General features: G+C 35.3%; 3 protein-coding genes across 7 annotated transcripts; all 3 read right to left on the reverse strand.

Annotated features, from left to right (window-relative positions):
* Positions 1 to 518: 518 nt before the first annotated feature.
* Positions 519 to 51513, reverse strand: LOC145678438 (uncharacterized). 5 transcript variants are annotated; one of them, XM_081748560.1, is made up of 7 exons: positions 51331 to 51513; positions 41672 to 41869; positions 39386 to 39507; positions 36435 to 36559; positions 29964 to 30037; positions 24082 to 24255; positions 519 to 1260 (listed from the first exon to the last, which is right to left on the reverse strand). In XM_081748560.1, the coding sequence occupies exons 2-6, from the start codon at positions 41847 to 41849 to the stop codon at positions 24095 to 24097; spliced, it is 660 nt and encodes a 219-aa protein (XP_081604686.1). In that variant the 5' UTR covers positions 41850 to 41869; positions 51331 to 51513; the 3' UTR covers positions 519 to 1260; positions 24082 to 24094. The 5 variants fall into 5 exon arrangements, with proteins under 5 accessions (XP_081604686.1, XP_081604684.1, XP_081604685.1 ...); XM_081748558.1 differs by having other exon boundaries at positions 519 to 1603; positions 51331 to 51512; XM_081748559.1 differs by lacking the exon at positions 51331 to 51513 and adding an exon at positions 50988 to 51317 and having other exon boundaries at positions 519 to 1603.
* Positions 51514 to 53261: 1748 nt separating this feature from the next.
* Positions 53262 to 54308, reverse strand: LOC145679388 (general transcription factor II-I repeat domain-containing protein 2-like). Its single transcript, XM_081749971.1, has one exon. It carries the CDS (start codon positions 54306 to 54308, stop codon positions 53262 to 53264), a length of 1047 nt encoding a protein of 348 aa, XP_081606097.1.
* A 28638-nt stretch (positions 54309 to 82946) lies between these two features.
* LOC145678439 (uncharacterized) lies at positions 82947 to 94374 on the reverse strand. Its single transcript, XM_081748563.1, has 5 exons — positions 93893 to 94374; positions 90197 to 90431; positions 88607 to 88831; positions 87005 to 87235; positions 82947 to 84467 (listed from the first exon to the last, which is right to left on the reverse strand). The coding sequence occupies exons 1-5, from the start codon at positions 93980 to 93982 to the stop codon at positions 84178 to 84180; spliced, it is 1071 nt and encodes a 356-aa protein (XP_081604689.1). The 5' UTR covers positions 93983 to 94374; the 3' UTR covers positions 82947 to 84177.
* Positions 94375 to 144179: the final 49805 nt, after the last annotated feature.

Consider the following 144179-nt stretch of genomic DNA (forward strand, 5'->3'; position numbering starts at 1 on the left):
TAGCAATATTTGGAAGGGGGTGTACACGTGGAAAAATCGAAAATGAAATACATATCCTACACGAAGAACGCAAATAGGAGGTGGAAAGGAGACAGGATGCATGGCGAAAACACAAAATTAAACGAAATTCTACATACAATCGACAACAGAAGCTATAAGCCCCTGTGAAATTTCAGCAAGCATTTTACCTTCTGCAGAATGAAGCTTTACTAAAAATGGACCCTCTACTCTACCATTATATTAAAAAAAATCATTATAAACTATTGGTATACCTATTCACATCCATCTGTATTCGTTCAAGTGTATATTCACATTAAGAGTGATTGTAACAAATTTGAAGGATTATATTATGGGCTATAGGCCTTCAATGTAAATCAATTCTAAAATTCAGCACAAATTTGTTCAGTGATTATTAGTGAAAAAAATAGCTCCTTGGAAAATTTATCGATTATGTTAAAAAACACTAAAACATCAATTCATAAATTGTTATTTTTTAAAGAATTAATAAGAAGCTGGAAAATAAAACATAAATAGTGTATTGTCGGTACTCTGTTAATATGTACATATTAATATGTATCATAATGAGCCATGTATTCCTGTAAGTCACACATTATAATGTCAATATTTTAAATAAATTACATTATATAAGTTTCGCTGTGTTACTAGGTACACTTTGAGATTCTGAACACTAAAAATGATTTCTAATTATGCAACCAATGCTGCTGAATACCAGTCTTTGCAAATCTAAGCATTTTATAACCTCTATAAAATTGTCATATTATGTATTATATGCATACGAACAATCATTCTTTTTTCACCTTCCATGCCAGTAGATCAAACGTCTAACAATTTACATTTTTCTCTATAATTTCTTCAAAATTACTTACCGTTTATTAACCTATCAACTTTGCATTTTCAAGCAATTTATTTTTTGATTTTAATGTTAAAAAAATCATGTGAATTTCAGGAAATCGAAGTCTTTATTTATTCTAAAATTATAACTTTCTCTTTGTTTTGAGTTTAACATCTTCAACCTAGTGCTGAGGTTATATGAGCAGTTGTCCTACAGTTTTAAAAGGGTCCAAACCACAGGTAATCCCACTAAAAATACTTGGATCTAACGTCCAAAGCAGCGAACACTGTCTTTTTTTCTTTCTTTTTATTGTTCATATTCATCTGGTAATTCTTGTCTATTTTTAGTAATGAAATGGTATTCATATACCCACAACACTTTGTCCAACATGTTCCTTTTGCACTGTCCTGAAACAAGAATTGACTTTTATGTACCCTTTACCGGAAGGTATATTTCGTTTTGTTTTAGTAAGCTTCAACCAAGCTTATCGAACCAAGCGAAATATTGAGTAATAATAAGAATTTGTTAAACCATAAATATTCTTAGCGTCTTTACATTAACAGTATATTTGGTATAGTGATATTTAATACCATATGATATAGAAATACAGTAGATAGTATATCACTTTTAAATATCAAAACTTTATAAAACAGAAATTATCAATTTTATTTATGACGTATTTGAACATTTAAAAACAAACTTCCATATTCTCCATCCGTTGAATTCAATTTTTGATTCTTGCTAAAATTCCTTTAAAAAAAGAAAAAAAATCAATTACTTAAACAGCAATGAAATATTTAACTTACAACATATACATGATGCACAGAGAAAGCAAACAATTACTTCTATTCGTTCTTTACTTCTACTTAAAAAGTATTTATCACAAATGCCACTAATATATTGAAACCCTTTCAATGCGAAAGAAATGTATGCTCTTATGTCTAGTGGGAAACACCTCAGCAATACAAGAGATAGATAGACTAAGATCACGCGTATAACATCTCAAATTCTGTACACGCACAGTAAACAGGCCGGGGTACCCAGACAGTGAGGAGGTAGTGCGTTGTTGAACAGGGTCGTTTGGAAGTAGACCATGGAGATCACAAAATTGTGGGTGTTTTTTCTCAACGAATTAGAACTGCACACCAAGCTGTAAATAACACCAGCAGTATATTTGAGAAAGAAATGCTGAATAAACGCGCCATTCAGTTGGTTTGTCAGACATTACTCCGGCGACACTGCAAAATGAGTTTTGTGGGTACCGACCAACATCATCTTCGAATGATCACCTCAGGAACACCGTGGAAGCCAACCTTCTGAAAAGTATTCGTGCCATTGGTAAAGTAAAAAAGTTCGTGCGTGCCACATAAATTGACATTAGCCAAGAAAGATCGCCGTTTGGATATAAGGAGTAATCGGGAAAGTTTCTTGCAACGGATTGTCACTTCAAATGAAAAATTGATCTGATAGGATACTCGTAAAGCCACGGCAGCTGTTTGATTTTGTTCCAAATCCAGAATTAGTTCCTAAAAGATGTTATTGCTGGCATTGTGATCTTTGGGGAGGTTGATCCATTATGTCTCTCTCGAGGTGAAACCAGCACTGCGGATTGTTACGATGTTGAACTCCATGAAACGCACAGCGACTCTGCTCACAAGCAATCCAGAAATATTTAAAAGAATTAATGTCATGTTGCACAACACCATTCCTTATCCACCGTATTTTCGTGACGTCTTCCCAACCGACTACCACCTCTTCTGGCTGTGATCGAGGTTTTCGTGTGGTTAGAATTTCCTACAAATACAAATAAATCATCACTCGTTTTCATTCTCCCCCCCCCCTCTCTTTTTTTCAGCTATACCACGACGAAAATCGATTTGTCCAATACTTACATTTTCCAATTGATTTGTCCAATACAACAATAAGTTCAAAAACAATCTTGTGAGCAACTATAAGCAAATTTAATTTATGAGGTATATTACGTGTAATGACACTTAATAGGGATTATGACACATATAAAATGATATCAAACGTACAACCAAACAAATCCTTAATTATAACGTTTACGACTATTCGTTTCTAACCTTTGGTAGCTCGGTGGCAGTATCAAGCGCATTATCGTACTCACTGTGATTTTCGACCGGTCAATCTATTCGGAGTGATCGTGGTCCTGGCGTCGAGTCCTAGTTAGATGCAGGAGGTCCAGAAAAAGGTTCCTGCGCCGCAGATTGGGTAATTCCAAAAGTCCATTGTCGGGTCCCGTAAACGATGATTCAGCTTTCTCCGCACTGACACGCTGGTACTCTCCCATTCAGCAATTCAGATCTGGCTTGAAGAAATTTTCGTCTGCACACTTATTCAAAATCTGACGATACGATGTAACACTAAAACGTTTACGAGCATCACACAATCACTGTTACTAAGCTGAGAAGTTCGTTCTTGCACACATTAAGTTACCTTTATACTGAAAATAACTATTTCACTTCTGGATAATAACTTGTAAAGCTCAACCCATACAGGGGAGCGCGTATGGAGAAATAACGTATGTTCGCTTTGGAACAATGCACCCCCGTGCCTTCGTTGGTGCTTTTCCGAACGACGACCGCAACAGGTCTTGCGCCCAAGAGATCGTGCACAGCACTGAGGGTTCTTTTAGTTAGTTATAGCTTGTATATAGCGAGCCGGGGAAATGCCGATTTTTACTCGTAACATCAGGACCAGAATCATGGCTAAAAATATCGATGAGTCTTCCTCGTGGAACGAACGCTGAGTGATTTTTTTTTCTTTCTTTACCATGTAAGGGAGTTCTTGGCGATTTGGTTGAAGCCAAGAGAACCAACACATAGACAAACTTGTGAGAGAAGGCTTCGAGATTTTTCCTTCATGTGCGAGGCTTGGTCAATTAAGTTCAAATTTAGCGTTGTCTTTTCCATTTTGCTTAAATGCGATAAAGGGCTTGAGGAAGACCTTCTCTGATGAACCAGCAGTGCAATGTGTGGTTGAGAACTTCTTCGTATAGCAGACTCCAGATTTCCTTCCTCGCGGAATTCAATAGCTTTCGATGACAAGAACGTGTAGCTGCAGATGGCAACTACTTTCATTAACGAGTATTGTAGTTTTCATTTTTTGGACTTTGGAAATGACGCACTTGGGGGTGACATTGCAGTCGCATTAACCGAATACATAACAGATAATATTAAGTTGTTACAATGACAGTAAATGCATATTATATACAGGAGTTGGACCAAAAAAAAATCTAAAACGTTTGCAAAAGTGTGAAAATCATACCTACTATGGGGTGGGGCCTCCTTTTGCGTCCAAACCAGCTTGGATCCGACGAGGAATGGACGTATACTGATCCTGAATCGTGGTGTGTGGAATTTTGTACCAATGTTCCTCCAAAACATGCTCCAGTTCCGTAAAGGATGCTGGTGGAAGTTAATGAGACCGAACACACCTTTCTAACTCAGACCACGATGGCTCAATGATGTTCAGATCTGGTGATTGTGGACCCAGGGGAGGTGTGATAACTCCTGGTCATGCTCCTCAAACCACTATTTCACCGTTTTTGCAGCGTGACAGGTACCAAATCATCTTGGTAGATGCCATCACCATCAGGGAAAAATATTTGGGCCATAGGTAGAACCTGGTCCTCCAAAATGGCCTCATACGCCTTAGCATTCATCATTTCATGCAGGGCTATGATGGGACCTACAGAAAACCACGATATCACTGCCCATACTGTAACAGAACCACCCCCATGCTTTACAGTTGGGAGCAGACAGTCTGTATCATAGGCCTGCGACGGTGTTCTCCATACGTAAACACGACCGGTTGTTAAAAACAAGGTGAAGGCCGAATCATCGGACCACATTACGTGTTTCGACTGTTCATGAGTCCACGCCTTGTGGTTCTTGCACCACTGGATATGCCTCTTCGCATTTATTGCTGTGACCAGGGGTTAGGCGATAGCGGCCAAGCCATGAATTTTCATTTTATGAAGTTCATGTCGCATTGTTTTCGATGAAACCGGGTTCTGTAGGCCGGAATTTAGTTCAGACGTAATTTTCATTGCAATGGTCTTCTTTTTAGCTGCTACAATTCGTTTTAATGCCCTCCGGTCCCTATCTGACAGATTTGTCTTTCGACCACTGTTGTGCTTTGCAGACGTCGTTTGCCCATGAATTGTGTATGCCCTCATGACATTGGATACAGTGCCTTTCGATACCCCCACAATATTCGCCACTGTTGCCACTGAAGCTCCAACCAGACGGGCACCAACGATCATGCCTGTTTGGAAATCTGTCAGGTCGCCCATTTTACCGCCCCACTCACAGGTGAACTGGTTATTGCTGACGGAAGAGGAGAGTCCACATGACACACCGAAAACAAAAAACCAATCGGCAACCGCAACACGTGTTGTACAGTGGAGGGCTAAACTTACGTGTTCTGTATGAAGTGTTTTTAGATTTTTTGAATACCGCTCTCTCTCTCTCTCTCTCTCTCTCTCTCTATATATATATATATATATATATATATATATATATATATATATATATATATATATATATATATATATATATATAGAGAGAGAGAGAGAGAGAGAGAGAGAGAGTACGTTCAACGAGTAACACTAAGGCCTGTCTCCTGAAGAAACCAAGGCAGATAGAATCATGAAACCTTTTGTAACCTTCAAGGGACATAAAAGACAACATCATGCTGGTATGGAGAATCTCCCATGAGGTAACTACAAAATTTTAAATACCAACCCCTACCGTGTGGTACCTCGTTTGAAAGGTAATCACATGTAGAGACCAGTTTTGGAAACTACATGTCACTAGTGTGTCCCTATCCAACATGGCAGCCATCCGTATGTAGGGTCGAAGTAAGGTCCACGCATAACACTAAGGCCCGTCTCCTGAAGAAACCAAGGCAGATGGAAACATGAAACCTTTTGTAACCTTGAAGAGACACTAAAGACATTATGCTGATAAGAAAAATCTCCCATGAAGGGGGCCTAAGGGAGGTTACGAGGGGTAACTACGAGTACTTCGACCGTACTTATGGATGCCCTCCATGATGGATAGAAACACGATAGTGACAAGCAGTTTCCAGAACTGGTCTCTACACGTCATTAGCTTTCAAACGAGGTACCACACGATGGGTGCTGCTATTTAAAATTTTATAGTAACTCCCTTATGTCCCTTTCTTAGGGGATTCTCTTTATCAGCATAATGTTGTCTTTTATGTCCCTTAAAGGATACGAAAGATTTCATGTTCCTATCTGTCTTGGTTTCTTCAGGAGATGGGCCTGTGTGGAACGTATTTCCACCGTACTTTATGGATGGCTGCCATATTGATTAGAGACACGCTAGCGACATGCAGTTTCCAAAATTGGTCTCTACATATGATTACCTTTCAAACGAGATACCACACGATGGGGTTTGCTATTTAAAATTTTGTAGTTACCCCCGTAACCCCTTGAGCGCACCTCATGGTCGGTTCTCCGTATCAGCGTAATGTTGTCTTCTATGTTCCTTGAAGGTTACAAAAGGTTTCATGTTTCTATCTGCCTTGCTTTCTTCAGGAGACGGGCCTTAGTGTTATTTGTGGAACGCACTGTATTATATATATATATATATATATATATATATATATTGGGTGTTCTAAAAATGGCACCCACGGACAACAGAACATTATTCTGCAAGTCAAAGCAATATATATATATATATATATATATATATATATATATATATATATATATATATATATATATATATATATATATATAATTTGTATATTTTTGGTGTCATCGACTGAAAAAACAAATTGCACTATGTCGCAACGTCGCAAATAAAGAAACAGATCTACCAATCTATCAAATAGTGATATCGATTCTTTCCAGATGGCAGCTAAAGTTGGTATTGATTGACACTAGCATCACTTATTAGTGTAGCAATCGATTTAACTGCTTGTTGTATTCATAGAGTAATGCTAATGGCTCCAAGGTAATCTGCAACGTTGCCACATTGTGAAATTTTGATTCCCTATAGCGGCTGAAGGAGGCCTCGGAGGGCAGACCGTCATATAACATTTTCGCTTTATTTTGACCTTATATATATATATTCTCTGTGGTCCGTGGGCGACATTTTTAGAACACTTGATATATATATATATACTGTAAGGAATCCATGAATAACAACTAACTCTAGGGTTTAAAAAATCAGTAGAAATGAAGTACGGTACAAGATCATATCCTTGCCCACCAATCGCATCAGAAATTTTATAAACCTCCCTCATACTTTACCTGATAGTATGCTCCCATCTCCTTTACAATCTACACGAAGATCTCTTATGTAAAGGATTTCGAATCTAAACCATCTATGTAAAGTATATTTACCATGCAAGTAACGGTTCCCATTCATCCAAGACGTCTTATCTAACTACTCCCTTACTCGATAACGAGTATATATTGGATAGTTCTGCGTTAATGACCATCCATTTTTCCGTTTGTTCGTCCAAAACTTTGTCGCAATAAGACATTTTTACGAAATAACTTTAATCTGTTGAGTAGTAGTAGTCCAAATTACATATACAAATAAACTAGCAGGAGTGCCAATACTTCTTACTGTAAAAATAAGGTTTAATGAATATAAAACCAGAAATGTATAAGTGGAAACTGTCCCTTCCCCGTTCAGAAGCAGAATATTTGTCCAGTGTTCGTTTATTCTCAGTGAGGTGTTTATAAACGGAAAATCACACGTTGAGCTTAAGCAAATCCTGATAGTTTCTGAAATTTTAATAATATGAAATTGCTCCGTTTTCAACCTTAGGAGCGGATTTTCGGAATTTCTGAAATAATGGATTCCTTTACTTTTAGTTCATATTTAAATACCTAATTTGACATATCCGATTAAAGCTATTTAGTGCATTTTCTGAATATAAGAATTTTTTTTTTTTTTTTTTTTTTTTTTTTTACATAAATTATTTTTCCCCTTTAGAAAAGGAATTTTAGGAAACGCTGAAACACGTGTTGCTTTGTTCTTAGTTAAGAGTTTAAATATAGAAATTCATATTTCTAACTTAAGCTAAATCCTACACTGGCATTTTTCTGCGTCAATAGTGGTATATGATATCTAGTTGTTGCATCTGGGCTTTCGGCCAGCTGTACACTAAGGTTAAAATCTTGCTTAATTGTAAGCTCTACTTGGTTACATGAAGTTTATTAAAATGATATTTTTGTTTAACGTCTCACGATTACGCTCTTTAGTCTAAAGAAGCCGGATGATCAATGAAAGTAAAATTTATTGTAAAATTAAATTTTCCTGCTGTTTCGTTGGCAATCGAAGTTGACAGTATGCATCAAAGACACACGCGCTGGCTACTAAACCAGCGGAGAAGACTATGATTTTTTTAAAGATTAGTTAATTTAATTTGCCCACTAAACACCCCAAAATCCAGTCCACATTTTCGCAATTATTCAAGACCATAATATTCTGCTGATATAAATAATTTGATGAACAACAGATTTTAATATTGTCCCAAGATGTAGCTCGAGATAATGCACCACAGTTGTTCGTTAGTGAACACTGGACTTAGCAAATAGACGGCAACATGTTTAAACGTTTGTTAAACGTTTTGTTTAAACGTTTTGTCATAGCAAAAGAAGGCTTGACAAGAAATTGCCTTTGTTTAATCAGAAGGGTACTCTACATCCTGTGCATTGAAGTAATTCGAGAATGTAAACTCAATTGTCAACTTGAATTCCAATTATTATTTCAGCTCCTATTGAGCGGATATTAAGCGCTTTAACAATTAATATTTTTCCGTTGCAAAGACTCAATGATGAATTAAGATTTCTTAACAACAAATAATAAAACCAAGCGAGCGCGAAGTGCAAACCCAAATGATGAACAGCAAAGCAAATTGATGTTTAATATTACTGTCCATTTTGAAATAATTTAATTGAGAAAACTAGTTTACGCTGCAATTCAATAGTTACAATATGTTACTGTAGGTTAAGTTGTACATCATCATAATATGGTGGTGTACTTATATCATCACTATATGCTGCTGTAGATTACGTTGTATTTAAATGGCCAAAATATGTTATTCTAGTTTAAAATTGCACTATCGTCACAATATGTTACTGTAGATTAAGTTGCACTTGAATTGTCACTGTATGTCACGTAGACATAATACATTATCAAAGAGCGATACATAAAAGAATATATTCTTGCATTCATGAACAAAATAAGAATGCTTGTAGTAACTAAATTACATCTGTACGAAATATATGCCTGCCTGCATTTAGTTCATAATAGATTGTGGTGATACTGAATATGAACATACTTTGTTATTTATTATTAAGACTATGGCCGTATTAAATGTAAGTATGACTATAATCTATTTATATAAAATGTGTATGTATGTATGTGTGTGTGTTTTCGAAAGAAATTCATTTAACCGCACAACAGTAAAAATATTGCTTTGAAATGTTTTCTATTATACCACGGACCAACAAACCATAAAACTCACCTGGGAAATTTCTCGGTACTGGGAATCTGTCATAATATAACGAATGAGAAAATCAACTAGAATAAATTGTATCACTTGTTTTCGATAAAAAATAAAACGGAAAAAATGAAATGAAATCTTTGAGTTTTACGTCCCACGGTTATGCCGTAAGGCTAAAGGAGACGGTGATGATGAAAAATGAAAGAAATGGTGGAATGAAGAAAGTGGGAGGAAACGAGAGATCCCCAAAGAAACCCACGCACACGATGTTTATCCACTACAAAGTTCACTTCGCGGGGGCTGGGATCGAACCCGGGACCCCAAGCACCAGAGGTGAACGCTCTACCACTGAGCCACCGCGGCGCCAAAATAAAACGGAATGTTGACACAAAGTCATACTTGTAGTCTCATGAAAATTATTCTGTACTCTGTGAAGACTATAAAATACACTTTTCCTCTGCTGCTATTTGATGAAGCAAGACGAAATTTTCAGTTTAAGTTGAACATAAACTAGGACACACACAAACATTTTACTGACCTCCGTCGTCGGCGCACCCACCCCAACATTTCATTTCATTTCATTTCAATTCAATTCAATTCAATTCAAACACATTTTACTATTCACCTAGTTTGCAATGTTGCCACGTAAGAATTAAAAGAATCGCAAGAATCGACTTTTTTTTTTAAAGGAAATTTTCTTAAATACTTCTGTTATTTTTCCTTTGTATGTAGAAATGTCTCATTCATTATGTAAACTAAAAGTCTACACTCTTACAAATCGATCGACGTGTAACTTGTTCCAGTGTTCCACTGACGGTTAGAAGACGAACACAAAGTCCTACTCGTACTTCCATGAAGATCGATTATTATGAACCCTGGGAAAACTATATAAAACATATTTCCTCTGTTGCTATTTGATGGATCACGATGAAATTTTCAGTTTAAGTTGGACATGAAATAGGACAAATAAATACATTTTATTATTCACCGAGCTTGCAGTGTTGCTTCATAATAATTAAAAGAATAGCGAGAAGGAACTTTTCTTAGGGAAATTTTCTTAAATATCCTTCAATTATTTTTCCTTTGTACGCAGAAATGTCCCGTTCATTACTTAAAGAAAGTCTACACTCTTACAAATTGATCGAGGTATAACTTGTGCCAGTGTTGCACTAACGGTGTGATCTATGATCATTTAAAGAGATCCCATCGATATCTCTAAATATACACGGGCGCTAAAGGGTTAAGGGTCCCAGGAACCAGGTGTTGCACTGATATGTTGACCAACAATTTTTTTTTTATTCTAAGGACCATAAGGAACAATACTAACATAGTGGCGAAAACTCCCCAATGGCGAGGGGGGAGTTATCTCCCCACCCCCTTGGCCGTTGCTCTATTGTTTTATAACTATAATTGTGGCGGTTTAATTGCAACTTAAGAACTGCATTGTTCCAGTTTAATTATTCCAAAATAGGATAAGAACCTAACCATATTTCGATTTCAGCATTAATATTTGTGTAACAGCATGTTCAGCCACGTAATAACCTAACTGCATGTATTTGGTACAAATGTTTAGTTATTGCAACCACCCATTTTGTTCATAGATGCAGGAAAAATAATACTTAAAGTATTCTTGGACTCACACCATTTTGAGGTGTCACTCTTTGATAATGCAGCGGACCCAAGGCTTGGGAGGAACAACTAGCTACCTTAAATATTTTTAATAACTCACCTTCAACATAATTTTAAATAGATGACTATAACCGGGGTGGCGAAAAAAAATCCCTGACTTTTCACTGACTTTCCATGACGAAAGTTCCAGATTTCCCTGACCATTGAATAATTTAAAAATACAGAAAAAAAGAAAGAAACCTTAGCCTCTACCCTCCCCATACTTGACCTTGTTCTCTCTCTGCTTCTGTTTCTTTCTTTTTCAATTTTCTTTAATCCAAAATAACGTAAATTTACAAATATATGCATTAGGCCGATATTGATTACATATTACACAAAATGTAAAGTTACAAACGGAAGTGTGCAGTATACAGAGTACTTAAGATACGAAATAAAATGCACATTATAATGCCAATTACACAGCATTATAATATTGCTAATAGCAATAAACAGTTCATTTTACTAATCACAAAGAAAAACATTATGTAACACATACCTTTGCCGGTACAGTTATTAAAAGCAACTCATTTAACAACTTGTTTTCATCCTTTCTCGCATAGTTTTCTTCTCATTGATCTGAATATCCTTCTTGTTGTCTCCGCAGTTTAATTTTCTTCTCTTCTTCCTCCAGCTCCTTTAGTTGTTGCTGAATCTTCCGTTTCTCTTTCCTCTTCTCCTCTCCAGCGTTTATTTCTCTTTTCTTTTCCAAATACACCTGATTGAACTTCTCACTGAATTTATCATCTCTCTTGGAATTTGTTAATCCTGACGATCCACCTATTCTCATCACAGAATCATATATGATCCGTTGAGACACCATAGATTCTTCTTGTAAGTTCTCAACAATGAGACTTTTGTTTACTGAAAAATCACTTTCAACAAATGCGTTTCCGTGAGAGAAGATAAAATACAGCTTCATAACAGACCATAAATCAACGAAGTCCTCATTTCCTAAGAGTAAGTTAAAAAAAAAAATCCAATACCATCTTCGTCCTTGGCTGTGAAATCATTGAAGTGTTCATTAAATCCTTCAGTCTAAGCTTTCACTGTGAGCTGGAGATACTGTTTCTTCGCGTTCTCAGCCACTTGTCCAGATATCCACATGGCACCATGCAATTCTTCTTAATCTGTCTACTCTTTTGAGCATATATGCCAGGACGCAGTTAGATGTGTTTCTCGCAGAAAATTAGTTTCAACAACTATTTCAGAGTACACTGTCTCCCTCAATATCATCATTGGGAAAACCACATTTTGCATCCAGTAATCCAGTACCAGTAAAGAAATTAACACTACTTCCTAAATTCAATAATTGAACAATGGACATAAATCGATTTTTCCCTGACCAATCTGCCATTTCCCTGTCACATTTTTACTTCCCTGACCTTTCGCTGACTTTCACTGAGTTTCCAGAATGTGGACACCCTAATAACGGCATGGTAAATTTGCAAGAAGTAATAGGAAATCAAAAGAAAACTAAAAGCTATATTCACACACTATGTACATTTTTATAAAGATCCCTTTCTAGAGCAACTGAAATGTTTCACTGTTCAATTTTTTTCTTTATTTTGACCTTATAACCCTTCAAACGTCGTTTAACGTTTTAACTAATAGAACATGATAACTTTTTGTATTATGTAAATATCGACAGGAGGAAATCGTTCGATACACTTTGTAATACAACCAGATAAACAGTGTTGCCAACTCAAACTTTTTTTTAAAAATAGAACTACGTTGGGTTAGTATGTATTTCTACGATATATATAAATTTACGTGTTAAAACGTAAGTTATGTTATTTTCCTTTCTTGTATGTTTGTTGTTCGTTCCATGTTACAAACTAAGGATACTACATTACTGCAAACATCCAAATTTTAATATCCTTTACCACAGTAATAACGCAAGTGAGAAGGATGGGAGAAATCTAAAGTACCTTAATGTCGAATATTATGATGTACTTCGAATGGACAAAACCAAAGTTACAAGTGATTGAAAATCTAGCTTTTTGCAAAAAGCTTTATTTCGAAAAACAGCTTCGATAAGTATAGAAAAATCAAGTAATTTCGTAACTTCCGCTGTCAATTTAATTGCAAGATTCCACGAGTAAATTGTTTAGTTTCAAAAGTATTATTATTATTATTATTGCTTTGAAATATGTTTTTTGCTTTAGGTTTAAAGTTTAAAGGCTTCAGTTATTTTATTCTATTTTTATTTTTTTCATGATTTGCCATTCTGACGATGATTTTTTTTTTCTTTTAGGTAGGGAGCCAACGCACAGATGTGAAACGAAAATCTGCACGCAAAATTCGCCTATTCAGCATGATACTTTGTAATAACGAGTAGAAATTTAACATTTGTAGAAGTACTTCTTGCGTGTATTTTGCGTTACCCGACATCTCTATGACTCTTAACTGAGACAGGATTGGATGAAAATACTATTGATACAAATACTATTTCCAAACTGTTGAATGAAATCAGCAGTATGTTAGAAACTAGCCAAAAGATCGGAGGTATACGACACACTGTTGAAATAACAAACCAGGACAATAGAGTCCGCATAACACAGACCCAATGGGTGGTTGGAAGTACTAACAGGAATACGCGGCAAACTTTTATGGAATGCTGCAACTTCGGAGAATGTAACTACGGAAAAAAATCTTGCTTGGAATTACAATAAAACGTAATGGCTGAGAACGTATAGCAGGTTGGTACGTTTAGAATACCAGCACGATTTTTTGTCCATCAGGGCACGCATCCCCCTCCCCCCATATATATATATATATATATATATATATATATATATATATATATATATATAGAGAGAGAGAGAGAGAGAGAGAGAGAGGTGAGGTGATTTTAGTTTAGCGTCCCGTTCAGCAGCGAGGCTATATGAGACGTGGACCTACTGATTAACGTGGAATCCGAACCACATGAGCTCCCGCCGGGAATCGAACCCGGGTCTCCCGCGCCAAAGGCGCGTACGCTAACCGAGAGAGAGAGAGAGAGAGAGAATATAGAAGGATATTGGTCTCGAGTACACAACGAAGAACTTTTGACTGTGGCCATGGCTAGATAGGGTAAATCATGAAATGGAAACCATCTAGATAATTTCCAAATTTCTATATATATTTCTGTAACAGAGTATTTGACAAAGAAACTCATTATTCCGCAACTTTTGTATATGTCTCTATCGTCTATTGCATTGTGTCAAAGGAAGTGCTGCACAACTATGAAACACGTAGAAATAATTATTACAGCATGATTAAAGTGTGAAGGGAAAGTGCAAGAAGTGAAAAATACATTACTGCCTTAATAGAAATTAAAATATTGGAGTATCATATTATGATTTTGCTGAACTTCATGATGTTCCCCTGAGATCGAAACGTGTTAGCTTTACCGTCTGGGGCCAGACGAAATAAGAGCTGAGATACATGCTGGAATAAAGAGTGGGAAAACGACTCACCTAGAAGAAACACTTGTTTCATAGGTATGAAGAAAAGGAAGAATGGTGTTCCCCTGAGATCGGATGTAACCCAAATTACTGTAAAGACATTATGAAAATTTCGTCTAGTGTAAACAATCTACGTGACTGGATGGATATTTATCTAAGCAGTTTTTCTAAATCAAGTTTTTTGAAAGAAAAAAAAGTCTAATTTTCAATTCCTTGTAAATTCACTCCTGTTTAATCGAAATATCTTACACAGTCTCGTCAAAAGTTCTGTCTGAAGGTTAGAAGACCATAAAAATGAAACGAAGTACGAAGAGAAAGAAAAAAATGAAATCTTTAAGTTTTACGGCCCACGGTTATGCCGGTTAGGCTAAAGGAGACGGTATGATGAGAGATAAATGAAATGGTGGAATGAAGAAAGTGGAAGGAAACGGGAGAACCCCGGGAAAACCCACGAGCACGGTGTTTGTTCACCACGAAGTCCACACGTGAGCTGGGATCGAACCAGGGACCCCAAGCACCGGAGGTGAACGCTCTACCACTGAGCCCCCTCCCCCCCCCGAAAAGAAAGAAATGTGTAATACATATAAGGGTAAGTGACAAATCAATGGGTACAGCAGTTAATTAAAAATATCGTCATTGTCCCTGGAAGCAGGCTCGTAAACGACGCGGCCACTCATCAATAGCAGCACAAACCACATTCATATTGCTAAAACCTTAAAAATAGGTTTGCAATCTACCTCAAACGTGACCGGTTTTGTGACGTAAAAGGCAGTTAGAAACTTCTGGAGGCATGTCGAACGGAGACCTCTTGTCTGGGTCGCAAACCCCAAACAATTCTCATACATGAAAACTACTGAATGGCCTTAACATCCACCCAGTTCCTCCAAGAAGTAATTTAAACTAATGCAAGTCTTGGGGGCGTAGATAGCGTAGCTCAGAATTAGAAACATGGGAGTAGAATTTCAAAGATAAAATTCGATAACACAGAAATAATTTAGAACAAGAATTTAATGAACTGATCTTGAATGACTGAAAAACTACAGAGCATGATGTGGACTGGTATGACTTAAAGACTAGAGAAGACAATGCATAATCACTTACTTTTGATAACGATGACGAGCAGAACCTCTGATGGACAAAATGACGGAGTGACAGAAACTAATTATGAATAATTTGACTCGCAGAGTTTCGACGTCAAAATAGAACTTCTCCTACCCGGAAGAGAATCCGGTAGTATTTATATGATTTTTCCGTCATGTCAACATTCTTGCACATTCTTTCTGAGTCTTCCTAGTTCTAGAAGTCATCGCCGGTCATTTGCATTGTAGAAGTCAAGGCACTCTAAATTTTCCATTGGATTATGAATCCTAAAGAATATTCAAACTGCCTTCACTTCATACATTGCCTGTTTTATACACATTTTAAAATTCAATTAAATATTTTGTTTCTTTACATTGTGGTACACAATATTCCCTGTGCTTTAATTAAATATTTTGTTTCTTTGGTGGTTGAAACAAAAGCTTGGAGAAAAAAATAAAAAGTTAAACCAAAACCAAAAATTACATAAAATGATAATAGTAATAATAATCAATTCTTCTTAAAATATTGACCCATAAATTATGAAACACCCTATATGTTATATAAAGTATCCTATACGTAATACATGATGTATAAAATGAACATCAAAATAAATAAAAGAAAAATAATGCTTGAATGAAATTTAAAAAAAATGTTCTGAAATATTGTCCACATTGGATTATCCTGTATATAAAAAAAAGAATATTTTATTGTAATGGTAAATAAGTCTTTGCAATATTGTTAGTTAAAGTCTGTTAAAAGCAGACACATAGCAGTTCAGGAACGTAGAATAAGCAAAGATGGTATGAAGTCATGTTAGATAACAGATTATTTTTCTGTCGACTTATCACTTTGTCTGTGGGAACAAACAACCATTCTCTGTTGTTGGCTCAGAGACCAAGTTCTCAAGAATGTTCACAGCGCGTTGCCAACTGCATTTAAATTCACCAAGTTTTAATCACTCAAAGTATGTGGATATACACAACTTAAGAAGTATATAATCACTGGAATAAGCGCTTGCACACAACACTGAAATACATTGTTTAGGGACATGCACTCACTCACTTATTTCATCACTAAGTATGTGTAAATAATACAAAAAGGTAAATTAAATCACTTCACTCAGTAACTCTAGGATATTTAGAGTTAGCAACACTCTTTAATATTCACAGTTGATAGCGGAAATGCAGCGTAGTAGTATTCAATGACAGGGGAAGCAGGGGGGGAAAACTGGAGATGCGTAGAATAACACTGATTAGTAGAATCCCCTCGTAAGATGCTACAGAGCTGGTGCTGAATGCATCTTGTCTTTATTTGTCTGTGTGTGAAGTCAGTTAATAGTACAAAGTTTGTTAAAATAATAGTTTCTGTTTTCGGTGTTTCTTATTTTATTGTGTTATTGGTGCTTTCAACATAATATAGTGATGGGTCCTTTGTGTATTTTAAAGTTCTAGTGGATTGTGAACAAAAGTGAAAAAAAAATCGTGAATTCAATTACAGTTCAGAAGTGTTGTGCATCAAAGTGAAACCACTGTTTCCCTTTTCTTTTTCCATCCTCACTTCTTTTCATAGCTAGTCCTGCTATAATTATCTTGTAGAAATCATCCTCTAATCAATCAGTCATGTTGCTTTTAGTTGTTAAATTTCTCAGCTAATCCAATGGTATAGCTACTAGCTGTATTCGCAAACTTCAACTTGATGTTGAATCGTTCTGCCATTTCTTCCATGATCTTCGATTTGTGGGATGTCAATCTATCTAAGTAAATTAATTGAGGAATACCAAACTTGAGAATTATTTCCTCATAAATGGCATTAGTTATCGTTTCTGCCGTAATGTCAGGAAGACTTTTAGTCACCAAATATCTTGTACAAGCATCCACCATTGTTAAAATGTATTTATGTCTGTGTGTAGCCGATAAGGGAAAAGGCCCACACTCGTCGATCACTATCGTACTCATAGCAGAGTATGCTGGATAGGTTTGTGGATGTAGAGGTGTTCGACCAGATCTTCGTTTGTTCACCTGACAAGATATACACTGCTGACAACGTTTCTGTATGTACTGCTTTAAGGCTGGCATGTAAACTTTCTTAACTGCGGCTGAATACGTTTTTGAAAAACTTAGATGTCCCCCTCCTAGATTAGAAGAATGGACACAGTCAAAAACATAGTCTCTTAAAGAAGAAGGAATACATAATAAATAATTAATTCCTCCAGGATGTTTTTGTTTGCGAAAAAGGCGTCCGTCCTTGATCTCAAAGTAGTACGATTGTCTTTCCGTCTTCGCGTCCTTCGGTTCTTTTCCTTCCAAAACTCGGATGATTGGACCGCAAAAAGAGTCCTCCCTCTGAAGTTTGCCAACATCAACGTCCTCCTTGAATGAAATGAATGTATTCAGGTCTTCAACATCAAAGTCCTCTTTTGTTGGTTGATTATTTGTTTCCCTGGAAAGTACATCTGCCACATTGTCAGAAGACTTAACATAAATAGGAATATACTGATATTCTGCTAGCTGTAGTTGCCATCTCGCTAGCTTCGATGGTAGGTTAGGAGTATTTTTCAAGTAGGTAATTGACCTATTATCACAAAGCAATTTCAACTCTCGACCAATTAAAAATACTCTAAGCGCTTTGAATGCACTTAGCACTGCGAGTAACTCTAAAGAATAAATGTCCAAATTCTTCTCACTGTCTCGCAAATTCCTGCTGTAGTAGGCTATTGGATACCACTTCTTATCTTCATCGCATTGCATCAAAATTCCACTCACAGATTTTCGGGAAGCATCTGTGTACAAAGCTAGAGGTTTCTTCGCATCGTACGGCTTCAATATGGGTGTCTTCATCAATTCCGATTTTAATCTATCAAAACTTCTCTGGTGTTCGTCTGTCCAATGAAATTTCACATTTTTTCTCGTCAGTTTTTGAAGAGGGTCCACTACTTCTGCATAGTCCTTGACGAATTTCCTAACATAATTCGTAAGTCCCAAAAATGATTTTAATTTTTTAGTTGATGTAGGTGTCTGAAATGTTTTGATTGAATTAATGATCTTGTCCGAAATTTTGTAACCAAACCTGGATAATTCATGTCCTAACGCTATTACTTTATCGTGGATAAACTTACATTTCTCAACAGAAAGCTTCAGACCTACATTACGTAATCTTTGAAACACTTTTTCTAAAATCTCAATCATCTGTTCCTGAGAATTGCTTGAAATCAGGACATCATCCATATAACACATCACATGTTCAGGATAAACGTTCGCTAAACACATAGACATAATTCTACTAAATATTGCTGGAGAATTTAAGAAACCTTGGGGAATCGAACGATAACGAAATGAACCGATTTGAGGCAAATTAAAAGCTGTATAAGGTCTAGATTGTTCTGCCAAAGGAACACAATGAAATGCATTCTTGATATCTAACGAACAATAGTACAGTCTTCCTCCTATAGTAGATAAAATGTCATGTATTGGTGGTAAAGAGACGGATTGTAACACTGCGTGAGAGTTAAGGAGACGCGAGTCCAAACATAGACGTAAATCTCCATTTTTCTTCTTTACAAACAGCACGGGCGAGTTATATGGGCTTTCACTATATTCAATAACTTTTTGGTCTAAAAGAAGATTGATTTGTTCTCTAATTTGTGGTCTAAGGGCCGCAGGAATGGGATACTGTCTTCTATAGAAAGGAACCTGTGTTTTTAACTCTATTACATGCTCATAATTCTTAATTCTCCCTATAGAATCCTCTGACCAAGCAAACACGTCGGCATACCTATAGCATAAATCAATCAATTGTTCTCTAATCTCAGGTTTAACCTCTGTACCAACATCTAGTTTTGTACTATCAAACAATTTCTGATCTTTCAACAACTGCTCTGAATCTATATTCTCTGACTGTACATTGAAACATTGAAAATCACTTAAATATGCTAGATCTTCGGCATACCCTAAAATCTCATTTTTCGCTAACGAAGTTGAAGACACAAAAGGATTAATAACTTGTACAAAGTGTTGTTTGGGAGATAAAACTGTCCTAGGAATCAAAATTCCTGTCTTGTCTTGTAATGATTTGTTTGGTTCAAGTAACCATTCTTTTCCTGTCTTTGAATTCGCTAATTTTACTTCAACAAATTGTTTCGTTCGAGGCGGAATAGTAACATCATTAACCAAAACAAACGCAGGGTTCATACTATTACAAACTAAATTATTAGCCTGTGGTGATAATTCCTTTGAAATATCCCTGTTATCACTTATAACAAACCTAGGAGGTTTTCCAAATCTACGTAGCAACAAAACATTTCTATTCAAGTCTATTTGTGCTCTCTGGGATACTAAAAAATCATTCCCTAACAACATGTCTTGGGAAAAATTGTTTAGCACGCGAAAAGCATGATGAAATGTTCTCCCATTAATCTTAAAACGAACAATTGCTATTTTATTTATCAAAAGAGAATTTTGAGTAATTCCTTTTATGCGTGTATCAATATTCAAAATCTTAGCCTTTGGTGAAACTAAATCTTCTCTAATTATTGATATCTGTGAAGCAGAATCTAACACAGCATGAGCATTCTTATCTTCTATCAGTATTGGCATTAAAATCATATTGTTTTGAGTGGTAATGGAGGCTTTTACAACATGACCCTTTTTCCCGAATACTGCGTTATCTGTAAATGTACCTCCCACATTTACAGACATTACGCGTTTAAAGACTGCTTCCGCAATAAACATGTATCCTCTGTGTGAAAACCATGACCACAAACAGAACAAATGGGGTGTGTTTGTGCCTGAGTCGGATAATGTTGATAATTACTACCATACATAGGTGTTTGGAACTGGTAATTATGAAAATTACCTCTAGGATAAAATTGATTTCTCGACTGGCCTCTAAAATTTCTATAGTTACCACGGAATCGACCTCTAAAATTTCCTCTTTGACTAGAGTTATGATTCTGATTTCCTCTATTTTGTCTGAAAAAGTTATTCCATTTTCCTTGAAAATTCTGTCTGTTTTTATTACCATTGTTTTTATTACTACTGTTACTGTTATTCTGATCAGATTGTTGCTGACTAATCTGTAAAGTTAATTTCTCTAACTTTTCCTCTAACGACTGCAATTGATCGGAGCTAACTGGACTTTGTGCCTGATTACTTGATTGACTCTGCACTTTCGGTTCACTAGCCTCCTGCTTAACTAACTTTTTCTTTTTCTTCCTCTTTTCCTGATTGTTCAGCGGTTTCACCTCTACTTCACTATCTGACTCGACCTCGGAAGAATCTGCTGTTAATGAAGTTTTCAACTTTGGAAGTACGGATTTCCAAGATTGTTTCGTAACGGAAGTATTACGTTCGCGTTTTTCCCTTCTCTGTACACGAGCTTTATTTTTCTCAAGCTTAACTAAAACACCTAACATTTCTTCTACAGTTGTAAATTCATATACTCCAATGCGCTCTAAATAATAAGGTTGTAATGCAGAGGCTATAAGAGCAATCACCCTTTCCTCTGACAACTTGTCATCAAATCTCTGAATCAGCAAAAGCATGTCATACACAAAGTTCGTAACTGGTTCATCAGGTTTTTGTATTCTTTCTCGCAATTGATCTTCTATGTCTAAACCTAGTGTAGATCTACCAAATTCCTTAAAAATAAGTGTCTTTAAATTGTCATAAGATTGTGGCTCTTCACTTTGTCTCTGTAAAAATACCCGTAACCTTTTTCTAAATTGCCCTGTAAATGCTAACGGTAACATTTCCTTTTTCTTAGTTTCGTCCCAACCATTGATCCTACATACGTCATCATATTCTTCCATAAATAAACGTATATCATCACCACTTTTGACATCGAACCTCGGAATAGGCAACAAATCTCGAGCAATCTCAACCTTAACCGAATTGTTTGCCGGAGTTTCTGTATTCGTTCCTTGATTCATTTTGCTGTTTAGCCTAGTATTATATTTATGTGGAAATCTTGTTTGCGTTTGCGCTGACTTTTTCTTTAATTTCACTACATGTAAATGTATATCATCTAACAATTCTGTTAACTCATCAATGGGCATGAGCAAAATAAGGCAAGAAAATAATCTTTTAACTTAAATAACTAATATAACATTGTACTCTATGTAATATAACCTTAAATTTCTAAACCACCTTAAATACAACCTTAGCACTTAAATTCTAAAACGTTTAAATACACTTTGAAATATGATTGCACACTCCCGCTCTTGGTGAAACATTACGATACCGAAATCAATTTGAACAGTGAATTTCAACATACAAAATAGCTTGTAACACTATCCAAAAAACCGCGCACTCCACCATGCTAAAACCTTAAAAATAGGTTTGCAATCTACCTCAAACGTGACCGGTTTTGTGACGTAAAAGGCAGTTAGAAACTTCTGGAGGCATGTCGAACGGAGACCTCTTGTCTGGGTCGCAAACCCCAAACAATTCTCATACATGAAAACTACTGAATGGCCTTAACATCCACCCAGTTCCTCCAAGAAGTAATTTAAACTAATGCAAGTCTTGGGGGCGTAGATAGCGTAGCTCAGAATTAGAAACATGGGAGTAGAATTTCAAAGATAAAATTCGATAACACAGAAATAATTTAGAACAAGAATTTAATGAACTGATCTTGAATGACTGAAAAACTACAGAGCATGATGTGGACTGGTATGACTTAAAGACTAGAGAAGACAATGCATAATCACTTACTTTTGATAACGATGACGAGCAGAACCTCTGATGGACAAAATGACGGAGTGACAGAAACTAATTATGAATAATTTGACTCGCAGAGTTTCGACGTCAAAATAGAACTTCTCCTACCCGGAAGAGAATCCGGTAGTATTTATATGATTTTTCCGTCATGTCAACATTCTTGCACATTCTTTCTGAGTCTTCCTAGTTCTAGAAGTCATCGCCGGTCATTTGCATTGTAGAAGTCAAGGCACTCTAAATTTTCCATTGGATTATGAATCCTAAAGAATATTCAAACTGCCTTCACTTCATACATTGCCTGTTTTATACACATTTTAAAATTCAATTAAATATTTTGTTTCTTTACATTGTGGTACACAATAATATTTATGTTAGCCATAGCATTCACTATAGCAGACTTCAAGCGGCCCACAGTCATGTGAGGCGAACCACACACTTTCTCCTCCAAATAGTACAAAATTTTGTAGTCAAGAGGATTTAAGTCTGGACTGGACGAGGGCCATTCTTGGATGGTGATGAACGCAATTTTGTTGCGACGAAACCACTCCTGCAACGCCTTGGTCTTGCGAGCTGGCACTGAGTCCTGTTGGAGCAAGACCCCTGTTTTTTTTCTTTCAAAAATAGGACTTAAAGGAACCCAGGTATGACACACCCTGCCAAACTATCACTGATGCAAGGTGATGGCCTCGCTGGACTCGGAGAACTTGTTTACATCTGCACCATTGGTTGCAGCATACACCCTATCATTTCGTCTATTGAGGTATTCTTCAAGCAACAGTGAAAATTTTCTCATCTGTGAACAAAATTTGTCGATGCTTGTTATTCGCGTCTTGCTGCAGAAGCATCTTTGATCATTCACGTCGCATTCTCATCAAGCGCTGATTTAACAGCTAGCCTGTCCTACTGCGATAGGTATGCGGTTCTACGAGTTTCTGCTTACGGCCGGATTTTGAGTGATTCTTGCCTTCACTGCTTTAATGACACCTGGTGTCCTTACCAGTGCGAGGCTTAAACTCGACAGGAGATGATTCATTATATCGCTGCATGGTGCGATAAATGAATTTCTGTGTAATATTCAGTTTCTGCAGTAAGAGTGTCTTATATAGGGCCAAAACTGCAACATGATCTTTCTTTCCCCACTCCATCTTCACTCTGCAAGAAACAAAGGACAATAATGGTGTAAGTTCAGCCAACTTTAAAGTTTTTACAACATTTCTAGCTACTAGTATTTTTCGTACGTGTTTGGGACAAAATATTTGACCAGACTGTGTATATCATGGTCATAGTATTCGACACTAAAGTACTTGGGATGTGCATTGTCCAGTTTGTCTCACTTGCACTATTACTGATCTAGAGGCTTACAAAATTTGTCTGTGAAACCATATTTATGATATTGTAGGTCCTTAGTTTCTAACACTGAGTAATGAGTATAGTGTTGTAATCTTTTGTTTAATATTAGATTTGAAATATATTTAATAATCTGACGTAGTGTTATTTGAAAAATATACCTTTGGGTTGGATTAGCAACATTGCTAATCTTGTGGTATTACCGAATACGTCGAACAATTATCCTGTCGATGTTCACATTGTACCATCCTATGAGGCAGAAATTTCCCCGTTTTTTATTTTTATTTAAAAGTTGGAAGAGCGTTTCAAGATAAATGGTCCACCCGGTATATAATTCCTAGTAACTTTCCTATAGTTAGTTTCTTTTATGCATTTTTATTTATTTCCATTAGTATGTTTTATTCCTTATTACGTCAATATTCTCTAAAAGAAAAACATTTCCAATCATACGTACCATGAAAGCAGGATCATGAATTTGATTCGCTGAGAGGTAACTTTCTTTCTTTGCGTTTTTCAGCTAATGACTGACGAACAAGTTTCCACATGAATTCAGAGATGTCACGATCCACATTCTCTTGAATGTTGATGTTAAAAGATTTAACATACTCCGTCTTTTTATTTTTTATGTCTGGTTATATGGCTAAGGAATCCCATATATGTTTCTGACAAAGAACTAATAGCAATAAAGCATTTTCATACTTTATCATTTCATATGGATAACTAAAAAACAAAGAAAAAAAAAAAGAAACAACAGAAACTTACAAACTTGTCTTACGGTAGCTCAAACATATTGCCTACAAGAAATGATTTTATATCAGTCCTATTCTTCATCATGTAAAAGATGACTATGAAGTCGGAAACAAACGGGAGAACTGATGAATACTATATTATCTTCAAGGAAAACGTGCTAAATATGTCCGTCACCTTCTCAACACACGAAACCTGTGAGAGTCCGGCAGCCGTCGTAGTGGTTATTCTCTCTCGACGATCCAACCTCATTTTTCACAGCATATATTTAAAACTTCAAGATATCCCATATAACAGAGTCCATGGAATTCAGTTCAGATAACCAAGGCTCCTGCTCCCCTCTTCCAAATTCAACTTCTGGGAAACATTTTCTCATTACTGGAGTTTGATCTGTGCACAACGACCTGGCGCTCGTTTGTTTCTGTCTGTATGGCCATATGCTATACTATATTTTTGATTATATACATATTCGAAGGCAATTCGAAAAAAAAAAAAAAAAAAAAAAAAAAAAAAACGCCGTTTGGTTATCAATCGCATACACTCACAGATACAGAATTTTCATCATTATACACATTAGAAATGTCATGTAATGTGTATAATATGTGTGTAAACATTACATTACTTTTCAATATATTCACCATTCAAATTGAGGCACATGTCATAACGTTTTACAAGGTTTAAAATTCCTTCTGAAAAAAATAATAATAATATCCCGCCTGGGAATGAAGCCACCTGCTAACAGCATCATGAAGCGCATTTTCATTGTCGAAGCGATGCGACGCAACTGTTTCATGTGCCTGAAGATGTAGTAGTAGCTTGGCGCCAAACCTGGGCTAGAGTGTGGATGATCAAAAACATCCCAGTGGAACTGTTTAAAAAGTTTTTGAGTTCACCTTTAAAATGCGACACCATTTACGTACAACACTTTCACTCATCATTTTTGGTCCGTAAACACCACACACAGTTCACGATGAATCGCAGCTGCCGACCGCACGCACTTCACATTTGGCGGTTTCTTCTATTGGAGCATTCGTTTTCAATTGTTATAGTGGACGAGTGAACTGCAACGCAACCTCTTCCTTCCACTGCTGACCGTCTACTGAACTACTGCACACAGCGCCACAGGACTGATATCGCTCTTTCCGACCATTTCTCGCACATGCACAAACGGAGTTGTTTCGAATTGCTCTCGTATATATATAATTTTTTTGGACTTCGAAAGAATTGAGATTTAAGAATACTTCTGATAAAAAAAAGTATAAAATTACTCTTCATTACAGTTTATGAGCACAGTTCAATGAAAAAGCTACAGCACAGCTCTTATGAACTACAGCGTTGCACTTCTTAATCCCAACTCACTCGAGGCTATACGGTTAGCGTACATACTTTTGGTGCGGGAGACCCTGGTTCGATTACCGCCCAGGGAGTTCACGTAGTTTGGAGCTCAATGAACCGGGATCAACCAACCTCTCAATCTCCTTCAGATTAGCTTGCATAAAATAATTCTGGTCATTTTAAGGAATTACTTATCGTTTAGAAATTATTATGTTTCTGGGATTCTGTGTGAATCACTCCACTCAAAATCTAATTTCAAAAACTGTCATTTTGACGTATCTTTGATTTTTCAATTTCTTCTCTTAAACAGGTATGTATACGATAAATGTAAATTATATTTTTAAATACAGTTCTAATATATATAATGTGACTTTGTCCAAGGGATTTACAGAATGTAACACACGGTTGTTTTGGACCTTCAAATAGTTTGATTCTAGCTCAAACAATGGTGCTATCGTCATCAATTTTACTACATGTAAAGAGATACATATATATATATAATCCCAAAAATAACAAACAATTAAAGAATTCAACCAAAACAAACTAACTACGAAAAATTCACACCCAATACCTAGGGAACTGTATATTTTAATTTTCCATATTATTGATCTCATTGGTGGGGGCAATTATTGTTTATGAAATAATCAATAATTTGATTGTTTTCGATCAAAAGACAACAAAACTCTACAGTAGCATTCGTTATAGGATTTTGTGGAATTTTGATATTTTCCTTCTGAATGTTGCGAATAGGAATCCAACTATCTCAAAGCCAAACTTAGTTTATAATAAAAGAAAAACGTTCTTAAACTTTCGGAACGACTAATTTACCAGTTTCTAAACCCTTTTTTTCTCACTAAACACTATTCGTAGCTATTATTGAAAAGCCATTGTTGTAAAAGAAATGCAAAACAGAAGAGTAAACTTCAAATTTACAAGTTAAACGAAATACGACTTCCCGTCCATTTTATCGTAGGAAGTGTTACATTTTTAGTGCTATTCCCAGTAAAGATATTTAGAAAACTGGAATTTCCGTATTTCCTTTCAACCATTGTTGGAAGCAGGTCATTGTTGCGAAATGGGATTGAACTATCTCAAAGTCAGACTTGGTTTTCAATACAAGAAAAAGGTTGCAAAACTTTCGAAACACTCCAATGAGAGAAGAAAAGCACCATGTACACTGAAGTCACGCGTTAAGGTAATTCGGTTTAGCAGAAACTATATATTAAAATAAACAAATAAAACTTAATCATTTACTTCCTTCCTTAATATTTTGTATTCACACCAGCAGATTGTGAGTTTGGAAGCATTTGTTAACGAGAAAGAACTAAAAAAAAAAAAAATATTTTTAGTTTAGCGTTCCGTTCAGCAGCCAGCAAGGCTATGTGACACGTGGACTTACAATTTAACGTGAGATTCGAACCACAAGAGCTCCCGCCGGGAATCGAACCCAGGTCTCGCTAAAATCTTGTGTATTGTTAAATACAAAGCCTCCCCAAACTAAGTTTATTGCGCATAACTATGCAATACTTTTATTTATTTATTTTTGCAAATCACGAGGGCGGATCAAAAAGTAATGCATCCTGTGATAAAAAGTGTATTGATGAACATATAACAGATTAAGGAACATATGAACAGGTATTATAGATCATAGCCTGAACTGTCCTCTACAGAAAACTATCATTCAACATAGTCTCAAGATTTTGAACACATTTGCGATATTGTCGAAATCACACATCAAAACCATTTTGGAAAAATTCATGGGTTTGCTTCTTGACCCATGATTTTAAAACTGTTTTAACTTCATCCAAGTCATTCTTTGGATTGCACTTTATTCTCTGGGTCATATAGGTACACCCAGCTCTCATTTCCAGTGATCAATACTATATTTTCTAGTCATTAATGAAATATTTATTTGTGAAATATGAACAAGATTGCCTGAATCGTTTTTGGGAAAATCATGCGAAAGAAACCCACCCCCAAAAATAAACTACCCCTCGTACATTTTTTCAGTACAAATGAGCTTCGCCATATTGTCAGGTTATTAATGAAATATTTATGTATTTATGAAATATGAACAAAATCGCCTGAGTGGTTTTTGAGAAAATCATCGGAAGAAAACGTCTCCAAGAATAAACTACCCTTTCCCGAGTTTTTTCAGAGAAATGAATTATACCACATGATGTGGTTGTTTTTGGAAAACTGATTTATGAAATATAAACAAAATCATTAGAGACGTTTCTGAGAAGTTTGCAATTTTTAATGTTTACCCTTAAGTAAACTACCCTTATTTTTAGGGATAGTAAGAAAAATCGAAATCTTTTCCTGGAGGAACACACAAAAGCCTTAAGTGTAAAATCTGGTTGAGATACGCTGAGCAGCATGCTCTCTACGTGAGTGTACATCAGGACGAACGGATGTCGAAAAGTCAGTTTTTCGGTATCTAAGTGCCATGAAACGTGTAATCCGTTGAAATCTCGAATTCGATTTTTTTCACGATCACCAAACTTTCTTCTCTGCTTTCGTCGCTAGACAGTAAAAAAAGTCGGAAGATAAAATGACGGAAGTTACATTTGTTGTAATAAGATGTCCATATTTCGAAATCCCTTAAGGTTAGAGGCATGAAAATTGGTATTCAGATTTTTTTATATTTAAAATAATAATTGACGTATTTCAGCGTTATTATTATTATTATTTTTTTAATGTTTGCCTTGGAAGGGAAGAAGAAAGGCGGGAAGATACAACATTACGGGTTGTAACTGTTATAAAGAGCTGGCTATATTCGCAATCCCTTAAGATTAGAGGAAACATGTTAGAAATATGAACCTCGGTACAGAAACTCATTCAAAACAAGCAGGTATATGCCACAGCATTTCCGGAAATACCGCTTTTACCGCCGCTTTTCCGGAAATACCGCCGAAGACTAGTAAATATACGTAGGCTGATAAATAAAGACTGATCATCAGTGTTTATAAGATGAATACAAGAGCAAGGCATAGAAAACGAAACACGTCTGCGTAGTGGGAGAAGTGACGCATGGATCGAGCAACTTTGGAGGTCATGGTGTCAGGAATGCGAGCTTGGCAGCCGTTCAAGCACACATAGTTTCAGTTTCGCATAAGTCAGCATGGAAGTGACACGCGAAGAACAATACAGAAATTCTGTTGACTATATTGCAAAGATCAACGTTCCGTGTGTACCACATCTTCCATAAAGCCCTGATTTAGCCCCTTGTGATTTTTTTTTCTACTTCCGCATCTACAGGAGCAGTGGTAAAACCCGCGGAGGCAATTTTCAAGGATCTGTCCAAAACTGACTTCCAGCATGTCCTTGATGACTGGCATAAACGTTGGGACAGTGCATTGCATGTAATGGGGTCTATTTTGAAAAAGACCATCAACATTTGGAGAATTAGTACAGGTTTTCAATTATGTTTTATTTATTTACGATCATTCTTTATTGATTAGCCTTCGTATATTAGAAAACGTGGAAGGATGTTATATTAAGCGGATACATAATGAATCCAATGATGGATAAAGCCAACTCTTCTTCACAACCATCTATCTTGGACAATTTTCTTCCACTTCGCAGTACTTCATGATTTCGTCATACAACCTTGTATGAGGACGTTTACGTGGGCTTTTCTTGTCTTTGAATTGCTTTTGTCCATCAATTATAATGTCTTTTTACAATCTGTCACCCCAGCAAAAATTAAAGGTTTTCCTCTCCAGATACACATTCAGGAGCGCAAATTGGTGAGAGACGAGAAGGGAAATTTCTGTTAATTTGAGGTTTAGCGTACTGTTCAGGATCGAGGCTATATGAGACGTGAAAATACAGCTTAACGTGGGATCTGAACCGCATATCCACCAACCGGGAATTGAACCCGAATTTCCTGCATCAAAGGCCCATACCCTAACCATACAGCAATGATGGAGTTCAAGAGAGCAAAAGTTTCTTTCCGCGGTAGACAGTGTTTCCATTCCAGCATTAATTTTGAAATCATAGTATTAATTCTCGGACTTTTAAACATATGCTTAAAATATTTCAAATTTCCTGACAATCCCCGGTTTTACCACACTGAAATACGTTATTTAAAAAATACAATACTGCTTCTCATTTTAAGTTTAATCGAATTTGGTATATTTAGTAGATACCTTGTTCAGGATTTATCTATATTTTACACTTACTCGAGACAAAGATCTGATAAAGAGTAATTAATCGATAACATTTAAAAATCAAATTTCAAAAGGATACATCCTTTCAATGTGTCAGCAGGAGCACTGTAGTCCCATCGGATTCCTGATGATTTACACAACTCATATTCTTGTCTGAAAATAAATAAGTGTATAAATAAAATTACCAAAAAGCAGTAAAAATATTAGAATACGAAGATAACCTTTCGGCAAGTACTTCACCAGACACGAGGAAAAGAAAAAATAAACTACAGAGAAGTATTACACATCTAAAATATTAGGTTGGTGCGAATGAAATATCCGCTCCAGATGCATGATTTCCAAAGGTTAAAAATAAAGACTACAATACCTTGTTGAGAAAAACAGTCGCCGTCTGCATGCATACACTTTCGCCATCGCTCAGCCAACGACTGGATTCCATTCCATGGCGAAAGAAGGTCCGCGTCTGGGATGCAAAAGAAGTCTTTAATCGCATGTTGCACCGCCCGATCATCAGGGAAAGTCTTCCCTTCCAAGAAGTGATCGAGACGCCGGAAGAGATATCAACGGAACAGGTGGGTGAGGAAGAGATTTATACTCATCTTGCACAGTCCTTAGCGCGATATTAGAAAATCCATTTTTTTTTCTGTTGGATGCTTTTCCTTAAAATATGTAAAGATTTCCTTCAAGTTGAACAATAACAGCCTCTTCTGTTTCAATTCCCTCCCATTCTCAGTCGGCACAGACACACAATCCTTTTTACCAGCACAAACTCGACTTATATCATCTTGTAGATAAAATTCTTGAACACATTTTATAGTATCATTGCTTACACTTGCACCTTTTCTTTTGCCAGGTTTGGATAGAATACCTTCTGTGTTTCTGATCGTACGTGCTTGTCTAACCATGTATTCAGTTGTTTCAAAATATTCCATAGTCTGTGGTATAGTCCATGAGTTAGGAACTAGAGTCAGTATTTGCACCTTATCCGGGATGGCAGAAACAGCAAATTTTCTCCTGAGCCCCTCCATCAATGTGTCACAGTCTGAACATGTGGTAGTGCACGGCGTTGGAACACTGTGTAACTCATGAGGAGGAACATGTAATAGATCTGCTGCTGTTTGAACACATTTTGCACTTAAATCTAACAGTTTCTTTTTCATGTATGGTGTACGCCTTTTTCTGGATAGTTTCTCAACTTTGAGAGGTGAACACCCAACAGCAGTGAGGGAGGTGTTCAGTCCCTCCAAAGACGTACTTGGTTCAGAAAACTCTATATCTTCAGACTGTGAAGCACATGTATCTTGTTGCTCCGTTTTACCTGCAGTAAAAATATTTTGGTAGCATGTAATGCACACTTTCTGTCCTGGTGCAATGTTCAGATTTGTAAGATTGACTTTACACAACATTTTCAGTGTTATAGTTTTAAGAGATTTCTTTCGTGGTTTATGAGAATGCAAATTCAGAGGGTCACAGCATCTTCTTTGGTTATGTTCATATCTTGTGAGATATTCTATCTTGTGACTCTCACAAATATGTAGTGAAGCAAAGTCACCTGTTTCATTCTGGACAAGTCTTGCTCTTAATTTAAGAAGTTCTTGGTTTTCTGCACTTAAACTAGACACAGAGTACAATGGCTGTATCTCCACATGCTCACCACTACAAAGGAAACAAGTCTCCATTTTTACCCACTCAGACAATGTCAGCACTCACTATACTGTACAAGTTTGGAGTTGTTTCTCATGTAGCTAAGTAGTTTTGTTACTTACCCACAGATGGCAGAACTGAACAATGTACATTCTTCACATATTCAATAGATGGCTCTGATTCATCCAACCTGGGAAAAGAAAAGAAGCAAGTGTACGCCAAGATACTATAAGATGAGTTCAAGAATTTTACCTACCGATATAAGTCGAGTGTGCTGGTAAAAAGGATTGTATATCTGTGCCAGTTGGGAATGGAAAGATCTTGAAGCAGAAGAGGCTATTATTCTTCAACTTAAAGAAAATATATATTTTAAGGAGAAACATTCACTAGAACATTATTGGATTTTCTAACTTTTGCCAGTTACGTTTCAAAGATTGTGTGGCCCTACATATAATCACAATGTCACGTTGGTGCTGCAAACAATTCACATAAAGATTATAAGGATATGCTCCAAAAATTAATTAAAGGGAAACGAAAGAGTACATGTCTTTGCGAAAATACAGACTCTTCTAAAGCGTCAGACAGCAACCAGGTAAGGGTACAATAAAATTGTGACAATTTCATTGTCAGAAATAATACCTTTTTAATTTTTATTTATGTTATTGTGTATGTGTTGATAAGGTGATGTACCAAATTATTTTGTTTTATCTCCTGGGATTCACCGTTTAAAAAATTGTCATTTCGGGTGTTATTTTGGATAGTGTTTTTTGTATATTTCGCAAGATTTTTCTGAGATTTTTGGAGTTACGCATGTAAAAATGACATTTTTGGTTTGTACAGACTTTCCACTTTCAAACAAGACCAAAATCATTACAATTGGTCAAATAATTTTTGAGATATGGCTCTTTTTCTGTCGTAGGGTGTTTTTCAGAAACGGCCAATTTGGAGAAATTCGTCACTTTTTGAACACCCTGTATTTTCTATCTATTAAAAAGTTCTCATATTGCATTTCTGTTACTTAGACCACACTACCTTTCAGTACAAAAAAAATCAGCCAAATCTGTGACTATGAAGCAACAAATGTTCCTTCAATCTGGTGAATTCATATGGAATGACCCCTATGGCTACAAATTCGTTCGCAAATACATACATAATAATGGAGACATGGAAAGCGCGAATAAAATATTCAATTCATTATACCTGGGTACTACTCACTAGGACGTAAAATGAAAACACAACCAACAGAACTCGGAAAATATTGTTCCTAAATAGTAGCACGATGACGACTGCTCTCCATCACGTACAGAGTTCATGAACGCGTTGAAAATATTTCGGCAAAAGCGAGGAATATGCTTGAAAAAGAGGAACAAATGTAGGTAAATGTGTCATAAGAAAAAATGCAAATGAAATGACAAGTGTCTACATGCACTAAAAGATTTTATGAAAAATAAAAAACAGAGAGGCATGATATAACGATTGGGTAAACAAGAAATAACTACCAGAGAGCGGGAACAACATTTTAATATATTTTAGGAATAAAAGATCACTGGGAAAGCACAAGTATAACTAGTATATGCCAGTAACAAAGGATGACATTTTAGACTGTAAAATTATACTGGAAGATGTAAAGGTAGCTATCAAACCCATTAAAAATAACAAAACAGAAGCTATAAATGAAATTCCCGTAGAATTCTACAAATATTCAGCAGATTACAAAAACATATTAAATGCAATGACAAAGTGGTTGAATAAGTTAAGGGATGAGGCACAGCTACACTCTACTTGGGCAAATGGGGTTATATGTAATATGTACAAAAAGAAGCGTAACATTAAATATTCGAATAACTACCGAAACATTACTCTACTGCCTATCATTAGCAAAATGTATACGAAGATTTTAGCCCAACGCACTTAGAATAAATTATGACAGGCACAAGCGGAATTTCGCAAACACTTTAGTACAGTAGCTAATATATTCATGCTACGGACTATTGTAGACCGAGAACTAGCCAAGAAAAGGGAAGGGGAGATTATACGGATGTTTTGTCAATTTTCAGAAGACAGTTGATGACGCGTTATATCACAAACTTCATATTGTAGGAGATGTGACGGTCAATGATAGAATGAATTAAACATACAAAAGGCTGGGTTTTGCGTAAAAACAGGTAAGAGCAAAAGAACTAAACTCAGAATCACACATTGGTTTATCACAAGGTTGTTAGTTGTCACCTAAATGATGTGAAGCTTTCTTTTAAAGAAATGGAAATGCATCCACGATTTATTGAAGAGAAACCTATACCAGTCTTGTTATACACAGACGATTTAACTATGTTAGGAATAATCTTTATAGGGATACCTCGGGCATTCCATAGGGTTTATGAATACTGCAAAAAATGAAGACTCAAAGTAAATGTTAAAAAAATAAAAATCGTAGCACTCAAAAACGGACACAATCTGAACAAAAAGGAACTTCGGACATACGACGGTAAAAGAAATGAATTAGTAAACGCGTTTAAATACCTGGGGGTCACAATAACATACAATGGTAAATGGGCACAACATCAGAAACAAGTACTAGCAGCAGCTAAAAGAGGATTGTTTACAGCAAAGAAGGCATGGTGTTACAGGAGACAGACAGTCATTTATTAATTTGGCCATGCAGATATTCGATTCAATGATTCATCCGATATTAACACATTGAAATGAAGTTTGGAGAGCTAATGGAAAATACGATAAATATATTGATTAATAAATTTAATGAATAGAATCTAGGAATATCAAAGAGAGGCTTTGAACTTCGTGGCACTCTTAGAAACAGGCAGGTTGCCGACCAGCACATCTACGAAAGTACAGAGTTATTACTGATGATTGACCCAATTTCATAAATTCACTGTAGCTTTATTACTGGATATATTGTCACAAAACTTGGCAGGAATATTGAAAAACTCAAAAAGTGCTCTGTGTGTGTCCCTCCTGGCAATTCTGCAGATATTATGTCGATAATCAAGTTCTTCCCACACTCGGTGAAGCATGTCTCTATCAACCCGCTGGAAAGTACTGTTGATGTGAGCTCTCAGTTCTCCTAGACACTGGCTGAGAAGTGTAAACACTGTATCTTCCACATAACCCCACACAAAAAATCGCATGGTGTTAGGTATGGAAAGCATGGAGAACATGACAGGAATTGCTAATCATCATTATCACAACCGATCCATCGATTTTCCAATCCATCGAGAGAGATAGGCCGACTACTTATCTCCCCTTACAGAGACATCCTGAAACTGTAAACTGTGTGTATCATCGCCGAATGGACGTGGCATTTGATGGATCTTTGTTGAACTTCATTCGGAAGTGTCGTTGCATTGTTAGGACATACTGATGATCAAATTCGAGCACAACATAAGCTTTCTCTACGCCTGTCACCATCTTGAATAAATGCTCACTGCTGCGCTCTTGTGACAGAGAATAGAAGCAAACCTGCTACACACAAAAATAAATAAATAAAAAAAAAAACTTTTTGAGTTTTTCAATATGTCTGCAAAGTTTCCTGACAATATGTCCAATAATATGGTTACAGTGAATTTATGAAATCGGATCAATCATTTGTAATAACCCGGTACAAAAAATTAAATACTGAGTAAATTTACGATACAGTGTAACGAACAAACCCTTACAACAGATTTACTTCAGGGCGCAAGAGAAGGAAAGGAATGAGTGTAACTGGATAATAAGTGTTAACAAGACACTTGACGAATTTGGTTTTCAGGAATTAGCGTGGAGAAGAGACATTAATGTACAAGAGGCAGTTAAAATGATTAAAAGTGCTGTTAAGGAAACATCTACAAACAAACTTTTAAATGAATGTAAAACAAAGGCACCATTAGAACTATACTGTAGTAGATCCTACCAATATTCAAATTTAATTCATCAATTTCTATAACATTAAAGAAAATACATAATTCGAGGAACAAACAGAAACTTTGTAAGATTTTTTTCCTTCTTGATTACTTTACTTTCTTGTACTTTGTAGTTGGACAGAAAATAACGTAACTTGTAAGAAATTTTAGCAATCTATACAACAAATATAATCTTGATCGTAAACATTTTCGTTTCCGTTGCATTCTTCTAAAGTATTAAATAATTTCAACCTAGGGAGAAAAACTCTGAATTGACATATCTAATTCAAACTTTACACGGGCCTCGCTCTAGTGACGGCGATCCCGCAAGAATAATCCGATCACTATATAGCAAATATAAAACAAAGGGGAAAGGAAACAGATACTAACTTCTCGACGAGTGGCAGAAGTGGGAGGGGAAGGGTAAAGATGGAACAAGGAGGTACATCTTTTGCGATGGTGTGGAATATGAGAGACGCGCCTTTTCTTTAAATGTGAGGAATACAATCATCCATGGGACGAAAATTTTCTTAAAGTATACCAGGACAGTATAAGTGGAGAGCAATCTATACTAGCACTAAAACAAATAAAAGAACAACTGAAAACTAGCAAAACAAATTCAGCTGACGCAGTAGAAGAGAGGAAAGGCGCTTCGGGAAAATAATAGTCACCATTTACCCTGACGGTAATAAATGATACAAAGTAAAGGCGAAATGTAAATGCTTTGCACGATGATAATAATAATAATAATAATAATAATAATAATAATAATAATAATAATAATAATGTATGTACGAAGAAGAAATGAAAAAGAAAAATAGAGTATAAAAAATAATATGTAGGGCACACATAATGTAACAAGAACACTACTTTTGTATTATATGTTCCATTTGCAAAAGCTAATGTATATCACAGGTGTCATGGACCTACGACATATACACAATAAAACTAAACACTAGGAGTGTATAGCATACATTTTCATTCTTTGGAATACAATAATTAAAAAATACCTCAATATTGAAAGTTCCTTTTGCTGCAATTCTGATGGTTTTATATTGAAAAGCAATTCTTCGATGTTTCTTTGGAGTTGTTCTATTTGTTTTTCACTATCTTTATATCTAACCTGTGCTCCTTTCTGAAAAGAGATGAAGAAAAAAAAAGGTAAGAGTCAACACACTGAACTTTCTCGCTCCAATTCCTTAAACTAAATCATGTTATGCAGCAGTTATTGATGAAACATTTTCTTATGAAATACGAACAAAATTATGTCTTCAGAAAACTCACATTCAAAAGTAAATTACCACTTTTTTTTTTTTTTCAAAAGAAGTTATTTACATCATATATCAGTGTTATTAATGAAGTACTTCTTTAAAATGTAACAAAATCGCACAAGTCGTATCTAACAAGGGATCATTCCGATTTGATGAATTCAATTGCTGAAAATGATTGGTAGCACTGAATTCAGCATTAAGTTTCTTAAAAGAAACAGAGAAATCTTTTATATTCCGCTCAAGATATACATTTTAATCAAAGCAGCGTGATAAAAACACAGTTCGAGACAGGTGACAATTATATTCCGAAGTTCAATAGAAACGGTTCAATCGGTATCTGTGATGCAACTCTACAAAAGATCGCTTCCATTTTTGCATTGAACGGAAAATATCGGAATATCGCAATATAGAAATCTGAAAAATATCGAAATAATTGAAATAATGAAAAAAAATCATTCGATATATCAAAATATTGCACAGCTCTACCTTCTCATTCTATGCAAGAAAAGACTGATATTTAGTTTAGTATTTTTTCTAGAATTTTCCTGATTTTTTCATAAATTTAATAAAGCAAATGTTAATAAAGTCATTCCCATTGCACCTTTTGTTAACCCTCCCAATGTTCCTCAAGTTGTTCCCTTTGCGTCATTTGTTACAATCACCTTCCCTTAACCTTGTTTGCTTTACATTTATCTCAGATGTGTGACCCCTTCGACCTAAATAATCGTCCTATCTACACATTCAGGACCATTTCCGCGTGCGTATTACTTGTCTAGCACTACATTTTTCCCTGGTGGTGGAAAGTGGAACTAATATTTTTTTCCAGTGTAACTCGCTTCTGCATGGTCTCATTAACATATTTACCAAATTTCAATGTAATACGTTGATTACTGCCCGCGCTGGACCCCGTGAATGACGGCACTTTAACTGTAATCAGCCTGTATTACATAATAGCCACAGAATCTCAGATTTCGTGTTTGCTGGAAAGAAATTATTGAAGAACATAATTGTATAACCTTCATTAAATTTTTTTATAATTTATTGACTACATGACCATCTCTTTTCCGAAAGTCGTTTAATACTGAAATGGATATTAAGCACGTGAATTGGTGTTAATATTACAATTTTTATTATTATTTTACACACATTTAAATTTGGGATACTGAAAATTGTCCGGAATAGAAATCCTTATGAAGAAACACAAACAAAACAAGTTGTACGGACAATAGCAGTTATTTTTCACACACACAACGCCTGATTTACTGTGTTGGAATGTTGGGAACATTCACTTTAACATAAAATGATTCAATTGACTTCATGATCACTTGACCTATCTTATGCTTTATTCGAGTATTCATTCATACATATTCTCTTTTTTGATTCTTTAAAAAAAAAAAGTAACCCCACAAGATAAGTTAACTTTTGCTTCTTTATTTTCGTGACCTTTTAGCAACAAAAATGTGCATGCGCTAATAGGAATACCTTCTCCTTCCGCAGATAGAATTTCCAATGCCCAAATCGTTGCTGTATGTATCAGACTCACACCAGTTTATATGCCACATTTTACACCTCCAACTTTAGCGAGTAGAGAGATCGCTAGATATTTGTTGTTGTTGACAAAGGAAAGCTCCTCCGCTCACTGACATTAAGTGTTCAATTTAAAATTACTTAGATTGTATTTATCTTTTATATCAGGTAGCCGCATGTAATTGCACAATACATCATGTAAATTGCCGTGTGCTGTTTTATCGGAAAATATCTTGCTCGAAGAAGAATGACGACGTAAGAATGTGACAAACGTTGCTTTGAGCCTGAGCGAGAAACTGAGATTGTGTAATTAATTTCGAACGGTTGGAATATCACATAAATGAAAGGAAGTATTTTCCGTAATCCACTAACTTTTGAGTACTTTCTGCATTAAAATAAATAAAATAAATTGTTTCTTTATTTAAAATATATTGTATTCCATATAAAAGAAACACAATAAGACATAAAAAAAGAGAATTCTAGACTTTTCATTAAACTTGGGTCGGAATTTACACTGGTCCTCTTTACAGTGTAACATTCACTATACGTTGTGATATATAACTATCATACTATATTATATGATCGCATGCACCCTCTGATTGTTTCATTTCTTTCACGAAAGTCAGCTATTGAGTGATTGTACTTTTATATGATTACATTAAGCGTTGCCCAAAACGAAAATATCTTTCGATGTCCATCTTTGGAGTGTGAAATAAATGATAGAGGAAAAAGGTTTCAATGGACTGACTCGTGCTTTGTTTCCAATCCTATCTAGTGTTTGCCAGAAATATTTCGAGTACTATAATTGTAACACTAATGGGTACATTGGTAAATTAGTAAAATACGTAAGAAATGAACACAAGGATAAACAAAGTAAAGAGCAAGCGGAAAGGTTTAAAATGTAATTAATTCAATAATTTTTTGGCCATACTTTAGTGTAATTGAATTGGAACTCTCCGTCACAACTTCCCATTAACACCAAAAGTTTAGCAATAGTGTTTGTAACTAAAACACTCCACGATGAATTTGTCCAAAGGAAGGTAATGCTTCCTTCTTTCGTATCTAGAAATAAAGTAAATTATGATACATTCCACTAGCGCTGTTTCTAAACACTGTATTACATTGATGGATAGTATATATACGAATATAGGTACAATACTCACTAAATCATGTTTCGATTCAATGAGAGATTTTTCTCTCTGTAATAGCAATTCTCTTTCTACAGCAACTTTATCTTCTGCCTCTCTCACGTGAGTTTCAAAGGAATCTGCTTCTATTTTCAACACTGAAATTATATTGACACAATGTTATAAAGAATTACAAATAATTATGGATTTCAGTACGTTAAAGCACTTACAAATATATACTGCAATGTTACAAACAAGAACCTCTCACTGATTTCTCTTTTAATGAAGATCTAATCGTTCTGCGACAGCATTACAAACACAATTACAAACAGAATGTTTGCCCCATGTCAATTACGATCAAATTGTCTTTGTTTCTTCTTGAATCATGACTAAAATTTATCTCCACGAACTTCATACAGACTTTTCTTTTCCTTTTTGCGTGTACGTTATTGTGTAAGTTCCTAAAAGAATTATAACATCAAAAGAAGTTTTGCATTTATTTAGATGAGTAATTGTCCTATATATAATGTGTGCTTTTTATAATTCAAATTAGATCACATATCTATCAGATAAGAACTATAATAGTAGTCTAGTCCAAGAGTGAAAAATGGAGGACTGATCAGAGAACTGAACAAAGATCTCTAGCTTACCGTACTGCTGCGCTAACCACTACACTACCAGTCTGCTTCCTGGACAGTTACACATTTTCATGCTAGAAGTCGATACATAGCCATTTACACCATGCCCAACCTCCTGCTGTGTTTGGATTTTTCTTTTTACTTCCATTGAATACGCACGTACGAGGAACATAGTGAGCGAAAAATATGTTGCTTTTTCCATTGATCATATAATACCTAATTAAATAGTCATACGTGTTCATTAGTATTGACACCGAGTTGTCCAAGCACAGTACGGTATGCGAGATCTGAATGGCTTGAGCACGACTTTAACTCTCTGTTGCCCACTGCTTGTTTCACGTAACAAACATTACTTTTGGGGCCGCAGTGACTCAGTGGTAGAGAGTTCACCTCTGGTGCTTGAGGTCCCTGGTTCGATCCCAGCTCGCGCCAAGTGAAGTTTGTGGTGAACAAACACCGTGTTCGTGGGTTTTCTCGGGGTTCTCCCGTTTTCTCCCACTTTATTCATTCCAACATTCCATCAATTTCTCATCATCACCGTCTTCTTTAGCCTAGCTGGCATAACGTGGTACGTAAAACTCAAAGATTTCATTTTTCAACAAATATTATCTTTACCATTTTCTTCTGTTACATTTTATTTTGTTAAGGAGCATATTGATCGAAATGATAATAGGGTTTGGAATATCGGTATTACAGGACATCGACTTCCTTAATATGACCTAATTTTTCGATTATCTATCATTATTTTCAGAATTAAAATTAGTACTAAATATTAATCATAGAATTTACTTTTAAACTTTAGAAGAAAAAAAAAATGAATCCGATACGAATTTACGACTTTTGTAAAATCCAAATTTCGTAAGTTTCCAGTTTACTGCGTAAAAGCATTTAATTTTGTCATGTTTTTATAGCTACTTTGCATTCCAACACAAAGCTAGTCTAAAGCAAGGTTTCCGCTTTATTTTAAACTATGTAATTCATTACTTTGTTCAGACAAAATGTGAACAAAAATTCAGTACATTAAAATAATTGTCCGGATAATAATTTTAATAAAGAAGTACATAAATAAAATACAGGTGAAAACGGTCATTAACTGTTAATAACACATTTACTTAGAACAAAGCTTTGTATTTCAATCATAAAAACCTAATTCTTAAGCAGTCTATTTCAAATTGAACGTATATTCTAATTTGAATGGTTGTCGTACAGTTCACCACCAAGACTTTATAAAATAGGGATCCAAGTTTGACAAGGAATTTCAACCATATTTTCTGCTACTGGAATCGAACAGGAGACTATATGCACAAAAAATATGTTAACTACTGTCTAGTTGTTATTTTTAAGATACTATAACTGAATTGAAACTACTGCTACCAAGGTATGAAAGCCAGTTTATACTTCTTTCCTGCAAACTACTCAGCAGATTTAGCATCAAAATATTTTCAATACTTAACACTCTATAGAAATACAATGAAAAAAAAATTGGAAAAAACACAAAATGTTTACAAAGTTTTAAAAAAAGGAGAGGGAAGGAAAGAAAAGAAAAGAAAATTACTGATTTTGCGGTTGAAATAAATATTTCCTCACCTGACCTTCTCAAATTAAATTTGGAATCTTAAAACTGAATGTATAAATGAGAAAAAATATTTTAGTAGTTTATTTAAGAATTAATTAAAAGTTTTACCTTCAATATCTTTTATTAACATGCTCTTTTTCTTAAGATGTTCCCTCATTTCAATATCATATTGTTTCTCGATATTTTTAAGATCTTGAATTAGCTCCACTCCAGAATCAGCTTTGAGGAACTCGTTCACTATCGAAGAAATGCCTTCAAAGATTGCCAGACAGTCTTCCTCAGCCATTTCCAGTCCTCAATCCAAGTCTATAAAATGCATATTAAAATGTCAACATATATCAATTACATAAAAATTCATGTCTGTTTGGGGTGAATCTTAATACAGATAACAATTTAAAATGAAATCAAATTCTTTTGGAAAGTAAATGGGTATCATGTCAACAAGCGCCCTTATCGAGCAAATCACCAAAGTGAAAAAGGATGCACCTGCGACCAAACTAACGGAGTCAGTGTGAGAACTCGTGTCATTGCAAAATGGAACACAAATGAAGCAATGCGTTAACATGAAATTTTGCTACAAATTAGGGAAAACGGCGACGGAGACTCATGGAATGTCATTACACGTACAGTGTGTTGAAGTTGTGAGTAAAAAAAAAAAAATGTATTTCTGCCAGTTTGTTTATTACTTCGTCTGTACTCAAACGACTCGCTTCTTCTCCATGAACATAAAACAGAACTACACTATTCAGCCTAGCTTCAATCATAGTGGAACGCACCTATGTTTTCAACCTACGTAGAGATGAAAAACTTCTCTCTGGTGTATCAGCGGATACAGGAAATTCTAAGTAGTACGTTTATGTTAGGGAACCAGGTACTGTCATACTCTATCAAACTGTCTGTACCGGTTGTAGAACGATCACTCCTGTTTCTGAAAGGGAGTCTCCATGCTTCATATTCAACTTTGTCTTCACAATTAGTTAAGTTTTCATCATAGAACTTAACGATTTCAGAAAGTCTATTTCGATCAGACTCAGTGTCGCCAAAATGTGTCGGTATTAGAATTCCCAAAGGTTTAGTTACAAGTGATTTGAGTTCTTCTGTGCTAATTTCGGATGGAGCAAAACAATACACACTGACGGCAAAGAATCCAGTAATTTGTGATTATATGATATTAAAGGGAATTTCCCAAACTACTCTTTATTTTGAGTTCTATTCAAGGTTCCCACAAAAAAGTGAAGATCGATTTCCGTCACGAATTTTGTTTACCCTGACATAAATTCTTGAATATAAATGGGAAGATATGGGGTAAGTTCTATCATACATTTTGTTTAACGGCATCCTTCATCCCCATAGCCGTCCAACACACTCCTTTAATTACCATTTACATATTTGTTACGTTCAATATGAGTAACTGTTATTTACACAAAACTGAACATGTAAGTATATAATAATATATGTATGATTAAGTACCACATACTTTGACATTGCTTTTTTTTTTTTTTTTCTTGAAAAAACAATAAAAAGCAATATAACATGCTGTCAAGAATACATTGCCAACTCTCCCTGAGACCAAATACTATAGTCCTAAAATGAAACCTAAGTTTTACATTCCATGGTTATGTCGGCTAGGCTAAAGGAGACGGTGATGATAAGAAATCAATTAAATGGTGGAACGAAAAAGCATATATTCTAGAGCAAGGTTGCAGCACACATCTTCAGACAAAATAATTACTCCACAGCAGTTGTTTGATTGATCAGAGAAAAATGCGCACAACATGAGATTATTGGTACACAGAGCAAACGATAAAACAACACTCTCTTTACTTGTAGGTGGAGATGCAAAAAAGCCGGCTTTTTTGATTCGATGGTTTTTTTCACATAAAAAGCCGGCTTTTTTGGGAAAAAAACGAGAATTTTGGAAATTTTGGCTTTTTTCAATTTCATGATTTTTCTATCTAAATAGCTTTCTTATAGTATATTCTATAGTTAGATAAGAATTCCATGACCTGAATGTGATATTTCGCTCTGAAATTCACCATCAACATGGATGGAGCACATGTTTTACGAATTAAAGCTAACATGAAGAATGTAGTATTTGAGGGTAATTTTAGAGGCTATTTAACTTTATTTTAACTTTTGAGTTATCGACACCTTTTTTCTTCTCTAGTTTGTCATCCGTGTTTCATTTCTAAGAGCTTTTAGTACTCTAGCTTCTAGCGCAAAGGTTAGCAACTTGCCCGTTTTTCTATTTATTCGTCAAAGCGTACGTTTTCCAATATATCCGTCAAACCGTACTTCCACATTTCTGTTATACTGTAGCTGTGAAGTGATTTAGCAATAATTTTCCGGACACAACCTTGAATACCAATCTATACAAATAATCAGTAGCGGATTTAGAAAAGTACTTTAGGAGGGTTTTTTCTGATTGTTTCGTTTCCTAAAAAGTCCTAATTTTATTTGGGGGGTGCTTGAAGTTTATGAGTACAGGCATAACTAATATTTCGTTTCGTTTACATGTTTAGCAATAATCTTCCGGATACAACTTTAAAAATCATTTTATACTGAGAATCAGTGGCGGATTTAGAAAAGTATTTTGGGAAGGGTTTTTCTTGCTAAAGTTTATTTTTTTTTAAAACATTCGTAATTTTTATTTGACAGAAGCTTAAAGTTTATAAGTAAAGGCATAAATAATAGATATTTCGTTTGTTGCAGACATTCCGTAACTTTCGGGAACGGGCTTCAGTCCGAAAGACCGCCCCCCTAACCTTCGCAAAACCGTCACTGCTGGTAATTAGTAATAATAACGATTTAAAAACAATAAGAAAGGAAGTCGCCCAACTCACAGTACACGCACTATTTCTACATTCACAGATGGAATGAAGAAAAGCTTTGTCAGAATGGTCGAATGCTGGTTGAATCCCGGACTTCCCGATAGAAGCGCAAAAGCTAATCACTCAGTCATGTTTGTTGTGCAGTTGTATTTAGCTTAACTTAAATATATTCCGTAGTCCTTTTTTTTTGGGGGGGGGGGGAGTTCCGTAATGATATGTTGAATCCCTCTTGTTAAAAATTCAGAAAACTTGAGGATTGGGTAAACTGTGATGGTGGTTCTATAAAACTTAACTGTAGAATTTCAAGAATATACAGAACCAAAAGCTCTAGATGTGCAGCCTTTAAGTGTATCATATAAATCTAAGTATTTCTCTTATGTTTTATTTTAATTTTATTTTGTTTCAAAAAGAGGGCATGGAATAGTTTGAAGTAAAAATACTACATACTATTTTGCTAGTTATTTGTGTATTCTTTTAAAAGAAGTGTTTACTTTTAGGGTTGGCTGGTTTACACCAACTTTTTTTAATAACTGGTTTAAACCACAAAAATAAAAAGAATGAAAAATGCGAATCGTGTGAACTTCATGGTGATGTTTCCAGATATCAAACCACCTGCAATAGTTTTATTTCCCTTTCACCTTTTAATCAAGGTGTCCCATGTTCAATTCTCGGTCGAACCACAAACCTTTTTTCATGCGTAACCCAAGTAGCGGTTCGGATGTCAGTTTAAGCGAAAGTCTTCTCCTTGATAACCTCGGTATTTCGTAACGATATTAAAGCCTAAACATACGAAACAAACCAAATTGTATATTTCTGCATGCCTAAATGCCTGTTGTTTTATAAAGAAGCCAAGGTTGCTTAAATATATTGATAGGAATTGGCAAAATTTATCGATTGCTTACGTAGCTTCCAACATTAGCTTGGATTGGACTTTCAATGATATCTACGTACTAAATTTGTAATTTAATACCTCAGTTTTAGCGTACTGATTATGGTACGTTGACCTTTAAATTTTACATGCAAAGCAATAACAGGATTTTCCCGTTATTGTCTTACATTTCAAGTAATGACGGGATTTTCCCAATGGCTAGGGCGGGAGATTCTCAATTTAAGCAATTTACTGACCGGACTTCTTTAAGCTTATGGGAGTTCTTCCAGCATAACCCCGCTGTTGCATAATAACACCAAGGCGAAACAAACTTATTTCTGTGAATATGTAATATAAATACATAAAGCAAAAAATCTAAATCAAAAAAAGCCTGGTTTAAACCAAAAAAGCCTGGTTTAAACATCCCCCCAAAAACGGGTTTTTTGCATTTTCAAAATCAACCATGGTTCTTGCCAACTCTGCTTACTTTTGTATATATCGGAGGTTAAAAAATTCTGATTATATACATTGGTTAATCCTGTTGAATTCATAATGTAAATATGTTGAAGAAAAATTGTTTGAAATATTTTTCGACATTCATAGTTTATTTTCAATGTTTTATATTATTATCAGCATCAACCACTAATTAAATGATTTTTTGTGTTATAGAGAAGCGATACAAAGTCTGTTTTATCAATTTAAAGCAGTTTTTTTTTAAAAAAAGCCAAAATTTCCCAAGCAAAAAAGCGAAGCAGAAAAAACCGAGTTTTTTTCCAAAAAAGCCGGTATTTTCCGAGCCCTTGCATCTCTACTTGTAGGTGAGTACCATTTTGAAATATGCAACATTTACTTGTTTCAAGAGGATTTATATCACACTTGAAAGATTCTTACATCATATCCACCCATTTCCCGGCGAGAGCTCATGTGGTTCGGATTCCACGTTAATCAGTAGGTCCACGTCTCATATAGCCTCACTGCTGAAAGGGACGCTAAACTAAAATCAACTGAACATATCCACCCATTTAATATGGTATTTTTTAAGTCTGCTAGGTTTATTACTTTGTAACTCCTGTTCTCGTAGCCACCACAACATGAAATTTACGCAACAGATGAACACCATGACACTAGTCATATGTTTGTTTGACAATCAAAAATGCATTTTTTCAGATATTAAAGGTTAAAGGACACTTTGACCCCAAAAAATAACAGAAATGGTATGTTTTTTTTTTTTTTTTTTTTTTTTTTTTTTTTTTTTTTTTTTTTTTTTTTTGGACAGTCCTTTACCTTTAAAACAAGCCTAACATGACGTTTCTATTTATATTAGGAGCGAATTTTTTTTTTTTTTCCATTGAACATGTCTGCAAAAAGTGTCACTTGCCAGGTTGGAATACTGCTATCTGACAACTACTTGTCGCTAGCAAATGTTGTTTACTCCATAAGCTCTTGCTTTTCACCAACTTTCATCACAATGTAAGATGGTGAGATTTTTCGCTGCGATGATTTGGAATGCAATGACCCAACACTCAAATTCACAGAAGAAAATTGTACCTGTTCTTTACATATTCGATCGATTCCGAAAAACAGCTTATCGCCATTTCATACAGTTTTGTTCTATGGCGACCAACGTTGTAACCAGAAGTATTAGTAAATTTTAGCACTAACGGTTTTAATAGAGTAACATACGTGGAAATGCCATACTTTCTTGAGACGTTCAATCAACTCCAAAATAGTGGTTTTTACTATTCCCATCTGTACTTATATTTGTACACATTAAAAAAATCGTGACCCAAAAGCTGAATTTCTGACTTTTTCTTGACCTCCATGACCTTTTCTGATTTCGAGACTTTTTCGGGACAAATAGACACCCTGTTCAAGATATCTCTGAGAGTTTTTCATTTCGCTCTGATAGCAGTCGACACACGGACGGCGGACACAGTCGTTCTATAACACTTCGTCACTTATACATAGCATAGTTTGGAAGTCTAATAATACTTAAGAATAAATCCATATCAAGTGGTCCAGGAAAGGAATAAAGGGTCATTCCACGTCATTTCAGACTGGATATGTCTCATTTCACACCCATCTGTGGCAGAATAAAATGAAATATCATGTGCTTATGTAGTTGATGCTGAATCCAAAACTGAAAACGGGTTGAAAATCGGCCCATTTGTTTTGGACTTACTGACCTTTGAAATTGAAGCTTGTAACGTGAGAAATAGTAATCGCAAGAGCTAAAGGCACATCGAAAAGAGAATGTACAGGTATCTCACTTGGCATAGATAAAGTTCAAGGGGGCCATCAGAAGTAACTGTTGAAAAAATACATTTCTTTTAAGATAGACGTATAAATACGGCTTACGGATTTGTAGCATAAAAACTAGAGCAAAACCACCACTCAACCTGTGCTAAGTAGCCACTAATAAGCACGAATGCTATCTAACCGAGTCAGAGCAGGGTTAAGGTGGTAGGTCCGTACGGTAACGTGGAGGTACGTCCGAAGGGAGCAGGCGCGTCAGGGATGGCGTGTCTGCGCGCAAGTGAGGGTAGTAGAAAGAAGTGAGTTTTATCAATGATACGAGTTTCAATAGCACTTGCCCCATGGGTTCATAGTAGTAACGCTCCACTTGTAAATATAAACTACAGGATCTGTAGTGTTCAGAAATATGCTGGCGGTGGAAAAAAGCATCTAATAGAACCATCTTTCACGTGCATTTACTTATTTTATCTGTCGTAAAGTATTTGTAATGTTTTAAGGTGCTGGTTTACTTCCGGCGCAGCACATTTTCGAAGATTTACAAATAGAATTCAATACCTCGCATGAAAGGACATATTTATAAAGAACAAGTTTCTGCAAGCGATAGAATTAAATACAAAGTAATACACCTGCATTTTATGTTTACAAGTGTAGGGTTACTAGTGTAAAATGCTTACAAGTGCTTTACTATAGATAAAATAAGTGAGTGCAAATGAAAGATGACTGCATTGAAGACTATTTTCCACTGGCGGTGTATTTCTGCATAGTGTACGGAAGTTGTATACATTTACAAGTGGAACGCTACTAGTATGAAAATACAAGTGCTACTGAAACACGCATCAATGCCAAAACTCACTCGTTTTTCATTACCCTCGCTTATGTGTATACCCATATTCACTCACGTGCATGCTCCCTTCGGACGCACCTCCTCACTAACGCTCTGCCTCTCAGCTTAGCCCTTCCCTGGGAAAGGCTCTAGAACACAGGTCCCCCCAAATAGTTTAATAGCTAGGTTGATTCTTTTCTGTACCCAAGTTAAGTATTTAATTCACATAGTATCGCCGAGCGAGCGTCAGCGAGTGAAGGCGGCTTAGAGCCCCGTTGTTTCCTGTCTTTATTCCAGCTAAGTGGGAAGGGGGGACCTGTGTTCTAGAACCTTGCCCCTGCTCTGACTCAGATATCATTCATGCTTTATATTTGCAACCTAACACAGGTTGTTTTGTGTTCCTTTCATTATACTTTTTATGCATACATCCGGACGCCGTATTTATACGCAAATTTTTAAAGATTTTTCAATAATTACTTATAATAGCCCTCTTGACTTTTAACTATGCCAAGTGAGATATTTTCATGACCCTCAGCACAAATCATTAAGTAAACAGTAAGAAGAAAATTAATGAAAGTACTGTTTAGCAGAAGGGGTCCAGTTACTTTTTCTAAAAAATGTTACAATTTCCATAGTTTCTGTTCATATCAAGTTAGGATAGGTTAGTTTAGGTTATGTCAGGTTAGTTTTATTTAGGTTAGATTGTTATTGTAGGAATCCAGCATAATTTACGAAAAAATAGTAGAACTTATTTCTATTAATATTAGGGTAGTTTATGTTGCTTCAGGTTAGTTTAAGTAAGTTTAGGTTAATTTAGGTTAGGCTATAGGCCTATTAGGTCTAAGTACTTGCATCTTCCATTTCGTCTGTAAATTTTATATTTTTTACGTATTTCTGGGCCCCTTCTGGTAAACATTTTACCAGTTATAATTTTTGAACTAAGGTAATAGTATACATGAGAACCCCCTGATCTGCGTTTCTTCTGTGTTCTATTACCACTTCTACATGAAATACCATAAATTTTCTACGTAGTGCAATAGTAAGAAGTATCCATGTGCACAAGACATGCGATATGCGTTAAATTCCTCCCCCCCCCCACACACACACACACACACATAGTCATAGATAAAGTACAAGGGTACTACACATGCAGATATAAAGTACAGGTACGTTCCTTTTTATTTTCGTATCAGTCGATAAGTAAATAAAAGTCGCTTTGTACCCCCTTTGTAAGTTCGTACATACTCAATGAATAATCCCGAAAAGTGTGAGCGTCCCGCTCCTTCGGGAACTGAAGCAGCTTCATGTATACAATATCCATGATTTGTTCCTTATAAACAGGGTTAGCAAAAACCATGGTTTTTATTGAAAAAAAAAAAAAAGGTTTTTTTTGTTTAAACCAGGTTTATTTGGTTTAAATAATTTGCTCTAAATATTCATATCATATATGGACAGAAATAAGTTTGTTTCGCCTTGATGTTATTATGCAACAGCCGGGTTATGCTGGAAGGGGTCAGATAAGCTTAAAGCGGAATAAAACCTGCTTCTCGAGTTACATCCGAGAGAAATTGTCCTCCATTTGAATTCGGAACCATGACTAATTGGCCAAAAATGCGATTGCTCTAAATATTCATATCATATATGGACAGAAATAAGTTTGTTTCGCCTTGATGTTATTATGCAACAACCGGGTTATGCTGGAAGGGGTCACATAAGCTTAAAGCGGAATTAAACGTGCTTCTCGAGTTACATCCGAGAGAAATTGTCCTCCATTTGAATTCGGAACCAGGACTAATTGGCCAAAAATGCGATACGTCTGCCGACTCACTCACGAAGGAATCCTGATAAAAATACGTTGTACTGATCTTTGCATGCTTCTTAATATAACTGTTAAGAGTTATTTCAGGACAAAACGATAAACAGTTGCACAAGTGAAACCATTATACAGAATTACATATGGACAATTACAAAGTACTAAGGAGTACAGAAGAACTAATTTTGTTCAAGTTAGTTAACAACGACTTTTATTGGTCCAATTTAAAGAAATTAAAGAATTTATTGGTCCAACGACTTAATTTGCATTTAAGTAAGAAAAGTGAATAAAGATAAGAATTATTTGAGTCCACTTAGGCTCAGACTCATTTATACATAAATAGATACCAAAGATACTTCTCATTTCACTAAATGCCTCTCGTGGGATCTGTATGACCCCCCCCCACACACACACACACAAAAAGTGCGGCATTTCGATGTATTTTATCAATAGTAAATATTGAAACGAAACAATATTTAGAATTTTTCATTGATTGCAATTACATAACAATAACTACAAAAAGATTACAAAACAAACATTTATAAACTTATATATAAAAAAAAGTTGCTTTTGTAGTATAATCTTTTTCAGTAATGAATGGGGAATTTAGGTCTGAATATAATACGAATAGTATACGGGAGTGAAATGTGATATCCCACAAATGTGTGTTCATCAAGATTTTACAAACACACTTTTACGAACATTTTTCGTTTTTTGGCTTAAACCAGTTGTTTTTTTTTTAAAAAAAAAAACATCTGGTTTAAACCACCTTGGTTTAAACCAGCCAACCCTGCTTATAAATATGTCTTTTCATGCACAGTATTAAATTTTACCTGTAAATCTTCCAAAATATGGTGAACCAAAACTACACCTACACCGAAATAGTATAGTTGCACTCATTGTGGTGGCGTCCGGAATATTCTACTGAACCCTCAACCATTGAGAAACGAAATATTCAGACAGACAGATCGAAAAAGTTGATTTTTTACTTGGTACCCGTACTGGTGACGATTTCTCTATACGTTATGTCAGCGAATAGGCATAAAATGCAAACCACAGCTGTTTATAAATAATTTACATTTGAAATCGGGAAATGAGCTGGCCGAATTTGTATCAGTTTATGTCTCGGGTTGACAATCATAGTACTATGTAGTTCTCGAAATTTCAGTCACTTACCACTGAAAATACCACTTATATTTATGTATTTAATTAAATGCAAAGTTCCCACTAAATATTCCTTTCACTTGAAAATTCTTATCGGAACAAAATTAACACATAACAATTTTCTTCACTTAAAATCAACAAGAAGTAAAATCGATCATTTTACGGCAACCGCCAATACCAATGTTACTAACCCGATCATTCAAAAATTCACCATTTTCGCTAACAAATTCCTCCAGGGAAAATTGCGTTTTTAATGTTACCAGTGAACGCTACGCAAAATATGCGCTTTAGTTGTATGATATTTTAATTTGACACTACACGCTTTGCATTGCATAATATTTGGCAACTTTAGTAAGGTCTCTTTTTCACTATAAGGTAGTAGGCAAATCAAATTCCAAATTTAGGAAACGAGAATATGCGAAAACCATCTGAAAGTTTTAAATGACTGCACTTATAGTCCAGTCAATATATAGATTACCCCCCCCCCAAAAAAAAATCATAACAAGCTGAAATTTTGTATACACGACTCCAAAAGTGCATTACCACCTGCATTTCTCGTTTTCCTCCAATAACAGGCAACCCAAAAAGCTAGGCGGTTGGGTTGGTTCCGAATTCGAAAGGCGTTGGACCAAACCTCAATTTTGTAAAAATTATATCAGTGTGGCAAACTGCAAATAAGAGAATAAAACAAATTGTTAAAAATAACAATTTTATTATCGTGACGCAGTTGGATGAGATCAAAAGTTACAAAATGATCTTCCTTAAGCAGTTCAAACGAGATGAATGGCAAGAAATAGATATCAGAGGAAAACAAATGTAGGGAAAGTGTCCGGTATAATGTAAAAAGCAAAACACAACAATTACGTTGAGTAAAATGATTAGACAATTTATTAGAGATAAATACTTCCAAATATCTACAAAGGAAACTTTAGAAGAACAAAGTTTGCTCTAGAACAGTGGTGTCCAATTACAATGGGCCTAAGGGCCATAACCATCTTTACTAGTAAGGTGGAGGGCCGCACATAATAATAATAATAATAATAATAATAATAATAATTTTAAAATAATAATAATAATAATAATGATTATTATTATTATTATTATTATTATTATTATTATTATTATTATTATTACACTACAAAATAAAAACCTAAAAAATGTATTTCAAATATTACATACCTATTCAATGTGACAAATGAGGATGACTAGCAGCGTTTACAAGGGCTCGGATATCTACATCTATTTCTGTTGTTGCAAGTCGAAGATGTAAAAGAGAAGAATCTCCAAGGCAGCTTCTGAAGCGATTCTTCACAATTTTCATGGTGGAAAATGCACTTTCACACAAATAAGTACTACCAAACATTGACACTATTTTCTGACCAAACTCACAAAAGTTAGGGAAACGTTCGTTAGAAAGTAGCCTGAAAAAATCTACTCCTTTCTCTGTCCTTGTCTGAAAGAATGGGTCAGCCTGAAGGTCACACAGTTCGAGCTGTAAGTTTGGAGGTTGTTCTTCGATGTCCGTTGTCAATGGATTTGTAAATAATGCTATGTCGTTTTTCAGTTTGTCAAAATCTGAGAATCTTGCATTAAATTCATTCATGATACTTTCGATGTCTCCACAGAACTCAGAAAAATCAAATGCTTCTTTTTCAAAATCTAAAGTCAGACGATTGCAACTTGGAAAGTGTGCTAAATTATTTTTCCCTAAAGCAGAATGGAAAAGCATCAGTTTGTTCCGGAATCCATTGATATGCCCCATTAGATCAGAAACTAATTGACCTTTTCCCTGTAGTTTTTTGTTCAGTTCATTTAGATGCCCTGTAATATCTGTCAGAAATGCCAAATGTCGAAGAAAGTCAGCACTTCGAAGCTCCTCTTCTAGGCATGTGGTGTCTGATGGAACGAACTGGTTAAGAAAATCAGGGATTTCGTTCCTCAATTCAAAAAAATCTTTTAAGACAATTTCCTGCACTTAACCACCTAACGTGATTGTAAAGAAGTAGATCTCCATATTCTGATTCCACGTCCTCTAAAAATTGACGAAATTGGCGATGTAAAAGAGCTCTATTACCACCCCTTATTATGTTGATAGTTTTGACAATCTTTTTGAGGACTTGGTCTTGCTTTAATGATTTGCCACAAAGAGCTTCTTGATGAATAACACAATGAAATGCAGGGCAATTTATACCATTTTCTCTTAAAAGGCCTACTAGTCCAGACTTCTCCCCTACCATCGCTGGTGCACCATCTGTTACAATTGATGAACATTTTTCAAAACCACCAAATTTTTCTACAGAATTTTTAACTGCTTCATAAATGTCCCTTCCCTTTGCGGTACCGCGAAGAGGACACACGTTTAACAACTCCTCTTTACTCGAAAAATCTTCCTGTATTGTTCGTATAAAAATCAGAAGCTGACTTACATCTGTGTGATCGGTACTTTCATCAAGGCACAAGGAGAAGAAACGGCACTTCTCGATTTCGTTTGAAATGTTTTTTTCCACTTGGTCACCCATTTCTAATACTCTTCTCTGTACAGTCTGATGAGAAAGCGGCACAGATTCGAAGTGATTCGCTAATTTTGTGTCACCAAAAGCCTTTGCCATTTCTACCGCGCATCTCTTCATTATAATTCCGTCACTGAAAGGCTTTTTGGCTTTAGCAAGCTCCAGAGAAACTGCATATGAAGCATGCAACGCACAGGTTTGAATTGTATTTACTTTACTAAACATACCTGTTTGATGCCTCAATTTTTTCTTCAAATCTTCGATCAACACTTTTCGAGCCTCACCTTCGTGTTTATTGAATTTATTTTCATGCATAGTTGAATAATGTCTCTTCACATTGTATTCTTTAGGCACAGACACAACCTGCATGCATATTAAACATTGCAACTTTCCCATGTGATTTGTTATGAAATAGTCATTTTCCCAACGCTCCTGATAAACTCGATTTTCATTTTCTATTTTACGTTTTCTTCCACTCATTTCTCCAATGCAACAAAATCAAAACAAAACAACTTGCACAATGAACACTTCACTTCAACAGTCAATCAATCTGTGAAATGACGAGTGCTAGAAACCCGAAGACTACTTTAAAAAAGAAAGAATTAAAATAAAGAATAAAAACGGATACAGTTCCAAAACTTCAAACGTTATAAGACAGACTGCAGTATTGTTGTCACTACAAGCATCGTAAATTGAGCTCTGACCTTTCCTTAACTGAAAACATGACAAGAGGGGGTAGGAAAGTTTTGCTTGACGTTCAACAATGCCATTTTCGTTTCACTCTAAAATCAGTTTGTGTGTATGTGTTTATGACAGGAAATGGTATATTCCTTGCGCGCTATGGTTCCTAGGCAGAGTTAGAGGAAGAAAGGGTCTGCTTTAGGAAGATAGACCAGAGGTATTGGTTTGGTTTGGTTTATTGAAGTAATCGTCCCTTCAGCAACGATGTCTTGCTTGTAGTTGCATTACTGACTCCAGTGTTGCCATGGATGCCTGTGTCTTTTTGTTGTATAGAATCTCTAAATGGATGCCTTATTTCGAAAGAGTGCAAACATTAAAAGCATGAATAAATATAAATGAAAATATTATCAGTAATAACGATTGTAAATCGTGAGAGTTATGCGGGCCGCATAAAATGGTTTGGCGGGCCGCATGCGGCCCGCGGGCCGCCATTTGGACAGCTCTGCTCTAAAATAACAAATTAAAATATCGGAAAGGAAATACAGTTTTAACTTCTTAAAGTCACATATATATCTTTTCAATTTGAAGAGAACAAAACTTCGATAAACACATACTAAACCCACACACAACCTTCATTGTTATAATTGTAAACTGTAAGCTACAGCGTCTACATAGGAAATCAAATCCAATTGACCCGACTCTAATCTACTTTGCAAGGACTTGATTCTCTGCTGAATACGCTTATATTTTAGTTTCTGTTCTCTTGGTTTCTTCCCAACTTCTAGAAGCATCATTGATCTTTCAGTTTCGTTCTGCTCTTGCTGTAAAAGCTGGACAAGGTTAAACATATTCGGATGTTCCTTTGTCAGCCTTTTATTAAACTTCGAATGCCAGTTTATTGCTTCCAACTCCTTCGAACTCCGTCGAACTCCACTATATTGGTTGTCCTTTCTTCTCCGTTGTCATTATGGTTCCATAGTTCACTAGAAAACATTTAAGAGATAGTATCGAAAAACACTAAGCAAACAAATTATAACGTTTACGAATAGATAATTGTCTGAAATGTCTGTTGAAGTTTCAACGAAAAGCGCATCAAGTTTCCGGCCAAAATGTATGAAATTCAGCGTATAGTAAACAGACTGAAGGTTTTAACACAGGGTACAAAATCGCAACAGTCAAAGTGGGAGGAGACAGAAGTACAAAAAAAATCTCTTCACACTGAAATGTATTGACATAGGGAGCTCAGATATTTGAATATCCATAATTATTACAGTTACACAGCTAACCATTACTCCAGCCTTTAATAACATATGAAATGTACGTAAATGACATATTTCAACCACGTTTCAACCAAATAATCGTGAAAATCGTCTCGATTCTGCACTTCTGGTGCATATTCTTGTATATGTAAGTACATATCACCAATTTTATCAATGGGTACAAATGGTAAAGCACTAGCTCGTCGTATCCACCTTCTAACTTGCATATCTTGACGGTACAATTTTATCAATAGGTACCGTCAAGATTTGCAAGTTAGAAGGTGGATACGACAAGCTAGTGCTTTACAACTTGTACCCATTGATAAAATTGGTGATATGTACTTACATATACAAGAATATTAATTCTTGTATATGTACAATTTTAACTATAAGTAGAATTAGTTACAATACAATTTTAACTATAAGTAGAATACGCATTTAATTAGAAGATTTCAATATAATCAGAGGCGGAAAAACTGTACGCTGTTAATATTCGTGAAAGTATAGGGAGACCTTATTAATAGTCAATATGAATAATAGAAGCAGAAACACTTGTTTCAGTTCAATGTGAATACTATTGTTCAAGACACTGACACATGTGAAACTAAGAAAACCGGTTCATTATTTGTCCGACTTATATTTGTAGATAGGACCAAGTTATTGATATTGTTAGAAAATATAGCTGATACATTGTAAAGACTCATTTTCAAGCTTACCAATAATAATGATTAAATTTAGACATCCCTTTTTTCTTATAAATAGTCACTAATTTAGTTCAATGTAGAATGCTTACGCTGGAACCCTACATTAGATAAATGCTTACCCAATGAGAGTCTACGTATATGAAACCTTATTGTATATGTAACAGAAAGTATCTAATTAAAAGTAAATCTGTATTAGTTGAGTCCGCTACATATGTATTTACCTTGGGTTCTTAAGTAACTAAGTTTGAATTACAGATACTTTATATATGTAAAACACATGATCGTTGAAACTGCATGAACGCCTATTATTAGTACAACTATTGCTACTCCCACTACTGCTACTATTACTACCACTAGTACTACTACTATTAGTACTACTGCTATCGCTACTACTACTATCGACTACTAGTATTACCACTGTCACCGCCACTAGTGCCACTAGTACACTAGTATTCTACCAGTACTATCATTGCTACTACTACTACTACTCCCTACTACTAGTACTACTACTATTGCTACTCCCATTACTACTATTACTGCCACTAATACTACCGACTACTAGTACTGCCATCACTACTGCTACTAATACTCTATCACCACTTCCACCATCACTAGTGCTATTAGTATTCTACCACTGCTACTACTACTGCTACTACTACCCCTACTACTACTACTACTAGTATTACTCTTACTACTACTACTACAACCTTTACTACTATTACAGACTAGTAGTATTACCACTGTTAGCCACTAATGCTATTAGTATTGGTACCAATACTGCTACTATTACTACTTCCACCGCTACTACTACTACCAACTACTAGTATTACCAATGTCATCGCCACTAGTGCTACTAATACTCTATTAGTACTACCATTGCTACTACTATTACTAGTAATACGACTGCTAGTACTATCACTACTACTACTACTATTACTACTACTACTATTGGTTGCATGTGAACTATCGAGTATTGGCTACTGCTTGTTGCTTGCAGTTATTTCTCTTGTTCTGCTTGTAATTTAACCTTCTTTCTTCTATTACCATGTAAACTTTTGCATGTATGCCTCTCTTTTTCTTTCTTTGCCTGTATCCCGTTTTTTTCTAATCAAAGTTTCTTTTCTTTGTGTTTTTCTCTAACTATTTTTACCTATTTGCTCTATGCGGAATGCTACTAGATTTCTATTTCACCTTTTGTACTATCTGCACTCATTTATTTATATCTATTTTACTCTTTCCTTGATGGGCTTTTAAATTGTCTCTTTCTTTCCTTGGTTTATCTCTATTGAATATTTCTCTTTTTCTCATGTATGTCTATCTCTTTCTATAGAATAATATGATGAAGTAGATAAAAACTAAGTAAAGTTCCTTTACCAAGCCATCTCTTACAGATTAGTATCTTCTCTTGCTTGAGTTTGACGACTTTTTATGTAACCTGTCTTAACCTAAGCTATTCCAATTTATTGTGTTACCCTAATTTTTGATGACCTTCCAATTAAATTTTACATAAGTTACGTCCTGATCCGCTCTTTCTTTGGTATCTTTCCAACTATGCTTTAGCTAACATATTCTTGCTTCTGTTTGATTAACCCACCCACCTTTACTTGTTATGTAATACATCTGCCCATCATTGACTCCATGGTATGAATCGCTAAATATTTTCTTTTTGTTTGTTGTACTACATGATTTCTTCTTTTACTTTGCTGCCGCTACTTTTATTCCTGCTGTTATTGTACTTTCTAATGTGAACTAAATTTAATTTATTGTATTTGTGCTTTGCCTCAGTCGTCAACTGCCAATGACTTACAATACTTAATAAAGACCAATACGGTCATGATCTGAATAATTTGTTTTGAATTATTTTAAACTTTAAGATCTTGTCTGCAGCTAAGTTTTAACTAACTAACTTTATGGTCTATGGAACCCGGAGGTTCACAGAAGCTCTCCAATGACTTCTATCCTTGCATCAATTTTTACATTGTATGCCAATCTCTGGGAGATCCATCTTAATATTTTCCTTCCAGCTGCGCCTAGGACTTCCTAATGGTTGTTTTCCGACTGGTCTTCCAGTCAAGAGTTTGAAAGCGTTCTTCCATTTTAGCTACATGATTTGCCCGCCTAATCCTCCTAGACTTGACGATCCTAACAATGTTGGGTAAACCATATACATTATGTAGTTCCTCGTTATGAAGTTTCCGCCATTTTCCATTTCCGTTCCTCTTAGGACTGAATATTCGTTTTAGGATCTTGTTTTCAAATACTTTTTTAGTGTATGTTCTTCCCTCAGAGTAAGTGACAGTGTTTTGCAGCCATACAAAACAACAACTAAGCTTTAAATGTTTCCTAAACTCTAAACTTAAGCTCATGTCCTGCTTTTACTTGCTAACTAATTAGTTCACTACTTCTTAATGCTAAACCACTATGATGCTTTTAACTAATGCATACTCAAGTTTATGTTCCTATCCTGAACTAAGCTTAAGCTATTTGAAAAGTTTTCTGCATCCCTGTTTGCTATTATATGTCTGTTACCAATTCTATTATTAGATGTCTCTTAGAATTTCCAATTGTGCTCCTCTTTGTAGATGATTTTAAGAGTGATGTACGGGTTCCTTATTGTGCTAACATTATATATTTCTTAAAATGGTTGCTTGCTATTCTATTGTGTTTAGTATACTGGTTGCTTGGTTTTTCTGCTATTTGGTACTAGCACTACTAGTAGAATTTCTTAACCTGCTTGAGTACTATTCTATTGTGTTTAGTATTTTTTCTTGCTTGGCTTCTACTGCTATTTACTATTATTAGCACTACTACTTGTATTCTATTATATCTTCTTTAACCTAACCCAAACTATTTGACATTAGCTATCATATGTCTTTTATCTTTCTGTATATAGCAGAAGCTTTCTGTTTGTGTATAATCCAAATTTGTTATGTTTTGTCATTTGTCTTTATGCATGTTTTCTTCTTCTTATGCCTGCCATTGTTTTTTCTTTGTATTGTTTTTTGTACTCTGTTTTCGTAGACGTTTCTTTATAAATGTATCCTTTAGGTTTCTCGTAACTTATCAAAACTCCATTGACATCACCTGTATACCTTTTCTTGCCACCTCTTCCTAGTGTCTTAGTACTGATATTTGAAAATTTAATTCTAACAGAACCAACTGATTTATACATATTTCAGAAATATATATATCTTTAGATACACTCAATATCATGTTCTTCTATATTATATTAGGCATACCATATAGTATACTAACATATAAGATAGATATAGATATAGATATATCGGTATTGTAAATATAGATATATAGTTATAGATAGATATAGATATAGATATAGTTATAGATATCGATAGATAGATATAGTTATAGATATAGATATATATATATAGTTATATATAGTTATAGATAGATAGTTGTAAATAGATATAGATATAGTTATAGATAGAAATAGATATAGATATAGTTATAGATATAGTTATAGGTAGAAATAGAAATAGATATAGATATAGATATAGTTATAGATATAGATATATCTCTAATGTAAATATAGATATATAGTTAGGTATAAGGTTGTATACTACAACATAAGCTCTAACACATGTTATGTTATATTTTAGGTTACCCTTTTGTGACAATACCATTATTACTGGTGTAGTACTAAAAGTATTGAGAAGTAAAAACCAAAAATACCAGAGGAGCAAGATATTTTCTGCTACCAAAGGTATTTTTTATTCCTTTGTACTTAAATAGAGCAATTATGTTGCTGCAAGAATATTATTGAAAATAATACGAAATAGTAAAATAAGTTGTTCCGACTAATTTATTAGGAGAGTATAAATAATTGACATGCTCACACGAAGTGTTCGACTAATTTATTAGGAGCTTTTTAATATTTCGGAACGTAATTCCTCTGAGCTTCTTATGGAGGCGATCCATTATTAAAATTACGACTTTCTATAAGAAATTTTTTGTAAGTTCACAGCGTAGCTGCTCTTACGAGTCTGCTTTGGCATACGAACCAATAAAAAATAAGAAATTTTTCTAAGTTCACACTGTAAGTGTTTTAGGAGTATGCTTTAGCATACGATCCAATAAAAAAAAGTTTTCACAGAAAATGATCGGTCAAAGTTAAGAAAAGAAAATTAAAAGACCAAGTAGAAATAGTCAAACATAAAAAAGGAACATTGAAAGAACAAATAGAAATAGTCAAACATATAAAAAAAGGAACATTGAAAGACCAAGTAGAAAATAGTCAAATATATAATAAAGGTTAGCTTAAGTTATGTTGAGTTAGTTTGATTAAACATTCTAATATTCACAGTATAGTTGTTCCGACTAATTTATTAGGAGTTTTTTAATATTTCGGAATGTAATTCCTCTGAGCTTCTTATGGAAGCGATCCATTATTAAAATTACGACTTTCTAAAAGATATTTTTTGTAAGTTTACAGCGTAGCTGCTCTTACAAGTATGCTCTGGCATACGAACCAACAAAAAATAAGAAGCGAAATAATAAAAAAGATACGAACCAATTAAAAAATAAGAAGTGAATCATAAAAATGATTAGGAAAGTAAATTAGAAGTGTTACTTAGTAATGTTTCATTCTTTCAGGCCAACTAATTGGAGACAACTAATTGGAGTAGAAGTTGCAACGAAATTCAGAATTCCAAAGTATCGCACTTCACAAAAGTAAAGTATCATTGACAACACTTAATATTTTGTGCTAAAGAATTTTTTTGTAAGTTCACAGCGTAGCTGCTCTTAGCTTGTGTACCAAGCAATCGGTAAAAGATAAGAAAGGAGAATATAAAAATAAGAAGCGATCAAATTAAAGTTAACAAGGAGTTTGCTCAGCAAACGATTTATTTACAAGTTCACGGCGTAGCTGCTCTGAGCTTCTGTAGCATGCAGATTACTTTGAAAGAATTATTTTGCATCAGTTATTTTTGAAAGCGTGCATTATTTTGTAACATGCAGATTACTTTATGAAAGAACTATTTTGCTTTACTTATTTCTTTGAGAACCTGCATTTGTTTTGCACAACATAAAGTTTGTAACATGTTTCCGTTTACAATATACCGTTTACATACATTTTTTTGTTAACAACTGATAAATTTTTCCTTGCATACATTTTTCTTTGAATTTATTTTTGTTCACAATATAAATGTAAGTTTTTATCAGCATGCAGTTTTGTTAACACCTCTTAATTTTTTTGTAGCACGCAACATAGTTAAATTTTTTGCAAATTAATTTCTAGTTTAGTAATACACATTTTCATTTTTTTATACTGTAATATAATTTCATGTAAAGTAATATTGTGTTTCTTTATTATTACAGCATTCAAGTGTTTCATCCTCAACTGTGAATTTACCACTTCTCATATTTTATTTGACATCTAAGAACATTTAAATAAGGATTTCCAGTTTTCTCAGCGGCGGTAAGTGTTCATATACATTTTTGTTAAACTTTAAAACTTGTTAATAAATAGAAATAAAATATTTTGTTACTTACATAAATGAACTAAGAAAAACAATATTTTTAATCTAATGAAAAAATCAAATATAAAGAGTATATAAGAAGATTAATTACACAAAAAATAACATAATTACGAAGAATTGAATATTACAATTAACAAACTTTCATGAACGTGTGCAGAAAATTTTTTTCAAAACTTTTTTTTCAAAGTTACACTTTTTGTTTACAAATTGCATTTTTTAATTTTAAAATTGCATCTTTGTTTTTTAAACTTGTATTTTTAATTTTGAAAATTGTATTTTGATTTTCGTAAATTGAATTTTAATTTTGAAAGTTACATGTTCGTTTTTATACTTGTATTTTTTAATTTTGTATAATGTAAATACGTATAACAATTTCAAAGTATCGCCACAAGTAAATTAGAAATATAAAAAGTTTTACTAATACAAGAGATTCTTCATTTTATCAGTTAGAATATAAATGGCTATCAAAGTAGAAGATACAAATATTATTAACACTTACTTAATGAAAACTAACATTAGAAGTGAATAATATTTTTAGTAATAAATAAATCATGCGTTACAAAATACATTAAAACAGAATTTAAAAAATTGTATTATAAAAACTACATTATCAGAAAAATATTTAATGCGTGTTACTTTTGTTTACTTATGCATTTTATGCTACTTTACAATTTTAATTCGTACGCTTCCTATCAACTGAAACTCTAAAAATCTATGATTGTGATTATTTTATTCGTTCACATGTGTAACATGTTCGAACAACATGTGAGTGTACAAAAATAAACTCTGACCAACTTTGTTGAGATCCAATAAATATTTCGTTTGCTACACAATTTCTGGTTATTTGTTTTTCGTGCTATTTTATTTTAATTCTTTCGCTTCCGTAGGAAGCTCTGAACACTCAATGAGTGTGAACTTATTAAAATTTATTAGAAGCTCGGTGTTAATTATTTGTGTGAACGTTTAAAAAATAGTTGTTAAATGTTTCGAAACTTGTTAAAATTTGTGAACTACTAAATAATTTGTTTAAAATAACTGCTTTTTCCTAACCATTCTTCTTATTCTAATTTGATTTCAAGTTCGTTTATTCTCTGCTATTTTTATACTATTGCTATTCTATTATTTTTTGTTGTGTTATGTTGTTGTTGGATGCTATTTTGCCTTTAATTTCGATTTGTAATAATTAACTATTCTAATGCTATCTTTTGCTAATCTTTGTTGAATAGAACTGCATTAACTAACTATCTTTAAAATCTGCTATTTTTATGCTATCGTTTGTTTAATAATTGGCTTAATTAAACATACTTTTTTCCTAACCTAACTTTACTACATTTTCTTATTTCGATTAATTATCTATATCCTTTAAATCTCTATTTTGTTTGTTTGATAAAGTTCTGATGCTTTGGGTCATAAACTGTTCTAAACCTTTTTTCTAACCTTTTATTTTTTTCTTAATTTATTTTTGCTAAATTATTTCTTCTTTGATATGTTTTGTTTACTATGTTATTTTTATTAAATTGTGTTTGTTTATCACTACTTTGTTCTTTTTTATTGCCAATGTTATTTTGAAATGATTTTTATTCATTGGATTGTTCACATCAGATATGTTCACTTTTCAACTATTAAAATAATACAATCGATGAAAATTAAATATTCGGAAACATTCGGTTAAATTCGGAAATCTTCGAAAATGACACATGACTTTAAATAATACAAGTTTGTAAAATAACATTATTACTTTAGAAAATATTTTCGTGATTTAACACGTCTGGGTACGAGATTACAAACTAAATTATCTGGGTACGAAATTACAAACTGAACACGATTGGGTACGAGACTTTAAAGTAAGTGTATCTGGGTACGAGATTACAAACTAAATACGTTTGGGTACGAGATTACATTTCCGAAAGTATAAATACGGCGCAGCAAGCCGCGGCGAATCAGTATAGAAGACGTTCCTGTTTGTAGGTTGTGTGCTGCAATTGCAAAACAGTTAGATAAATATTACAAGATTTTGTTATTTAGTGTTATCGGAAACTGTGAGCGGATTTATCAATAAACTTGGAAGTATATCTTCAGTGAGCTGAAAGAAAAGTTACGGAAAAATTTATTATTTATTAAAATATTAGTGCAATTACCGATAAGTTTTTTTTAAGTGTATTGTCTGTAAACTTAAAACTGAATTTGTGATTTACAATTATCGTTGTGCGTTCAGTGATAAATACTGTGAATTTAACTTGAAGATATATTGATAAAATATACAGTGATATAATATTTAATTACAGATGGCTTCTACAGGTGTAAACGATCTAATCCAACTGTTAACCATGGCCGAACGCTTTGGATACGAGGCACCCGAAGTTGTTTACTACACATGGAAAATGATATTAGAAAAATTTCATAACAATGGGGTGCGTGTACGTAGTCCTGAATATGAACGTTTTTTGCAAGCGTTATTTAGGCATTATGGGGTTGTTCAGGAAATTATTTTGGGAAGCTGTGAATCCGCTGCTGATATTTCTGATTTATATCAGTGCGGATTTTTCCACAAAGATGATATAAAAAATCAGGCTTGCGAAAAGTTCAAGCAGTTGATATTGACAGGTAAGACAAATGGCTTATTTGCTGAAGCTGCTGCTGAACTATTAGGTGATCCTGTGAACTTAGCAGAATCAAGTTCTATGAGTTCTGGGGAACCTATAAGCTTGCCAGGGCCAAGCTCTGCAAGTTCTGGGGAACCTATAAACTTAGCGGGATCTGGTTCTGTAAGTTCTAAAGATGTGCCTAAAACAATGGATGGTACGGGTGTGCCAAATTTTAAGATTGTAAGGAGTACATCCCGTAATTATGCGTACTTCGGGCTAAAGGGGACAGAGCTAACCATTAAGTGTATGGGTTCAAATGGAATCGAAGATCCGGAAAAATATATACGAAATCTGTTTGATTTTGTAATGACCCATACATTAAAGGATGTTGACAAGAACACCTTTGTAGGTATAACTATCGAGCGCAGTGCCTCGAAGTTAAATAAACCAATTTATCTGTCATGGCGCAAAAAATCGGAATTGAACCCTGAGGTCCTCTTTTCCGTAGTGGAAAATACCCTCAACAGTAATGAGGAGTTCCTAATTGGAGGTGACGTTACGTTTAAGGTACATACTGTGCATCTCCGAAAGGGAAGAGGTAAAAGACATGAACCAACCATTAAAAAATATCTTCCATTGGGTGACTTCTTGGAAGATAAATTACTTCCTATAAAAAAGGATGTATACTGCCTCCCAAAGAGTGTAATTCTTGGGATGGCAAGAGTTGATCAAAGGTATAATCAAGTGTATGAATTGAAAAAGAACCCAAAACGATTGTTGAAACAGGCAAGAAAACTAGCTATAAAATTAGGAATAAATGCTGCAGATCAAAATGGATGTACTCTAAATGACGTGAAAAAAATACAAAACTACCTTGCACCTAAGTACCAGATCATTGTGTACGAAAGAAATCAAATGACACGGGAATTTTATGTGATATATCCGGGGATTAAGGGTGGTAAGCAAATTTACATTTTATATGAAGATAATCACTACCAACTGATAACTAGTGTACGTAAACTTGTAGGAACCGACGGATTTTGTGATCATTGCTTGCAGGGGTACAATAAATCTGATATTTTTCATAAGTGTGAATTTAAGTGTACATATTGTGAAAAGTACCACGAATTATCGGCCTCTGATATGCAACGAAAATGCGATGATTGCCATAGATTGTTTCCGACAAGTGAATGTTTTGACAATCACAAAGATGTGAGCGGACGAGGCAAGAGTGTATGTGATACGGTTAGGGTATGTGATGAATGTGGTGTTATGTTTGATTTGAGACGCCGGCATAATTCTGTGCATAAATGCGGGGAACGTTTATGTAAATCATGCTATAAGCATGTTGAACGTGACCACGTATGTTATGCGCAAAACCAACAACTTACCCGGGTAGAAAAGTATTTGTATATAATGTTTGATGTAGAGACTATGCTTCTAGATATGAATACTGAGGACGAACAGGAGCATATAGTAAATCTTGTTTGCGCCCAAATGATTTTGCTATAAATGTAAGGGTAGCAGTTTAGACATACCATGCTATGAATGTGGAAATGAAAATGGAAAACGCGAGTTTTCTTTTAAGAACATCGATGAGTTTATTAACTTTGTGTTAATATCTCGTCCGAAGTTCGAACCTACAATTGTACTGAGCCATAACGGATCGCGGTATGATATCCATTTCTGTCTTAAAAATCTCATTGAAACCCAACATCTTACTCCATCAATGACAATGACGGGGCACAAAATTACCGAGTTGCGGGTCGGTAATTATTTAATCTTTCGCGATACATTTCTTTACATGGGAGTTAAATTATCAAAACTCCCAAAATCATTAGGTCTTTCTGGAAATTTAAGGAAGGGAGATTTCCCATACTTGTTTAATACACCAGGTAATCAAAATTATGTAGGCAAAATTCCGGACATTAAGTATTTTGATCCTGAAAATCGTGCTCCGGAAGAACGACAACAATTAATCGCCTGGCACCAAGAACGTGCTGCAAGTGGCGAGAAGTATGACCTGCAAAAGGAGATGTTGGAGTATTGCCGCAATGATGTGAGAATTTTAGCAGAAGCGGTTATCAAGTTTTCGGATATCGTAGAGGAGAAAACTGGCGGAATCCAGTGTTTCATTTCATCCGGAACCATAGCCAGTCTTGCTATGCTTACATACTGCACTTTGTATTTACCCAAAGAGTCAATTGCAATTATTCCACCTCTTGGATTTGACTACCGCGATCGGCAAAGTGTAAAAGCTTTGCAATGGTTGCGGTATATGAGCAAAACAAGAGGTACTGAAATTCAACTTTCAGGAAATGGAGGCGAAAGACGATTTGGAAAATACAAGGTGGATGGGTATGAGCCATCTAGTAATACTGTTTATGAGTTTCATGGGTGTTTTTTCCACGGGTGCCTAACGTGTTACCCTGATATGCGCTACGAACAGCTTGACGCATCCTCACCCCATCGTACAACCACGCAGCAAAAGTACGAAACGGCCGCTATTAAATCCCAATATTTAAAAGAACATAATCTCAACGTTGTTGAGAAATGGGAGTGTGAATGGGATAACCAGGTGAAGTCCGACAAGTCCATTCAAGAGTTTATTAAAACTCGGTGTAATGATCTTGTTGATCATTTGGTTCCCAAGCACGGATTTAATGGTGGGCGAACTGAATGCTTTAATGCCTTGTATGAGTGTACTGATGAGGAGTATATTCAGTATCTGGACGTTACTAGTCTCTACCCCTGGGTAATGGCTCGTAAACCGTTGCCAGTGGGTGCGCCAAAAATTCATAGGGGGCCGGACTTTCCAGAAGTGGAAAATATTCATGGTATAGCTAAATGTACCGTTTTGCCTCCAAGTGAATTATTCTTTCCGATCTTGCCATATGTTGCACATGGTCGATTACTTTTCGGTTTATGTCGCACATGTATGGAGGAAGAAAGTGTCAAGGAGTGTTTGCAATGTGAAAATGATCGTGCTATTACTGGCACATTCTGCACCCCAGAATTGCATAGAGCACTTCAAAACGGATATAAGATACTCAAAATAAAGGAAGTTTGGGAATTTAACCTGGTTGGCGGTGAGGAAGAAAATTCGGATAGTCTGTTTAAAGACTATGTGAATTCCTTCCTTCAAATGAAGCAGGAAGGTTTTCCTGCATCATGTCAAAGCAAAGGAGACAAACAAAAATACATTGAGGAGTATCATGCCCACGAAGGCATACAATTAAATTATGACAATATTAGAACGAACCCGGGTCTAAGGTATATTGCTAAAATATTCCTAAACTCGCTTTATGGAAAATGGGGACAGAGAACCGATCTTCCACAATCAAAAGTTGTTGACACTCCGGAAAGACTTTTGACGTACCTGCTGTCACCGCAATACGAAGTACAAACAGTAACACCCATTGGTCAACGCCATCTCCTAATCACTTACAAAGACATTGAAAGCGAAAATAAACCATGGAAGTTTTCAAATGTCGTGCTTGCTTCGTTCATCACATCATGGGCAAGACTTCGTCTTCATGACCTATTGACTGCTGTAGGGTCTAAAGCCATATTATATTGTGACACGGACAGCATTATGTTTGTGCAGCGACGAAATAGAAAATCCAATCTTACAACCGGATTCTACTTGGGAGAACTAACTAATGAAGTACCAGAAGGGTGGGAAATCAATATGTTTATTGGATTAGGGGCTAAAAATTATGCGTATAGAATGAAAGAAATTGGGACGGGAAAATTTGATTATATATATAAAATTAGGGGAATTACTTTGGACAGTAGAACGCGGCAGGAAATTAATTTTGATCATTTTTACAAATTAGTTCAAAACAAAATTGAGAAAAAAGAGTTAAAGTTTCCAGGGAGAATTGTACGTAAGGCTGGGTTTTCTATTGTTTCTAAAACACAAGTAAAGACACATCGTAAAGTAAATAATAAACGACAAAGACTAAACCCTGACAGTAAAACAGATTACCGTAGTATTCCATATGGTTATCGAAGGCAAAGTCTTGTTCTATAAAGAGTGTGTGAATGAAAACAAGAGTGAATGTCTTGTAAATATGTAAATAGTATTGTAAATAATGTATATACATTAATTGTATGAATGGTAGGAAATGACTACGGCAATTCCGCAAAACATTGCTATACTGCCTCGGATATAGCATATAATTATTCACATCATTGATTTCTTTCTTGCATTCACAAGTACTGGATATTATATCATCTTTATAACATATCTGCACCCCTCACACCACACCCTCATTTTGTAAATAATATATTATATACAATTTGTAAATAAAATTTTTTCATATATTCTAAATAGTTTTTTATATTTTGCGAATTTTTCATATGTTGTAAATAGTTTTTTATATACTGTAAATAGATTTTTCATATTGTAAATAGTTTTATATATTGTAGATTTTATATATTGTAAATATTTTTTTCATATAACGTAAATATCATATTTCAAATATTAAATGAGCTTTGTTAATCAAGTACAAAGAATACATATATCAATAGAATATTGTATATATCATTATATTAATCAATTGTTATATATTTTACAATTTTTATTTTTATTATATATCTACATTTTTATTTTTATTATATACATTCATTTTTTATTTTTATTATATATGTACATTTGAATTTTTATTATATATTTTACATTTTATTATATTTGCAATTTTTTTATTTTTTATTATATATAATATTTTGTCATTATTTTTACAATATTTTTTTAAACTATATTCATGCCTTTAATTTCTACATCCTATAAAATTAAAAGGTACTTAATACAAATAGTATGTGTATTCTGTATAAGATAAAGGAAGAATACATATGCTTCATATACTATTATATAAACTTATTTGCGTACATTATACTAAAGTATGTGTATTCTGTATAAGATAAAGGAAGAATACATATGGTTCATATACTATTATATAAACTTATTTACGTACATTATACTAAAGTATGTGTATTCTGTATAAGATAAAGGAAGAATACATATGCTTCATATGTATAAAAATAGAATATTAATAAAGGCACAATATTTATACTTTTCATAAAATTACAATATCAAATTTATATAAATCACTCAATGAATTATTATTTTATTAAGTTTAATAATAATCTGAATCAAAAAAGTCAACAGAGGTTATAAATATATCCTAAAACATGAAATTACAAAATGCGGTATCGCAATATTTGTTTGTTCGCGCAACAAGTTCTTCTACGTCATAAAAAAAGATTGTCATCATCAATAAAGCAGTAACAGCAACTAGGAAATAGGCAGCAGCGGAATATTATCAAAGTAAACTTTCTCTTCTTACTTAAGTTAAAATATTAAATAGACATACAAAGTGTGCCGGTATCTATAAAGGAAAATACCATTAGCGTCCACGGCTACCGAGCGGCAAATATACAAAGCGGGCGGGGCTAAAAACTCGCGACAGTAATGGCGCCAGCGCAAAGCTAACGTTCAATACAGTGCGGCTGTCGGGCAGTCGGTAATATACAAAGTGGACGGGCGGCAAAAGTATAAAGAACAGTCGGTAATATACAAAGTAGACGGGCGGAAAAAGTATAAAGGGAACTCGCACTACGGTCAGGCAGTAATGGCGCCAGCGGCACCATCTGCCACGCGTTATCAATCCAAAATAATTGCAGTCATTACTTCAATTACATACGTCATACTCTTTCACAACTTCAATTACAAAAACTAATTACTTCAATTACCATTTTCGTGAGGTTTTTTCGCCTTACCTACTCACTGTGATCTCTGAAAAGATTCGTATTCTCAGCTTTTCTATTTATTGTTTTATGTGTTAAGTTAAACACCCCAACATGTTTCACTGATATCGTAGATCGTATTTTTTTTTTAAATCGTGTATGTAACGTGTTGTCAAAATGTTTATCTCCAGACATGATGTAGAGAGAAGAGAAAGAGATACATCTGTAATATATGTATATGTGTTTTATGAAGTAAGTGTAGGAATTACGTAGTTAAGGGACACGTACGAGACCGAAAAGCAGATATAAAAATCTGAACTTTCAGAAACGTCCTAAATAGGTAAAAATATAGTTAAAAATTGTAAATGGTATCAGGTAATTTATCTTTCTTTTCTTATATTCTAGTATACTTTTTTTACATTTAAACATCTCTATCCAGAATTACGAGATAAAAGTGAATAGACAAACATTTCCATCTGAAGAGTTAAATCAGAAGAAAATCCTATGACTTGGACTCAGGGGCGTCATTTAGGGAGGGCAGGAGGGGGCAATTCCCCCCCCAAGAGTTTGAGGAATACATGTACTTTAATCTATTGTCTACTAACATACTAGTACAAAACGTGAAAGTCTTATGTCGGTGGTGCTCTTGTCCAAAAGCGAAATCTGAAATGACGGCCCTGCTTGGACTAGTTTCAAACTCACAACCCTTGATTCCATGAGTCAGCGCTCTACCGATTGAGCTAACAACTGCTGTTGCAAAAGACTCATTTCTACAACTACCGATTGATGAATGGTGTGTGTGTACGAAGTTGGCCGAGATAATTGCTTCATATAACTATTCCTATAATAATAATAATAATAATAATAATAATAATAATAATAATAATAATAATAATAATAATAATAATAATAAGAAGAAGAAGAAGAAGAAGAAGAAGAACAATTTTAAAAGTCGCATTTGTTAAAAGTTTGTCTTGCGGAGTAAGTCCTAATATGAGATTTTAATAAATATAAATGTAAGTGTGGTTTATCCGTGTGTGCTGCTCAAACTCCCCAACTCACTAGCATAGTTCCATAGTGGTTGTACGCGTATGGTACAGTAGCCTTGCATCCTCCAACCATGAAGAAAGTTTCGGCTTGAACCGATGCGTATCCTAAGGAGGTGGAGGGGTTCAAAGAGAGAAAAGTGGTTTAGAAACTATAGAAAAGTAGAATATCTCACGAGGTGAGGCGATATAGAGTTTAGCGTCCCTTTCAGCTGCGAGTCTATATAAGACATGGTTTTACGACTTAACATGGAACCCGAACTACACGACTCCCGCCGGAAATCGAAACCCGGCTGTCATTGGGAAACCTAGGAACATGTAAAAATAATCGAAAATGAACGATATTAATGTCAAATCCATAGCTTTTGAGGTCAGTGATATGAATTATATTTCCGATATTGTTCACATCAAAGTTTAGCATTATCGACACGGAGGTGTAATGGGAGGGGTGAAAATTAAAAATTCCTAGTTGAAAGATATGAGTGTCTATTCAATAGTTTTCGGGATCGCTGAAGTGAATAATGACACTCTCGATAACATTAAAGCCCAAGGCTTTATTCTTCGTTAGCGTCAAGTTTATTCATGTGCTCCTGCTGGAAATGAATCCGATTCAAATACTATTCTGCTGAGAAAAACTAATCTAAAATGTATCTTTGTAATATAAACCCATTCTCCCTGTGGAACACCGGGTATTTCAATTAGTAAACAAATAATTTAAGAAAGGTGAGTATATTTAATGGAAATAGACATATGGAGTTTTGAATGTTGTATATGAATTGCTAATTTGACGCTTTATCTAGTAGAAAATGGTGCAACCACGGCATATTCTGAAGGAATAGGGAGAACTATGGGAGAAATATTTTATTTAACTATTGTCAAATTTAGTGTGCAATATTTTCACACAATTTATTTCGAGACTATCGAGACGAGACTGAGACCGCTATTTGTCGATCGAAAGGAGACTAATAGTGTAAGTAGTCTTGTAATATCTCGTTTTGATATCAGTCTTACTTCGGGGTTTGTTCTCTAGTAACTGGTTGCGTGGTGCACCTACATAAGACGTCGTATGTTTAAATGTTTGAGAACTTACCTCACCTCCACTTTACGAATCGTTCTAACTAAAACTACCAGACCGTTTATGTAATTTTGCGTTTAAGCACAGGTCCTATCCCGCGAGTGTCGGACTCCGTGGCGTAAATAGTTACTGCCTTGGTAAATCCATCAGCGAACGCGTTTCCGTCCTACTCGCGAAATGACGTCACCTTCGACACACGCTTGGGACAGGACCACAGGAGTAACGCTGTTGTATGCTTGTTCGCTTGCTATTATGTATTCTCCTTGGAATCTGATGTGAAATTACTGTTTTCTCTTTACTTTCACCTGTTTTTGCTATTTCTAATTTAGATGTCTATTGTATTAGTAGAATTTTATTCCGTCATGGAAATATATTTTTTTATTTCTTTTTAAATGTAAACAAAAAAGTCTATTTGGACAAGTTTCCCCACACTCTAGACGTATTGTCCGTGGTGCGTTTTTTCCTTAAATGGTATCCCTATTAGGCCTAATCCACTTGCGTTTGTCAATCAGAATTTCTTTCCTGAACTTTTAATTCTCTCACTTCAGCACTTTCATTTTCTTTTAAAATGTTCTTTTGGAGGAAGAACTTACCAGTTGCTTGTTTAGTTCATTTATTCTTATGTATGTTCTAAATCGGATAAAATATTAGAACCTCCACTTCAGACTTGCTAATAAATTTATTTTTTATGATACTTGTTAATTTTCTAATCATGTTCTTTCCTTTGCGAGTAAATTCTCCATTATATTCAAGAAAATATTCGTTAGCTATTTTGATTGTGTGTAGAAGTTCCTTTGATGAAAATGTTAGCCCTCGTTTTGAGATGAATTTTGTCCAGTTGCACTGTAATCCCTGAAGAGTTTCTTTGACATAGAGCTGTGGATATTTGACTTTAAATTAGAAAGCTAGCTTCTCAGCTATAAAGTCAAGATTTTGTTCTTCAAGATCATGCGTATCAAATGAATACTATTGATCTTCACTTTCATTTTCATTTTCTGGTAAAATATGCGTCAACAGCTGTACTGTTTAGTGATGTCAGCCAGCTTGGCTCGGCTCGGTTCAACTGAGCCATCGGATCGAGTCGGCTCTGTTGCGATGAGCTCGATTCGGCTTGATTCGGCTCGGTTCAGGTGAGCTATCTTCTCTGTTCGGCTCGACTCAGATGAGCCATCGGCTCGACCCGGCTCAGTTGCGATGAGCCATCGGCTCAGTTCGGCTCAGCTCAGGTGAGCCATCGGCTCGGCTGTTTGGCGCAACTGAGCCCAGGGCTCGAGCCGGCTCGGTTGGGTGAGCTGTTGGCTCGGCTCACTTCTCAGCTCGGAGGTGACCCAGGAAACAACGATCTCAACCTTCAAACTCCTGCGAGTGCTCCTTGACCTTCACTCGGTTCCATTTCAACCTCTGAACTGCAACTACCATTCAACCTCCAAACTCCAACAATCAATCAATCTCCGTCAACCTCAACCTCCGAACTCCAAATATCTATCGACCTCTACCTCCAGGGCATATGAGCGTGAGTCCTATGTATGACTGTGTGGAACTGATAGAGTGCTAACTTGGGTGAAAACTCCCTGGTGCGAAGACCAAGACCAAGTATTTATATGCAAGACCGAGACCAAGATCAAGAGTGCAAAAACAAGTCCAAGACCAAGTCCGCAAGACTCAGGCAAGAATGGGACCCACTTGCGAGAGCCTTGCAGTCTTCCAACTTAAATACCTTTATAAATAGACGAAGAATACAGAGGTTTTATGTCTTAAATTATCATTTTTTAAATTATGTTGTCTGTTTAATCTATGGGGATAGATGGGGGTTAGGTCGATGTAAGTTCTTCTTAAACAAGAAAAAGTGATAATCATAATCTTTTGAAATAACCCAACTGAGGAAAGAATGATGGGTTTCGTATTGCATTCCCTATGTATAATGATAGAGTTTATTGGCCCAAAAATTACTAAGAATGAAACATAGTAGACACTGGCAGTTGGTCTATTGGAAATGTGGAGATCAAAGCATTTTATCAAAAGTCTAAAAGAGTGATACACTTGCGTTGCAAATCAGCAGTAACGTGTAGCTGTTAAAGACGCTTGCTTTGGAGTGCTTTTTCTTGCTTGTAGTAAACACACCAACTATTATTATTATTATTATTATTATTATTATTATTATTATTATTATTATTATTATTATTATTATTATTATTATATTTTTATTTTTATTATGGAAACCAGCACCAAGACTGTGTGTTCTTTCGCCTTCACTGGGGATCAAACCTGAGGACTTCTGAGTCAAACATATGTGTATTATACATTCAACCATACAGGGCTCACGCTACAAGTAAAAAATTGATATAAAATATACGTATTTTGGACATAAGTCTTCAAATTCATCTCGTTATTTTGTCATAACCTTTGCAATTATAAAGTTAATACTCCATGCAGTTTATTCAGATAATTAGTTGTTTTGCAATGAAATAAATTTGTGATTAAAGTTGCTAACTACTTGCTACGAAATATTATAACAAAAGCCCAATTTTCGAAGTTGGATTACGTGAAAAACAAAATTTTTATATTTGAGTTTGTAGTAACTGATTTGTTAATCAATCTCTTAAATCAGTGGGCACTAGTTTGATATCTATTGTAAACATCATTCATTAAACTCATGAAATAGAAGTACGAATATGTAAAAGTTCGAGTACACCTAAAACTATTATTGTTAAGGCAGTCTTGGGAAGTAACGTAACGCAAATAACGCGTTACTTTTTAAGTAACGTTTCCTAGTAATGCGTTACAATTTTTCCAAAGTAACTGTAACGGTAACGCGTTACAAATTTTTAAGTAACGTACCTAGTTTGCGCTACATTTTTCGCGTTACATTTCGGATGAGTAACTACAATATATGTATATTTTTTTTTGGAAACAAATCTTTCTTTCCTGTAAGTGAATTTCTCAGAATGGAACAATGAAGCATGAACGATGTCAGTGACTGACGATTCCTGCACTCTTCGCCTTTTCCCGTTTCGCCTTATGACCTCTAGCAACGAAATTTGCATGTAAAACCTGTTATCACTTTTCATCTTAATGTAAGGCGGAACGGGTTTCGATGTGCATTTTCCCATTTCGCAGTAGCGGCTCGATACCATAATCTGAGGTAGTTCTGCACAGTTTGTTTTTTGTATATTAAATTTCCCGTTTACAGCAATTAATTATAAAATGTACACGAACCAGCATAATCTTTCAGCACTCTAATCGTTATAAATGACAATTATAATTGAAATTAACAAATATATATACAACTTTAGTGTATAGCAAGCAAAACACTATTGTTTTGATTATTGGTTGTGAGTGGCGTATTTAGGGCTTTGTTTCGGGAGGAGCTATACACAGCATATGAATAAGCACTTAATTTTTCCTTTGGGATGCCTACAAGTTTAAATGAATTTCGGGTGATCTTGAGCCCGATAGCTCCCCTCTAAATACACCACTGTTGCGTGTAACAAATTTTTAAAATACACGTACATATTCATACCGTAAGAAACATACTGTTTTCAGATACCATAACAACTTCGGATTCACGTAATGTCTACAGGCAGAAATTTTATTAATCTACTGAACTATAGATATTTTATCGTTTGTAAATGAAGTCTATCCGACGCAGGGCCGTGCTGGGATACTAATGAGGGCGGTGGACAAGTCTACTAAAAGGGCGCCCATACGAACGGGAATATATATATATATATCAAAATCACCACGAAATTTGTTTTAGTATTAACGTAAATAGGTAATTTCAACCTCATGGACTTGATGACCCTAACAATGTTTTTGTAAACGGTATAAAATTATGCAGTTCTTCGTTATGAAGTTTCCGCCATTCCCCATCCCCGTTTCTCTTGGAGTTCGAATATGGGTTTAAGAAACTTTTTTCAAATACTATCAGTCTGCGATTTTCCCTCAGAGTCAGTGACAATGTTTCGCAACCATACAGCACAACAGGCATGATTATCGTTTTATATTTTAAGCTACAAATTACTCAACAGAATTCGCAAAAACAAAAGATTTTTAACTGAATAATAATACGAAATCCCTGCTTTCAGTTGCCATCAAATTTTTTGTGATTATGTTTTTGGTCTGTTAACAATGATTCTAGATATTTGAAAGTATCCACTTTGTCGAAAGAAAATATTATTTGCTATTTTAACGCATCCGTAAAATGCAGTATTACGATCCCGACAATCTTCCATTTATTTAGTTTTCTCTGCATTTACTTTTAATCCCATATCTCTGCAAGCGATAAGTAAGATTTCTGCATACCTTTCTATTGTTCTATCATACCCTATAAAATTTACATCATGAGCATATGCCATAACCTGGTAAATACAATTCAGGTCTAGAACCTGATATCTGTCTTTGATTTTCCTTATAGTGTTCTCCAGAACAAAGTTAAATAATAATGGCGAAAACGCATTTCCTTCTTTCAGGCCATTCTCAACGTGAAAACTCGTGAACAAGAATTTCTCTACTCGAACCTTACTTTGGAATTCATTTAAACATATCTTAATTAATCTACCTTTTTAGGTATTGCAAATTCTGTAAGCATGTTGCACAATGTTTCCCTCCTACCCTAGTCTAAAGTCAATAATTGATGTGCCAGAATATTGTATTCCCATTTCTTTTCAAGTATTAGTTGAATACTACATATCTGGTCGATAGTTGATGAATTTTACCTACATCCGCTCTGATAATCTCCAATAATTTCATCTGTGTATGGAGTCAATCTTGCTAATAGAATGTGTAAGAAAATTTATTGGATGATGACAGAAGAAAAATGCCTCAATAATTATTAAATCAGTTTTGTTGCTTTTCTTCTGAACTGGAACAATGATTGATACCTTTCACTCTTGTGGTAATTCCTCCTTGTTCCAGATAAGGAGAATGAGTTTGTGTATCTTGCTCTACAATCCCCCCCTCAGCTAAAATTAAGTCAATCAAAATTTCGTCTACACCCGGAGATGTGTGTTTCTTTAATTTTTAATAGAGATTTCTATCTATGTCTGGTTATGTTCTGGAATATACGGTTATGCTGTATGCATTTCACTTTCTCCACGCACATTAATTTTTGGCTATATGCTAAGCAAATCGTCAAAAAAATCTTTCCATCTATTTAAGATGCTCTTCTGATCAGTGAGAACTGTTCCTTTAGATTTCTTTAATATATAAGCACGAAATTGATAGCCTTTCTTAAGTCCGTTGATGCATTTATACATGTCCGAAATGTTTTTGTTTTTTACTATTATCTTCACACAATGAAATTTTATGTAGTTATTTCGTTCGGATTTTGTAGCCAACGCTTTCTCTTCTCTGCTACTTTAATGGATTCCTGGTTGAACCATGCTTTGTTCCTACGTATTTCTGCGTGTCCCAATATTTCTTTTGCTGAAATCTTAATATTTCCTCTAATTTCAACCAAGTATCCTGAACACTAGTGCACTCCGAACCTTCTAAAACCGAGAATCTATTCGACACTTCAATCTGGCTACCCTCTCACCTGACTCTCCTCTAATTTCTTCAAATTAAACCGCTCCGTTTTCAGATATTGAATATTTCCTTTATTCAACGATAGTCTCTCTCTTATTATCATAATCAACTCTTCTGAACGACCAAACATCTGTTGTGCTAGACTGTTTTCTTCTACCTACTAAAACGTGATCGATTTGATTATGTGTTTTTCCGTCTGGTGAGGTCCAAGTATATTTATGAACGTCGCGATGTGGGAATTTTGTAATCATCACGATAAGGTTTCTGGATGTTGCAAAGTTCAAGAGTCTAACGCCGTTGTCACGACCTTCCTTATGCATTTATTCATTCCCTATAATCGGTTTGAAAATACCCTCTCGTCCTACCTTCGCATTGAAACCGTCTAACAGAATTTTCATACGGTATTGCAAGAGATGATCAAATACCCGTTCTATTCTTTGGTAAAAACTTTTTTCTATTGTCATCTTTATTTTCTGTTGGGGTATGAACATTTAAAACAATAATATTACACCACCGACCCTTAAGAGAAGTAAAAGAAAATCTATCATTAACAAATTCAACCCATGTAATTACTGATATTACGTATTCGTTTGTGAACGAAAAGTCCTGATCCTAGTTGGTAATTTTTAATTCGTTCCCCGTAAAAGAACTTAAAATTTCCCGACTTGACTCCTCCATTTGCTTCTCATGTAACTTCCTGATATCCCACTAGGTTCATTTTCTATTTCTAAACTCATTCGTTACACATTTTAATGCGCCTGTCCTATAGAGACTTCTTATCTTCCATGTTCCAATTCTCATGTCGATTTTACTTTGCTGAGTTCGTGCCAAGTTATCAGTTATGATCCGAGGATTCTGCGAATATATCTGAACAAGCCTTTTTTTTTTCCACAGGATGAGTTCTTAGCCCCACACCAAATCCCCAAGCTGGAGGATCACTCCTTGTCTGTCCGCGACTGCTTATTCAGTATATTCTCTGCTAACCTCTATATTCCAGAGGCCTTCTCCTCGATCACCTGAGGACGCGCCGTGCCGTGGTGACAGGAAGACCACATTTTACCGAAATTAATATATAAGTAGCTATATTTCAGAATTACAATAAGTACTGATTATCCGAACACTGATTTAAAACACACAGGAACAATCAATATGCTCGGATATACGGATTCATAATAAGACTGTGAAACCTTCAATGCCGTAAAAATCGTAAATTAGGGACCAGTGTCAGTGAAGTATTTCATGAATGCATCGTACGTTTGACTATCCGAACTATTCTTGATGTATCGCGTTGTTTCGTTTTATAGCTACATAACTTTATAATATTTTTGTACTCTTTACCTGTTCTCTGCCAATAGCAACTGTATGAATTTATAATACAAAACTGAAATACAGAAGAATAAAATTTAAAAAATGTGATATTTCGCACGGCATCTCATCTAAAGGGCGCCTTGTATTCTTCACAGCTTCTTTATTAGCAATCACTATTTGAATTTATTATATAAAGCTGGTATACAGGATAACTAAAATCACTTATCTATAATGTGATGTTTCGTAGGGCGCCTTATGTAAAAGGCGCACTGCACCATTCACTGGTTCTTTACCAATAGTAACTGTATGTATTTATTGTACAGAACTGTGGTATTCAGAAGACTAAATAAAATCGCTCATCTTTGATGTGGACTCGCAAGGGCGCCTAATGTAGAAGGCGCACTGCGCCTTTCACGGGTTCTTTACCAATAAAACCGTAAGAAATTATTACTAAAAACTTATAAATTTATTTATACTGTGATGTTTCGGAGGGCGCACCGGGACACGTCCCGGTGGGCCAGCACGGGCCTGATCCGACGTGACTTCTGCTGTACAAAATGAAATGAAAATGAAATCTTTGAGTTTTACGTCCCACGGTTATGCCGGTTAGGCTAAAGGAGACGGTGATGATGAGAAATGAGTGAAATGGTGGAATGAAGAAAATGGGAGGAAACGGAAGAACCCCGAGAAAACCCACGCACACGGTGTTTGTCCACCACAAAGTTCACTTGGGCTGTACAAAATGTCCTATTACTATTTCATTCAAGTTCGGCGTGGTGGATATGATATCACGCTCGATTGATAAGGCAGCCAAAGCATTGATTCTTTCCTGACATATTGTGCTTCCCATAAATGTTTTAACTAGTTTAAAATTAGAGAAGTAACGTTCTGCTTCACCTATTGTCGTTGGGGTAGAAGAATTTCCAAAAGGTTTATGGTTTCCTTAAAATTGTCACACAAATTGTGTTTTGTTCAGAAAATTTGCACAAACTCGAACATGGAATACCATTGTTTTTAAAGCGCACAACAATTACACTGAACTCCGTTATAAAAAAACAAGAGAAGGGCGCCTCATGTACATCACGTCGTGTGTCTTCGGCTTCTTCGGAAGTATTCGTGAGTTCTGAGCTGCTGGAAGTGCAGCTCTAGTAAATCCTATCTAACAAACAAGAAAAACGTAATACAGTGCGGCTGGTGAAGATTTTGGTCTCAATGCTAAAGTATAGGGCAATCCGTGCACAGCTCTTGCAATATTATTAAGCTTCAGAAGGTTTTCCAGTAATTGTACGCTATGTAGCATATCCAGCAGCACAATTTCACGACACTGTTAGACCAAATATCATCATTACATGTTGTTTATTACCTTGATTAAATTAAACACAATTCAACTTAATTGAAAATACATTTATTCCACTAAAATAGCTGGTAGTTCTGCAGCTCTGCAGCTCTTTGACAAGCCGCCCCTGCCATTTCGCCTTACGAACTTTATTTTGGTAGGCTTGCAAATACATTGATAGATACAATTTGATTTGTTTATTTATATAACAAAATATAGTGCCACTTGCTGTTTTTTTGGAAGATGAGGACAGCCTCAATGAAATAACGTGTACTGATTGCAAGTACCTGGAAGATTTTGTATTAGATTTTGACAGCTCCAAATCAATACATTCAGTGAGTGAACTACGAGTGCAATGGCACTGGTAGTCTATTTTACGTTGATTGGTGTTGTTTTTATAAAGATGGAAAACGAAAATATTTTATCGTTCGAACATTTGAAAGAATCCTTTTTTCTTAAAAGTTGAAGATGATGGTGAACAGAATTTAAAAGTAAAGTACTATAACTTTTAACAATGTTTGGCTCGAGACCGAACCCCAGTAGCACAGTTGATGGGCCGATGTCGATCAACATGGGAATTTTTGGTGGGATCGATGTCGCTGTCGATGACGATCGATGCAGAATGGCAAACATTTTTTCGACATTGGCCAATATCGGCAAATCTATGTCGATCGACATCGGCGTCGATGTTGATCTATGTGGGTCCCATGTGGATTCTTCCAGATCAATGTTGGCCCCACATTAATCCATGTAGCCCCATCTAGATCTGCCTTATATCAACATAATCGATCTTGGTCCCTGGTTGAACAATACCGGCCTATGTGGGATCAATGTCGGCCCATCTAGATCTGCCCCATACCCACATCGTCGTTCGAGCTCCCTAGTTGACCTATGTGGGATCTATGTTGAACCACCCAGATCTTCACTGAACCCATATCTTCGTTCTAGCTCCCATAGTTGATCGATGTGGATCTATGTGGGATCCATGTCGGCCCATCTAGACCTTCCCTATACCCACATCGTCGTTCTAGCTCCCTGGTTGACCGATGTGGAATCTATGTTGAACCACCCAGATCTCCTCCATACCCACATCGTCGTTCTAGCTCCCATGGTTAACCGATGTAGCTCTATATGTTCATTGTAAAAAGAACGGAGCTATTCAAATGTATTTGAATCGCCCAGTACTTTTCACAAGGAACATAGAATAGGCGACATTTCTGATCGTCCAGCTTCTATACACAATTGCGAAACGTACGAGCTCAGCCTATTTCTTTTCACACTAAATGATTAAATATGAAAAGTTTTATTCAAACCTGAGTGCGGATATGTTCTTTTGTATTGCATGTTGTAGATCTGGGTTGGACCCATATAGAGCTACATCGGTTAACCATGGAAGCTAAAATGACAATGTGGGTATGGGGAAGATCTGGGTGGGAGATCCCACCCACATCGGTAAACCAGATGTGACCATATAATTTTTACAGATTTAACACCAGATGGATATGTCACCATATCAGATTTGAATAGGGCCATGTACTGCATCTCTGGCGCACGCTACATGCTTGTCCACCATTTTGGATTCAAGTTATGTTTTTCTAATGAAAATAATAGAAAATGACATCGGATACATCTGACATTTTTTCAAAATGTCACTGGTGCAAGTAGTTTTGCCGCACTTCTATCTATGGCGGATCCAAGAGGGCGGTCGGACATTTAGCGTGTTTCAGAGATGCAGTATTTAGACTAAACAAAACAGTATATAATAAAAACATTTTCAGATTGAAGTATTCACATTTTTATCTATTATATAAAAGAGAACGCACAAATCCTTTGTTACCTCATCACGCTAATACGGCTGAACCAATTTCTTTTATTTTTGGGGGGTTATTAGGATTTGGACCCTAGATGGTTTTTATCATATCACTTTAATTTTTAATTACCAGTGTCTTGAGATAATTGACCATTCAAGTGTCCATAACGTACAAATCCTTTGTTAGTTCATCATAGCTAAATCTAACCGTATTTATATGCAACCCGCATGACCGTGTCACTCGGCGGGTTAACATAAATGACAGGCGATATAATGTTAACATTTACTGCAATCTACTATGGTTTTTATCATATCACTTGAAAGCGAAAACTTCCGGGGTGACCGCAGCGAAGCGGGGCGGGTTAACATAAATGACAGGCGATATAATGTTAACATTTAATGCAATCTTCTATGGTTTTTATCATATCACTTGAAAGCGAAAAAGTAAAAATTATCTAAGTAACAAAGTTTATTGCGTTCCGGGGTGACCGCAGCGAAGCGGGGTGAACGCTGCTAGTTTTTTAAAAAAATAATTAAAATAAAATTTACACTAAACATATTCCCTAACTTTTTTTTTTATCGTGAACTTCACTCATTGCATAGAGGTATATATTGTACAATTGTTTTGCTGTTTCCAACATAACGAATGGAAATAAATACTTTTAAACACGTAACTTATTATCATTAATATAGAAACAACATAAAAAATGAGTGAATCTTCTCTTGCATCAACTTAATAGTTACCAAACGTTGACACTGTCTTCACCATTTTGTTTCATTCCATATGAAGAGTTCGCAGGAAGGACTATGAAGGGCACGTTTTAAAATGCTCAGAAAATTCTTTCTCAGCACCAAAATGTATAATTAAGATGGTGAAAACACGTCGTAATTCGCTCACGTGTACATTCGCGAGTGGACTACGCCCTGTTTTCACCAACTATTTTGCATCTTTTGGTGTGGAGAAAATATTTTTTGAGCATATTCAAAATGTGACCTTCACTGTTCTTAACGCGTACTCTTCATATACATCATTGTTTCCTTCCACTGAAGAAGGAACCAGCTCTTGTTCCGCGACGTGTGGAAACTATTTAGTTTATTCAAAAAAGGGTTCACTGATAAGTGGCTATTTTCCTGACCCTTATGTCAATATATCATATGTATAATAAAATTAAACACGTAAAAATCATATACACTCTACGTCAACAAAAGCCACTGTAAATAAATTTATTTCAAACATTGAATTTTTCCGCTACACATCCCGACTAGGGAAACTAATATATAATTAAAGAAACTATGCAGATAATATTTATCTTTCTACTTAACCTGAAATAATTTAGAGAAAATTTAGGAAGTTCTTTTCTTCTGTAAATTATTAGTTTCCCATAAATTTTAACTTCTCAAAAGTTTTTTTTTTAATCCCACTGTAAAATATCCGTTAATTCGCACACTGGTCTGTAGTGTGGACTCATCCCTTACACTTACACAGACAGCACGGAAGTTCGGAAAGCTCATTATATTCAGTAAAATATGCATGCCACTATAAAGTTTTAATTTGGATAGGTTCTTTGCAGTAAAATACAACATAAAACTTATAAAAATGTATCACTAGGAAATATTTCTGCAAATTAGCGAACTGAAAGTTACTGTGATAAATTAAAAAAAAACTATTAATAACGGTTACTTTCATGAAGTTTATAATTCTCTTGTACTTTAACATATTATTGTCTACTATTTTATTTACAATAAGACATTTCGTTCATATAAGTTTGTTTATATCGGACACGCTGCTGAGGGTTGACCACAACTAGCCGCGGGACCGATCACCCCACGGCTTTCTCTGTCTTTTAAATCTTCTTCTAAATTGTGAACCATAGACAAACTGCGTAAAGGGAGCTTGTCAGCTAGCAGGTTTGCATTTTCTATAGATTGCAAAGCTTCTTTACCACTACAGGGAACTTGGTGCAGCTCATGTATTTTGGCTTCCATTTTATCAACTTTACATTTGAGATGTTTCATATCTAGCTGGATTCTCTGCAGTAACTGGAATATTTTTTCAACGGCTGAAATATCAAAAGAAAGAAAAAAAAGTAAATTAATACAAGACCAAGGAGGCAATGGTACACATTGTTTGAAATATTTTTTATTCTACATTAAGATAGTGTGTGCCGCAACTACCATTAACAAAAGTCATCTAGGTTCTGACCGGCACATAGCTCATATTGACCCTGAAGTCGATACCCACAGCAACATACGGGATGAATTTTAAATCACATATTGATAAAAGCTTCATAATCAATGCATAAACAGTTTTATTTTTATTTTATTTTTTTTAAGTCTATTGCAAGAAAACTACTAATTGCTATTTGAGGGCTTTCCTAATCATTACACCACATTTGGGTCAATTTTATATGTCTGTAGAGCATTTCAAGTGTCTTAATGGAATAAAATAGCCTGCTCGTGTCAATATCTAGGCATTCTACCGTATACGGAAGTTCTGCTGAAAAAGGTTACTGCAAAAACTGTTGCGAGAGAATGCAGTTACATTTGATATTTCAACTTTCAACTTAATGTAGTATAAGAATGATATGCTCCAATGTTTCTCTGCAGAGCCTCCGTATATGGAACAATGTCTAAATATCGATACTAGCAGAGTAACGGTTCCAAATGGGGTGCGAGGAATGCTTAACATTCAAAGAACGTTGATCGCGTCTCTGTGGTGTGACAATTAAGACACCTGAACGGAATTTGCCTAATTTGGGTTCCTTCGAATCTCAGCCAGAGCAACAATAAAAACTTGAGTGTGTGTTGGTAAGCAAGCGAAGAAACCAGGAGCGCCACGAGAGGGCGTATCAGTGTTGCCAGACCGATCAGTTGATAAAGCAGAAGACTCGAAGATAAAAAACAGGAGAAAGCAGTAGACAAATAAAGCGGCGGCATTTGAGTTCAAATCCAGGGAGAGAAAAATTTTGTCATTATTAAGGGGACAGTGGTCAAAACAAGCAGTCCAGAATTCATTATTACTTCCATTTCAAAATAAAACAATACATGCAAAACATAAATATGAATTGTAATTACTTCAAAATGTTTTCCAATGATAAGGTAATCTTTTGGAGATAGAAAGACCCTCATGCCCCCTTTAGATATATTAATAATGTTTGATACAAACGTGTGTGAAGTAAGACGTAGTGTAAGAACAAAGTGGGGTGGGAAAATGTCTTATCATACACCTAACTATAGTATAGCTATATGATACAGTCACACGTAAACGTAACATAAGACGGTGTTTCGCTGACGATCGTGGAGAGGTGATCTAAGCTACTTTTCCAACCAGGGGTAAAAGTGGTTCTGAAAAGGTAGGGTGACGCACCATCCCTTGTGCCTATCTTTGCCTATTATAATTTTTTTAGGAAATGGGGGGACGCTATAGATATTTTTTGGAATTGGAGTAACGACGTTCAAACACTTCCAACCCAAGTACCAATCTAAACAGCACGTACTCGTAAATCTTACAGTAAGAATTAAAGAACGCCTACCATCATGCATATAGAAGATGAGCAAAGCCCAATAACTATATGCTGTACAGAGCTTTGTGGATGCATACAGAAAAATTTCCTCCTTTCATATAAGGAAAAAAAATGAAAATTCTATATTAATAATAATATATTTCTTTAACTTCTCGAAATAAGGAAAAAGCAGGAGATTGTTCACTTTTAATTTTCTTTCGCAGTAGATCAGTAGAACGTAGAAAAAGCAGGAGATCTCCTGCAAAATCAGTAACTCTGGCAACACTGGGGCGTATCGGTGTCGACTTGACAATTTTGTCTGCTACCTGCGCACAGGCAGTAAGAAAAAACAAATGACTAACAAGACGCTGTTTTGTACAAAAATATAAATTTTTCTGTTTCATAGTACAAACTTTATATCGTCAGCCCGTCGGTTTAGCATTCAAAAGGTTGGGAGTTTAATCGCTCCTAACATACGCTTGCCCACAAGCCTCCTCTAATATGGAACAGAATAGTTCCAAAGCAACCATTCCAACAGGATGCGCTGCAAAACAAAATGTGATAAAACTAGAATTACAGATTATATGTTCTGAATTTTAAAGCCAAGAAGTACTTCCATTACGAAAGGAACGCCGGATCTAGAAATACTTTCGGAGGAGATCTTAAACACTAAAGGTTTCACTGTAAAAAGTAAATCTTATTATGATATATATGTTTTAAAATGTAATTAGTACGAAATTTATATTAGTTACACAAAAATCTATTTTTGAGGAAGAGAAGGGTCCGGACTCCCCCCCCCCCTTCCTTCGCACGGCTTGGAACATAACAATTTCAATTTCCAAGCATAAGTTTTACCATAATTTCGTTTTTCATTAACAAAAATTGGTGATAATCTCGGAGACTACTAGGTCAAGGCGACCACACTAAGTGGTCGGAGAATATCGATGCATTGACTACGTGCTACCACACTCTCGAGCTAGCAGGGTTCAAAATGTCTCTAAAGAAGCAATATAGTCTTCATTTTGTTTGGTTATTTAATAATGACGACACACGTAACTAAGCTTAGCAATACAGTTTAATCTTTGGATACTTACTACTGCCAATTCCTAAACGAGCTGATGTGAAGGTACTGTCTGTATCTGCACATGAAGTAGTGGCAACTGACGACGCTGACATTCTGCATGGAGTTTGGATTTGGGAGTGGGATGGTGAAGGTCCGTTTGGGCTTTTACGATGTGATGCAGACGAGCAACCTCCGTTTGAATTGTGCACCATAGATGATACGTTTACCTCCGCAGTTCCTCCTATAGATACTCCAAGCGACTCTGAAAGCAAGTAATGAAATTATACAAACATCCAGTTTTTACTAGACTGTTAGGTATACAATAAGCAGGTGACAACTTATGGTTTTAAAAGCATGTTTAAAATGTTACAATGATTACATCCAGTATTCTATCTGTAGGGGGATGGCTGGAACTTCCTCCTCTCTGTTTCTCGAAATACCTCTCAACCTTGGATATGGTGGAAATAAAACCCACTTTTTTGAGCTATTGACGAATTTATCCCCCTCTCCGGAAATCGCAGAAATCGTACATTGACTACATTAACTCACAACGTTAAAAGATACTAACGCTGTTTATCTGCTTGTTTGATCTTGTCCTAAATAGACTCCCTATCATAATTAAATGAATATTTAATGTGTACGTTATTTTTCATTTATTTATTTATTTATTGATGTATACTCATAATAGAACCAATTTAACGACACAGTTTGCATTACGAGCCCGGTTTTTCTGTAGTTAACCATCATGAGAAGATAGCATTTATCCGATAAAAGGGGAAAGTATTAACAACCTCGTTAAAAAAAAAAGAACAAAAACAACTAGCAAGCCTTTTCATAGAAATAAATTACTTGAGACTAGATCTGAGTCTGAATGATTTGTTACGTAAGACTTGCTTGAATATAGCAAGTAGCCAATTTTGGACGCCAAATTGAAAAACTTGTTTATAAAAATAAACAAACTAGACATCTTATTTTTAGTTGTTAGGGCTTCTCACTCCAAGCTTGTTGTACACATTACAACAACTACTCTGCACATCTAACGAAAAAATTGTTTTCAAGAGGTTCATAAAACATTGTAGGTTACTTCTATCTGTCTACTATTTCAGCCAGCCTTACTTTTGAATGTTTTTCAGACGAAGTAGCAATAAACTTTCTCCAAAATAGTATATAGTTTCACATTTAAGTAACGTCTGCACTGGCATAGTAATACGAAAGAACAGTGTTTCTTTCAGGCCTGTTTTTTTTTGCCCCCCCCTCCCCCCGGACGTAATGGTTAAAACGTACTGGAATAGAACCAGCAGAGGGAAATATATGGTTTCAGTCCCTCCGAATACTAAGAGTAACCCCCGGAACATTTTTTTCTGAAACAAACACTGCGAAAGAAGGTCAACTCTCTGGCAATAAAGAATCGCCCACGAAATCTTGATAATTTTAACTTTCACACATTTTAAAAAATATATATTTAAAACGCGATTCAATACATAGTCCTATGAAACAAATCAGCTACGAGCTAAACTTTTAATTTGCGTTGAAATTACTATCAAGAGAGATATATATATCAGGAGACAAGCAGTGTTCTTGAACGAAATTATGAATATAAAATATATTTAGCATGAATATAAAATATAATTACCTTTCCGAATAGGTGCTGGGGGACTTGGAACACTACATTCGTTAAAAGTTTCATATGGTCTTTTCTTAGTTCCTGGATATGAGTCATCACTGTCCTCTTCAGACAAATATCTTTGTGGCTTTCTGCGACATCTTCTTGAATAAATTTCTTCGTCAGAAGAATCACTACTAACGTTTGAAGTCAGTAAAGCTTTGTCAGCCTTTGCTGCAGCTTTTTGAAATGAATCTGAAATGTTAAAAAATACATATATTCTACAGTTACTGATAAGGGAAAGTAGCTGCGAAATTATTCTTGGCATGAAAACCATACACGATAAGAAAGCAACATGGTTATGGATCTACCCTCAGTTGTGATTTCTTTGCTAACTGTAAAACATTAAATATTAGAATATCCCAAATAAAACAAATCTGTTTACGAACTAAATACTCTTGTTTATGTAAAGTTATTCACGACTGAAATTCGAGAGTAAGAAAGCCTGTAACAGAACTAAGAATAGAAGGCCTAAGAATACCAGCATTTTTATTTTATTTATTTATTTTTTAACTTTATTTAACGTACCTTTGACATTTCCTGCTCACGATAAGATAGTGCAAGGCTGGATTTGGAGAGAGTTATCCAGGCCTTGTCTTTAAGGTACTATATTCAGCATTTGCCTGATTTGACTGAGTATAAGATCCCGGAAAAAACTCTAGCATAGTTAACACAAACACAAACACAAACACACACACACACACACACAAAGAAAAAATCCTTCTTATTTCTCTGACTGGAGTTGCTACTTTTCCCTGACTTCTTTATTTTCTTCCATATACTATTTACTTTATTTAACGTTATTTCAAAAGCACTTTGGGAATCCTATAAGAAACGTCATGGATTCTAAAAGCTAATTTAGTATATAAGGTCCTAACATAAAAAGTTCATTTTAGGTCATACAAATATATATCAACTCATACCAACTTGTAATGTAGAGGACACCATTTTTTCTTTTTTCTTCAATAAGACTGTATTCCAGCAATGTATTAAAAGAGAAGACATTTTTTAAGCATATTTGTCACGAAACAACTGGTGACAGGAAGCTATGAATTTGAACAAGCTTACTTTATGAGTTTTATTTACCAACTAAGCTTCTCGAACTGTAGTCACAAGTATACAAATTACAATGGAATTAAACCTTTAAACTTTTCCTTGTTTTGACGAAAATATCCTCACAAATTTCGACCTGTAACGCTGGAGCGTCGAACAGGTGAGTTCACCGTTAGTAACCGTTATAAACGAATAAAACAGGAACAAACGTAATCCGAAACAACCTCTTGCAATTTCCCTGGCATTTATGTTTATTTCTTGTTTTCCTGATTTTCCAGAATGCGGACATGGTGTCTAGTCAGGATGGCCAGCCACCGGGCTGAAATCTGCGACCTACCAAATACTAAGATAACGCGCTACCAACTGAATCACGGCTGCTTCGTATGATAGATCTTGCTATTCAATGCAGAAAATAGTGAAATAATATTACATTTTGACTCAAAATTGAGGTATAAATACTCAAAAACACAACGAGACAGATAAAAAGAAAATACAAATAGTACTCACTGGATTGTCCATAGATTTTTATGTTCACAACTGTCCAATCAGCAGATGGCTCCTTACAGTCCCTGATAAAATTTTGAATACGCGTAACGGATGATGTCTTAGGCCAAAGGCATTCATTTTCGTTTTTAAGCCATTTACTAGGTATAACTTCTAATGCTCCGTCCTCGTCAGTGAAAGCTGCTACGCAAAACTTTTTTCTTCCTGAGCTCATGTTGATTCTGTCCACAGATATGCTCTTAAAAAAAAAAAAAAAAAAAAAAAAAAAAAAAACCTGAATGAGAAAACACTGCAGCGTATTTCTCTTCCAAACACACAATACATTTTGATGTCACAGAGGTAAGGGAAGCACGGGATATCTTATTCGACAGTTTGCCACACATAAACAAATACCAACTGCGAACTGCATGGGAAGGAATAATAGTCACCTTCTATCGGAACATCCAAATATATCAACCAAATGGATGGGTGATCATTCGAACTATTTGTCTCAATAATATTAGTAACTTTGCCTATTTTCCCTGTAGTGACTTGAACAAAACTGTCCTTATCAACAGAGATACCAATCATGAATCCACTGTAACTCACTGCTCTATAATCTTCACCCACAACCGCTAAACATATGGTCCTCCGCTATACGGTTTTTTCAAAGCTAATTTGCGGTATTCCTGGAAGTGAACTCACAAATAGATCAGGGTTGGCAAAAACCATGGTTTTTATTGAAAAAAACTGTTTTTTTTTTGTTTAAACCAGTTTTTTTTATTTAAACCAGGTTTTTTGGTTTAAATAATTTGCTCCATATATTCATATCATATATGGACAGAAATAAGTTTGTTTCGCCTTGATGTTATTATGCAACAACCGGGTTATACTGGAAGGGGTCACATAAGCTTAAAGCGGAATAAAAACCGCTTCTCGAGTTACATCCGAGAGAAATTGTCCTCCATTTGAACTCGGAACCAGGACTAATTGGCCACAAATGCAATACGTCTGCCGACGCACTCACGAAGGAATCCTGATAAAAATACGTTGTACTGATCTTTACATGCTTCTTAATATAACTGTCAAGAGTCATTTCAGAAGAACAAAAAGATAAACAGTTGCACAAGTGAAACCATTATACAGAATTACATATGGACAATTTCAAAGTAGTACGGAGTACAGTAATTTAGTTCAAGTTAGTTAACAACGACTTTTATTGGTCGAAATTAAAGAAATACAACGACTTAATTTGCATATCAATAAGAAAAGTGATTAAAGATACGAATTATTTGAGTCCACTTTGGCTCAGACTCATTTATACATAAATAGATATCAAAGATACTTCTCATTTCACTAAATGCCTCTCGTGAGGTCTGTATGACCCCCCTCCCACACACACACACACAAAGTACGGCATTTCGATGTATTTTATCAATAGTAAACATTGAAACGAAACAATATTTAGAATTTTTCTTTGATTGCAATTACATAACAATAACAACAACTACATAAAAAAATCACAAAACAAACATACATAAACTTACTTTAAAAAAGTTGCTTTTGTAGTATAATCTTTTTGAGTAATGAATGGGGAATTTAGGTCTGAATATAATACGAATAATATACGGGAGTGAAACGTAATAACCCACAAATGTGTGTTTATCAAGATTTTACAAACACTTACACTTTTACGAACATTTTTCGTTTTTTGGTTTAAACTAGTTGGTTTTTTTGAAAAAGAAAAAAAACAGCTAGTTTAAACCTTGGTTTAAACCAGCCAACCCTGGAATAGACACAATCATATTATCTTCGTAGCTTTCGCTTAAACATCCGCAGCGTTGTGGACGGAAAATGCACATAGATGAAACAGTAAAAGTCACGTTTGTTTTTCTTCTCTACTGTTTCATCTATGTGCATTTTCCAATCATAACGTCGAGGATGCTTATTATTTAAGATAATCTGATTGTCTATTCGTGAGTACATTTCCTATTTTCCTTATTTTGGACCATTTTTGTCATTAGGCTCCGTTTTTATCCATGTGATATATCCCCTCTACTCCTTATCTTCCCTTCTTAGGCAATGAAGTAAATTTTAATTCAACGACATCGAACGTCTAAAATTGTTATGACCAGACTTGCCCCGCTTTTTATTCGCATAAAAAATATAGCATCTCTAGTATCTAACCCTTATACACTATATTAACTGTGTTTCGACCTTAACAATGTATTTATACGGCCTACTGTTTCTCTCATACAATATCTGGAATATGTTTGCTACCTGTACATGATGTATAAAAGGTTTGCGGTAACCACTGAAGCACCGTAGCTCAATGGTAGAGCGTGGGTAGCATTCAGGAGGTTCTGGGCTTGATCCCAGGGGTTGTTCCCCGTAGATAAGTGGTAACACTTGCTACCTTATAATCCATGATTCCGGGTTAGATTCCTGTGGGGATAAAGGTAATTTGTATCCCACGTAAAACTGTAGGTCCCGTCCTTGGAAGCTCAACAACTCGTTCAAAACGTTAACTTGAATCCACTCACACTCAATTACCATGGTCCACTATTCAAACAGTTTTCTCACTTATTTGCCAAGATCAAATTCAATGACTTTTCCAAGTTTTACACGTCACTACCCAGAACTTCACTGTACTGTTTCCTTAACTTGTTTCATGGTTGGCACATCATCCTGTAAGTTATTTCAGAAGAGATCTAACCAACCTAGCTAGTTTTTAGGCAAATCTAGTTTCTGAGTGACAATCATAGGCTAAGTAACCTACGTGTGAATCTGTATTTTCATGGCCAATTCTAGTTTTCAAATGGCGGTTACAGGCAAACCAACGTAGTGGCAGACATAAACTAACCTAATATGACCTAATCGGCAAGACCTTATTTTGATTATTTATTTACTCATGGGAAGGACAAAAAGGGATCGATCCTTCAGGTAAAACTAGGATTTGGACAGGAAGTGGCCCTGGCCTTTCAAGAGAACGTACTTCGCATTGTGGGAGGGAGGAAAGCCTCAGGCAGGCCTGCGCAGGATTCCAACCCACGTTCGAACTACCCAAGTGCTGCGTGACAGGCGGATGCTCTTCCCCTAGACCAACAGCTGGGTTCAAGATCTTACGTTGCGCAGAACAGCGAAAGTATGCGCTCACCTAAAGTTTATTAAGTACAAGGAGCAAAATAGTAAATTAACTTACTTAAAATTGAGTTACAAGTTATATTTATCAACACTGTGTCCCTTGTACTTAACACAAATCAGTTGTGATGCGTGTGCATCTACCACTGTTTTATACAAAGTAAAATCTTGCTGATCTTAACCTAACCTGAAACTATGCGAAAATGTGCCAATTCGGTAGTGAATAACTCGATAGTACCTCCATTTGTCATAATCTCTCAATTTAAAGTACTTTTTAACGCATTTTTAAGTAGTAAATAAACTTGTTCCAATATTTGGCCGTCTCGGCCTGAGCCTCCTATGCCTGAAGACTATAAATCAAAATTATTCACGACTAAGTATAGTGATATCTACACATGTTTGCACCTGTAACAACAAAACCAGTACCAGATTTGTTGCATCGAGCGCGGACTATAAACTAACCAAAATTTATTTGGAACAGTTTATGTGGATCTCTTAATCTATAGTCGACATCGTTCATGCAAATCAAAGATAAAATATGCATTCTATTAATGGAAGAAAAATAATTTTAATACTCACCTTCAATAATAAATACGAATTGATGGTAAAACCACAACAAACAACAGTCATTCCTGCTTTTCCCTCGCTTCGCACCGCTTGTGGCGCCATACGGTGTTATGGTTTTAAAACTGTGAACAGTTGACAAACAATCTGCGTACTCCGATCGACATCGATTCGACATAGATCGAGGCCGAATCGAAAAATTACTTTTTCAAATAATTGCCACAGAACCATCAAAATGTTAATTTCATGTGTTTCAAATTTATTCATTGTAAAAAGAAAATGTTTCCATGCTTTTTTCTTTTTGGTGGGCAAGCCTATTTATATCCCACGTGGGACCTATATCGGTAAATCAACATCGGCAAGCCCACCAAATTCCCACGTGGGACCCATATCAGTAAATCAACCTCGGCAAGCCCACCAAGTTCCCATGTGGGACCCATATGGGAACTTGGTGGGTTATTGTGGGCCAGTTTAGATCCACGACGCCGACATTGGCCGATGTCGCACACATATGGGTCCCACGTCGGCGTGCTACTGGGGAATACTCGACCTAGACTCTCAACCCATATTCAGAAGCTTGTGAACAAGCCTTGAATTCAGAAGCCTTGACTCCATGTTTATACATAGTGCTGTTATAATAATAACAACAACAATAATAATAATAATAATAATAATAATAATAATAATAATAATAATAATAATAATAATAATAATAATAATAATAATAATAATAAGTTGTAGTAGTAGTAGTACCATTGATAATAATTGAAGCGCTTGGAGGATAAAAGTGGTATGTAACAAATTGAATATGATTGGAAAATTGACTTTCACAACTTTGTCCGTTAACATACCACCTTCATCGTTTCTAAATATCTGCACTAGGGCGAAGACTCACCAAATAATGTGTTAGGTAGTATGAGTAGCATATAACACGTGCATGAACAGCCAGAATGTAACATTTCGAAAAATGTGACATAACACCTTTATCCTCCAAGCGCTTCAATTATACTGTCTATGTAAGATACTTGAAGAGAGTACTCGAAACTATATACCAGATTTGGCTCGACTCGACTCGAAACTAGACCGGAATTCGAGTCGAGTTGGAGGAAATTTTTCAAGACGAGTTCTCGGGTCGAGTTCAAAGATGTCTGTTTCTAGTCGAATCGAGTTTCAAAGAAAACTTGCTCTAACTCACTCATGCCCATCCCTACCAGTAACGCAGTATGGCATTTTAGTCAATGTTACATTACATTAAAATGTTCATACAGCTGTCAAGTAAAAATTTGTCCTTGCATTTACATAAATCGATTCAGAACGTGCAATAATAATAATAATAATAATAATAATAATAATAATAATAATAATAATAATAATAATAATAATAATAATAATAATAATAATAATAATAATAATAATAATAATAATAGTGGTAGTAATAATAGTACGGAAAAGTAAAGTAATAAGATTTTTTCACATATTCAAAGTTTCGGACCTAAAAGTAACGCGTTACTTTCGAAGTAAAGTAACAGTTACTTTTTTGAGGCAAGTAACGCGTTACATTTTAAGAGAAAGTAAAGTAACTTGTAATTCGTTACATTTTTACAAGTAACTTACCCAACACTGTGTTAAGGTCGTGTAACATCATCTATGTAGTTTTCTAAAGTCATCCTTTGTGTTTATCTCGAGACTTGTTTTGTTTTGTTACTTCCATCTATTTATCATTAATTGAAACAAATATTTCTAAGCAAACTTGTATTTTTTTTCTTTGTTGTTAATCAGGACGATGTTGCGCCCAACTGGCTCGGCTCGGCTTGGTTCACCTGAGTTATCGGCTCCAGCCGGCTCGGCTCAGATAAGCCATCTACTCGGTTCGGCTCGACTCAGGTGAGAAATCTGCTCGAGCTGGCTCCGTTGGGTGAGCTGTTGGCTCGGCTCACTTCTCGGCTCGGAGGTGACAGCCGTGAGCAGAGCCATGTGGAGTCATGAGAGAGATCTTCCAGTTTGAGTGATACGTGCATTATTTGTCTCACCCGTTACTGATTGTCAAATACACACAATACAAAATTACATACACACAAATCCATCACATTATATCGAGGTTTGGTTCATCATCATCATACGTATTCTGCCTTTATTGGCAGGTTACTTGCTGCAGCTGAGAAGCTTCCATGCTCCACGGTCCTCCGCTAACCTTTTCGTCTTCGCGTATGATCTTTCTGTTTTAATATTATCCATTAATTGTGGTCTCTTTCGCCCCCTCCCTCTCTTTCCTGCCACCATACCCTCTAGGACGTCCCTCATGATACAATCTCTTCTTAGGCAATGTCCCAACCAGTTTCTCTTCCTCTTCCTAATAATATCTAAAAGTGTTCTTTTCTCACCCACCATTTCAAACACTCTCATTCGTTTTCCGCTCGACCGAACTAATTCTTTCCATTCTTCTCTACACCCACATTTCGAAGGCTTCCAGTCGATTTTCGTCACCTTTACGTAATGTCCACGTTTCCGCCCCATACAGTACAACACTCCACACGAAGCATTTTATGAGTCTTTTTCTCAACTCTTTGTTCAAGGTCCCACAAAACAGACTTTTCTTTCTTTTAAAGGCTTCTTTCGCCATTTCTATCCTTGCTTTTATTTCACGTTCGCATTTCATGTCATTACTAAAAACACTACCCAGGTATCGAAAACTATTCACTTGTTCTATTTTATCCCCTCCTACTTTTATATTTGACACAGACCCCTTCGTTCCAATCACCATGGCTTTTGTCTTTCTAACATTTATTTTCATCCCATATTCCTCAAAGCCCTTTCTCATTTTTTCTAACATTTTATTGATTTTCTTTACAGATTCTGCAACAAGCGCCATATCGTCTGCAAATCTTATACGTCTAATCATTCTACCTCCTACCGAAATGCCATCATCATCATGTAGGCTCTTTTTCACTATTTCTTCTAGATAGACATTAAATAGTGTTGGCGAGAGACAGCATCCTTGTCGAACTCCCCTTCCAATTGCACTCTCTTCCGTCAGTTCTTCCCCTATCCTAACACTTACTTGTTGGTTCATGTATAAGTTTCTTATGAGTCTTCTATCTTTCCATTCCAACCCTATCTTTGTTAGAACTCCCAACAACAATTCCCAATTCACGCGGTCGAAAGCCTTTTCTAGATCAATAAATACAACATACACCTCTTTCCCTTTTTCTATAAACCTTTCACCGATCACCCTTAACAATCCAATAGCATCTCTTGTGCCCTTGCCTCTTCTGAACCCGAACTGCTCTTCCTCAACATCTTTATTTGTTCTTCCATATAACCTTCTGTTCAGTATTCGGAGCAGAATTTTAGCTGCATGAGATATGAGACTAATAGTTCTATAATCCTCACATCTCTTTGGGTTCGATTTCTTAGCCATCGGTACCATGATCGTTTTCAGAAAGTCTCATGGCCATTCTCCTGTTTCATATATTTCATTGCATAGTCGCCACAATTCTTTCTTTCTCTTGTCTCCTATATTTTTAATGAATTTAATTGGTATGTTATCTATTCCTGTTGCCTTTCCATTCCTAATCTCGGATATAGCCTTTTCAAACTCATCCCGAAGAATACTAAATCCTTTATCATCCTCGCCTACTTCATTTTCCACTTCAACATTTAGGCTACATGGTCTATCCCTACTCTCATATAAGTCTTCAACGTATTCTTTCCACCTTCCTATGACCTCATTTCTCTCGCTGACTACCTTCCCATTCTTATTTTCTACTGCCATCATAATACTCCCTTGTTTCCTCCGAAATTCCATAGATTTCACCTCCTTGTACATTTCCTCATATTTCCCAACTCTTTCTAATTCTTCTATGTCCTCGCATTTTCTTTTGTAAAACTCTTTCCTCGCTTTGTCTTTTTCTCTTCGTAATTCATTATTTAACTTTCTGTACATCTTTCTGCCCTCTTCTGTATCAACCTGTTTCCACATCTTCCTCTCCCTCATTTTCTGCAACATCTGCTCCGTAGCCCATGGTTTCTTAGCAGTTTTGTGTTCGCGGTAACCTACTGCTTCTTCTGCAGCCTGCTGTAAGCAACGTTTAATATGTTCCCACCGTGCGTTACTACCTGCGCCTATCCTTTCCTCGTTTGAATATTTTTCTTCGAATTTTTCAGCGAAAAGATTTCTTATTTCCTCGTTTTTCAACTTTTCAGTATTCAACACTTCGTTACCTACTTTTCTTCTGCCTACATTTTTCAGTTGAATATCTACTTCGGCCAGCACAAGATTATGATCAGAAAAAATATCAGCCCCCGGGAAGGGTCTTCGCGTTCTTTAAGCTATTCCGATACTTGTCCTGAATCATAACATAGTCTATCTGATATCTTCCGCCGTCTATTGGTGATTTCCATGTATATCTTCTTCTCTTGTGCTGATTGAACCAAGTGTTCCCAATTACTAGTGTTTTTTTTTTATGAAATTTGGTTATGAAACTAAAAATAAGAGGTTTCTTTGTATGAGCAGCAGTTTTGGCAATGGAAAGTTCATGTGATGCAATCCAAAGTGGCTGGACTGAATTCCAGTCACCGGTTTCACATTCACCTGATCTTTCCTTTTAATTGAAGGATATTCTTCGACACTATATCTGTCTAAAAACAAAAATGTTGTATTCTTCATGAATGTAGAGACAGTTTCAACGAATCCTCTTGTATCTCTAATTGCATCAACAAGCTATGTTGGAGATTAAATTTAATTGCAGTGTTTTACTAAACCTCCTACACCATCACAGGACCTAAAAATAACAATTTCCCTGTAACGTTGTCACTCATGCGTTGTAGCTCAAATAACTGAAATTGTTTTTGAAGTGGGACGCTGCACTCTCAGATACAAATACGTGGGTATAAAACGCGTGTCCATCACACAGTGCAGATATTTCACGCATGATCAACTGGACAGCACATAGTGCATGTGCACTACCATGAGCCAAGTCATCTTTAAGTACTGCACAACTATGTGTGATAGCATGAAAGTATCCAACATATTGAGATTTGGGTCTGTGATAGAGCGTTTACCTCTGGTGCATGGGGGTCCCTAGTTCGATCCCAGCTCGCATCAAGTGAACTTTGTGCTGGACAAACATATGCGTGGTTTTCCTCGGTGTTCTCCCGTTTCCTCCCACTATCTTCATTTCATTCATTTCTCATCATCACTGTCTCCTTTAGCCTAACCGGCATAACCATGGGACGTAAAACTAAAATTTCATTCAATTTTTGAGATTTCGGATGTTTACCAACAAAGGGCGTGCCAACCGGGGGATGAGGGGGACGCTTCCCCCCAGAAATTTTCAAGGAGGGGATTGTCTCCCAGAATTTTGTATAGCAGGAATTCTTCCCCAAATATCTCTGCAAAAATGATGAAATACTGGAATGGGAACGTCGATTGTCAATAATTCCTGGAATTGAAAGGAATTACAGTTTCATTGAAGAAAATTCTGTAAAAATTACCGGGGTATATAAATAAAGTACAGAAAGTAGCGACACTTTATCAGCTACAGTACGTCGAAAACTACCATAAAGCGTGCACACATTCATTTGCAGCAAAAAGAAAATACCTATATATTAAAATGCTACGTTTATATGTTTGTGGTCAAGAAAAGTTGATATGTTTGTGGCAAATTCTTTTAACAATGACATCTCGGAAACTACAAGCTCTAAAAAGATGCCGTTTTCACTGATCAATTTCAAATTTTGTGACGATTGTTGAGTTATAATTGAATATTTATTTTAAATTGACATTATTTCTTTATTACATTTTTAGGAGTACGCGAAAGTACTGAAAATTTAAAAAGTAAAGCATCATATCTCAACGCAGGGGCGGATCCAGGGGGGAGATCGCCCCCCAGAAGAGGAAACTTTTTTATTTTATATATAAATAAAATATATAGTTTATTTTTTGACGCTCTTAAAAGTAGCTCTAAGTAGCAGTATTACAACCCACCGCCACCCCAGAAGTCCGTCCTGGATCCGCCTCTGTCTCAACGAGTTATACATCCCAACACCGCACATTTGTATACGAGGTTAGTATATCTTTCCGGCATTTGTTTCATGGTCGAATGATAATGGAAAACGAAGCATAACTATTTGTCCAGTGTAAGATGAATCTTTATTGTTTGGAGTGTTTGGCCCAATGAACCTATCACTGACATTATAATTAATTGTGTGTGAGCTTTATGAAAATAGTAGATTCTAATTGAAAGTACGCAATTCTTAGTGTGTCTTTTCATTTTGAACAGCTACCCTTTGTGAAAGAGCTACAACTTGGTTCCATAGCAAAAATATTTCGAATTTGACTTAGTACTTATCAAAAGTTTCATGCTCAATTTCAAATATTTCTGCCTTGAGATTTTATCTTTAGTCTTCCAAGAAAGCGGTAGCTGCAAGAAAAAAAATGTCGCTTTCTAAGTATCTAAAAAAAAAATTCCTTTCCCTCCACACTTATAGCATTACAAAAAGAGAAAATGTGGATTTTTTTTTTTTTTTTTTATTTAATATACCGACTCTTGCTGTATCGGCTTCGTGTAAAAATACCAGAATTATTGCGCCAACCTGGACAATCGATGGAAGACTTACAACACTGTTTAGCTTCGGAAATATAACTCAAAACCTGCCTAAAAAAGACCTTTTTCTTCGTGTGCGGGTAACGTAGGTCTCTTTGCGTGTTCTTTCTAATGTAATGTTGAACTTCGTCAACCGGGCTGTGCGCAAGTGCGCCACTGTTTTTGAAAGGACATGTTTTGCAGCGTTTTTTTCCCAACATTAACGTTATTTAGACAGCTGTGTTTGTGTGTGGTACTGTGAATATAACGTCGATATGAAGTTTTTAATATCTTGCTTCTGTTTAGTGTTTTATTGTTTGAAATGGATCAATTTGTTATAAGAAAAAGAAAAGAAGACAGCACGTAGCCAAAGCAGTGCCATTGCTGAAGAAAAGAAGAGAAAAAATAATTCAAATGATAGTTCAGCTGATGGATTACAACCTGAAACTAACAATGGAAATTCAAATTTTGTATCGGTCACCATCACCATCAGTGAAACCTCTCAATCTCCACGTCTAGCAAGTGGTTCAGATTCTCTCCATCCTTCGAACCTTTCAAAGCCCAGTTAGACTTCAGTGTTACCTACAAATTTTCCACAACAGTCTCTGAAAGGTCGAACATTGAAATTTGTGCCAACTTGGTTCCTTCCGTGGCTGCACGTAGTTCCAAACAAAATTAACGTCATTTTCTGTTTTTACTGTATGGGCATCTTGAAAAACATTAAAATAAAAAAAAGTTCTTACTAAAACCATGGAAGACGCTTTCTCTACTGTAGGATTTTGCAACTGGAAGAAGGCTAAAGGGAACTTAAGTATACACGAAACTTCAGAATGCCATAAACTGGCTGTACTGCGCTACACGCAGAGAAAAAATCCAATAGAAAACCAACTAAACAGAAATTTTAGATGAACAACTGAAAGCCAGGAATTCCTGAAAAAAAAATGTAAGATCAGGTATACGTTATCTTGCAAGACAAGGACTCGCATTTAGAGGACATGACTCCCGGTTCAGGAATTTATTTCAGTTGATGAACCTTTGCCCTGAAGATTTTGCACAATTGAAGAGTCGGATAAAGGGAAACTTGAAGAGATGTAATTTCATGGATGTTAAAATCCAGAAGGAAATCTCGAAACCATGAGCCAAGAAATTTCTTTTCACATATGTAACAAAATCAAATCTCAAAAACCCTTCTCTGATCTCTATCGTGTCTGATGGTTCCCGTGATGTGAATGGCGAAGAACAATTAAGTATTTGCGGCAGGTGAGTTGATTAAGATCTCTGTTCTCATGAAAGTTTTCTTGTGTTCTACAGTAGGCCTATATCAAAAAACTACTGGTGAGTTTATAGCTTCAGTTATTTTGTATGAGATGGTGAGACTCCAGCTTTCCATTGCTCAACTCAGTGGACAAGTTTATGATGGCTCCGGAATTAGTGTTCCATCTATTATATGTAAACAGCAACTTCTTGCCTTATACATAATTGTGGAACTCAGTACTAATCTTGTGACTAAGGGTACCTGTAGTGCGTCAGAAGTAGTGAGAAACTCTTTACAGTGGGTTCACGAACGATGAATACTGTTTTCGCAGTCACTTTCAGTGAGGTTACGATTTTCTGCTCTAATCGAGGCCAATGCTGGTGGTCTCGCCTTAAACATTGTAAACATTAAATCCTTGTGTCTCACTAGCTGAATTTGTAGACTTAGTCTAATAACGGGTGTTGTTTAACATTATGAAGAAATTCTCTCTATGTTGGAGCGGAATTGTCAACACATCTTCAGGATCAGCAGCTGGGCTCTAGCGGCTTTTTGAAAAAAGGATCTACGTTTCTTGAGCTCATATGGCTAGAGATATTATCAGAGATAGGTTTTTTTTTTAACAGGACACTTAAAGACCCAATTTCAGTGTCAAAATGGGAAACAATACAAATCATAAAAGAACACATGAACTAACTAACTAACTAACTAACTCTGTGGCCTATGGAACCCGGAGGTTCAATGCTGCGTTCACAAAAGATCTCCACTGACTTCTATCCTTAGCTAACTGCATCCAGTTTCTACTTTGTATTCCAATCTCTACGAGATCCATCTTAATATTGTCCTCCCATCTGCGCCTAGGTCTTCCTAATGATCGTTTTCCGATTGGTCTTCCAGTCAAGACTTTGAAAGCGTTTCTACTTTCTTCCATTCTAGCTACATGACCCGCCCACCTAGGCCTCCTAGACTTGACGACCCTAACAATGTTGGGTAAACCGTATAAATTATATAGTTCCTCGTTATGAGGGTTCCGCCGTTCCCCATTCCTGTTCCTCTTGGGTCCGAATATTCGTCTAAGGATCTTGTTCTCAAATACTTTCAGTCTATGTTCTTCCCTCAGAGTAAGCGACCATGTTTCGCAACCATACAGAACAACACGCATGATTATTGTTTTGTATATTTTAAGCTTCAAATTCCTCGACAGAATTCGCGACGACAAGAGATTTTGAACCGAATAGTAACACGAATTCCCTGCTTTTAGTCGACATTTAATTTCTCCGTGAATATGATTTTCCTCTGGTAGTTTCAAATATCTAGGAGCAATATTATCCACTTTATCAAAAGTATTATTTAATATTTTAACGCATCCATAATTTGCTGCATTCCGGTCCCGACGCAGTTCCATGTATTTAGTTTTCTCTGCATTTACTTCTAAACGCATGTCCCTGCAAGCGTTTAATAAGATCTCTGCATTTCTTTCTATTGTTCTCCTGTCATCCCCTATTAAATTTACATAATCAGCATATGCCATAACCTGGTGAATACCGTTCAACTGTAGGCCCTGGTTGCTATCTTTGATTGTCTAAATGAACACCATGAACTTGAATAATATGCTTAGTCACTGATCATAAGTTCATTGTACGTCGTGAAACTTACAAATTAATATCATCACGTTGGAAATCCCATTAATTATAATAAATATTGTCAACAGTACCATAAATAGGATTTTTTGTGTCGCTGGAATAGAACATGTTATCACCATTGATAGCATTTATCTAACCTAAATTGCGGCACTTTAATTCATGTTATGTGACATTTTGAAAATTAAGGGGGGGAGTGCAATGTCATAAGCCTTTCTTTAAATTTGGCCCACAATGTTGAGTGAAGGGTACTGCTCCCCCCCCCCCCAGAAATGTTTTGGTGGGCCCGCCTATGTTACCAATGATAACTTTGGATCTCTTCCTGCAACACAACCATCCAGTTCTCTGCAAAATCAAAGTACAAGACCAAAATATCACTTGTTGATGTACTTGATCTTTTCTCAGCAGCAATGGCCTCTCTCTAAATTCGGCGAATGTGAGCATGACAGACAGGACCGGATTAAGGAAGGGACTTAGAAGGGCTGTGGCCCCAAGCCTCCAAATAGACGAGGACCTCCACTCTGATCAAAATCTCAGCTGGCTGTCTAAAAAGAATCATACAAGATGCAATCATCATTATAAGATAAAATATACAAAATATATGAAACATAGTCCCTTAACGTTCCAGTTGTACTTTCACAGAAAGGTATTAGACGAAGTCAACAGAAACCACATATTTTTTTCTAGCCTCGGGTTTCCAGATGGGCTAATCCAACCCTGATGACATACCCGTTTCACGATCCAATTGTTTGTCAGTCACGCATGTTTGACACTAGATTTTTATCGAACCTGTTCTTGATCAATATATTTACTTACATTGTTACTATGGTGATACAACACCTTGGATATGGAATTTAAATCAAAAACAGTGCTGCAAAGTCCAGATTTTGTTCACTACTTTACTATTATTTCACAACTTGTGTAAAGGGCAACATAAAAATTCATATCTCCCTTCGCAGAAAAAATAATACCAAATCTGTCTTTACAGGATTGGAGAATAATGTCGTGTGCATGCTTTGTGTGATTTTTATGAAAATTCAAGATAGGTTTTTTGAGATTAATTTTTGAAAAGAGTCCAATTTTGAAATTTTCACTTTTTGCATGCCAAATTCTCACTTGTGGTGTACAGATAGGTAGGAAATAATATTTTTACTGTAATGTCATGTTTTCATAGTATTTACTCCTAGCATAAAACAAATCTTGTAGGTTTTCATTTAGGCACAAGAAATATCCTAAATATGTGCACAGGAAACATTCTAAATATTTTTTCCCAAGTTCAACAATTTTATTTACAGTTTATGTTACACCTCTAATGTCTCTGTTTAGAAGAGTTGAAAACATAGTATAAAATAAACAAACAAACAAACAAAAAGTTTCTATCCCTTTTTGTTCTTTCTTAATAGTACCTTTAAAACGCCAATTCCTCACTTTGCTGCAAAAGTAAGTATCTGTGGTGATTTTTTTAAAGCAGCTGCAACAATGTTGCAAATCTTCAGAGACCAACAATCTGTATTCTGGTCATGCCCATCTTTAATATATATATATATATATATATATATATATATATATATATATATATATATATATATATATATATATATATATATATATATATATATATATATATCCATAAGAATTCAAAATGGTCGATGGGCACCCATTGTATGATTTGAAATGAAACAGCCCTACAGTTGTTCAGATCCAACTTTAAACTCTAGTTCTCGTTCTGTAAAGTATCGCTATTGACAAACAACGTAAATATATATCAATCAATCAACCAACCGAAAAGTTTCATCTCAGATTGAGAGGTTTTTGTTAAGGAGCGCTGAAGATTCTATATTTCTCTTTATTCAAGGTAAAGGTAATTGGAGTTTCGGGTAGGGACGGCCTTTTTCGAAAAATCTGTTTTTCGATTTTCGGAAATTTCATTTTTCGTTTTTTGAAAATTTTTCGTTTCTCGAAAAGTTTTCGGAATTCGTGGAATGATGATGTGGGAGGAAATGGGAGTACCCCGGGAAAACACACGGACACGATGTTGTCTGCCACTAACTTACTTGACCTGGGATCGAATGCACAAGAGGTAAGCGTTCTAACACTGAGCTACCGTGCCCCCTTGGATTTGGATTTAATGAAAGGATAGTGTATAATGCCTACTATTGACGAAAGTCATCCAATCACGACCAAAATTAATATGGTTATGGACTGCGATGTATTTAGTACACACATTAAATATTTTGTGTTTGGGACTTTGGTTCCAGAGTTATTGCTAATCAAATTTGTGTTTTAAGTTAGTGATATCAAGAAATTTCACTAAGGCGAATTTGATTAAACTCAAATAATCTTGACGAAAGTTGGTAGTATCGTACATATTGACAAGCCTGGTATGCATGGAAGCTCAGTATAAAATATTATGGTGTACAGACTTTTTGTTCCTGAGTTATTAGCTAACAATGTTAGGTTTGAAATCAGTGAAAGCGTGAAAGATGGAACTCATCCAATTTTTACCAAACTTGGCAAGGTGGTAGATCTTGACGAGTTTAGTAACTATAAAGGAAACCAAGAAAGATATGTCGCTTTTTCACCCGACACCTTCAAACATCGGTATGTAATCTAAGACATACCTCGAAGATGAAAAATAGCCTCCATCAGCATCGACGACCTTCTGCCAACGTTTTGGAAGGCCAGGTATTCCATCGCGGTAGAACTTGGTGGGTCGTGAAGCGAAGAAGGTATCAAGTGCATTTTGCACCTCTACTAGGGATTTGAACTGGCGTCCTCTAAGCTAATTGTCCAAGGAATGGAACAGGTGATAATCGGACGGTGCAATGCCCGGGGAGTATGGCGGATGCAATAGTGTTTCCCATCCAAAGTGTAGAATGGTGTCCCGAGTCATCCTAGTCACGTGGGGCTTAGCGTTGTCCTGTAACAAGAGGACCCCTTTGCAATTCAGAAGTGCTGGCTCCAGAGTCTTGTTTTTTTTCTTGAACACGGCTCAACTGCTGACAGTACACAGTTGCACTGATGCTCTGACTAGCTGGTAGAAGTATTTTTTCTTTCAAAATACTGTCCAGAAAATTTGGACTTGAACTTAGTAAAATCAAGAAATTTCATTAAAACGCGTTAAACTCGTCCAATATTGGCCAAAGTTGATATGGTCATAGACTTTAACAAGTCTCGTACGCGTGCGAGCCCAGCACGAAATATTGTGATGCACAGACCTTTGGAAATTAGAAATAATAATTCACAAAGGTAAACAGTGTAAAATTTATATTTTACAGAATATGAAAAAATAATTATTTACTAATAGTGATTATTAATGTCTTATCGACAATTTGGCATTACTGCTGTATCGCCGGACCAATTTGAAAATCGAAAAAATGGAGCAAAATATACTGCATTCGGTTATATTTGGTTGGATTACATTAAGTTACGTTAGATTATGTTATTAGGTGCGCAGTTACGGATCCATAGTATAAGTAGTAGTAGGAGTAGGAGTATCAGTAGCAGTAGTAGTAGCAGTAGTAGGAGTAGGGGTAGTAGTAGTAGTAGTAGTAGTAGGAACGGGTTAGAAGCCCCGCAGGGGTTGGTTGGGTTCTGTTCTTGACATGAAATGGGGAAATTAAAGATGTGTCCAAATTTTTCTGTACATTTTACAATCTATGCATCCATATAGTAAAACAAGTGTACCTCTCCGCGAAATAGTCCATCCGCCTCCACATACAGTTTCGCTTACAACATCAAAAACAACCAGCAAATACAATCACTTTCTGAGCTTTTACTATTCCCCTTACCTGACTTTCAATCACTCTTCCTCATAAACTTAAATAAATTCTCCAATTGACCCGGTAAATTTCCTAAAATTGGTCCGGCGATACAGCAGTTAGCCCGACAATATATTTTATAATGTAAAAAAAAGACTAACTATTTACCAAATAGAAGGATCCTGTATAAACTGATCGTGATAGTATCAGACAACTCTGTAATGAATTGACTTTTAACAATTGATTTTAACAAAATATGAAACATGAAGTGATTATATGTACTGATACTGATTCTAAAGACTTCTCACTAAGATCCCCATTCATTTCTCTTATTTTCTATAACTAATTAAGGTCAGTATCAAAAACAATTTGATTGCTTTCAAAAATAGGCAATTTAATACTAACAAAATACTATTGAATGGTTTATTTGTTCTAAAGATGTTTTATATATGGTAGGGCAAAGAATTAAGTATCTGACTATAATAATCTCATCAAACGAGAATTCAAATTTTAAAGAGGTAGGTCTTCGTTTTCGTATTAGTTTTTACTGCTACTAACTTCAGTAGAAGAATACTACTAAAATTAAACATTTTTTATTTGGATGTTTGTTGAAGTTCAGCTTCCCTTTTCAGTATCGAGCGAGACTATACAAGACGTGGACCCACATTTTAAAGTGGAATCCGAACCACCATAACACGTTCAATGTTTTCCCACTTGGGACCCTGTGCATTAAAGGAATACGCGCTAGCCACTAGACCAGTGGGCAGGGCTTGAAATCTTTTCTTGGAATTATGAAATTTTATATTTAAAAGAAACGTTTGTCGCTTCCTAGTACCTCTCTCGTTCTATGAGAAAAAAATATTGTAACCAGAGATATAGTAAGTATTTGTCACTTTCCGTTGCATTAAACTTAGAGATGGAAACTACCATTGTGGCACAGAATCCATATCAAAAACTGCTTCCGCCTATCGTTTTTTCTTTACTATGAAACCGGAAATGGTAGTTTCTCACTATTTCCGGTTTACATAGAGGGATAGCGATCGAGATGACAATCTTCGAATCCTGGATTCATATATATATATTAGGGTGGAGCGAATTTTTTTTTTTCGAAATTCGAATTTGGATAGGGGGCAAAAGTTGCATCATATCGTAGTACTTTACCATAGAAAATTTCAATTCTCTAAAATAATTTTTAGCCGGGGCGCAAGGGGCTTTAAGTTTGAGATTTTGCAAATCAATATCCGTTTACTATGTAACTACGTACCAAATCTTCGCTGGATGTAGATTTTAATTTGTATTGTGGATAGAAGGCAAAAGATGCATCCTTTGTCAATAGAAAACAACATTAATTTTTAATTCTCTAAAATTATTTTTAGCTGGGGCGCAATGGTCCTGAAACTTGGGAATAATAAGACGAAAAGTGATCAACTATAAGCATTTTGCGAGTTTGTCATAGAAAAGCTTTTTGCTATTTAATAAGTCTTCTGATATCCTACAATGAACTTTTGGCAGTATTGTTAATAGTATAATAGTTTGATTGGTGGTGACAGTTAGGGATGGTACCGAGACGGACTTTTATATACCGAGACGAGACTGAGACGGACTTCTACATACCGAGACGAGACCGAGACAGACCTCTATAAATCGAGGCGAGACCGAGACGAGACCTTGGTCAGTCTCGAAAGTCTCGGTCTCGTCTCGAATATTGATAGTTATTTTGCCTTTACTCAAAATTTGTTTCGTTGCTGTGTGAGCTAGTATGGGAATGGTTGACTGATGTATAGTGGCGTATTTAGGGGGTAGGTATTGGGCTCAAGGCCCTCCCGAAATAAATTTATGATTATTTTTTCGCATTGCGCGTACAACACAAATGTTTCTTACACGTTCCTCAAGCCTCTCCCGAGACAAAATCCACTGCTTTGTATATAATATCCTCTCTCTCTCGATCCAGGATATGATCAAGGGAGGGGCTAAACCATACTTTACCTCCCTCTTTATCCAGTGTAAAGTAGGATTGAAGCTCATTTTATTCAGTGTATACCTGAGCGTTGAGGGGGGATATAGCCCCTTGGATCCACGCCTATATATATATATATATATATATATATATATATATATATATATATATATATATATATATATATTTAAAATGCTGAAATTTCGTACCATGTTGTGTGAAAATATTGAAGGGAAAATTCTTCTAGATACCCTGCAATACCACTAAATAAACAAGCAGTGTTGCTAACGCAAAATAAAGTTGTATTTTCTCAAATTTCACTATGTAAAGTATTACCTATTTCTAATTTAGATTTTAAATAAAACCACAATACCACATACATTATTCCGTGTAACAAAGGACAATACTGTATCACTAACATCAACATTTTGGAGATCTCTAATAGCTTAAATGGCATGGTGCAGTGCTCATTATTTGTATCTTAGCGTCAAATACTATGATCATGGCATAATGCCTTTCGAAGGAACAAAGTTACAAGAAATGAAAAAAAAAAAAACTTTTGCTAAAGACTTTACTTCGAAAACGTGCTGACATATCACATCTCATCATGTAGATGCTTCCAAAAGACTTAACTGATCATAATGTCATTTACAACAATTGTTATTTCAAACCGTTTCAGAGATACCAAACACATGGATAGTGATTGTTATACTGCTTAAAATAACGTATTTGTGTTAAATTTTATAATGATTGTTGCTTTAGTTTGCTTCTATAACATTAGAACAATAGTTTTTGGTGGTTTTAATTACAAGAAGTCGCAGTTCCATTATTTTAAGCAGTGTTGTCATCTTAAATAAATGCTAAATATTATTCTAAATATAGTGCAAATAACGTAGCTAAACTGCAAAATATTTTAAAATTACTCGTAATTTGTTTTATGATGCAAGAATGTTTTCAAAAGACGATGTTTTTCATAGTCTTTATAATGTTAATGTTAATGTCAAAGTTTTGGTTTCAGCAATACATGTAAATGCAAATTGTAACTGAAATTAAATGTAACTGATAACTTTTCAGTAACGCTAGTTGTTCTCTTAAGCCTTAGGACTGATGTACACAAAACCATGCTTAATTAAAAGTTCCAATTACACCCTACAACATTTTGGGTGTACACTTGTTTTAGTTTGACCACCGACCACCTCAAACTCGGTCCATACCATATAGCTATATGCAAATTATTCAAGGACTTACAGTTAGTAATACACATTGTGTTGATTTTTGGTTTGGTTTGTTTTAGTTTAACGTCCCACGATTATGCTAGGGCGTCTAAAGGAGACGTGGAGCTAATGATTATAATGGAATCCGAACCACTTCGGTCGTTCAACTGTACCCCCACCGGAAATTGAATTCGGGACCACACGAAACGAAGTCAAGCGTGCTAGCCGCTAGACCAAATGGAGGTTCTCACATTGCGTTGATTTAAATCATTGAGTCAGTGTTGTCAGATTTAAAGATCAAAAACTAGCGTGTTTGTGCTCCAAAAACAGCGGATTTGAACTATTTGTACACCAAATGTATACAGTAGAAATGAATTATTTGGGAATTAATGACTGGTACTAATAAAATAATTTTTAGCATGGGCTGGAAAATGTGCTGGATTGCAAGAAATTATGCTCGATAGACAAAAACAATTCTAGACAGGATACCATGAGATAGAAACAGCCTAGAGAACGTCCTTATACAAGAAGGTTTGACGAAATCAAGAACAACTGGGGAGTGACCTAAAAAAATGCTCAAGATAGATAGTTGTGGAGAAAAGTTGGAAAGACCTTCATCCAGTAGTAAATTGATAATGGTTGATTATGATTATGGCTATGATTTTATTATATCTGGACCTCAGAGGTAAACTAAACCAAGTCACAATTTCGCAATTTTACAAGAGAAGCGAAAATCCGGTTCCTTAAGTAAGACCTATAGTACTGTTTTCAAACTATACTAAGTAGTTACAAAGTAATAAGTTGCTTTTAGACTTACATTATTACACCACTGGAAAGAACATAGTCTATTTAAAAAAGTATTGTTAACTCAATTTCGACCAAAAAGTGACTTAGCATAGTCTACCTCTAAAGTTCATATATATCCAAAATCTAACGAAATTCGTACAGCGAAAAAAAATATTTTTGATCCTTCATATTGCAGCAAAACTACGAAAATTAATACAAAAGAAAACTAGAAAGTTAAGAATCACTTGTTTTGCCGGAACAGAGAAAATAGATACAAATAGCTCGAATTACGTATATACTTATATAATATGTATGTTCATGTTTCGCAAGTAATTTTCAGTCAATATAAAATTTCAACGTAATAAACGCATGATTAGTTTTCTTGAATAAAGATCACATGCACCGCTGAGAGCTCAGGAATAAACTTAATCCATGTTACGGCACTGGATATATGCTTATGTAATACATTACGACATTATGGACTTGTATAAAAAACAGCATGAACTTAAAGTGAGACGCGAATTATACGAAACATCGGACTTTGAATCTAGCTTGTTTGGTGATCCAACCCGAGACCACAGATAGCAAAGATGAGTGCCTTAGCTCCCACCACAAGGTTAAGGAAGTTCCTGTTTTAAAGTGTCAATTAAACACCGAGATGTGAAACGGTAATAAAGCATTTGATCAATTTGAAACAAAATATATTGTAGTAATAATTTACTCTATTTGTTAAGATAATGAACGTTATATTCTGTTTTTAATATGACAGTCAAAGCAGAATGTATCGGATAATAACTGAGAAATTGTAAAATTTCAATTTCGGTACGATTAAATACATTCGTGTTGTTATGTGTTGCGTTATCCGTAAGGAGGTATTGAACAATTCTGTTTCAAAGGAAGGAAATAAACTACGGGCCGACACCCAAAAACACAGGAGATACAGAGGAAAGAAGAATCTAGAATCATGTGAAGATAGCAATGCAAAAGACACTGACACAAAAAGAACTTCAAACTGATTAAAGCAATCAAAATTACATTTACACAACAGTATAGTAAGCAAACATTGTGCCCACAGACATGCTTCATAACATCATATGTAATGTAGTGTTGCCAACCGAGCACAAAATCAAGTTCTGTTAAATGGCACGGAACACAAATTATAGCATGTAGAAAATCTAATTATGATTAGAACCATACCTGTGAAGTCATGATGCCAACATTTGAAGACAGACCTATATGAATTCCTACATGAATTTCGGATGTAGAAGAGTACATACATTACCAACACACTGCGGAGCATCAGCAACACTGAAAAATTGACTACCAATAATGTGTGAGGTGATACAATATTACGTACATCAGAAACGTGAGCCTGCTAATCAATTGTGAACCCAAGAGCATGCATCATTTCAGTTTTGCGTGTTTTGTTTGATACTATTATGATTTTCCACTTGGCAAACCTGCTTCGACACTGTGCTTCGTCCCTTATTTTCGTGCTTCAGTGATTATATTATTGTTTGTGGTCTCATATTTTGGTTTTAACTAGTTTGAATCGTGTACTGTATGTTCTCTTCTACATCCGATATTCAAATAGAAATTCATATAGGCCTATCTTCAAATGTTGGCAACACTGTGTATCATGACTTCACATGTATGGTTCTAATCATAATTAGATTTTCTACATGATATAATTTGTGTTCCGTGCCATTTAACAAAACTTGATTTTGTGCTCGGTTGGCAACACTGCATTACATATGGTGTTATTGGACATGTCTGTGGGTACAATGTTTGTTTACTATATTGTTGTGCAAATGTCATTTTGATTGCTTTAATCATTTTGAAGTTCTTTCTGTGTCAGTGCATCTTTTGCATTGCTATCTTCACATGATTCTAGATTCTTCTTTCCTCTGTATATCCTGTGTTTATGGATGTCGGCTCGTAAAACTTTGGATTTCTCACTTTTCTTCATTCCTCTATCGATTGCACATTGTTTGATTAGGCAACGCTACTGTCAAAATAAGATGTTCCCTTGTGAGGCTATATGAGACAAAGTCTATTACTGAAAGTGAAATATGGGTTACTATTAGGGTTTTATACCAAGTATGTTATACCTACTGATGATTGAGCCTGGAGCACACGCATGGAAAGCATTAGCGCTAGCAAATTAGCTACGAAGAGGTACATCATACCATAATTCTAAGTCAAGAATGAAGGCAAAAAATAAAAAGCGAAAACGACAGACTGTACGATAATAATTCTTTCATAATTTTAAATTCATACTATTTATTTCGAGACTTACGAGACGAGACCCGAGACGAGAACGAGACTTGGCCTTCGAGACCGAGATCGAGACAAGCATCTGTTGACCGAGACGAGACCGAGACGGCGATTTTTGACTCGAGACGAGATCGAGACCGCTATTTATCAACCGAGACGAGACCGAGACTGTACAAAGTCTCGTCTCGTCTCGATACCATCCCTAGTGACAGTGACGTAACTAGGGGGAAACGGGGCTTGTGTCCCGGGCGCCGAATTGGGGGGCGCAAAACTGGGCAAATAATTATTTTCACTATAAAGCAAGGAAAGGAGTTTTAGCAAACTAAAGATCATAAAAAAAAAATACCTCAGAAACTTTAGAGGGCAACAACGACTCACCAACCTTAGGATCATATCCATAGATCATAAGTTAGCTTCAAAGCTATGTTTTGAGGACATTATAAAAACCTCTGCATCCAAAAGAGCCCGCAAAGTTAAATTTTAGTTAGCGCTTTTTGTGTTTTCATTTAACTTACATCGATTTAAGAGATTTGTAAAATGTTCGAGTATACTCAAAACAACAACTTGATTGTTTTTCATAATTAAATATTCTATTTTAAAGCAAAAGACTGTTGATTCATTCTACACATATCCACATCCTGATATAATTCCAAAAACATTGTGATTTGCAGTTATTTCGTTAAGACTGTAAGAATGTGTCAAGCATGCTATTCTCAGATTATTTGTCAATCAGTTACAAAGTAGTTTAGTGTTTTATCTTGTACTAAAAATTAAAATATGTACTACAATTTTGAAATCAAGCTTTACCACTTGAAGAAAGAATGGAATAGGAGAACTGCTGTCTGATGCCAATATCAGGTATAATTGGGGAGCCTTTTGGTTTGGTTTGTCGGGAGGTGCATAGGCGAATTCTTGCCCCGGGCGATAACTAGCCTAGTTGTGTTGCTGGATGGTGATATTCGGTATTATTGATACTACTTGGATAAAAAAAAATCAAGAAAAGAGAAGGAAGGAAAGCCAAAAAGCGATCTTACGGTGAAACTTTCAACCAAAGAGTATTATACTCTACTATAGTTACATTATCGAATATTCAGACTACTTGTCATCTTCGAAAACAAGATAGGAAGGCAATAAAGAACACACTGAAGCTGGAGATCAATTTTATTGGAAATATCCTTTGAAGAAGACAAGAGAGCAAGTACAGATTTGATGCACGCAAATGAGAAAATTCATCCCAACATTAGGAAAAGTGAAGGAGAAAACCGGCATAGTAGACCTGAAGCTATAAGTGGTAGACAATAGATTTTATTGCCCTCTTAATTGCTTTATTACCTAACCACTTTCTTGTCAATATGGCCGTGTCGGCCTTGGAGAGGCCGGCCCCGGGCTTGGGGGAGGTTTCTGGGGGAAGTGGTTTTATTAGTTGTGCAATAGAGGTTGTTTGGAAAAGTGGAATGACCTTCTTTCTTGTTGAAACACGCTCCTATACGATTCTTGAATCGAAATTATAATCAAATTAGAATTAAAACCATGATTTAGATAATTAGAGCATTGGTATACGTCATTGAACGCAATCTTTAGCTTCAAACATGATCCAACACGATTTTTGATTGAGGATACGGCTTTGAACGCTGTTCCTAGCTTTAAACATGATTTAATACGTTTATTGAATCGAAATTATAATCAAATTAGAATTAAAACCACGATTTAGATAATTAGAGCAATGGTATACGTCATTGAACGCGATTCAACACGGTTTTTGATTGAGGATACGGATTTGAACGGTGTTCCTAGCTTTAAACATGAACCTATACGTTTCTTGAATCGAAATTATAATTAAATTAGAATTAAAACTATGATTTAGATAATTAGAGCATTGGTATATGGCTTAAAACGCGGTCCCTAGCTCCATCAAGTTTTTCCCCATTAATTTAATTATGATCTGACTTGTAAAGCTTGTAACTAATTGAACACTCTTATTTGAACTACAAAATTATGAATAATGAATATGATTACACCCTTTAAGCTCCAATGTTTAGCAATGATTTTTAATGGTACTTTGTTTTACGGAGTAAAGTATTAAGATGGGGAAAAAAGGAAGGAAAGGAAGAAATATTTATTTATTTTCATTTATTTATTTTTTGTTGCAAACTGCACTTCTTTCGTTTAGCTTGCGTGGTTCTTAAATGACAGACTTAACTTTGCTATTTTTCAGCGTTGCTCAGTACAAAATTCGCAGATACGCAAGGTCCTGTGTTCTCTCCAACATCCATTGCAATACTGAGGGTGATGAATGAAGTTCAGTTTCTCACACCCTATGCGAACAACCTTGCGATATGATTGGCCAGGAAAAACCAGTTTGCTCCGCCTTCAATGTTTAACCATGGGAGATAGTTACCTGCCAATCATTTCCTCTAGTTTGACAGAGCGGGAGAACCCACCCTTCCCCCCGCCTCTCTTTGGACTCATCTTGTGTGAACATGCTTATACCCTCTCTCCCCACACCGCGACAACTGACATACATTTCTTGTCCCCACCCTTCCCCGCCTCTCTTTGGCTTCATCTTGTGTGAACAGGTTTTTACCCTCTCCCGCCCCGCGACAACTGACATGCATTTCTTGTACAAACCACTTCTGGTGGATGGTTCTGGAAACAACAACCTTTCCCTTGCCCACTACCCTGTTCGGACAAACAAACAGGGTGATGGTACCAGACTGTCCTTGGATTTAATGTCGATAGCCTCATATTGAGTTTGCAAACAACACACAAAAAAGAACCTGTAGAATGGTTTCTGTGTATTGCCACATACAATAATTGTCCTGTTCTTTTCGGCAAAATACAAGTTATTGAAACAGATGTTGAAAATGATAGCTATATAGCTTACTGAATAAAGCCGGAATTTTAAAATCTAGGAACATTGTCGCCTGAACCCAGCTAACGAATTTTATTGCTTGGTAAACAACTATTGCCGTGAAAAATACGACAATTTGGCGTCTTTGAGGTACGAATTCAGACATGCTGGCGATGTTTTTCAAACTTTAGGCATTGTGTGAAAATTCCCTGGTATTACCTCTATAGAGAAAGAAAGAAAGAAATATTTACTTCGATTCCGCAAGAGACCGACAAAGGAATTCTTTGCTGCTTCTTTGCAGGGTGAGGCAATGCTGTATTACAAGGCAAATTCATTTACTTTATTTTTTTCTCCCCCTATTCCATTCCCCTTATGTTAATGAATAAATAAAAAATATATTATATAATTGGAGTACACATTCCTGTATTGACAATCTTGCTCGCGAAGGCTTCTGCATTGCTTCTTTAAAGTGTTTTTCTGGATTTTTTTTCTGTGTCTTGTTCAAAGAAGAAGATATTATATTCAAGTAAGTTTTATATCATTATAATTGATTAGATATATTTGCATAAGTATCGAATGGTGGGACTCCCCTAGAAAATTAACACATATTGTTTTTTCTTATGAAAATAATTAACACAGTGTAGAAACGAACTAAGAGTTTGCCAATATGTTTTAACTTGTGGGGAGCATAGCACCCCCAAACAGGGGAACCGCGTCTGACTTATAACGCCTTCCGTGTTTGCCAAAACAGGGGAACCATACATGGGGGGCATAGCCCCCCCAAACCTGAGGGAACCGCGTCTGACTTATATCGCCTTCCGTGTTTGCCAAAACAGGGGAACCATACATGCGGGGGCATAACGCCCAACAGGGAAAAACTAGCTTCCTGAACGGTCACCAAGAAGGAACGAAATATTTTTTTTAAATTGTTTGAATACTATGTTTGAGTTTTGATTCCGTTTCGGTTGCGTTTTTTGGACAAGTTAACCACAGGAAAGAGTGAAGAATGGAACTAGCATTATTATTATAGTTAAGAATATGTGGGGACACGAAAAATATCTTGGCAGTGTTAATCTTTTTAGAGAAAAATGTGTGGTGACATCCCTTAAGAATCGCCAATGATAGATGGACTTATAGTTTAATACATAATAGTTGGTATTTTAGAAATGCGTGGTGACGTTCCTTAAGAATCGCCAATGACGGACGGACTTATAGTTTACTACATAATTTTTGGAGGTTTTAGAAATGTGTGGTGACGTCCCTTAAGAGCCGTCAATGAGATACTTTATAGTTTTAGAAATGCGTGGTGACATCCCTTAAGAATTGCCAATGACGGATGGACTTATAGTTTACTGCAGAATTTTTGGAGGTTTTAGAAAATGCGTGGTGACATCCCTTAAGAGCCGTCAATGAGATACTTTATAGTTTAATACATAATAGTTGGTATTTTAGAAATGATTGGTAATGTGTCTTAAGACCCGCCACTGACGGACTTTACGGTAAAAATCAAGTGTGCATTTTCTTTGAATCTTTATAACTGAAATTGTGATTAAACAGAATTGCGTACTGTCCAATATTTTGATGGTAGATTTATATAAATACATTGTGTCTGAATGATTTGTCATGAATCTGTATTCATATTGGATTGTCTTTTCGGAAAATAAGCAATTTACACATAAAGAACACTTTTAGAACACATACATATTCAATATTTACTACAGATAATGTTCAAAATATATTGTTTAGTGTAAAATAATTAAGTTCAACAGAAAAGATAGACATTTGTTTTGCTTGTATCCCTAATATTTTAGAAAATCAGTCAGTATTAAGTGTTTTATATAAAGAGTTCTTAGTTGTAGTGGATGCAATTTCCAAGATACATGTGGATATTGCAATTTTTACGTAAATGTGTAGACTTTTCTTTCCCACAGTTAGACTCCAAAGAAAAGAACTACGTTCATTGATTCATTTTGGATCATAGCAGCAGACTTCCCCCTTTGAATTCGTGTTAGAATAGCTTGTTTATCACGAAACGTAGTGAATACTCAAATGGTTCTTTTTCCAAGACATGACGAATAAAAGAATGTAATTAAGTGAGAGAAATTTAAGCTAGATGTTCTTTATTTCTGAATAAGTGTTGGGAATATATTTGAAAAATATAAGAAATATGAACTTGCGTATTTTAAACACGTGTTGCAGTATTCAGAATCTTAATCATATGGTAGTCGCATGCTTTTTGTACATACTAACTCTATATTAAGCAAGGTAATGAGTGAGAAAAATAAATATTGGCTTTGTAAAAATGAAATGAAATACGAAATATATTGTTAGGGATGCAGAAAGAGAATCCAATGCAGTGTGAACGCGCTCTGTTGCGTAGAGAAGAGGGACTATACCCGCACTGAATTTCCCCCTCACAACTTTTCAATTACTGAACGTTACTTGTTTTATACATGGATTTTGCAGTGAGAGATTTTGGTTTTACCCCGTCTTTTTTTGGCACTAGGATTTCAATGTAAACGTATGCAGCAGTACTAGTAGAGGGGGTCCCTCACTGAAAGACTGGGCTTCATATCCCAGAAATGAGGAGGTACCGCACCACTTAAGTAAATACTCGTTCTGTCACTGAAAGACTTGGGTTTATATTCCGTATTTAACCCAATAGTTTTACTTATACTTGCTTGATCTTCAATACTTTCATAGAATATTAAGACCAACAGAATATACAAGCATGTGCTATGGTTTATTACAAATTGAAAACATATATACTATACTCACCTGAGAAATATACGGAAATCAGTCGCACACGCGTCAGCACTGCGGGACTTTCAACGCACAACTAATCTTTAATTATGACTTTTGCCGATAGGTGTCACTACTAGTTCTATTAAAATAGTATTAAATCACTATTGCTAATGTACTGGTTCTGATTTTTTTCTTGGAAACATATTGGTAGTATTAGTATAAAAAGTATAAGGAATCCGCAGACATAGTGTTTGTTCAGTTGGCATGACCTAGGATTGAACTACAGACCCCCTAAACATATGAAGTGAACACCTTACCACTTTTTTTTAAATAAATAAATAAATAATTTTGTTTGAATTCCGTTTATAGCATCAAAATTTTGCTTGTTATGTTGTTGGAGTGGACTCATATAAGTTTTTTTTATCGGGATTGAGATATAGGATTTTACAAGTGCAAGAGTTTTTGCGGGTGAATTAGATTTATCTTTTATACGATGATGAAAGATTGATTTGATTTTATATTTCCGATCTCTAAACATTTTAACCTGTGAGATCAGACAACTCCCAGCAAGCATACTATTCGGGAAAAGAGGGAAATTAGGTATCACGCAAGACATTTGTTTGGTGTAAATGAGAAAATCATTATTATTATTATTTTTGACTAAATGCCCCGCCGGTAATTGGACCAGAACCGTTTGCTTTGAATGCGTTTTCGGGTACGCCCGCGTCGCGACACCTTTATACCGGGAATCGGGCCCGGGACCGCTTACATTGAACGCAAAAGCGAAAGCAAGTATGCTACGCGGAACCACCCGCATTAAAGCCAAAACGCGTTAGCGACTACGCTGTGAGGGAACACTACTTCCTCTACCGGGAATTGAACCCGGTGGTGCTCGCACCGAATGCAAGAGCGTTAGCAATTATATTGTGAGGGGAACACTAGTTCCCCTACCGGGAATTGAACCCGGTGGTGCTCGCACTGAATGCAAGAACGTTACCCATTATATTGTGAGGGAACACTAGATTTGATCTTAAGTTATTGGTACGTTTAGCTTTGGGTTTTACACAACACAGATAGTTTGCTTGTACAAATTTATTGAGAATTCGAAAATGTATAAAGTACTTTGCCAGAATCCTACATAGCTCTTGCAAACTAAAGATAGTTTTTATAGGCTAAAAGAAACTGATTTTCGTACGTGGATAGAATAACAGAATTTTTATTTCTATTAAGTATATATATATTGTACACATTAAAAACATTAATTATAATTTGCACTATTTTGATGAAATTATGTTGTACTAATAATTTTTATTTTTATTATTTTCCAGAAGAAAATGGATGAGTACCCACAACCATCAACATCATCATTCGCTTCTTCCTCCTCATCCCTTAACCATATCGATTGGTTTGAAAAAATACATAATTTATTAGATGTAGCAGAGGGAAAGAAAAGGAGAAGAGATGAGGGGACATCACAAAGGACGAAAAAGACGCGCTACTCACCAGTGGTAGAAGTAGTTCAAAAAAGAAAAGAAGCTACACCAGTGGAAGAAGTAACAGTGCCACTAACTCAACAAAGAGAAGAACTTCAGCCTGTGGAAAAAGTAGCAGTGGAAATAGTGGGGGAGCGGGGTAATAGCGGGGGAGCAGATGAACTTCAAATATTCTTGAACGATGGTGAAGATTGGGCTATAGTGAAGGCAGGGGAAAAGTGGGATAGATTAGAAAAGGCGAGAAAATTAAAAGAAAAATTTTTGAAATAAATAAGTTGTATATATTTGTAAATAAATCGTGTGTTGTTGTTGGATAGGTGTTTTCTTTCCTCTGAATTTTTAAAACCTTTCTAACTTTTTAACAGTACTGAGGTATTTTGATAATAGTCTCAATAACTAATGTGCAAACATATAAGGTTTCTTCTGTTATATATATATATATATATATATATATATATATATATATATATATATATATATACTTGAAATTAATGCAGGTTCTATTTTTGATGAATGGTTGAATTTTGAGTTTATTTTTTTTCAGCAAGAAGTCTCTATTTTTTCAGCAAGAAGTCTCTATTTTTTCTAAATTCTTAGAACATTCCTTGTAAGAATTAATCTGTTGTCACATGACCTATCTTCGGGAATCGAACCCTCGACGAGTGATATTAGAAAATGTTTTCGTACAAATAAAAAAATATTAAATGTCCAACACTGATGTACTATTCAGTTAGCCAAGACGATCATACTAACCACTTGGCAATGAAACAATTTTAGTTGGTACAGTAGAAAACAAACTGTACACGAAACTATACTGTACAAACCTTGAAGATTTCAAAACAATTGAAAAGAGAGAAAGAGAATTGAAGTAGTATTTTCTTATTGATAATTGCTTATTTGATTTTTCACCAGTAATATTTCTCTTTGTCTTGTGGTAAACTAATCAAAGTTTAAACTTGGTTAGGCTAAAGGAGATAGTAATTATGAGAAATGAATGATTTAATGTTGTTTCGTCTTGAAAAACTCCAAGAGAGTTCACTACAAATCTAACTGCTGGTACTACCACTGACCCACAGCTGTCTTATATTGAAATTTGAAATCAGATTCTTTACTAGTTAAATAAATAATTAGTGGTCTCTCTTCGCTATGTATTGAAATGATTTCTCCCTTGACTGTGTATTAAAATGAAATGTTACACCTCACAATTATTTTGTCTAGGATAAAGCAATTGGTAAAATGAAGAAACTCTGAGGGGAACGCTTGGAAATGCTCAAGAAAAAAAAGTTACAGACACAATATGTTCAGCCATAATTTTAGTTGGTCAACCCGGGATCTCAACCATCTAAGGTGAAGTTTGGTTCAACAATTAGTTTGAAAATATGTATTCGTGAAGATAGAACAGTAAGCAAGTTGTATGTCAAGTCTCATTCTAACATTTAATTGGTGTAAACCTCCCTTGGTTTTGAATTTGTGAGCGTAATGTGAAAACAATCTTATTTTATTTGACATCACATTTGCGTTGCAGGATTAAGGAAAACTTCACGTAAGATAGTCATGATTTGTATGAATTTGTTTGGAGTTCATCAAAGCTATTTTCTTTGTAGTCCTTAGACAGTAAACTGATAGACTTTGAAGTTCTTTTAAACATTCTACTTGGGAATCGAATCCTCTTATTACTTACTTCTTCTTCTTTTGAGTATTTCTTTTATTGGATTATCTGCTTTGCGGTATGTATTTTGACTTAGCAATTACAATTTTTAAGAGTTCAAGCTCTGCTTTTGTGTTATTTCGTTTTTATTAAAACTCAGCTTTTGAATTTTTTCGTGTTATTTAATTTACATTGGATCATTTGCTTTTTGCAAATTCAGAACACTCTTTGAGTGTGAACGTTAAAAAATAGTTGTTAAATGTTTCGAAACACTAAAGTCTATGATCATATTAAGAGCTACTTGTGAAATAAATGGAAAATGATATTAGAAAACTATAAGTACGAATAAAGTTTAGATGTCAAAGACATGTACGCTTAACCATACAAACTTTTGTTTCATCTCGTCTCATCTCATAGGCAAGCTAGAACAAAGAGAAAAAACTATTCTTATTACTTTTGGTAGTGAGGTTATATGAGACGTGAAATCGATACATTGATCATTTAGTGTAATCTCCTTTCCTTATGCTCTGTAAGCTAAGAGAAATGAATAATGCTGACAATCAAAACAAAACAAAATGTACATTTAGAGGAAGAGAGAGAGAGGAATAGAGAAAGGTCCAGAGATGGAGGGAGAGATAGGTCCAGAGATGGAGAGAAAGGTACAGATAGGGAGATAGGGAGAGAGAGGTTCAAAGAGAGAGGTCCAGAGAGGGAGGGAGAGATGAATAGAGAAAGGTACAGAGATGGAGGGAGAGAGAGGTTCAGAGATGGAGGGAGAGAGGTTCAGAGATGGAAGGAGAGAGAGGTCCAGAGATGGAGTGAGAGAGATGTACAGAGAGGGAGGGAGGGAGAGAGAGGAAGAGAAGGATAGAGAGAGGAACAGATAGGGAGATAGGGAGAGAGAGAAGTTCAGAGAGAGGTCCAGAGAAGGATAGAAAGAGGTACAGAGAGGGAGAGAGAGGAACAGATAGGGAGATAGGGAGAGAGAGAAGTTCAGAGAGAGGTCCAGAGATGGATAGAGAGAGAGGTCCAGAGATGGAGGGAGAGAGATGTACAGAGAGGGAGGGAGGGAGAGAGAGGAAGAGAAGGATAGAGAGAGGAACAGATAGGGAGATAGGGAGAGAGAGAAGTTCAGAGAGAGGTCCAGAGAAGGATAGAAAGAGGTACAGAGAGGGAGAGAGAGGAACAGATAGGGAGATAGGGAGAGAGAGAAGTTCAGAGAGAGGTCCAGAGAGGGAGAGAGAGGTTCAGAGATGGAAGGAGAGAGAGGTCCAGAGATGTAGGGAGAGAGGGAGAAAGAGGAACAGAGAAATAGGGATAGAGAGAAGGATAGAGAAAGGTACAGAGATGGATAGAGAGAGGTACAGAGAGGTAGAGAGGTAGAGAGAGAGAGAGAGAGGAAGAGAAAGAGGATGTACACTACAAGAAGTTTGTATTCAATAATCTTCATGGTTTTGCGAAATATGTTCCTATCTTTCTTTACAACGATTTGATAGTTTACATCATTTTATTTCTTCTTCCCAACATTACGATCTTCAGACTCAACTGAATTCCTCATAAGCAATACGAAGCTAGAACTAACCTAATGATGGATTTGTCAACAATTTCATAGTTCTCACTGTAATTTTTCGTATTATTTTAGAGTGCATATGCGTAGCAGACTCCTTGTTAAAATTGTTTGAACACTAAATAATGATGAGTAAGCACTTCAAAATTAGACCTGATATATAGCTGAAGCTATTAAATAACAAGGTGACTGGTCTCAACTCGGAAAGTATACTTGAACTGAAATCTTTATTTCTAGTGGGTATGAAGAACACCTCTTAAGACACGTGGGTGAATAAATGAAGGAAAACATGGGTGTTGGGAATCGAATCACAAACTACCACATCAGAGATGTGTACCCTATTACATATAAAGCTATTTGATTGTACAACAGATAAATAAATAGGCGATATACTACACTTTATCCGTAAAATAAATTCCAATTTCATGAAACGTAAGAAGGAAAGGGGGCAGAGGCTGATGTTGGAAACTTTTATAATTTGCTCAGTTTACTTTAAATATTATTAGGAATTAGATTTTTTTCTTTCTTTGTTTGAGCTTATCAGTATTTAAGGACATGTTAGCTATGAAGGTCTCAGTATCTATTTATCTATAAAAAGTGTACTGCACTGTGATCAATATCGACACTCGGAGATTTATCAACTGAATATGAGAATTTGTATAAGTTTGTAGCAAAATAGCTGATTTGGACAGCGAGTACATCTGCAACATATATTCGCAACCTACACTAACCAATGCTGACAAACATTCTCGTTCTCCTTAAACACTGAAATAAATGAAATCTTTGAGTATTACGTACCACATTTATGTCGGTTAGGCTAAAGGAAATGGCGAAATGAATAAAACTATGAGGGAAAACGGGGAAAATTCCCAAGAAAAGATACGAACACAATATTGTCCGGCACAAAGTTCACTTCTCAGATCCTTAAACAATTTATTAGTCCCATTTGATTTTGCCTATGACCAGTATTATTTTAGATATTGTTTGTTGTACTTATCTGTCCACATACTTTTCTGCATTAGTAGAGCAACTACCCACATCCGGTTGACAACTCTGATGAATTTTACGCGGGAACCAAGTCAAAAGCAATACCAAAAGCAAATAGAAACGGGTAATAGGATAGGACGAGTGTGGACAAAGTAGGAAACTCAGCATGAGAGAGAGACTGGTCAAAAGTAAGAAAATGATAATTAGATACAGCTTAAGATAATCATTATTGGAAAATAACAAGAGGAAAGGACTACTTAAGAATCGGAAAATCTAGTAAACATTGTTAAAATCTTCCCTTTAACTTTTAAAGGGATTATTTATCGATGAAATCAAACTGTCACATTGCGTTGGAATCCAATAGTCTAATTAAAACAAACACATGCAAAGGATCTATTGGTGTTCAGGTATCGTGAATTCTAATTATTAATCTAAATGTCAGTATAAAGAAATTCAAGCAAGCGCGGGTAAACGGGATGGGTGATTTTATCTGTTGTAAAAACTTTTGTAAAAAATGAAAATATTTTATTGCAAAAATGTGATATTCAAGCAAGCGCGGGTAAACGGCATGGGTGACTTTGTCTGTTGTAGAAAAAAACTGTTGCAAAGATGAAATATTCAAGTTAATTTGAATATAAGAATCACTTCATAATCATAAAAGAATAGCAGCTAAAACTAATGGGGGTGGAAACTATGAGTTTCAGGTCTACCTTAAACTTGTTCAAACCTGTTTTCATTGGTTAATCCAAATAATACAATACATCCTACGATGAAACGTATAAATACCAGGGTTAACAAAGGTACATATAAATAATCTTGTGCCGCTGTAGTCGATGAAAAGATTTCTTCTTCGTATAGTGGACAGTGAAAATATTTGTGCCTAGTGTTTTAGAAAAATACATAAAAACAACAATATTTTCAAACTGTTGAAAATTTGAACTGAAAATGTCTAATGCTGAAAACGTATGGCTTTGTTTCTGCGATAACATTCGCATAACCACTCAGTGCTTAATAAATGCGTTTCAACTGTGGGAATCTAAAATAAGAAGTATGCTTCTTTGCAGTGGATGTGCAGATGGATTAAAAGACGCAATAAACCATGACTGTATTCTGTTAGATAAAAATATATTGAAAACAAAAGTACTAAGTATTGTTGTGGATATTGACATACAAGATGAAATTTGGTATGAGTTTCAAAAGATGCACGGCAATACTTATAATAAATTAGAACAGTTTTTTCATATATATGATGATGCCATTCATAATGATACATTTCTTAATCAACTGATAGAAATATTCTTGCAGAAAGATTTTAAGAAATTCTTAATTTGGAATAAAAACGATAGTGATAGTGATAGTTTTTGTGATTGAAAAATATGAAGAAATAATAGACGTATGGATAAAATGGTACTCCTCTGTAGACGTATTACACATACAAAGTGTAAAAAGGATTTGGTATGACTTGATTTCTTCTGTGGGCGTAAAAACTGATAACAAATGAATCTAACTGCTGTAATTCTCTAAGAAAGTTGACAATAGTTACTGCATAGTTCGGTATAGTGCGATAATTTTAAACATATGTTTGATAATGATAAAAGAATGTGGTAAATGCTGCAAAGAACTGATTAACACCAATACAAATGAAAACTATGTACAAGTCAATTTAAAATATTGAAAGATACGCTTCAGCTAGAATTATTTGGGAAATAAGTGTTTATAAGTCTTGATGAGTTGTTAGCATGTGTTAAAAGTTTCATAATGTAAGAATGAATAGATAATTTTTACTAAATAAGTGATAGTAAGATATTCACTATAATACATGTAAGATCCTACAAACAATAACCACAAAAACATTGGGTTCCAAACGTTTATGTATGTTAGTTATCAATTGGTTCTCATACAAGGTGTAAATTTTGTTTGCCATCTTTAATTCACGGATATATTATACTGTTAACTCATTTGTTCTTCTCATAAATAATTATCTGGTGTTCAGAGGTTAGTTTGTTTTCGAACTTCTTCGCATCTGCAATAGTACAACCATGTTAATGGTCAACACTAACATTGGCATCATCGCACAAATCCATACCCTGCTTTAACAATCGCTCAGGGTGATTCTTTAGTTTGTACACGTAGTTACGACGCTGATCAGTTTTACCCATTCCGAGGATGACAATATACAATGTTTCTTCATTGGGGTATAACACTTTTCCAAAAGCGTTACATAATCTTCTTATTTGGCTGAACCATGGGTTCGACCCTTTCCCTTGCATGGATCTCCCTTCTTTCCAAATGTTCATTAGTATTTAAAACATTTTCAACTATATGGAACGATATATCGGGATTCAATTCCTTTTTTAGGATGTCATGTCATGTACATCGTTTGTTTAATTTTGACGCGAACTTTCAATAGTAATACCGATAAACATATCATCATCATTGACGTCATTTAGCGTATATTCTTGTACAAATTCGAATAATGAACGAGCATATGTTTGCGGGTCTTCGATACCACTAGTGTGCATACATTCAATGGTAACTTCCTTTCCACGCAGACCAAAATAAGGATATTGCATAGTTTTACTATTAACAATGCGAAAGTAATCCCGAGTGCCTGTACCATACAATGTAGAACATATACTATGTTCTGGTGCAAAACTCGTACTAACCCCGAAAAAAAACACCCATTAACTCGTCGGAATCATCAGCAGTTAAGCCAGTAGTCTTCCCTACAGACACAAATTCACTAATCTTTTCACACGTAGCTTTCAGCATATTGTCTTGACGAAAGAAGCCCACACAGTACAGATCAATAATATCTTTTGCGGACTTGCAACTTTTCAACACAATAGTCGGTACACAGCCAAAATGCAGGAATGCTGCCTGCAGTAAGTTTACATATGTTTACCCTCACACCCGTAGCATAGCGTTGCGTTAACACCAAGTAAACAAAATCTTTTGTTTTGCAGTAAGGCTGATCGTTATGTCCATTTTTCGTACATTGACATGTAGTTTGTTTCATGCATGGGTTCATCCTAATATTATCTTCCATTAATTCTATTCCTTCATATACATGATACTCTTTCATGTATTTTTCTTTGTCTCCTTTGATTTGACATAAGGTAAAATCTTAAAGCTTCCTGATATATTTAAATGACTAAGCTCATAACCAACAGTTCAAATTCCCATTCTTCAATAATTTGCAGAATTTTATATCCAGTCTTTAACGCTTTATGAAGTTCTGGGGTACAATATGTGTCTGTTAAGACATGCTGAGTGTCACAATGTGTGCATTCAATAATACCTTCTTCCTTACATGTGCAACATAAGCCAAACATAAGTCAGCCGTTACACGTATATGTCTACTGTTACATGCATATTTCTTTACTTTGTGTATATGTGCTGTATCATGAAACATTACAAGTGGATATAGTACTGTAACATCCAAATACTGAATTGTCATCCATTAAATCTGTATGAATAAAATCATGCTTTCTCACACTATATTTTCATAAGATCATGTATATAATTAATGTTATTCTTAAGTTAATATTATATTCAATCAAAATAAAAGTGGAGTTAGTCTGACGTATCAAATTAAATATTTTTTGATATTTAAAATACACGGAATCTAATTCAATACGTAAACAAATATTGTAATGGGGAAAAACTTTTAAAATATTCATACTTATTTTCTGCGCATTTGTTTCGCGCATCCCCTACCTTTGCACTATAAATCCTGCGCATGCGTGTACTTGTACTAACACAAAGAAAGTGGGTGATACGTTGTTAAGATGTACAGTCAAAAGGCAGATGTTTCAGCAGTTGCAAAGCGAGAAATAAATAAAGACTTGCATAATGTTAAACAATTAAGAACATATTCTTTTCATAATAAGAAAAGGAAAGGTGAAATTGAAACCAATCTTTCCTTATCGCAAAGTAAACATGTAAAGTACATTTCACCACGTGAAAAACGTTTTGAACTTGAAAAACAAAAGAAAATTATTGTTGTACATCCAAATGATCCTGACATTCCTGAAGAAGACGCTGAAAAATATAGGATTATTTATCCAACACAAGAAATTAGCATAGACGATAGTGTGTATAGACGAAATTTCAGATACCCGAATGAAATATCCTTTGAAGAGGAAGTAGTAGTGCTAGATCAAAATACAATTTCTAATGACATTCTGATATTCAATGATGTGAAGTGTGGTTGTACTCCTAATGAAGTAAATGAAGTTTGTGTAAAACAGTTACTAGAAAAATATAAACTTTCTGAACCATTACTTTGTGAAAGTTGTGCAATTCGTAGTGAGAAAGAAACTGAGCATAAATGTGTAAGTGAAAGTGATGAAGAATTAAATACTACTGTGTGGAATTTCCTAATTAAGAAATCAACACGCGAGGAAATATTAAAACAATATCTAAAGATTCATGTGAAATATATAGACGTAAACATTATTCCGCATCTTATAAACAAATTTAACTATACATATCAGGAGATTACATTTAATGATTATCACATTTCTGATTTAAGAGAAACATATCTTGAACACGATAAAAATGTGTATCAACAATCCATACTGTGAATAACAATGTCGTTTCCTAAATACATACAATTATTGCGAATATCGGTGTTCTTCTTTTTCTATAGATGAACAATGTATGTTATTATGTATTGACCGTTGGAAACCACAGCGAGAACTTTTGTGTTACGGGTGTTTTCAAAATCGCGCAAATTTAAATGAACATGAGTGTATTACTTTAGACTATGATATGTTATGCTATAATGCATGGCGTAGAATGGTAAGCACACAAAGTTTTGATGACATATAAAGATTTTGCAACAGTGCATTGTGATATTGAAATTGATGATTGGACATTTACATATACATTATATAACATTTTGTTAAACAAAGATAACATTCAGTTAATTACAGAGTTATTCTTACAAGAAGATTTACATTATAATATGCAAAAAAAATAGTAATAATGGAAAATAAAAACTCTTCTGCTAATCAATTACAAAATAATAATAATAACAATGTGTATAAATTAACAAAAACAAGTGATAAAAAACTTTCAGCAGTAAACTGGCCAATATGTAATTGTACATATACTAATATAAATATAGATTGTATTAAACAATATATCAAGGAATGTTAAAATCACAAATGTATCTGTATGTAAACTATATATATATATATCTTATTGTAATTTGTAAATAAAATTTTATCACTGTATATTACTTGTTTTCATTTATATTATTTCCTTAGATGTATGATTTTAAAACTTTCTTTTGTGTAAATGCGTTTTACATTATCGTACTTAAAATTATTTCATGCAACTAAAAACTTTATCATGTGCATGTAACAAAAAAAATCCGTATGTTATGATCAGCGTGCCTAAAATTTGTTTGTACACTTTTATATTGCATGCATGTGAAAACTTCACATTTTCATTTTGACAAGTTGCATTTTAGTTTTGACAACTTGCATTTTCATTTTTGACAAGTTACATTTTAGTTTTGACAACTTGCATTTTTTTAATTTTGAAAGTTACAATTTCATTTTCGTAAGTTGTATTTTTAGTTTTGACAACTTGCATTTTCATTTTGACAACTCGCATTTTCATTTTGACAACTTGCATTTTCATTTTGACATCTTGCATTTTCATTTTGACAAGTTGCATTTTTAATTTTGAAAATTACATTTTCATTTTGACAAGTTGCATTTTTATTTTGACAACCTGCATTTTTTTAATTTTGAAAGTTACAATTTCATTTTCGTAAGTTGTATTTTTAGTTTTGACAACTTGCATTTCTAATTTTGAAAGTTACATTTTCATTTTTGACAACTTGCATTTTAGTTTTGAAAATTACATTTTCATTATTTCACAAGATGCATTTTTAGTTTTGACAACTTGCATTTTTAATTTTGAAAATTACATTTTCATTTTGACAAGTTGCATTTTTATTTTGACAACCTGCATTTTTAATTTTGAAAGTTACAATTTCATTTTCGTAAGATGTATTTTTAGTTTACGTTTCTGTATTTTTTTTGAAAACACTTTTCGACATTTATACCACATGTATGTGAAAAACTTTCTGCATGTTATGATTCGCGTTTGTAAAAACACTTTCTGCATATTGTAATTCACGTTGTAAAAACAGTTTCTACATGTTATGATTCGCGTTTGTAAAAAACATTTTCTGCATGTTATATTGCATGTCTGTGAAAAACTTTCTGCATGTCATGATTCGCATTTGTAAAACAGTTTCTACATGTTATGATGCTTGTATGTAAAACACTTTCTACGTGTTATATTACATGTATGTGAAAACTTTCTGCATGTTGTGATTCACGGTTGTAAAAACAGTTTCTGCATGTTATGATGCTTGTATGTAAAACACCTTCTGCATGTTATGATTCGCGTTTGTAAAATTAGTTTCTGCATGTTATGATGGTTGTATGTGAAAACTTTCTGCATGTTATTATTCGCGTTTGTAAAACACCTTCTGTATGTTATGATTCGCATTTGTAAAAACAGTTTCTGCATGTTATGATGTTTGTATGTAAAATATTTTCTGTATGTCATGATTCGCATTTGTAAAAACAGTTTCTGCATGTTATGATGCTTGTATGTAAAACACTTTCTGCATGTTATGAATCGCGTTTGTAAAAACAGTTTCTGCATATTATGATGCTTGTATGTGAAAACTTTCTTCTTCTTCATGTTATGATTAGCATTTGTAAAATCAGTTTCTGTTTATATATATTCTCCTTTGCCATTGCAAAGTCGGTGTTAATTTTTTATTCTCTTGTATTATTTAATATCTCGTAATTATTTAATCGAACACTTTGTGTGAACGTATTAAGAATACGATGAACAATCTTCTTATTTCGTTTTACTTACCGTAATACTCTTACATCAACATAGTTATGTAGTGTTAAATAAATACTATGTAAAATACTAAGGACACTTAAGTGTGAACTTAAAAATGCTTTCTCATTGCAAAGTCGGTGTTAATTTTTTTATTGTAAATATATTAAAAAAAGTTTCTGTGGAACTCTGAACAATTTATGATTGTGAATATGATAAAAATTCTTGCAGAGTCTGCTTACTTTTCTTAACACAATACTCATAGAGTGTAATTCATCAAATATTTGTTGCACAAATTCGTTCTTATTTATTTATTTATGTGGATCTTTCGTTACATAAACTCTTCTTATTCAAGGTGTTTGTTTGGTACACAAACTTTGAGGCTCTATGTTTCAAAATCGCAAACTTGTAAAATACTCATCAAACTTTTAAATACTTCAAAGTATTAGTAAAATGAAGAAAAAAATATAAAACACTCATCAAATACCAATTTTAAACGATAGAAACCATAAATGAGTTTCACCTTGTAAAATGTCAATGATACCTTTTATTTAGGAAAGTTTCTTTTATTAAATAAAAATCAAGAAATGAAATTCGTATATATTTATTTGGAGATAAAGATATATACAAGCAAACAAGTATAGAAAATAATATATATATGTACACACACACATATAAAAATAATATATACAGATTATATATATGTACAAAAAGAAATCACTGCAGCGTTTCTATCTTTTTCTAATAAAATGTTCACTAGTCCTTCAATATAATTTGGGTTCTTTAATAAGTTGTCATAGTTTTCATGAAATAAATGTTCACTTCTTTTGTTAGCAGAATGCGATTTCACATAATTTGAATACACATTGTCTCTCACATTTTTGCTGGCCATGATTTTCCATGCTTCTGCTTCGAGAGTTAATATATTCACAAGAAGGCACCTGTGCCCGAACTGATTGAAAAAAATTAGGGTACAACCAGGGCAGAGTAAAACTGTATTCGGTTCCCACTTTAAAATACTATCTTTAACACATGTTTCACTTACAAAGTCACTATTACACTCGCACTGGTACTGCACACGCAAATCCAATGGAACCTTTTGGGGTGAAGATGGATAGTCCAACGGTGAAACACTTGGTGATGGCGTGCTGGGTTTGCACTCTTCTATCTCGTTGAATAACTTACAAATTTCTTCCTCCTCTTCCTCATTAAATAAATCAGGAGATGTTGATCTTCCTTCTTGTTCTTCTTCTGCAAGTGTCCACTTTATCGCTGGAACTTGAAACTTTTGCTCCTGTGTTCCTGCTACTGGTACTGGTGAAGTTGTTCTTGATCCAACTGGCGAAGTTGGAATTAATATTGGCTCTTCTCTTAAATCAATGATTTCTTCCTCTATAATAACATCTGGAGAAGCCGGTGAGCAAGTTTCTTCCTCTATAATGACATCTGGAGAAGCCGGTGAAAAACAGCAAGTTTCTTCATCAATAAACAAGTCCGGAGATTCTCTATGCAATTTAAACTTTCTGTTGGGAGATTCAACATAGTCAAATGTAGAATCCCAATCTACTTCGTTGCAAAGTTGAATTTCTCGCTGTACTATACTGGCAGACGAATCCATGATGATACTATGTCAGTCTTCTCATCATACCCAGTATATAAGGAAAACTTATGTCGACGTCACATCACGTGGTACTTTAAAACACTCCGCTTACATAATTTAAAATATTTTCAGATGTACTTTCCTAATTCTCTATACAACTTTCAATAGGTATAAGGGACGGAGAAAACATATACTTACATTGCGTTTATGTTCTCATGTATCATTTACTGATCAAACATTCTTTTGAAACAACATTGTCATTATTATTTACACTGTGTTACGATCATTCACATCTTACAACGGTATTCCCTCAATAATGTTATTCATATCCTGTACTAATCACTTAAAATGTTATATACGTACAAAGAAAAGTGTCAACACAATTCATACTGCAAACTTCTTTTGTGTTTTCATTCGGTATCATATCAATGTGACAATCTTCTATTGTATTCAATGCCGCTTCATGTTTCAACAGGATCAACAGTTCTTTTGTATTTCCGTTCACTGTCGCGTCATGTACCACCATTCGTGGTGCCAAACTTCTTTTGTATTCTTCGTCAACAATGTTTTATTTTCATTTCCTATACCATTAAAGTTGTTTATTACTCTGTCGGTATTCTGTGATTAATCTTCTTTGTATTCACCATCGACAATGTGTTGTGTTCACCTAACGCGGTACCAAACTTCTTTTCTATTACCAATTAGCATACAGGTATAATTCAACATGTTTACCTGCCACGACCTCAATCTTCTTTGTATTCGCCGTCAACATTATCTTGTGTTCAACTACCCTGACGCCAAACTTGTTTTTATTACCAATTAGCATACAGATATAATTCAACATGTTTACCTGCCACGACCTCAATCTTCTTTGTATTCACCGTCAACATTATCTTGTGTTCAACTACCCTGACGCCAAACTTGTTTTTATTACCAATTAGCATAGGGGCATGATTCAACATGTTTACCTGCCACAACGTCAATCCTCTTTGTATTCTTCGCCGACAATGTCTTGTGTTCACCTACCCTGGCGCCAAACTTGTTTTTATTACTCTGTCGGCACTCTGTGATGTGTACTAATCATGTCGTCGGTTTTCCTTTGTATTTGTCTTCATGTTTTAACACGCACCTGTTACCCAACAACGCCATCTTTCCCTCTTGCCCAACCAGTTTCCAAAAAGCGCGCGAAAAGTTCAGTTCATGTCTTAAGTTCCGCAGCGAAAGACGTACAAGAACCACGCTCTGTATATATACCAGCAATGCCTATCGTACCGAAGTATACATACATATTCTATACACGAAATTTCTAGTATGCTCACACAGTGTTCGAGAAAATAAAGATACGATCCGTCAAATTAAAAAAAAAGTCCCGCATGAATAAAGTTTATTCCCTCCAATTTATTAGGAAAATACAAATAAGAAAGAGCTTCTAATGAAGCGAAAGAATAAAGAATTAATATGATCACAATCAAAGATTGTTCTGAATTTGCTATGCAAATGGTCAAATTAATTAATATAATCACAATCAAATTTAACAATGTGTATGCTTTAGCATACGATTTGGGAAAAATAATAAGGAGCTTGCTTAGCAAGCAATCCGTAAAATAAGATGTTCCGATTAATTTATTAAGAGAATGAGCTTCTAATGAAGCGAATTAATTAATATAATCACAATCAAATTTAACAACGAGTTTGCACAGCAAACGATCCAATAAATAAGCAGAGTATGCTTTAGCAAACGATCCAATAAATAAGGAGCTTGCTTAGCAAGCGAACCAATAAAATTGCTCCGACTAATTTATTAGGAAAATACAAATAAAAGAATAATTAATTTGATCATAGCATAGCTGTTAGAAACAACCCTATCAAAATCACGTGATACATGTCCTTCATCCTCTTTTCTAGAAACTACTCCATCCATCCTAACACGCAACCTTTTCCAGGAACCCGTCTAACCACCTAACAAACAGGGTAATAAAACCACCTCCCCCTAAAACCTCCCCAAGGCCGACACAGCCATATTGACAAGAAAGTGGTTAGGTAATAAAATTAAGAGGGCAATAAGCAATTAAGAGGGCAATAAAATCTATTGTCTACCACTTATAGCTTCAGGTCTACTCGGCATGACTAGAAGAAAAATTGCAGCAATTTGCTACTACGGTTTTCGAAGATTTTTAATATGTGAGTCTAGAGCAGTCGCAAAACATAATTGACAGAAGTAAAATTCAAAGAGAGGTTGTGAAAAATGGTATAAGTGTAAGAACTAAGAGACTGTTAATAAAGTGAAACCTCGTGCCATCTATTTTGATTGGAAGAAAGACCAAACGCTCACGATATCCGGAAGTCAGAGATATGAAGATAGAAGAACATTATTCTATTCGTGTAGAAACGGGTAACAAATTTCTCGGCTATGCCGGGAATGCTTTGACCAGATCAGTATCAACAAAGAATATTGCTAGTTTCATCTACTGCGAATTAGAAGAAAATAATGTGGACCTACCAGATGTGGTAGCTATCGGCTGCGATGGCACTAATATTAATGTTGTGTCAAAAGCAGGAGTGATTAGAGTGGTCGAAAACCATTTAGGGAGACTCTTGCAGTGGTGCATATGCTTATTGCAGTTCATTGAACTACCACTTCGTCATTTACTAAAAGAAATCGATGGTGTAAGTACTGGCCCTTACATTTTCTTTGGCTCTATTGGTAGATCATTTGTGAATTGTGAAACAAATTCAGTGTACGGCTTCGAAAAGATTCAGAACCTCCTACACTCCTAAATGTGCCTGATCTCAGTTATGATCAGAGGTACTTGTATGAAATACTCCAATCTGTAATAGGATGAGACTGATAAAAGCCAAGCAGTTCAAGAAACCTGGAAAACTTCGGCATGTTCGCTAATTAACAGTGGCTTACAGACTTTTGCGTCTATAGGTGTATATGCCAAATCCTTCAGAGGAGCTCAAAACTCTATTAAAGATCGTGGTAAAAGTATATGCACCAGTGTGGTTCAACATCAAACTGAAACCTCTTGTCAAATACGGAGCTAAACATTTGTTTCTGACCATAAAACTTTCGCGATGTTTGCAAGAACTATACAAGACTCCAGTCAATAAAGTAATTTCCAGAAATGCATTCTATGTGAATCCTCAAAACATTCTCATTGTCATGATTGATGTCGGCAGATCAACTACACGAATCCTTACTGCTGATAAAATATTCCAATCCAGAAAGCAGTCTAAACCTTCTGAAATTTGGTCCTTTGAAAGTGCCAGTATTAAACTTCAAGACTAATAATTACACAAAAATGATAAACTGGAATGAGTGTAACATAATAGAACGCAAATACTGACTTATGAGACAAATGAAAAATTGCAAGAAATTCGCGCTTCAGAAAATACATGTATTGATATCCCTGAGTTAAAATATCATACGCAAGTAGGGGAAAGATTAGTGGAAATAGTTAGTGAAACTTCTTTCAGTATGTGGGGCACGAGAGAGCGATTCCAAAATTGACTCGAGAAAATGCATGCCTACTTTTGAGACAAAGTCGCAGTATTTTGCAGGAAGACGTGAACGAAACTTATGAAACATTCAATCTAATGTTCGCGGGTGAGTGGAATTGAACTCGAGAGCAGCCACCTCTTAGTGGTGAATTCTGGCTTGATGTAGCCTGTTACATAGAATATGAACTTCGGTAGCTTTAGAAGTTCAATTCGTCACGACAACGAATCTTAACACCCTCAAATTACAGTCTACTTCAAGCGAAGAGCTGTCTAATAATTACACAAATACACAATAAACGTGTATTTGTTTACAAAATCTACGAAACTTAAGGCCCATCGACCCCCAGCTAAGAATATTTTAGAGTACTACAATATGATGCAACTTTTGCCCCATATCCAAATTCGAATTTAGATTTTTTTAAAATTAGCCTCTTTCTACTTTTTTGCATAATCTATCAAACTTAAGGCCCATTGCGCCCCGGCTAAAAATTATTTTGGAGAATTGAAATTTTCCATGGTAAAGTACTATAATAGTGGGGTGGGGGGACACTGAACAATTTCATAGAAATTTATCTTATAAGCAAACGGTTCACAACGAATGGAAGAAACTTTACATGGAATCGAAACCCCAATATGTTGTTCAACATTCGGTGCAAGCACTGCGCTACATCTGGTATAGAATGGATGCTACGTGTGTTTGCCAGTACGGAAATGCCAGTGAGGGTCAGATTAATCACAAATGTCACAGAATTAATATTCCAATGCTCCTTGCATGTGTCAGTGACTGATATGGGGCTACAGCCTCCCTTCCATAAATCATATTAAAAATTCACCATAAATATCCTTAGCAGGAACATACCGGAAGAAACTATTTTTTTAAAAATCAATTAAGTTAAATTTGGTCTTATTGTGCTAAAAAGGTATATGTCTTTTAATATGGGATTTTACTTTGGTACCGCACCGCCTTAGGGGGCATAGGGAGCGAAACATAAAATGATGGATGTTTATAAAAATTCCAAATTTTATTCTGGAAATGCCAGTGAGCATCAGATTAATCATAAATTTCGCAGAATTAATATTCCGACTTTTTTTTGCATGTGCCAGTGATTGATATGGGGCAACAGCCCCCTTCCAAAAAATCACATAAAAGAATAGCCATAAATATTTTAGCAGGGACATCCGAGAAACCATTATTTCTTGTCAAATTAATGTAAAATAATTTGTTATCTTGTACGCGTTTTTGAAATATAGAATGTTATTTTGGTGACAACGGATTAGGAGGGCACAGGGCGCGCAGCATAAGCATTTGAATCTTTATTTTAAAAAATCCAAATTTTATTCTGGAAGTGTGAATGAGTATCAGATTAATCACAAATGACACAGAATTAAGATTCCGATGCTCCTTGCATGTGCCAGTGATTGATGTGGGGCTACAGCCCCCTTCCACAAATCACGATAAATATCCTTAACAGGGACACACCGGAAGAAGCTATATTTTTTTAAAATCAAGTAATGTGAAATTTGGCGCTGGCGTTTTTTTTTTAATTCGGTATAATTTTGATAACGCACCAGCTTTAGCGGCAAAGGGGGCGAAGCATAAGATTGTGGATCTTTATGAAAATTCCGAATTTTATTTTGAAAATGCTAATGAGATTAGTCACAAATGTCACAGAATTAATATTCCGATGCTCTTTGCATGTTCCACTGACTTATATGGGCTACAGCCCCCTTCCAAAATCACAAAAATTCACAATAAATATGTCATAATTAATATGTAAGTTGTCATTTTGCAAATAAAAAAAAAACAATAAACCTGGAAATTACTGTAAATGAATAACTTCTGTCAGTGTAACTGATTATGCATATAGCTTTGTTGTTATGGTGTCACTGAAATATAATCAAAGAATTTTATATTTTTAAAAATCAATTAGGGCTTTTTTTATAGCAGAAAATCTCACACACAAGTCACCTACGTATTTTCTACACACTTAAGCAGAACCATCTCGAAATAGAACACACAATGAGGCTCAGTGGTAGAGCGTTCACCTCTGGTGCATGGGGTCCCGGGTTCAAACCCTGCTCCCGCCAAGTGAACTTTGTGGTGGACAAACACCGTGTGCGTGAGTTTTCTCGGGGTTCTTCCGTTTCCCCCCTCTTTCTTCATTCCACCATTTCATTCATTTCTCATAATCACCGTCTCCTTTAGCCTAACCGGCAAAACCGTGGGACGTAAAACTCAAAGATTTCATTTCATTTCAGAACAATGACAATGGAAAACGTAGCAGGAAGAAAAAAAAATCTTAATGAAAAGTAAGATCTTAAAAATTAAAAGTGAGCTTTAAGTTTCAATATTGTTTGCTTTATTCGTAAAAAGAAAAAGCATGTATTTTCATTACTTCTTACACAATAACCGTATTATCCAACTTTCCATATAACAACTTACTCGTATGTACTGCAGACGTAATACACACGGACACACGGTTGTAATAGAAACAAATGTTTCCCGAAGAATAAGAATCAGTTGCTGGAAATTATTCTTTGTTGAAAACAACTCTTTTTGGCTCTACCATCACTAATTGTTTAAAAAGATCATTAACCTAAGTGTAAAACCCATAAAATCAACTTACTTTTATTCGGCATGTCCTCCTGAACGATCAAGACATAAATTAATGCGATTTACTAAAGGAACTGTGAACACCTTCTCCAACATATCTGGAGTGATCATCTCTATACTGTGGACAATCCTCTGTTTCAAGTCCTCTACACTGTTACATGATTTTTGGTAGACAATTTGCTTTAGGAATTTCTCTCTCAAAAGATTTATAGTCGTATTTGAGCGATGCGCTGGCGCTCCATCTTGCATAAACCATAATTCATCACTTTGACCTAAATTTAAACGATCAAGTTCAGCTAATACCGGTACTTTTTCTCTTAGTAGCTTTTGGTATGATGACGTTGTTACATTTTCATCAAAAAAGAAAGGTCCTATCACATCAGTCGCAGTTATACCACACCAAACCATTATTCCTCGTTTGTCCATTGACACTTCTGATCTCACGTTCGGCTGTATCGATGACCAATATCTTGCATGTAATGAGGACACAGAACCATTTAAGAAGAATTTTGCTTCATCGGAAAACATCACTTGAAATAAGAACATTTAACTTCTCGATAAACCAGTTACAGAAATAAACACGATCACCATAATCACTTGCACACAACTCAGAAACCATTCGGACCTTGTATAGTTTTACCTTCAAGTTTCTTAAAATTCTTTGTAGCGTAGTTTTCTTAATATTTAAGCCTGAGCTTCGACGAGCAAGGGATTTCCGCGGTGAACTAGTAACAGATAACAACACCTGTCTTTTTGTTTCTTCTGTAGATACACTTGGAGATCTTCCTGCACTTTTTCTAGATGCAAGATGGGCAGTGTGAAAACAATTGCTGCGGAACTGTTTGTACAAACGGTGAATTTGCATATCATGTACTTTTAATCCGAGTTCTTTAACTATACGGGATCTTGTTGCTCTTGCAGATTTTTCTGATAAAAGTACCATTCAATTACATTAGCACGCTGATCCTGAGTTAAAGACTGCATGATCGAAGGACACTACAGTATGAATGCACTCTTAAAGTATACTGGAAACGACAAGTAATTATCAAATGATTAAGCCAGTCTATCCCCGAGATTCACCTACTATATAATGTTCATTTCCGAAGAAGTCAATCTAACCCAGGTGTTGATTACAGACACGAAATCCTATTGAACTGTCAACACGTTAACTCGTAAATCGTTGGTGTATTGCGATAAGAAAAGGTCTGAAACTGTTGTCAGCACACATGAACAAGATGCTGAGTCAGGAATTAGAGGGTGTTTTATAAACAAACGTTTGTTGACATTGCTTAAAATCAGCTTACAGTGGGACGCCAACAAATGATTCGGACGTGTTCCAGTGCTTCTTAAATACACATCTCTTAGCATGCATTCTGAATAGGCCAGAGAGAAGCATGGAATATAATAAAACAAAGTGGTGTGGTTCTTTAACTCCTTGGGGATCTTATGGTACATTTTGTACCATACGGGGTATTTCATGTACATTGCGTTATAACTCTCCTATTTGAGCTTTTTCGTCCGTTTTTTTTTTTTTTTTTTGTTTTTCAAGTCCAGAGGCATTGTAGAAGACATTACGTATGGTTTCACACCTTCCTGCGTCGAGACATAGGAGGTGATGACGTCATAAGTCTAAAATTTATATTTTCGTGTAATACTTTTTGGGGGGGTTTATGTAAAGTATTTTTGGCGGGCTTATTTTTGCACGTAGAAGATTGAAATTTTGCACAAACATGCGGTCCAGCGAGTAGTATTTACCAGATTTTTTTTCAGATTTCTGCGTTAAAACAGGGGGGGATCCAGAGGGTCAAAAAGTTGAAAAAAAGGGATATTTTTACCCAAAAATTCCGTTTTTCCTCATTTTCCCGCCTTTGATACATGATGGAGACAAGTAAATGGTACCGCCTGAAAGGCAGTTCTATTCTGAAGAGAATGATGTGCGACACATGGCCCTAGGGTAATTAGGGAAGTGTCAGGGAATTTTTACCAATATATACTTCTGTATAGGGGAATTTTGGACATTTTCGGCACTATTTTTGTGCTGGCTTATTTTTGCACGTGAAGATTGAAATTGTGCACAAACATTCAGTCCACCGAGTAGTATTTACCAGATTTTTTTCAGATTTCTGCGTTAAAACAGGGGGGTACAGAGGGGCTAAACATTGAAAAAGGGAATTTGTTCCAAAAAATCCCTTTTACGGGATTTTCCCGCATTAGATACATAATGGAGACAAGTGAATGATACCGCCTGAAAGGCAGTTCTATTCTGAAGAGAATGATGGGCGAAACATGACCCTAGGGTAATTAGGGATGTCTCAGGGAATGTTTAAAAATTTCCCTCTGTATACGGGAATATGGGACATTGTCGGTATATTTTTTTTTTTTGGCGGGCTTACTTTTGCACCTGGAAAATTGGAATTGTGCATAAACATTCAGCCCACCGAGTAGTATTTACCAGATTTTTTCAGATCTCTGCGTTAAAACAGGGGGGTCCAGGGGGGGCTAAAAGTTGAAAAAAGGATATTTAGACCCAAAAAATCCCGTTTTTCCTCATTTTCCCGCCTTAGGTACATGATGGAGATACGTGAGTCATACCGCCTGAAAGGCAGTTCTATTCTGAAGAGGATGATGGGCGAAACATGACCCTAGGTTAATTAGGGATGTCTCAGGAAACTTTTTACCTGAGATCATGCCGTTTTACGGTAATTTGGGACATGGTGGGAATTCCTGATAAAATTTCTCTCATCCTTGGTATTAAAGATAGAAACTTGAAATTTGGCACACACATTCAGTATACCAAGTACTATTTCTCAGATTTTTTTTAGATGGCTACGTTCACACAGGGGGGGTCCAGGGGGGCCAAAGTTCGAGAAAAAAATTTTCCCTCCGAAATTTTCACTTTGACATTTTTTCCCGCTTCTGGTATATGGTATGAGCATGCAAGTGGTACCATTTGAAAGCCAGCTTTATTCTGAAGAGAATGATGTATGAGCCATGATCCTAGCATAAATAGTGACGATGCAGTAGCTGCTTGACTGAAAGTCTAAAAAATAGCCCAAAAACATAAGATCCCAAAAGGGTTAAATGATTTTGGGACCGGGAAGGGGGAATTGAATCACTAAAGTGGTCGCTGGCACATGGAGGTAGCTTCTAAGCATTAATTTTGGTATATTTCCAAATATTTTGACGCTCACGGGAAATAACGAAAAAGTTTGAATTTTTCTTACTGCCTATCTTCCCCAATTTGGAGGTTAGGCGTAATAAAAGTACAAACGCATGTACCATCATAGATGAAAGGGAGGAAGAAGAGGAATTGTATTGTATTTTCTACCTAAAACTGCTAATTTACAGCAAAATTCGTATAAATATAGAGGAAACTGCTTTCCGCATTTTACATTGAAACTCCAGTTAGGCCAATCAAATTTTGAGTTGACGCCACAAAAAGAGATCAACACATGACCATTATCATATTGTCGCTTTAGCTCTTTTTCTAAACAAACATTTTTTGACAATAATGCCAAATTGCACTTTAATAATGAAAAATATTTACCTTCTGCCAGTAGGTCCTTGCGTATAAGGACATTCATCATGAATTTCTATTGTTTTATGAAAGGGGATTGTAGCCTAATATCAGCCACTGATACAGTCGGCAGCAAAAAACCTGCAACATGAGCATATATGTTTATTGTGAAACGACGAAGTCTTTTGCTCCAAAATAAGTGTGCAGGGGAGGACGCCGAGGTTTCTCCTGGCGTGATTCATGCCACTTAGACGTTATGTTGATTCCCTGTGCAGTTAGTCGTAGTTTCACAATAAACTTACATGCTCATGTTGCAGGTTCTTTGCTGCGGATTGTACATAGAAATAGCATAGAAGCATTAATTCTGTGCGCCTTACAATTAATTTCATGGTCATTGGCACTACCAAAATAAAATTTGGAATTTTTATACTTCGGCCCCTGTGCCCTCCAAAGCCAAAAATTACCAACCGCGCCCTTTGTCCCCTGTTACCAAAATAACATTTCAGATTTGGAAAATAAATAACTTTTTATTACAATAACGCCAAATTTCACATTAATCGACCAATAGAAAAAAGATTCTTCTGGTATGTCCCTGTTAACTCCTTCAGTGTGGGTGGCGTATATATACGCTTTCATTTTGCTATGGCTCTTTTGTATTGCGTATGGCGAATATACTTGCCCATAGTATGAGTAATGTTATCCCGACAATATTTAGCGAGTTTGCGCTCAGCTGGTTTCAATTGTTGCTTAATTAAAAGAAGACGACGAAAAAAAGAAAGAAATTAAAATAGAGTTTGGTCTTTGTCAAATATGGTTTTCATTCTTTGTTTTGTTTGAGAGCAGACAGTACAGTAATGGCTTCAAAACGATATTTCAACGATGCTGACATTGGGGAAGAGTTATCAATTAGTGATTTTGATGTAAATGATTTTGAAACAGATTTAGAATCAACATCCAAAGTTCTCAAAAAAACTACACTTTTTACAGCGGTTCGCATCTAAAAATTACGCACTGAAGGGGTTAAGGATATTTATCGTGATTTTTGGTGATTTGTGGAAGGTGGCTGTAGCCCCACATCAATCACTGGCACATGCAAGGAGCATCGGAATATTAATTCTGTGTCATTTGTGATTAATCTAATACTCATTCACACTTCCAGAATAAAATTTGAAATTTTTATAAACATCCATCATTTTATGTTTCGCCCCCTATGCCCCCCTAAGGCGGTGCGTTATCAAAATAACATTCCAGATTTGAAAAACGCATACTCGTTTGATACAATGACGCCTAATTTTACATTAATTTTTTAAAAAAATACCTTCTTCTCGTATGTCCCTACTAAGGATATTTATGGTGATTTTTGGTGAGTTGTGGAAGGTGGCTGTAGCCCCACATCAATCACTGGCACATGTAAGGAGCATCG

This window comes from Thermobia domestica, chromosome 2 (genome assembly GCF_964235325.1).
Source record: "Thermobia domestica chromosome 2, izTheDome1.hap1.1, whole genome shotgun sequence".
NCBI classification, from domain to species: Eukaryota; Metazoa; Arthropoda; class Insecta; order Zygentoma; family Lepismatidae; genus Thermobia; species Thermobia domestica.

What these genes read in the sequence shown, in the direction of transcription:
- LOC145678438 (XM_081748560.1), bottom strand. Translation starts at nt 41,849, where the DNA reads ATGGCTGAGGAAGACTGTCTGGCAATCTTTGAAGGCATTTCTTCGATA. An exon ending in AAGGAACTTTCAATATTGAG is followed by an intron (nt 30,038 to 36,434) that starts GTATTTTTTAAT and finishes ATTTATTTTCAG; the next exon opens with ACAAGAATATGAGTTGTGTA. An exon ending in TGCTGACACATTGAAAGGAT is followed by an intron (nt 24,256 to 29,963) that starts GTATCCTTTTGA and finishes CCATATAACCAG; the next exon opens with ACATAAAAAATAAAAAGACG.
- LOC145679388 (XM_081749971.1), bottom strand. Translation starts at nt 54,308, where the DNA reads ATGAGTGGAAGAAAACGTAAAATAGAAAATGAAAATCGAGTTTATCAG.
- LOC145678439 (XM_081748563.1), bottom strand. Translation starts at nt 93,982, where the DNA reads ATGGCGCCACAAGCGGTGCGAAGCGAGGGAAAAGCAGGAATGACTGTT. An exon ending in AAAAATCTATGGACAATCCA is followed by an intron (nt 88,832 to 90,196) that starts GTGAGTACTATT and finishes TTAACATTTCAG; the next exon opens with ATTCATTTCAAAAAGCTGCA. An exon ending in CCCAGCACCTATTCGGAAAG is followed by an intron (nt 87,236 to 88,606) that starts GTAATTATATTT and finishes ACTTGCTTTCAG; the next exon opens with AGTCGCTTGGAGTATCTATA.